The sequence below is a fragment of the Peromyscus leucopus genome, chromosome 1 (genome assembly GCF_004664715.2).
Source record: "Peromyscus leucopus breed LL Stock chromosome 1, UCI_PerLeu_2.1, whole genome shotgun sequence".
Taxonomy (NCBI): domain Eukaryota; kingdom Metazoa; phylum Chordata; class Mammalia; order Rodentia; family Cricetidae; genus Peromyscus; species Peromyscus leucopus.
In genome coordinates, this window is record NC_051063.1 from 108,071,082 (window position 1) to 108,215,260 (window position 144,179).

At 41.2% G+C, this 144,179-nt stretch overlaps 1 protein-coding gene and 1 pseudogene across 1 annotated transcript; one reads left to right on the forward strand and one right to left on the reverse strand.

Annotated features, from left to right (window-relative positions):
* The first annotated feature begins 8,939 nt into the window (after window positions 1–8,939).
* LOC114681480 lies at window positions 8,940–9,521 on the forward strand (annotated as a pseudogene).
* Window positions 9,522–27,420: 17,899 nt separating this feature from the next.
* LOC114681477 (probable asparagine--tRNA ligase, mitochondrial) lies at window positions 27,421–118,660 on the reverse strand. Its single transcript, XM_028854984.2, is given in 14 exon segments — window positions 27,421–28,006; window positions 31,701–31,727; window positions 33,804–33,901; window positions 42,944–43,081; window positions 47,538–47,604; window positions 51,490–51,527; window positions 51,633–51,731; window positions 58,394–58,523; window positions 82,403–82,497; window positions 101,719–101,799; window positions 108,784–108,924; window positions 110,958–111,078; window positions 114,283–114,392; window positions 118,244–118,660. Coding segments are annotated over 14 exon segments (1,431 nt in total). The 5' UTR covers window positions 118,385–118,660; the 3' UTR covers window positions 27,421–27,861.
* Between the last annotated feature and the right edge of the window lie 25,519 nt (window positions 118,661–144,179).

Sequence of the window (144,179 nt, forward strand, 5' to 3'; positions counted from 1 at the left end):
AAACAGGACACTATTCCACTGGCTGGTCTTGTAGCATTCCACTGGCCTTGAGCTCACTATGCAGCCAAGGATGGTCTTGAACTCTTTATCCTGCCTCTACCTTCCAAGTGCTGGGATTATAGGCATGAACAATCACACGCCCCAAGACAAAAAAGAAATCCTCCCTAATTCTCTTAATTATTATTATTATTGTGTATGTGAGGGAGAGTATGTGAGTGTATGTACACACCACAGCATGAACATGGAAGTCAGAACTCACCTATCTTTATATGCTTTCCAGGGGATCAAATTTAAGTCACCATGCTTGAAGGACAAGCACTTTTACCCACTGACCATCTTGAGTTCGTGTGTGTGTGTGTGTGTGTGTGTGTGTGTGTGTGTGTGTTGTTTGTTAGGTTGGGGGAGGGGGCTGGGTTATGTGTATTCAAAAGAGAGACAGGATTTCACATAGCTTAAGCTGGCCTAGAATGCTGGAACTATGCGGGCTTTGAACCTGTGATCCCCGTGCCTGTCTCCCAAATGCAAGTGCTGAAATTACAGGCCTGGGTTACAGCAACAAGCAAAAACAAAACTCCCTCTTAGTAATTAAAATATTTTATCCACATCAAAATCCCCCAATATGAGCTTTAAAGCTTAAACGCCTCTATTATATTACTATACGTCAAATCTTTGTTCGTGCTCAAAAGCTATGCACTAAATCCTGAGATTTCCCCCCACCCCGCACAAATGACCTAAGTCAGAGCCTGATTTCATTGACACACTTGCACTCCCCAACAACAACACTTCCTTTGAAAAACAGAATGTCACTTCCTCAGTCCAGAGGCCAGAAGTCCCTTGATTCTGATCTGGGGAGCAGAGACAGGAAACTCTGCTAAGCTTCTGTCCCCCATGGCCAGCCACTAACTAGTGCAGCTGACAGAGGGCCGGGTCTGTTGGGAGCTCCCTTGATGCCCTGCAGCTGGAAGCAACCGCTCGCTCGCTCGCTTCCAGGCTGTGGGAGTGATTTCTCCGAGTCCAGCACTCCCAGGCAGCAGCGGAACAGGGACGGTTCTTGGCAAGGCAAGAGGGAGACGACGACGGGAGAACCTGCACTCCTTTAACGGACTTTCCGTTTCTAAACTCCTCGGACTACCCCAGCTTCAGATCCCGGCACCACTTTGTTCTTTGACCTCGCTAGGCAAGGAGGAGGGGGGGCGCTTCCCCCCCCCCCAATTGTCAGTTTCTCACCTAGAGGGGACAGCTTGTCCCAGCAGTTTCAGTAAACACTGTCAGCTAGCACCACCTAGCAAGTCAGAGCCATGATCTCTCCAGACCCCAGACACCTCCACACATAACTCCGGCCAGTTATAGCGGACCGAATTGCAGTGTCACCCCGTGGAGCGGACGACCGCGCGGGGAGTTGGGGGGTGGGGGTGGGGGGCTGTGAGAGACCTACGGAATAATGGGAAAGAACGGGGGGGGGGGGACACACACACAAACAAATGAGTCACTTAATACAAGCGCTGCACATGCCGCTGACGCTGCCGGTGATGCAGCGGCCGCGGACTGGAAGGAAGCCGCCAGCCACCGGGGAGGGGCGGCCGGAGAAAGGGACCCGGAGAGGGGCGCGGCGCCTCGCCCTTTGTGGGCCCCGGGGGCCGCGCGGCCCCCCCACCTCAGCCTACCCTTCCGCTCGGGGGTGACTCGTCCCCCCTCAGCCCCGGGCGTCAACTCTCCGGGTCGCCCGGAACAATCGCGACAAACTTCGGCACAGCCTGGAGTTCCCGGGGAGGCCGGCGCCGAGCAGCGGCAGCCGCGGAGCCCGCAGCCCCGACCTGCGCCCCGCCCCTCGGCGGCGCACCTGTGACAGGTGTGCGGCGCCCCGCTCGCACCCCGCCGCTCGCACCCTCCGAGGCCGCGGGGGCCCCGGCCCGCCGCGCCCGGCCTCTCTCAGCGGCCCCCCCCACACACACCTCGGAGGCCGCGCGGGACGCCCCTCGTCCTCCCGCCCGCCCGCCCGCCGGCCGCGCCCGCTGCTCGCCTCACTCACATAGCGCCTCAACTTCTTCTCGGGAGGCGATTTCCTCAGCCAGCCGGTGCACACCACGTCGTCGCCGCCGCTGCCTCCGCTCATGTCGCCGGCTGACTGGAGCCCGCCGCCGGCTCGCGCGGACAAGGGCGCGGGCGCGGGCTGCTGGGTCAGCCGGCTGCCGGTGCGCAGCTCGCGGGGGAGGGGAGGGGCCGGGCAGCCCCGGGCGAGGACGAGGCGGCGCGGCGCGCGGGCCCGGCGGCCTGCGCGTGCTCGGTATCCCCCCCACCACCAACCGCGCGCGTGCGCGCGCGCACTCACACACACACAAGGCCAACCCTAGCAGGGCGCCTCAGCAGGCGGGCGCTCGCCACGCCCACAGCCCCGCGGGGTCCCTGAGGGCAGCCCGCGCCGAGGCCACCCATCCAGGCTTCAGACCCTAAGGGCATGAAGGCCGGGAGGACGTGAGAGCTGTCGCCAGCCGGTGTGCCCTCAGGATCTTGGCTGTTTTTTTTGTTTTTTGTTTCCCCCCAAGCCCCGAGCTGCAGGCGGGGTCGTGAAGACCTGCTGCTGGCTGGTGCTGGTGTTGGTGCTAGGGCGAGTGAAGGATAGAGACTGCCCACCCTAGATGGAACACTGATCCTATCCCCCCAACACACACACACACACACACACACACACACACACACACACACACTCTCCCACCCCCTAGGGGTCGTGTGGGAAAGAGATCCAAGGGCTGCTCCAGTTTCCTGTCCATTCCCACAGTTTCAGGTTTCAGTAAGTCTGATTCTGGCTGAAAGGAGCATCCGTCCTGCTTCCCTGCATGTTAACTCTCACAGCTCTTGGCCAGAGAAGGAAACAGACCTACTGTGTGCTGGGAGCTTTTGCATTCATTGTTCACAGTGATCGTGGTCACTCACCTACAAATCGGGTAGGCAGTAATTATGCCCATTTTACAGATAGCCTGAAGTCCAACAGCTGACTCAACGCAGCCATTTCTAGTCCAGGTGTGTTGGGAGGCCAGGAGGGCGACCATCTCACCTGTTTTTTTCAGAGTGATAGGTTTGCTATAATGCCTGCAGATCAGACGTGGGGAGGGTGTGTGTGTGTGTGTGTGTACGTGCGCGCGCGCTTATTGCTAGGAAACAAAGTCCAGGTGGCTCTCTCCCATATTGCCTCTGGAAAAACCGAATCCAGTAAAAGGAAATTCTAAGAGTTGCAGAATGGAGGAAGCAAAAATTAGTCAATGTATTTCATAGTGAGTTGAAAAGCAAGACGGCGTAGAAGAATAAGAAACTGCGATTAAAAAAAACCAAACTTTCAGAGTTTCTACTCATTTGCTTAGGCAGTGAGATCTCTCATCTATAAATATGAACATAACGATCTCTTTCTCACCGCCTTGTGTTGAGATAAAGTACAAGGAAGCACACAGTAACACCAGTGCTCCAGGGGGAAGGCGTAGGAAAAAGAAAGCCCAAACCAGAACTCTTTGAGTTCTTTTTTTAACTCACAAAGCACCCTTACAAACAGCATTAAGAGGTAGGCTCTACTCTAGTTTCTCTGGGAAGTTGCTTAGTAACCCACTTTATCAGTGGGGAGTTGTGCCGCTGACAGGGGAGCTGGAGAAGCAGGATCTTGGAATGCCTTCGCAGAACCTTAGTGTCTGGATATTTTGTTCATTTCTCTGTTTTGGTGCAGCCAAGCTAGTTGTTTTAGATAGTTGGACATCCTTTAGTCCAGTAGATTTTGATTGGATTGGAGAATTCTTCATTTTAATCAGTTTGTGAAAACTAGTCCCTACCATGTGCTTAGCTTTGCTAGGCACCCTGGGAAGTGAAGAGACCACACCCTTGCCCTCATTTTTTCACTGACCTTCACATAGCCAGTGTGCTGCTGGATGGAATATGAAGCCAGAATGCTTAGGCTATATCTGGGACTATATCATCCTTGATTTTTTAATTTAGGGATTAAGCCACCAGTAGAATTATGGCCATTTTGAACTTCTGACTCCCAGGACCTTAAACTCTTTGTGAGACATAAATACCAAAATACTTAGTCTGCCAAATCAATCAGGAGGCAGTGTCTCCCAGTCAAAATAGAGCAACCCTGACTCCATTCATATCTGAGTCATGGTGCCAAGTCTCCAGGATTGCAGCCTGAGAAATCTGCAAGGATTGGCTGCCTCCAGGGTTTGTGATGAAAGTCAAGCAGAAATATGCCCGATCCTTTCCTAGGAGTGTAGGAATACTTATCTGAGAATTATAGGATTCAAGACACAGGCTGGGAGACTCTTTGGTTGTTAGTTTGGGTTGCTTTTGTTTAACAAAGACCTGGGTTGTTGTTTGTAAGTCCTCATGGAAACAAACAGAAGTCTGGTGTTTCGTGATCAAAGGCAGGAAGGGTCTTGAAACACAACACTTACAGAGCATGGGTTTTGGGAAGTCTTCTGAACACCCGGATCCTTCCGCAAAGCTTAGAGAAAGGGGCCCGGAGTAGCGCTCCGGCTCTCCTGCCCTGACTTTCACCCTCCCTTTCTTATCACTGGCTGCACAGAATGAGCTGCACACAGCAAGCAGGACTGTTATGGGGGGGTCTCTGGCTGTCTTCAGTCTCAGAAGTGTGTTAGGTGTGGAACCAGCCCTTGGACAGAACGCTCCTGTCTGGACCTTTACTAAGTCCTTTCCACTCTCTCTGGTGTTCCCTGCCCCCCATCTCCGTGGGAAAAAAAAAGGAAGACAAATTATATGAATGATTTATTTACATGCAAGTGGGCGCCATCTATCGGAAATAGCTGGTGTAACAGCTGCCCCCTAAGCCCTGTAAGGACATGCTTCACTAGCTTGTAATTTAGGCAATTTTGATTAAAGACCACTGGTATTTCCTAAGGGGAATTAATAGCCAGCCCCAAGAGCTCTTTGGGACATTAATCCTATATTCTCATTAAGTTCCCAGGAAATGACCATTTTAGGGGAGATTACCCTGCAGAGATGAAAGACATACACATCTTGGGGGTGGGGGTGGGGTGGGATCCAGACACTACCTATGCCTTGTTTCCTTTCTCCTCTACACAGCCTGGACTCTACTAAAGGGTGCAGTGTGGCTTTAAATGCTATCGATGGCAGCCTGCATGCATGCCTGTCTCAAAGTTGAGGGTTTGTGGCCAGCAGCAGGTGCATGGCTGGTGGAAAGACCCCAGGAATAGGTTGGGAGAGCTGGAGAGAGCTGTCCTCAACTGCACACCAGGCTGGAATGATTAATATCATTCTCTTCGGGCCTGACGTCAGTGACTGGCCCGCTAGTCGGGTTGGATGATTGTGTCCTAGACCTTCTGCCTTTTCTCCCCTTCCATTTAGATGACAGGTTAATTTCAGAGCTGAGTGCTGCTGTGAAAAAGTCAGTGTGAGCAGATGAGCCGACTCAGCTGGTGACTTTCAGGACACGCACCTTTGGGGGACATTATGTGCTCCTGGTTGCTTTGAGCCAACTTTATTACCCACATTAAATTACTCTCTTACTTACCTGAGGCTGAGGCTGGAGGGCTTGGGCTGTAACTAAGACCTAATTGGACTTCCTCTTTGTCGATGTTTGATAAACTTCTTTGAAAAGTTTAAGCTAGTTCAGTTTTCCAATTTCACCTTTGTTAATAACCAAAACCAACCAGACATGGTGGTACATGCCTTTAATATCAGCACTCTGGGAGGCAGATGCAGGCAGATCTCGGTGAGTTCAAAGCCAGCCTGGTCTATACAGTGCGTTCCAAGATAGCCAGAGCTACATAGTGAGTCCCTGTCTCAAAAACAAAACAAACCACAAACAACAGACTAGTGCTATATGTTCTGTGACAGCCTCATAGGACATGGCATCAGTAGTGGTGGGCGTGACAATGTTACTAGAGTCATAAGCTGAAGATCTAGTCCCTGGCAACCCCAGCAAGCTACAGTCACCTGTCCTTATATACCAATAAAGAGACATTTAATAGTGAAAAGCTGAGAAAGAAAATTTATCCAATGTAACCATATTGAGAAATAAAAAGTGTCAGTGACCCATGCCCCTGACCCCAGTTCATCCTTGTGTGTGGGGAATGCTGACTTAAGGCTTAGGTTTAAATAGAGGGCAAGAGACATACATAACTAAGCAGTTCTGGTCAAGGTGTGGTCCTATCACTGAGCCATCATTGTCCTAGCTCCAGTCTGTCCTGGAAGTTGGTCCCCTGAATTGTCAGAACTGTATGGAATCTCCTCCTAGGAAGCAAGTCCTTTCTCTGACTAGCACAGGGCTTCAGCCTTCTCCTTCCTCCAGCATGAAAACTCTGGAGAAAGTGTGTGTGTGTGTGTGTGTGTGTGTGTGTGTGTGTGTGTGTGTGTGTCCATGAGTGTGTTTGTTCTTCATTTTTTAGTAGTCTGATAGCTGGAGGAAGGGATACACATCTGTGTTTCTTTAGATATCCTTTCTCTTGCCATGGTGGTCAAAGCAACATCTCTCTGTTCCACAGATCCTGCTGAAAATCCAGTTGTCACCATCTCCTAGAAAATACTGAGTACTATGAACAAGGAGCAGCTCCTTACCTGCTCCACAGAGAGGTAGCTCAAATTAGACCTTGAGTACATGTCAAGACCCATTTCCCTAGAGCTTACCACACTTTCTTTACTGCAAATACTTAGCCAGAGTTGCAAGTTCCTTGAGGGCAGAAGTCTATCTTACTTTTTGAGGTCAGATACACAATATATGGGCATTCTATATTTGTTGTGAGATCAAAAGAATCCATCCTTAAAAGGATGACAAATAGAACTGTGGACTACTGGAACACCCAGAACACCAGAGAAGGGTCATCCCACCTCAGCCACCGGCCAGGCCAAAAGGCTGAGCAGATGCAGGGAATCCTGAAGTTGTCCACCTGAAGATGGCTATAGAGTTGGGAGTGTCGCTTACTTAGGGCTGGAGAGCTTGCCTAGTTAACAGCTGCAACTCTTGGGGAATTTCGAAATCTTCGGTTCCTTTGACCTTTTGATTTCTACCCTGAGGCTCCAGGGAGCTGACTCTGTTCACCTTTGGTTTCCACATCCAGCCAGTCTGGTCGACGCCTGATTTCTTCCTCTCTGGGACTAAGCACTGAATCTTTCTGGTTATCTCGATTCTGGCTTGACTGACAGTCCTGCAGTTCCAGCACTACACTTCTCTCCCCATACAACACTAGAAAAGCAGGAGAAATCACATCCTGATTCTAAGTGGGTCCATCGACTATGAGCAGAAATCCTTCCGCTAGGCATGAGGGTTGACAATTCTTGTAATCCCAGTACTCAAGAAGCAAAGGGAAGAAGACTGCTGTGGTTGGAGGCCTAACTTACGCAGAAATTCCAGGCTGGCCTGGACTATGGAGTCCTCTGCCTACTCCTACAAAGGAAACAACCACTTGCCCTTCCAAGCTGCATTGCATACGATATGGGTCTGTACGTTGGAGATCTGCTCTTCGGTTTTGTAGGAGGTTCAAAGGCCTCAGGTATGTCTTCCCAGGTCCCCAAGATGACTGGTCCAAACCTTGTGAGGAGCTGTGGAATGTTTTAGAAACTGGCTCTCCAGTAGGGAGGAAATGGCTTTGTAGTATTTGCCAGTAAACACTCATCCCTGCCCACCCATGGACCATTGCAGGCTATCAATTTAATGTCAAGAGATGCACGCTAACACACCATTATTTAGTATTTCCAGCATAAAGATATGTAACATAAATAGCACTAACATAATAGTGTAATGAAAAGTCAAGAGCAAATGATGGTTTAGGGATTATGTATCCTTCTGCTGCCTCTTTATTAAAATACTTGGTGTAGCTGGGCGGATCTCTGTGAGTTCGAGGCCAGCCTGGGCTACCAAGTGAGTTCCAGGAAAGGCGCAAAGCTACACAGAAAAAACAAAAACCAAAAAACCAAAACCAAAACAAAAAAATAAAAATAAAAATAAAAAATAAAATAAAATACATGGTGTCATGTACCCAAGGCCTTGAACTCTAGTGGAGGATAACCTTGGTCTCCAGCACCTCCTTCCTCCACTGCTGGAATTACAGATGTGTGTACCACCCTGTCCAGAATATTCCATTTGTTATTAAGATTATTTAATTGCAGACATATATGACTCAGTGTTGTGAGACTCCATTTCTTAAAGAAACAAGCTTTCTTTTTGAGATAGGGTCTCACTATGTAGCCCTGGCCCTGTAGCTCTATCATCTTAAACACAAGGATATTTGTCTGCCTCTGCTACCCAAGTGCTGGAATTAAAAGCATTTGTCACCATGCCTGACCACTTTGTATGTGTCCAAGGCACATTCACTGTTGTAACACTTTTCAGAATTTCATTCTTTTTTTTTAAACAGATGAACTATATTCCACTAAGTGGATATACCAAATTTTACTTACTTGTTCATCAGCTGATAGATATTTGAGTTGTTTGTATTTTAGGCTATTATGAAAGCTGTGATGAACATGTATTTTCAAGCTTTAAAAAAATGTTTTTAAGCTGGGCGATGGTGGCGCACGCCTTTAATCCCAGCACTCGGGAGGCAGAGGCAGGCGAGTTCCAGGAAAGGCGCAAAGCTACACAGAGAAACCCTGTCAAGAAAAACAAAACAAAAAAAAATGTTTTTAAAGATTTTGTGTGTGTGTTTGCCTGCATGTATATGTGTGAACCACATGTGTCTGGTGCCCATAGAGGAGAGGGCATTGGCTCTCCTGGAGCTGGAGTAATGAATGGTTTTGAGCCACCATGAGGGGTCTAGGGACTAAGTTCTGGTCCTCTGGTCCTCTGAAAAAGGAGTAAGTACTCTTAGTTCCTGAGCAATCTTCCCAGCCTCCCCCACCCCACCACCACCTTTTCTTTTTTTTTTTTTTTTAAAGATGGGGGTCTCCTTTCCATGATGGTGGCAGCCATTAGGTGAGCCAACATGGGTGCATACAAATACATCTAGGAGCTATGGAAGTAAAGCAGTTCGACATGATGCGCTTCCTCCTGAGGGTTTGCCCTGGCAACACCTCCGGCTCTCCGTTCCTCACAGGGCTACCAGCCCTGCCTGACCAGATAAAGTGCATAGGCTGGGATATAAGGCCAAACAAGGTCATGTCATATACAGGGTTTGTGTCCAGGTGGTGGCTGCAAATGCCCAGTTCTAAGGGTGCAACTTATGGCAAGCCTCTCCATCATAGTGTTACCCAGCTCAGGTTTGCTGGAAGCTATCAGTCTGTTGCTGAAGAGAGAGCTGGAGCTGGACGCTTGGAGAGTCCTGAAATTGGGTTTGTGAAAATTCCATATAAATTCTTGTAGGTGATCCTCATTGATTCATTCCATAAAAGTAATAGAAGGAACCCTGACACCCTGTCCCACAAGCACGGAGAGATGCGTGGGCTGACATCCGTGGACTGCAAGAGCCGTGGCCTCAGAAAAGTGCTGCAAGTTCCACTACACTATTGGTGGCTGCCTTGCATCCTGGAGAAGGCGAAATACTCCCCAGCTCCACCATTACCGCTAATACACACAATGTTGGCAAAATTCATAATAAACAATTTAGGACAGAAAAAAAAAGGGGGGGGAGAAAGACAGCGTCTCACTATGTAGCCCTGACTGGCTTGGCGCTATGCAGTCTAGTCTCAAATTCCTGAGAGATCTGTCTGCCAACTGCTGAGGTTGAAGGTATGCACCACCATACCGGGCATGCATTGCAAGTTGATGGCAGTGAGAGTATGTGGCAGAAACTCTTCACAGCACAGAACCAGGAAGGGAGAAGGGAACTGGAATGGGGTGGGGATGGTGGCAAGTATAGTCTTCAAAATCCTGGCCCTAAGGACCTACTTCTGTCAGCTAGGCCCCACCTCTTAAAGGTTCCACAGCCTTCCAACTACCATCACCAGCTGGGAAATAAGCATTCAGAACCCGAGCCTGTAAGGGATATTTCAAATCTAAACCATAATAGTAGCCCCAGCAGATCTGGTCTTTTCAACTTTTAAAAAGTATTTATTTTCATATTTTATATGTATGACTGTTTTCTTGAATGAGTATATGTGCACAGGAGCCTACAGAGCCCAGAGATGATGTCAGACCCCTGGAACTGAAGTTACAACTTTTATGAGTCACCATGCGGGTGCTGGGAAACAGACCCCAATGCTCTGCAAGAGAAGCACACGCTCTGATCTGCTGAGCTTTCTCTCCAGTGCCCTGTCCAACTATTTAAGCACTGCCGGATTATTTTCCATAGCAGCTATACCTACCTGCAATGTGTGAGCAGGGTTCTAACCTGTCCACATCTTCTCCAATACTTACTTTTCGTTTTTTACGACAACTTAAATATTATTTAACAACCAGCTCATAAGACAGTTTACGACTGAACAATCCACTCTCATCACCTGGCCCGAGCCAGCTCTAGCACACCACCGCTTGCATCCTAAGGAAAACCCCACCTTTTCTCTAATCAGGTCTTTGTTCACAAGAGCGTGTTCAATGGGTTTGACTTTCCTTCTTACGCTATTTTCCCCCTTACAGAAAATTAGACAAAAGGTCTTGGGTCGGGGCTGGAGAGATGGCTCAGCGGTTGAGAGCACTGGCTGCTCTTCCAGAGGTCCTGAGTTCAATTCCCAGCAACCACATGGTGGCTCACAACCATCTATAGTGGGATCTGATGTCCTCTTCCACCATAAAGGTGCACATGCAGATAGAGCACTCATATACATAAAATAAATAAATAGGGGTTGGGGATTTAGCTCAGTGGTAGAGCACTTGCCTAGCAAGTGCAAGGCCCTGGGTTCAGTCTCAGCTCTGAAAAATAAAATTAATTAAATAAATAAATAAATAAATAAATAAATAAAATCTCTAAAAAAAAAAAAAAAGGTCTTGGGTCCCTTCTCTTTGGGAATGGAGATGATTTTTAACTGCTGGACAAGCCACAAAGTTTTCAGCTCCCGCCAAGCATTGGAGAGAGAACAGTGTGTTGGAGAGAGAACAGTGTGTTTTCTCTCGCACATTTGTATTGTGGAGCAAAAATAACCCCCAAACATATCTTCCTGACACCCAGATGCATCTTCTGGATGAGCCCTCAAGCAGTTGCTGCAACAGGGCAAACATCTGTGGTCTGTTTCGACATAATTTGATGTAATCAGGGTTAATTTTGATGATATAGTAACCCTGGAGACTTTTTTTTTTTTTAAACTGGATTATTGTTGGGTCAACAATCATGCAGCATTACATTTAGTGGCTGAAACAAAAGCCAGAATTAAAACAGCTTCCGGCTCAGCCCCCTTCTAAATGACAGCTCCATGGGGATTAGACATATAAAGCATATTAAACACAATTGACTAAAAAAGGAAAGCAGTTGAAGTCCAATGACATGCAAGCATATCTAGGGTCTATATATCTCAAGAGTTGGAAATTCGTTTGTTGTTTTCTTTTCCTAGAGTGGTTAGAAATATGTTGGCAGCAATTGTAATGTAATATTTTCATAATGTTCTAGGGAAAAAAAACCTCAAAGATTTTCCTCTGAAATTTCTCTGATCCAATCAATGAACTTAGCAGTTAACAATTCCTGTTTTCCATAATTGTTTTTAAAAATGTTTGAGAGGGCATGCTCTGGCATACACCAGGGTTGAAAGAGTGTGATGGCACATGGCTTTAACCCTAGCACTCAGTAGGCAGGGGCAGGTGGATTTCTGTGAGTTCCAGGCCAAGACAACATGTCAAGACCTTGTCTGATGATGATAAATGTGTGTATAAAACATTGGGCTTTGTTTCTGAAGACTGAGATTGTTCTCTTACTTTCGTAGGCCTGGTCATCATTGCTCATGATGAGGTCAATAGCATATTCCGGGCTGCTCTAGGCACACACACTTGTTTAAGTCTCTTCCGGTTTTTAGTTTAGACTAGCTCGATACATAGGCAAGGCCTATCGCAAGAGAACTCATAATACAGTTCCTGAAGGCTGGGCAGCGGTGGCACATGCCTTTAATCCCAGTACTCAGGAGGCAGAGGCAGGCAGATCTCTGTGAATTCGTAGCCAGCCTGGTCTACAGAGAGAGATCCAGGACAGGCACCAAAACTACACAGAGAAACTCTGTCTTGAAAAAACCAAATATATATATATATATAGTTCCTGAAGGTAGAATATTTAAAGATAGATGCTTTGGAAATCTGTACAACATCCTGGTTCTTAAAGACCTCTTTCATCCAATGGATAGTTCCATAATACCTGATTCCTGTCCAACCTCCTCTGTAAGTAAGCCTCATGTACTTGTTCTGTTTTTGTTGTTTTATTTCTTGTGACTTAGGATATTAAGAATCCTAAAAAGCAAAGAAGACACTTAGCCTGCTACAGCATCTTATTATGAGGAATTCCTCATCTAAATAATATCCTGATTAACATAAATTCTGGGGTAACACGTGAGTATGAACAACAACAACAACAAAACACCTAAATAGAAAAGAGAATCCTCGCCAGTCTGTGGTGGCACATGCCTTTAATCCCAGCACTCGGGAGGCAGAGGCAGGCAGATCTCTGTGAGTTCGAGGCCAGCCTGGGCTACAGAGAGAGTTCTAGGAAAGGCGCAAAGCTACACAGAGAAACTCTGTCTTGAAAAACCAAAAAAAAAAAAAAAGGAAAGAAAGAAAGAAAGAAAGAAAGAAAGAAAGAAAGAAAGAAAGAAAGAAAGAAAGAAAGAAAGAAAGAAAGAAAGAAAAGAGAATCCTCTAAGTCACGCAGCCTAGTGACCCAGAGCCTCATGCACGCTGGGCAAGCACTCTCCAACATTACATTCCCAGCCTAACCTCTCTTCCTTTAACAGTAAAAGCAGATACCCATCTTAAATTTACTTAAGCTCAAATGGGCGAATTTATCGATAAGAAATTGAATTATAATAAAAATATTTTTTTTAAATAAGAAGGGTTGGAGAGATGGACTCAACAGTTGAGTACTTTCTGCACTTTCCTTGGACCTCATATCCACATTGAGCAGCTCACAACTCCAGCTCCAGAGAATCTGATATCCTCTCTTGGCCTCCACAGATACCCACACGCATGTGGCCTACATTCAGATACACACATAAATAAAAACAAAAATAAATCTTTAAAAAACAAGAGCCTCCCATCTAAGTACTAACCAGGGAGAAAGCTGGAGAACTGGCCCCGCCCCTTGCTCATCTGTGCAGAGGGTGAACTAGCCAGGGCGATCCTGGAGAGCCCACCCTGGTCGTGAAGATGGGGAGAGCTGCTAGGCTGACCAACCCTGCAAGGACCCAGGCCCAACCCAGGGTTATGTGTTGGCCCACCCCAACATCTACCCCATCTGTGACCTGCTAGAGCACGGTGCGGTGTGTGTGTGTGTGTGTGTGTGTGTGTGTGTGTGTGTGTGTGTGTTTTGTGAGCACTGTCATTTCTTTCTCTGACCCTTGAGGCACTTAAATGAGACAGGTCCATTCTGGGTAGGTGTGTCTAGCTATTCAGCAAAGGCTTCAACAATGTTTGCTAGGAACCCATTGGCTGACTGGAGAAGGTGAGATGGGGCAAAGGAAGTGTGTTTTGTTTGGCTTGGTGTTTAGAGACATAGTTTTGATGTTCCTCTCTTGCTGGGTTGTTACTACGGAGCCCAGGCTAGCCTTGAAATCATGGCAATCCTGTGCTTTACCATCCTTAGTGCTGAGATTACAAGGTGTCCAATACCACGGCCAATTTAAAATGTTTTCTTTTTATTTCTTTTGCAATGCTGGAGATTCAACCCAGAACCTTGAGCATTCTAGGAGCTCTGTTACAGAGCTACAATCTAGTCTGGAAAGATAGATTGCTACTAAGTAGATATTCTAAAGGAAAAAAGCAAACAAACAAACAAAAACAAAACTCCACTTTTTTTTTAGGATTTCTTTAAAGACAGAGTCTCTTGTAACCAAGGATGATGGTAAACTTCTGGACTTGTCTCTACCTCCTGAGTGCTTCTGGGATTATAGACATGTACCACCATGTCTGGTTTTATGAGGTCCTGGGAACCGAAACAAGAATAAGTGCTCTACAACTGACCCACACCCCCAGTCCTGCTCTTTCCTTTCCCTGTACCCTCCCGAGTCTTGCTATATAGGCTCTCCTCAAATTTGTGGTTAATACTCCTGGCTCAGGGTTCTGAATATTGGGATTATAAGAATGTACCACGTCAGGCCTGAAAAATGTAATAGGTGTAAAAAGCAACTCAGTTTTTTTTTCAGTATCTAGTTATTTATCATTTAAACCTCAAAAAAAAAACCACTTAGAAAAGCATGCACTTCTTTCAAATACAAAATATTATGCTTATATCCAAATATACATAGGAATGGTTATTTATGTGAATGGCATCAATTCTCATTAAAGATTTGCCGAGAAACTACCACCTCAAGTGCAGCAGAAGAACACCAAGATGAATAAAGACTAGTTTCTTGGAACTTCTAGATCCTTCTGAGGAAAGAGGTGGGCAGATCTCTGCCGCAGTATCAGAGCACTGCTCAACAAGAGGTGTGTTCAGATGAAATTAGAAGTTATTCACCACCTCCATGGGGACAGAAGACATATCAACTTACACTTCAACTCATTTTTGAGTTATCAACATGGACAGGCAGAGCAGCCAATGGACATGTGTTGAATTAGATGATTTAAGTAGTAACCGCTTTAAACAGGAGACAAGAAACTTGTCTAGAATTAGAGTAAGCTTGAAGAAAATCATAAGCTGAAAAGCCTCAGCAATTTCACCCCAATCCCTTTGAGTTTGCCCCTGAATTTCTTTTTGCTGGATGATGCTAACTGAATACTGTATGCACAGCACATTGTTAGGCCCTGGGGATATATGGTGAAGCAGTACAGATCCATTCTTGAGAAGTCACCTGCCAAGTCATTGTATTCAAGAAGCAATGCCAGGAGAGATGCCATAGAAATCACCTTTAGAAACACAGATCATAAAGACAGACTACTAGTTGAACCTCCAGATTTTTGTCTGTTTGGAGTGCTCTCAAAATGAAACCCAGGTTAACCTCAAACTAGCTATTCTCTTGCCTCAGCCTCCTGAGTGCTGGGATTTCAGGCATATACCACCAGATTTGGCCCATTACTTTTTAAAAACATTTTTTTTTTTTAAATAAGAGAGCCTCAAAAAAAAAAAAAAAAAAAAAAAAAAAAAAAAAAAAAAAAAAAAAAGAGCCTCATGTAGTCCAGGCAGGACTTGAACTCATTATGTAGCTGAAGATGACCTGGAACTTCTCATTCCTCTGCATCCACCTCTTAAATGATGTGATTAAAGGAATGTACTACTATACCTGGTTTATGCAGTGTTGGAGATCGAACCCAGAGTTTCAAGTATGCTAGGCAAGTACTCTACCAACTGAGCCACGCTCCCAGACCCCAATATTACTTTTGATTCCTGTGTTTGATCCTATGGTTTTTTGTTTTTTTTTGTTTTGTTTTGTTTTGGTGTGTGTGTGTGTGGTCATTAACCAACAAACAGCCCATTCTGGCTTTTTAAAATACTAACTGGCATTCATTAGTACCTAGAAAAATGATAGAAGAAGTTGTTTTGAATAAAGATGACATGTCTAGGGGTGCTGGCGTGGAAAAAGGAAGGGGAAGCACCTGGACACTGATGCACTGCTAGTCTAAGAGGAACCAGAGTGTGAGAAAAACACAAACACAGAGAGGAGGAAATATGGGAGAAGCGTTGGAGGGAGAGCAATGTGGGGTGAGGGCTATGGCAAGCTGGGATGCCAGGGTCCCCGGGGTATCATTCTGCAGGCTCGCTTTCCCATATTTCACATAGGTGCACAAAAACCAGCTTAAAAGTCCAGGGAACAAATATGCAAGGTTGCATATACCTCTAATTCAAGAAAGTGGGAGGCTGAGGCAGGTTGCCCCGAGTTTTGAAGCAGGCCTGGTCTGTATGTCCTGGCTGGCATGGGAAGAACAAGTCCCAAACAACAGCAACGACAGAGAATACAGAGGACAAACCCACTATTATGTTCTTTGAGTAGGACATTTGTATAGTTCAGTGTCCTTTATTATACACACAAAGACTCAGAACCCCTGAACTTTTCTCAGTGCAGAGTTAAACTCTCGCTTACTAGTTACTTGAGATGCCTGTTTAAGAAAATTACAATTATGGGCTGTTCTATCCCAGGAATACTCAATCAGTACAAACAATAACCTCTGAGAAAGACTGTATGAACTGGGAGTCCCTAAGACGAGTGGGTGTGGTGATATTTTGCTTGTGCTCTCACAAAGCTTGTCTGGAGATCAGAGTGTGGAGCTAGCCACTAGTTAACCATAGAGGCCAGGAAGTGGTGGCACATACCTTTAATCCTAGCACCTTGGAGGAGGAAGTAGGAAGACCAGGAGTTCCAGGCCACCCTGGGTTACATGAGATTGATCCAGTCTAAAAGAGAAACAGAGCCAGTCGGTGGAGGCTCATGCCTTTAATCCCAGCACTAGGAGGTGGAGACAGGAAGTGATATGGCTGGGCAGAGAGAGGAATACAAGCTGGAGGAGACAGGAGCTCACCCCTGTCAGGCTGAGGAGTTGGTGGAGCTGTGGCTTGCTCCTTTGTCTCTCTGATCTTCCAGCATTTACCCCTATATCTGACTCTGGGATTTTATTATTAAGACCAATTAGAATTCATGCTACAAGTGTACATTCATAGTTATCTCTATCCAGAGAGTGCATTACTGGGTGTGGCCCAATGAGTGGTCAATAAAAGTTTATTGACCTGAACTGAGTACTCAGAAAGACTTTAAAGGAAAAGCCACAGAGCGCCACTGCCCTGAAATAACTGATTCTCCCTTTCATGTATACAGCATTTACCCATGAATCAAAACCTAACGTTCAAAATTTTCAATGTATTTCCTCATAACCTTACTAGGTATAAAACTTCATTTGACATGAATATATAATATGCAATACATATATACATTAGTTAATATAGGTGTGCCTTTATTTTGAATTTTGAAAGAGTTTCCATTAAGGGACCTTACATTTGGGTGGTGCTTTCAATTTATGAAACCATGCCATATAATCTCACTGTTCTCCTAACACTATAGGAGCTTTATTCTTACTTTGTAGGTGGCTTGTATACTTCAGATTAAATAACAAGCCCAGGATAACATAGCCAGAAAAAAATAGACTTAATCTAGGGTCTTCTACAACTAGGACCATTTCCTTGGCACCAAATACTCAGAAAATGTTCTGGAGGGAAATTTAACCCATTTGTTTCCCAATACAAGATCATGTAATTCAGAATACAGCAGGTAGTAATTACATTTACAGAGATCACTGGCCAAACATACGCCAACTGTATGGAAACCAGGTCTTGCCTTTTATTTTTTGAGACAGGTTTTTTTCTGTGTAACAGTCCTGGCTGTCCTGGAACTCATGTTTTAGACCAGGCTGGCCTTGAACTCACAGAGATCCACCTGCCTCTGCCTCTCGAGTGCTGGAATTAAAGGCATGTGCCACCACCACCTGGCTCAGGTCTTATCTTTTAAGGTACTGCAAAGAAAATGTTATGTATTAGTGGTAATCTTCAGTGGAATAATGTGGTGTGCTTCAACTCTGTCTCATGCTGTGGGTAAATGACCTATGGCTGGCTGTATTTGTTATTCAAAAGTGAAGGAGACTGGAATTGCTTCGGCTTCCTCTCAAAGTGTAGTTAAGAGTCTTTAGTAGTATTTACAGCAGACACAGCAGCCACCACAGGCTATAGGTAGACAGTGATGCACAGGTGACCTCAAAGTTCTCACATCAAGAATGTCATCATTAAGCCAGGCTTAATCCCAGCTCTCGGGAGGCAGGGACAGGTGGATCTCTGTGAGTTTGAGGCCAGCCTGGGCTACAGAGCGAGATCCAGGACAGGCACCAAAACTACATGGAGAAACCCTGTCTCGAAAAACCAAAAAAAAAAAAAAAAAAAAAAAAAAAAAAGAATGTCATCACAGGACACACACTTACTTACACATTTTGGGAGGCCCTGAGTGAACAGTGGAGGGAAGCTTTCAGTTTCCAAAGAGCCACATTTGAAGGACACTTATGAGGAGTGACCTGAAGGGGGACACCACCTTGTCCATCTGAGCTCTGTATTGGAGAAGAGAAGGCTTGGGAGAAGCACGAGTGTCACCGCATTTCCCATAGTAATGAACTACACACAGGTTTAGTTTCTAATAATTCTGAGGATAGAAAAAGTTCTCTTAAGGTGGTAAGTTCAGGCTAGTGTAGCAAGTGGGAGAATGTCTGGTGAGCATGTGTGGGGTCCTGGGTTCAATTGCCAGTACTGCAATCAACCAATCAAACAAACAAAACAGGAAGCAACCCACCCAACCTCCTTTTTAGGAGAGTAGAATCACGGTAGTGAGTTGCAATTAACTGAACTACTTACAAGGGCAGTTGGCAAATTACCAAGAATTGGGGAAATAAAGAGAAGGTAGTTTATATATGATAGCCAGGAAATGGGATGTGATATATTTTTGTTTTGAAATTAGTATCCTAACAAAAACAGAAAACCAGCATTTCTTGTTGGGCCAGCATATGGACAGGTTGAGTCAGCCATAGTCGTAATAGCCCAAGTACTGCCAAATACAAATGCACTAAGTGCTGTGTACTTATAGTTAAAAAAAAAAAAAAGCCAAGCCAAATCAACAAACTGCTGTTTCTATTATCAGAGGAGTATTTTTCAAATAACAAATGTCCAACACTTTGGGAGAGTATCAGTAATTTTCAACCAAGTTCTTCCATTTTCTATGTACATTCTAAGATAATACAAAGAAGGAAACAGGAAAAATATGATTATAAACTCATTTAAGAATTGAGGCTGGGCCGGGCGGTGGTGGCGCACGCCTTTAATCCCAGCACTCGGGAGGCAGAGGCAGGCGGATCTCTGTGAGTTCGAGGCCAGCCTGGTCTCCAAAGCGAGTTCCAGGAAAGGCGCAAAGCTACACAGAGAAACCCTGTCTCGAAAAACCAAAAAAAAAAAAAAGAATTGAGGCTGGCTAGAGATGGTTGAGTGCTTGTCTAACATGAAAAGAAGCCTGGATTTGATTCCCAGGACCACAAAAACCTGGCATGGTAGTGCAAACCTGTAATCCTAGCACTTGGGCGGGAGGTAGGAAGATTAGGAGTTCAAGGCCATCTTCAGCTACATATGAGTACCAGGCCAGCCTGGGCTACATAAGACCCTATCAGGAAGGAAGGAAATAAAGGTGAAGCAAAGCCTAGTGGTACATGCCTGTAATCCCAGCACTTGGAGGCTGAAGGAAGAGGACCATAGGTTTGAAGCTAGCCTAGGCTACACATTGTGACCCTGTATCCATCATCCATCCACCCTGAGGTTAATTGAGGTATAGTAAGCTAAAGAAAACTGCTTGACCTAGTGTCTGTCCTTTGCCCCATTTCCAGTTTCTTTTTATTAGAACATATTTAAACTCAATTATGTTTCTTTGCGATTTTAATTCCCTTCTCCCTCTGTAGAACAGGGAAATTAAGAGGTCAAAGGTGTGTTTTTACAACATGCTGGGGTTTAAGATGCAACATTCTTTGGTTACTAGGAAGTTCTGGTTTTAGTTTCTTTGAAGGCTGAGAGCTTTATTTGTAGTTTCTTTCTCTTAACTAAGCTATCTTTTTATTTAACCAAATAAATTTCAAGACCCCTCTGATACAAGAGAGCACAGTTATACCATTTTATGAATTAAGAAAATAAGACACATGAAAACATTTTAGAAACTGTAAAGCAGTGTCCAAATGATAGTCATAAAACTAACAACTACACAGACTTAAGGCTTTAGGAAAAAGTTACTAAAGAGTTTGCCTGAATATCAGTTTAGGAAGCACCTGGCAGCCTTTCTATAAAGGCTTCCAGAATCTACTCCACATGGTAATAAAAGCTGTAAATTCACTAGACTCCAAATACAACTCTAAATAAGAGTTATTTGGAACCATAACTGATAAGGGATTCCAGGGTTCCTGGCTACCAGAGAATGTCCAGCTTCCAGGAGGCAGTGTGGACCATGACCTGAGAAAATGTTACTCACGGAAGTTCTACTAACTCATGCTAACACAGGGTAATCGAGGATGTCTTTTGCTCATTTCTTAGTGCTTTTCCTAATTCTTAATTCGCCATGTAAAAGGGGAAGAAGTTACAATTGGATATTAATCTCACCTGTTTTCTTTGTAATTATACATAGCTTAGATTGCAGACTGAATACAAATATTGATCAGAAGCCAAAATACCCCTACACATTTACCAATTAAATCGGTCTTTTAACTGTGTTTTTATGTTACTTCATCCACTTATTAAAACAAATATATGAATAAATAGCAATGTAATCCAAATGAACATCTTTCATCTACAATTATCTGAAGCAAGAAGTTTTAAAGATGGGTAGAGTTACTCCATGAATCTTCGATGCCTGTTCAGTCATGCTTGAATGTCTAGATTCAGTTTATACAGAAGATGAACGGAAGACACTGGAATTGTAAAGGGAAGCTTCTGTCAGAGCCTGGACACAGTCAAATAGCTCCTTGCTGACTTGTGACAGTTATGCAATTTCTGGGACAGGTCAGACGGTGAGATTAGAGATCTAGAATGGATTATTCACAGAATTATGTTCTCCTCAGATCAAAAAACCGGACAACTGCTGCCAGCCAAGAGGATAATAAAAGGGAAATTCCAAACTTTGAAATGACAATGGGAACTATTGATAAAGAAAATATAAGCTAGGTGGTGGTGCTTACAACTTTAATCCTATCCCAGCACTCAGGAGGCAGAGGCAGGTGGATCTCTGTGAGTTTGAGGCCAGCCTGGTCTACAGAGTGTGTTTCAGGACAGCCAGGGCTACACAAGGAAACTCTGTCATGAAAAACAAACAAGAACAACAATCAACCAAAAAAACAAAAACAAAAATCCCCAAACCCCCAAACCTCTAAAGAATATACTCTTGAATTGCTGGGGTTATCATTTGGAGGCAATACTTAAAAATGCTGGAGAAATAGAATCTCTTTTGTTTCTCATTAGAATTTAGTCTTTCAAGAAAAATCTAACCTAACTTAAATCAACCTTTTAATACATAAAACATTGTAAGCATACTCCTATGGGGCTAGAGAGATGCCTCAGCAGTTAGGAGTATTTGCCCAATCATGAGTACCAGAGGTGTGCCCCCCCCCACAAAAATCTCTGTAACTGCAGCTCCGAGAATCCAAAACTACCCTCCTTCATCAGAAAGATGGGGAGATATTATGTAGTGTAATTCTATGCTATTAAACTATACTTTTTTTTCATTAAAAATTACGGGTGTAGTGCTAGGTGTTGCTTTATGATGAATCCCAGCACTCAGGAGTGCCAAGGGCCATGGGAGTATACAGCAGGTGACAACTAGTATTTAACAGGTCAACCCACCAGATGAATAACTCTGTTGGGAAGCTCCATTAGGCAAAGTCTGTGGGGTCATTGGCTGTGGAAAGGGGTTGTTCTCTGTCTTTCTCATGTGCCACCACTTACCTTCCTAAAAAGAACAGCTATGGGGTTCTTTCCACAGCCCATTGGTAGTGTGTTTTACATCTTTGGGCACACATATAGCTGTGGATGGTCAGGAAGATGATTTCTGCTTAAGCTGTATAATTCTGATAATACTAGAATATTTTTCATAACTGACACTGGAAAGCAACAGTATTCTCAGAGACAGCTAATTTTAGACTTCAGAACTGATTCAAAACAGACTAGCTGCCCCTGCAGAGAATACACAAACATTAAGTTCCAGGTGTTTATTGCTGAATCAAGGTCAGACTTGAAGCAACTTTGGTAGACATAACCCCCTGCAGTAATCCTCTTTCTGCATGGACCCCAACCACTCAAGGTTCAGCCAACTGTTACTGTTAAGTCCTGAATTTCAGAGAGAATTTCATTCTCTCTCTGGGAATGCTAACCACTCAGGCTACATGCATGGCCAATTGTTACTCACAGGCCAGTCAATGTGACCTTCCTAGCCTGAAAGAAACCTGTGATTCCTTACATGTATCAGTTTGGCTCTGTCTCTGATTGTTTACTCAAGAAATGCTTTGTGACCCTGAAAAATGTAACTCACCTGTGTGCAGAGTTTGACTGTGGGAGGAGCCAGTGAGCGATGTGAAGGAACTGTGGAAAGAGCTGTGCAGTGAGTGAGTGAGTGAGTGAGTGAGTGAGTGAGTGTGTGTGTGTGCGCGCGCGTGCGCGCACGCTAAAAGAGAGATGTAGCTGAGTGAGTAGGGAGACATAGAAAATGTAGTTGTGTAGAGAAGAAATATGTATGTAGGAGATGTGAGGGATGTATGTGACGATATGGTGAAAGAGCTATGTAAATGATAGTATAGCTGTAGCTGTGTGGAGATTTGTAACTGTGTGGAAACATGGAAAATGAAGCTGTATAGAAAATCGATGTGCTGGGCAGTAGTGGCGCATGCCTTTACTCTCAAGCACTCAGGAGGCTGAGCCAGGTGGATCTCTGTGAGTTTGAGGCCAGCCTGATCTATAGGACAGGCACCAAAACTACACAGAGAAACCCTGTCTCAAAACAACAACAACAACAACAACACCAAGAAGGGAAAAATAATCGATGTAACTGCAAAAGAGATATGTGGCTGTGTGGAGAATGTAACAATGTGGAGTGTAACTATGTGAAGACAGAGATATTCAGAGAGAAGATGCTTTATTATTTATGTATATTTATTTATTTATTTATTTTTATTCATGTTACATACCAACCACAGATCCACCTCTCATCTCTCCTCCTGCCACCCTCTACCCCCTTCTCCCCCTTCCCCCTTTCTCCAACAGGGTAAGTTCTCCCATGGGGCGACATGTTTTAAGACGAAGTAAAAGAGAAGGTTACCGTCAGAAAATATTTCCTTATTTACCTGTCAGATAGATAGAAACTTATTTCTAAATACCCTCAGATAAAAAGTCTAAAGCCCCACTACTGAGGTCCTCTGTTCATTACCCTGGCGCAGTTATGGGAGCTGGCCTCCTGGGCTGTGTTACAGGAGGCTAAATTAGGAGAGGATCTGTACTTTAAGGCCAGTCTTGGTAACATAGCGAGACTCTGTCTGAGCTATTTTTCTTTTGCTGTGAAGAGACACCGTGACCAAGGCAACTATGTTTCTAAGAACAAGGCCAAATGTTTCTAAAAGGAAACATTTAACTGGGGGCTTGCTTACAGTTTCAGAGGGGGAGTCCATGACCTTCGAGGCTGGGAGTATGGCAGCAGGCAGGCACTGGAGCAGCAGCTTAGAACTTACATCTCATCTGCAGGTTTGGAGGCAGAGACTGAGCCTGGAGTGGGCTTTTGAAGCCTTAAAGCTCACTTTCCATGACACACCTCCTCCAACAAGGCCACACCTCTTGATCCTTTCCAAAACAGTTCTACCAACTGAAATATATGAGTCTATGGGGGCCATTTTCACTCAAACCACCACAGACCCTTTTTACACACATACTCAGGTTAATTGAAGCATAGTGAGCTTTTAAATTGCTGGGCTTCTTCATGATGACATTTTCATACATGTATACAATTTATTTAGATCACATTTATATCCCTCTTTTTTCTGTTCCTTCCACTGGTTCCCTTCCTCTTAAATAGGTTCCCCTTCTATTGTTTTTATACACACACACACAGAGACACACATCTATCTATCTATCTATCTATCTATCTATCTATCTATCTATCTATCTATCTATCTACCTACCTACCTACCTATCTACCTATCTATCTATCTATCTATCTATCTATCTATCTATCTAGAAGGGCATAATCCCAGAGCTGGTCTACAAATTGAGTTCTAGGCCAGCCAGGGTCACACAGTGAGACCCTGTTTCAAAACAAACAGAAATTTAGATTCTACAGGAAAGAAAAGGTGGTATTTGCCTGAGTTAGGCTTGTTTTGCCTAACAGGATCTCTAATCCTCCCCATTTTCCTGCAAATGACCTAATTTCATCTGTTTAAGGTGGATGGAATACCCCGCTGTGCACATATACCACATTTTCCTTGTCCACAGACAACTAGGCTGGTCTGTATCTTGGCTACTGTGAATAGTGCAACAGTAAGGATGGGTGTGATATATGTCTGTGGTGCGCTGCTTCTGATTCCTTTTGGAATATATCCAGGAGTGGTACAGCAGGACCATATGGTGGTTTTATTTTTAGTTGCCTTTTTAAAAAAGGAATCCCCAAATTGATTTCCATAGTGGCTGAACTTACATTCCTACCAGTAGTGTATAAAGGATTTTTTTCTCTACATCCTCACCAGCATTTGTTATTTTCTTGATGACAGCCATTCTGATGGGTGAAATGGATTCTCAGTGCAGTTTTGATTTTCATCTCCTTTATAGCTAAGGATGTTGAGCAGTTTTTTGTATTTATTGGTCATTTGTCTTTCTTCTTTTTTAAAACTTATATTTCTTTTGAGAATTGTCTGTTCAATGAATTTGCCCACCGACTGACTGGATTATTTGTTCTATTAATGCTAAAATCATGTTTTTATTTTCTATATGCAGATATATACAGTTATTTACATGTTAGCTGACAAGTGGATATTTTAAGTTGTTCCCTGTTATATTACCTGAAAGCCAGTTTTGTTTTGTTATTTTTATCACTTTTCACAAATAATATCATCACCTGACACCAGTATTTGTTTTTGTCCAACTATCGGAAAAACACAAGTACTGGGCCAAAGATGGAAATCACTAGGCACGTGACAAGTGTTTTTGGCTCCAACCAGACCCTCACTGTGTGAACAACAGTCAAGAAAAGAAGGATTAAGTATGAAGTCTTGGAAAGACACTGCTGAAGGTCTTGGCAAAAGGCACGAAACAATATACGTTTGATGTTCTAAAATCTTTCAGCCCCACACCACACACTGAACATGCTGAAATCTACGTTCAACTGTCAATTCCCTTACTTCACCTTTAGAAACTCAGTGTGTACGAGGCACTGTGAATGATCTAGAGATAAAACAGTTCTTAGTGACTATGTCCAACACAGACTGAGGAACAGAAAGGTCCTCAGTTTATCTACTGCAAAGTGGATTTTGCTGATGAAATAACTGCAAACCACACAGATGACTTTGCTTGCCTGAGACTCCTCAGGTAAACTGATGTAGAGACTGGAACAGGGAACTTTTAACCCAGTACTCTTTCCATCATGGCTATTGTGGGGTCAAGATTAGAGTTTCTTGAGAGGCATGATTCCTGGTGGCTTTGGAACTGCTAGGGCCTTAAGCTCCCTGGACTGTGGTGTGGGTAGCCCTCCTCCACCAAATTACCACCACCATGTCAATACCAGCCAGTGTTGCCCATGTTTTCTATAGGACAGTGACTTGGCTCAGTAGGTAAAGACTTTTCAAGCCTGATAACCTGAATTTGATCCCTGGGACCCACACGGTGGAAGAAGAAAGACTCTGGAAAGTTGTTTTCTGCCCCCAACACTTGCATTATGGCATGCACACCCTGTCCCCACAAATAAATAACTGTAATAATTTAAAAATAAATCTTCTCTGCCTTTAGTCATCCAAGTGTAAAGTTAAGTATCACTGCTTTCCAAAGGTGACTTTTCTAGGAAGCTTATTATCCTTTACACAGCTTCCTATCTCACATCACTTTTGAAATAATACATTTACTTCTTATTATGTGTCTTTTCCAATAGATTATAAATTCCATGAAGTGTCACTTCTGCTTCATTCACAGCTGTTCAGCACCTAGCACAGTACTGGCATACAAAAGAAGCTCAAACAGTATTCTTTTAATACACAAATGGACTTCCCTTTCTAATCACAGCTACAGTAAGTCTTATCAAAGTCCTAATTATCCCTCTTAAACTTTCCTAAACTTAGTATGCAAACCCAGGGCTTAAAGTCCCAGGGAAGAAGACTGGAGCTGGGATTTTAGCTTAGCAAGCATTCTGATTAGAGAGATTCAGCCATGGAATGGGCATCTTTACAAGAAAAGAGCAGATGGCCCAGGTACAGAGGCGTTGTCTGAATTAGGTAGGTCAACCCTGTCAACCTCTTAGGTGTCTTTTAACAATGAGGGTCTGAAGTTCATTCTTTTCAGCTCTTGTTTTGAATTAGGTTAAAATAAGGAACATAAACAAACTGGTTATGAACTAGCCTAAGAGAGGGCCGGGTTTCATGGTGCACCTCTGTGGTCAAGGCCAGTTTGCTCTGCTTAGTAAGTTCCAGGACAGCCAGGGCTACACAGACAGACTCTGTTACTCCCTAACCCCCAAAAGAGAATAAACCCAAGAGGGGCTGGAGAGATGGCTCAGCAGTTAGGAGCACTGGCTGCTTTTCCAGAGGACCAGGGTTCTAGTCTCAGCACCCACAAAGCAGCTCATAATCTCCAAATTCCAGGGGATCTGATGTTCCGCTTTGGCCTCTGTCAGCACCAGGCATGCAACTGGTGCACATACATACACATAGACAAAACAACCATATATCTACAATTAAATTAAAAAAATAATTAACCTGAGAGAGCTATCTAATAAAACTTTAAAATTTAATTACTTTAGGAATGCATTTCCTCTTCTAGTTATTTGACACACATAAATTCTACTGAGTATACGACCAATAATAGGTCCATGTAAGTGAAACCCAGTGCAGGCGAAAGCACTGACTGACACAATCATCTGTAGAAGTGTGGGACACCCTTAACCCTCTCAGCTCAGCTCAAACCCAGAGCCCAAAGCATGCGAGCAAATGCTCTAACCCTGAGCCACATTTCCAGTCCAAGCATACTTTTAAACATACACACAAATTAAAGTATGCTCAATTACTGTAACAGCTCTGAAGAAAATGATGCTCCAGTTTACACAAATAAGTGGCTTTGTCCAAAGTAGGAACTGTCAGATCTTGAGCTCCCAAACCGGCACTTGTTTCATTTTACTAGGTCACACCAGGTTCCAGAATTTCCCACTGCATAAGTTTTGCCCACATTTGCATCCCCATCTTTTGGAAATTTCTTCCAAATTTCACTGGGAAAAGAATGAGAGGAATTTAAAAATAACTTCTTTCATAGGTATCAATGAAAAAAAAAACACTTTTATTGACTATTACAGTATTTATAAATATATAATATAAATGAGCTAGAAGAGTGGACTGAAGAGTTTAAATGATTAATGATCTCTCCTTAACTTTTATCACTAAAGATCAACAGTTATTAAATGTGATTTTTTTCCACTACCTAATGAAGAATGTTACAATTCAGAACAGCAACTTCATTAACCCATTCAGACCCTGAAAAGGAATATTTTCTTGAATAAAGTTGAGTAAAGCACTGGGAACAAGATTGGTATTGACTGCAGCTTAAATGGCAAGGGAGGAGAGAGGCAGCATCATCTTACTTTTGGCCACTGGTTGCTTTAAGGAAATACAAAGGAAGTGAGCTTCTGATGAAAGACGGCAAGGTGAGACATTCCCACCGTCTTGGAGTCCGAGAGGAACTTGGAGGCCCTACACTTCAATGTCTTCCTCTTTTCTTTTTTGAGATGCTACCCAGGCTCAAGATAGTCCCCTGGGCCAGCTTCTCCTGCAGCTGGACAAGAGGCCCAGCTATTCTGTTTTATTCCCCCTTAATTGAGGTCACAGACTTGAAAGTCCAGTTGCTCTGAGTATTTCTTCTTGGGGAGTTTATTTGTCCATGAAAAGCCTTTGACTTTTTAAGAAAATCAAGACCATTTCTATTTTTCGTATATTAAACCTCACAGCACAAGAACTGTGCACTGAAATCCACATGTCTAAAATGCAAGCACCAGTCTTCTACGTGTATATTCATGTGCAGAGTCTTCTCCATATAGTTCTTTCCTTAAACAGTCTTTCAGCTACAAAAGACACGAATGAGTAAATCTTGGAAAAGGGATAACATCTTTGATATTGTCAACTCCTAGGATGCACTGTAAGTAGCGTTCGAATCCCATCCCAAAGCCTCCATGTGGCACAGATCCAAACTGACGAAGGTCCAGGTACCTGTTTTTAAAACCAGAGAATCATTACTTATAAACACTATATGAGGTCAAATGTTATGACAGGAACTTTGTATCTTACAAGTATTTTACTGTCATTTGTTGTTTATGTCACTGTGGTAGGGCACACCCATCTTCTCTTTCCACAGGGACCATGAAAATAGAGAAGTTAGAGAGCTCTAGCTATCCAAGGATACCCAAGCAAGCAGCAGTGGAGTCTGCTGTGGGCTTTGGTCACGTGACCTTTTCTCTTTTCAAGTTACTTATGTATCATTCATGTACAGAAAACTTGCCTCAAAACACTTTTTATACTAGGTTTTTTTTTTCCCCTTTTCACTTCCTAACTCAATGATATATTTTCACTATCTTTCTTATTTATTATTATTTTTTTAAATTTTATAGGAATTGGTGTTTCACTTGCATATATGTCTGTGAGAGGATGTCAGATCCCCTGGAACTAGAGTTATAGACCACTGTGAGCTGCCATGTGGTGCTGGGAATTAAACCCAGGTTCTCTGGAATAACAGCCAGTGCTCCTAACCACTAAGCCATCTCTCCAGCCCTTACTTTCTTATATTATACTAGTGTTTGTTTGTTTTTTTTCCTCCACCTCCTTGACAAGGTTTCTCTGTGTAGCCTTGTTCTGTAGACCAGGCTGGCCTTGAACTCACAGAGCTATGCCTGCCTCTGCCTCCCAAGTACTAGAAAACATACCTCTCTTCTATTTTTTGATATGTTAATGGCAGCATTTTCTTCCTCACTCAAATCATATTATTCACATATTATTCAATACACAGAGAGGAGTGAAGAATTTGTTGTTGATGTTGTTTGTGTATATATCTATGTACATGTGCTTATGTGGGTACATGTGGAGGCCACTTACCATGCTTGTTCTACTCCTTAAAACTTCATGGTCAAAAAAGGTATAGCTATGATTGGAACTCAGATTCCAACAAGCTAGCATAGAATAAAGTCATTTTAGGAGGAAAGGAAAAGGATGGCCCTGCCAATATTCTTATTACACCATTTGACTGGGAATTTCTTTTAACTTATTTTTTTTATTACATCTATTTGTGTGTGTGTGTGTGTGTGTGTGTGTGTGTGTGTGTGTGTGCATACATGCATGCATGCACGCCATGACACTTGTGCAGAGGTCAGAGGACAACTTTTAGAAGTTATATCTCTCCTTCTATCATAGCGATCACACTCAAGTTGTCAGACTTGGTGGCAGGTACTTTTACCCACTGAGCTACCTCATTGTTCCAGTCTGAAAATTCTCGAGTCATAGATATAAATTAGACCAAATTGACAATTTCTCAAATGATTTGTGCAATCAGCTCCACAGTAAGCCTTCAAAGCACCACAGCTAGTGGCTGGTTGGCTCTTCAAGCATAAAGACTGCCTAGCAACTGTTTCCTCTGTTCTAGTGCTAACACATTGACACTTTACAGTCAAGATTCTAACAAAAGATAAATAGCAACTGGATGAGCTGTGTCCAAGTGAGATCAACATGGTGATTAGTAAGAAATGATTAGTAAAAATTTAATGAATAAATGGAGTAAACACAGTCTTGGTAAGTGTAGTTTTGATGGTGGAATTCACTTTCAGTTTACAAGGCATGGAAACAAGGTACAGTTTTGACTCACTGACGATCTGAGATGAAGGCACCTCAAATCAGTTGTCATGAATACCTGCAGGACCAAAGTTGGCTTCAGAGGTTCAGTAATGGGTTTCATACATATAAATTTCTTATGTACCAATGTCAAAACACTGGTATGAATGTTGTAAGCTGAATTAACAGGGGGATTCAGCTTACTAGGTTTTGCTTGACTTTGCTTTGATATAGGAAAAAAAAATCTACTTTTTTTTAACAACAACAAAAAAGAGGGTATATTTGTGTGTGTGTGTGTGTGTGTGTGTGTGTGTGTGTGTGTGTGTGTGTATAGGTGGGTGGGTGGGGGGAGATAGGGTGTTACTATGTAATCCCAGTTGGCCTGTAACTCACTCTGTAGACCAGGCTGGCCTCAAACTCACAGAAATCCTCCTGCCTCTGCCTCCCAAGTGCTGGGATCATAGTTTACTACCATGTTATGCTTCAAATCTGTATTCTAGTGCAAGCAAGTGTAGTAAAGATGCCAGAAAGTATCTGGAACTGGCTACTGATTTGATTTGCATGTGGCAGCAGAAATAGGAAGTGAGTTCACTCTCAGACACCTGGATTCTCAAAGTGCAGAGGAACTTTCATAGAGATCCTGGGTGCAAAACTTTCTAAGCTTCTTTCACTTTTAACATGCTATGCCTACTCCTGAAGAGGATTCAAGTCATAAATATTTCTATTTGAAGATCCTATGTGCATTAAAGGTTTAGTTAGAAAACTAGTCTAGGAGCTGGAGAGATGACTCGGCTGGTACAGTTGCATGTAGTTAAGCCTGTTGTCCTGAGTTCTACCCTGCGACCCATATGGTAGAGAGAGAGAGAGAGAGAACCAACTCCAAGGGCTGTCCTCTGACTTCCACATGCTTGCTGTGGCATGTGAGTCCTCTTTTCCTCCCAAAAAGAGAAGTTAAAATATTTAAAAAAGAAAATATAGACATGTTTTTAATAAATATCATACTTACTTAAGCAATATATAAAATTTACTGTTATTTAAGCAAATGAATATTATGAATACTAGCTGATAGAATCAGAGGGGAATATAGTATAATTGGCTCAATAGATTTACCTACTAAATAGCAATACTTAGAAGAAAAGAAGAAAAAAGGTGTAGAAATTATCATTTACTGAACTGCTTCTACTCAATGCAAATACAATGTACTTTTTCATTTCATACAATAACTGTGAAATAGATATTATCATTTCATTTTATAATCATGAAAACCAAGAAACTAAGAGAGATCAAGATACTTAAGGATACTGCTGGGAACTACCAGGCAGTCAAAACCATCAGCTGAACTTTGAAACTCTGAAGCTATCTCCTTTGTTACCAAAGTAACAAAGGTCGAGTATAATTTGTCATGTTCTTCTAAGAACAAAATGGTTAATTATATTGCTGATATTATGAAATCAAGATCCTAAAGCAGCACTATTGTAGACATGTAAGTAATCTGTCTACATTGGCAAGTAGTTGACCAGTCTGTGGAAAGAAAACCAGAATAATTTTGTGGAAGTGAATGTGAGTTTGGACAGGTGGTTGTTCTTAGGCAGCTGAGGGCTCCAGAGCTCTTGGATACCTAAGACATCACTTATCAAAGCTCCCACGGTCAAACAGGGAGACCGAAGCATGATGGGCTAAGAGCAATGCCTTATTTCAATAAGTAAACAAGAACACAAAGACAGGTTTCGGTGTATGGAGGAGTTCTCAGCCCCATCCTAACTATGATCTTGGTTAAGTCAGTTCACATGTCTGGCCTCTTGTTTAGGGGGAGACAAAGGGATACCAGCAGCATCTACCTCTCTAAAGGTTGGGATGATTACAGGAAACAACAAACGCAAAAATGTGAACATTATTTTCTAATATAGAAGAAGTAGTAACTAAATGGTAAACATTAGTTTTACTGTTTTTCACAGACTGGAAGTAAACAATTTTCTGAGCCTCAAGTTCAGTTCTTAGCATCTGCTCACAGGGTCATGGGAATACAAGTAACAATCCTTTCCACATAACACCCAGAATGCACCCAGGACAGGGGCCATGTCCTTACCACTGGTAGGCTTTCGTAAGTCCAGATCTATAAAAAGGAAATAAGGAAAAAATCGAGACATCAATAAAACATTTATTAATCAACCACCAAACATTTACTCTAGGTTGTGAACACAGGGGCCTTTGTAAGGAAGCACACACATTGAAGCCTGTGTCCTCCCATCATGCAATGGAACTGAGGAAGTGACGTTTTCTTAAGAGAGGAGACTGTCATCACCGTTAACAGTAAGCAATGGGGTAAATAAAGTAAGCGGTGTCTAGAATGAAAAGAGGACTTGGAGGGATTGCTCTGACGTGAGCTTACTATCTGTGAAGGAAGGGCAGAGACACTGCTTAGTCAAGGTGCCTGGGAGGCACACACAGGCAATGCACTCTTGGACACAACCTTCACTGCACAACATCTAAAATTACAGTGCAGTTCTTTCATATTACCGCTGCAATTTGGTTCTTGTAGAGAGAAACGTGAGTAACATTTCAAGTGCTCAGTGGTTATTACCATTAACCTCAGCCCTTTAAAAAGGTATTTAGAGCGGTATCTGGAATGACAAGAACCATCGAAGTTCTAATTTTCTAAAGGACAGAAAACATGCGCTACAGCCACAGACAGATCCACGAGTCAGTCAAAGGAACATGCACCTACTTCACTGGCAAAGACAAATTTGGATCGTGTCCGGTATTAGCTAAGGTCTCCTAGGGGAAGGAAACAACTCAAGAAAATGGATCGCCTGGTCTTTCAACAGATGCAGTTTCTTGCCATGTGTGATTTTTATTGTGCTTGAAAATTTTTTAGAGAAATGTCAAATTCTTTCATCTAAAGATTCTAACCTTCACCCCAATTCGACAACTTTCCCAGGACTGTCTAACAGTGAGTGGCGGCAGGGAGGAGGTAGTCTAGTCAGTAAGGGACTCGTCCACACCTTTTACTTCCTATCTTTTGGAGTCTAAGCCCGTGGAGCCGCTAAGGAGAGTGGGGTTGCAACGCCAAGGCACTCAAGAGATTTACAGGCTGGGATTTGAGAAAAGTATCAACTTTCAAAGCCTGTCTCCATTAGGAAAAGGTGGCCTTAAAAATAGCTAATTTAATAGAACATTTTAAAAATGTTTTTTCCAAGTATGACAAAACCTAGTATTATTGGAGAGAAGGATTAATACAGAGGAGAAAAAAAAAATGTTTGATATAGCAAAAACGGAAACCATAGAACACAGAGGCTTATAACCATGGTCAGTTTAGGAAGTCATTGTAGTTCTCTGGGGGATCATGCATACAGGCGTGATAGACAGTTCAATTAGAAATAGGATTCCTTACTTTCTATCTCCAAAATATTTTTTAAGTAATCTATGGATTCATTTTACAGATCTCAAAAAGTAAATTAAAACAAAGTTATTCAAATAGCTAAATGAGGGCTTGTGAATATCTATTATTCTCTGAATTTAAGGAAAGGAAATCTTACAAATGCTAACTTAGCATCTTTCTATCTTCGTTCTTTTCTTAGTTTAGTCTGTCTTTATGATCCAGTGGGATCATGACATTCATAAAACAGAGCACATAAAAAAGTACACAAGTAAGAGAAAAATGAAGAAGCTTTGAAGGGCTTGGAAATTTCTGTTGCTTTTTTTAATTTTAAGACAGGGTCTTAAATTTTATGTAAGTGTGTCTTACTTGGAACACATGGAGACTGGGATGTTCTAGAAACTTAAGAACGATGCTCCTGTTTCAGTCTCTGAGTGCTGGGCCTGTAGGCATGTGCCATCATGTTTTTTTGTTTGTCTGTTTTTTTTTTTTTTTTTTTTTTTTTTTTTTTTTTTTGCTGTTTTTGAGAGGGTCTCCAGGCCAGCCTACAACTCATGAAACTCCATCTCTTGTCTTAGCCTCTCTCTGAGAGTATAAGCATGCACTCCTATACCTTCCAATAGATCCAGTCTTCAAGAAAGATGCTTATAAATGTTAGAAACACTCCTCAGGATCCCACAGAGCCCGAGAGTGCCAGGCCTGTCAGGTGTGAGGAGCCCAAGTGCTGTGTTTTTGTTACTGTGCAGCGAGTGCCTTTGAGGATCCCCGCCCCCTGAGTTACTTCAGGGTGTTTCTTTTAGGTCTGACCAATACCTGGCCAGTCGCTGCTCTAGGATGTGGTACCGTTCCTCCCTGAGGCTTCCTCCAAAGAGCTCCCCGACTCCAGGAACCAGAAGATCAACAGCAGCAACCTAAAGAAGAAACCAATCAACCAACCATGAATAGCACCGTACTTCCCTGCGATTCCAACAACACTTGGATTTTCAAGCAAATGGAACATTTTCTTGAAACAATTTTAAAAGTGGCTGCTTATTAGAATCTTATTTGGGGATATGTCTTCAACCAGCTACAGTAGTAGTTCTCAACCTGTGGGTTGTGACCCCTGTACCATATCAGATACTTACATTGACTCATAACAGTACTAAAATTACAGTTATGAAATAGCAACAAAATAATTTTATGATTGGGGAGTCACCACAACATGAGGAACTATATTAGGAACTGTATTAGGAAGGTTGAGAACCACTGAGCTAGAGCATATCACCAGAATCTCCAAGTTTTGAAAATTCCCTTTGGAAAATATCTGTATCTTTTAACTATGTGGCTAAAAGCATACGTACGAGTTCCTGTTTATGAGCTTCATCGTGACTACTCTGAACAACAAATGAACGGACAGGAACCCTCAGTGCTTCTCCATGTTAGTCTTTTTCTTAGAAATGTATCAAATCACAGGCAAAAGTCAGTCCATGACCTTGACTTTTTGAACATTCTCTGTTTAACACTTGTTTCTACTTTAAAGAAAAAAAAAAGGTTCAAAGAGAACAGAATACAGGACCAGCATACATAGCACTGGTGCAGATCTGGTGGTTCTGGGAATAATCAGGTAACAGAAACTGGAACTAAACATCTCATTCAAGACTTGCCAGTTGCAGAGAAAGAAGTCGTAATCTAAAGATGACCAAGTTTGAGCCCTTTGAGCACGAATCTCCACTGTGTGTCTATGCAGCCCTGAAAATTCAAGAGTGGAAGGACTTCGATTCTACCTTGTCACTCTCCTGCTAAGGGAATGCCAGAGGCTACACATACATTCTTTTGCACATTCCTCTAACTCTCCGAGCTTAAACAAAAATCGTTTCCCTCTGTACATCTTCAGGTCTGGAATGCGCCCAGGCCCATTTTCCTCTACTGGGTATGAGTTTTGATTCTGCTTAAGTTCCACAGCTGCAGCAGCAAGCTGTCTAGAAATAGTTCACGTTGGTATTCAAGCCGAGCGAACCCTGGTTTCTATTTATGATGTTCCCTTCTGACTCTGACTCTTTGATTCCAATCAATGTACTCAAAATAAAACTTAGATTTTTCAATTAAAAAATAGGCTAAATGGGAAGAAAGCCTTTGATATATGACTTTTCTATGCTAAGATGTCCTTTCTTCTGCTACCTTTGTTACCCCTGACCTTCTGCCCCTGGAAAGAAGGCAGAGTGGGGAAATAGCCTCTGATGCCACAGTAGAGGGATGCAGCTGGGCCAATGGGCAGCAATGACTGAAATTACTTGTAAGTACTGAGTCAGTCTCATTATGTGTGCTTGATAAACAGGCAAAGTTTTATAGCTTACGAAGACACTAATGGTTCCAAAGAATGGAATTCTCACCTTGTCTCAAAATATGTTTCCATTCCCTCAGGGCCAAGGTAATTACTGCCCTCCTCTTTTCTGCAGGGAATTCTAAATTCCAAGCTAGCCAGCAGAAATCAGCTGGGAGCTACATAAACATACAAGTTATCTGAGTTCTTCCTTAGAGAAAGGAAAACATTCCTGTAAATGCCAACTTTAGAATTAAAAGTCCGACTTGTGGGAATCACCTGTGACTCATCCTTAGTCCTCTACTTTCCAGTCCAGTTCACAGACCATAGACCACCAATAGTTCTTTAGAATAGTACGTGTGTGTGCGTATGTGCGAGTGTGTGCGTGCGCGTGCGTGTGTGTAGGTCAGAGAATAACTAGCAGGAATCTGTTCTTCCTTCCACTCAGGCTGTCCGGCTTGGTGGAAGTAGCTTTAACGACTGAGCCATCTTGGTGGTAACTAATGTTTTTGCAGAATTTAGTTTGCAGAGATAACTAAACAATTTTATAAATGTTGGTTCTGACTTTTGCAAACTATTTGCAGAGATGAAAGAACAGCATTCCCTTCTGAAGTGAACTTATTAAAATATAACATATGTATAAAAGTATACAAATAAACAGCTGTCCACTGTATATACAATGTATAGCTCAACTAACTTTCATAAAATGAGCACACTATATGTCACCAACCCAGATCAAGAAAGAGAACAAGATTAACACCCCCAAAAGTCCTTCTTGTGCCCTCTTTGGTTGTCACCCCTACAAAGAACTACATTTTTTGTGACTATGATCGGACAGGCTGAAGTTGCTATTTTTGAACTCCCTATAAACAGCACCACACAGCACAGAGTTCTGGGGGGTGGCTCCTTTCACTGATAGCTGTCTCTGTGGGACTCAACATGCTGACACTGCCTTCTTCATTCTATCTGCTGGTCTGCTGCCCAAGTTATCATGATGGAGTTCATTAGTCTCTGCTGTAGGATGGTCTGTATGTCAAAAAAAAAAAACACTGATTGGCCAGTGGCCAGGCAGGTAGGTGGGACAAGGAGAGAGGAGAATTCTGGGAAGCGGAAGGCTGAGGCAGGGAGACACCGCCAGTCGCCACCATGACCAGCAGCATGTAAAGATGCCGGTAAGCCACCAGCCACGTGGCAAGGTATAGATTTATGGAAATGGATTAATTTAAGCTATAAGAACAGTTAGCAAGAAGCCTGCCACGGCCATACAGTTTGTAAGCAATATAAGTCTCTGTGTTTACTTGGTTGGGTCTGAGCAGCTGTGGGACTGGTGGTTGACAAAGATTTGTCCTTACTGTGAGCAAGGCAGGAAAACTCTAGCTACAAGTCTCAGCCAAAAAGATTCATTAACTACCTCTGGACTGAATTTTTATTCTCATTGTTATACCCCATCATAGAATGTCCAGTTGTGATTTGTGTCTCCCAAGGGCCTGGATGAAGGGTTAATCTACAGATGCTTCTGGAAGGAGATGGACACCCAGTAGAGGGTCAGTGGTCACAGAAACATAAGGCACTTCTCTGGTGACTGCTGTGATAGTTCTAAGAATGCCGAGAGGAATGTGGGACAGTAGCAGGCCAGGTCCCGAGTTCTCAGGGGAACAAGGACTAGGGACCGGGCTAACGGGCACTTGGGCTATATTCTGGCAAAGAATATGACTGCATTCTGCCTGTGTCCTAAGAACCTGAGTAGCTTAATTTCAAAGTAACAGACTAATTTCTTTGGCGAAGGACGTTTCAAGACAGCACAGCATTCACGCAGTGGTATGGCTACTGCTCACTGGTCTTACTCAGATCTACAGTGAGGAAAAGCACAACGTGGACTGTGAACATGTGAAAAATGTGGTTTGGTGAGGAACGAGCAAGTCTAAAGCTGCGGACAGAGCCTCCGCAGTCTCTGTCACTGTTAGAGAAGAACTGTTAGTAACCTGTCTCTCTGCTGCCTTGATCGGGGAGCAGTGTGTCCAGTCGCCTCTCCTCTGCCACTACACCTGCCTCCCCACGACGCGATGTGCCCTCTCACACTACAACCCAAATGAACCCTTTCTTCTTTAAGTTGCTTTTCGTCAGGCATTCTGTCACAGCAGTGAGAAAGTAAGTCATATATTTTCTAAGCCTGTAAAATGGGTTGTTATGTAAATGCGATGATACAAGCAATTTCTTTACTCTGAACTACTTCTTTCTGTTGTTTTCCATAACAGTGCAGCTTTCTTTACAATCCTTTTTTACCTGAAGGCTTAGGAGGCATCTGTATTCTCTTTTATATCTATTGCTTCAACTAAACTAATTTTTTTCTAAGGAAATGGAGAGAAATAAAACAGCAATAAAAGTTTAGAAATCTACCACATGTATGTTAAAATCATCTCTCTCTCTCTATTCCCCATCCCTACAATTTGAAGTACACATTTCATTATAAAGAACCTGAGAACAACCTGAGATAGGCTGCAGTGCATACTTTTATTTGATACAAATTGCCAGAACAATCATTATTCCTCACTAAGTAAAATTAGCAATCCCTTCATTATTTCTGTTGGTTCAAGGATCAAGGTCCTTTTGATGTAGGTCAGTTCACTAGGCCAGGGAAATTCACTAGATATTCTTTTGGTTGCCTGTCCAAGTCACTTCATTGTTTATACTTTATTGGATGTCCACTGATGCTTAACTTTTTCTGATGTAATACTTATACTAATATAAGTAATACTGACATATTTTTGAGAATCCTAACACTACCTGGTGGTCCTGATCTATCTCATTCAAAGTGGTTACTTTTTCCTAGTCAAATTTATAAGTTATAAATGAATATTCTGAGAAGCCAATCATATAGCTGAGTATTTTCTACTTGCATTTTGTAGACCTGGACCCAAGAGCACATGGTATTTCCATGTTTCCTTAGATTCATTATAATAGCTCTCAAATGACAAAAGTATGCTTTGTAAGTTGTATGTTATCCTTACATTTGCCAGGAAAGAAAAACAGGTGACATGAAATTGGAGACTCCTGGAGATGCACCACAGAGGTCACCTAACCTGACTCTCTGGCCTGCAAAGCCTCAAATAAGGTCATACGGATATGTTGTAAGAATGTTAGATTTCAAACCTACAGCTCTCAATCTAATGTACTTTTCACTATGGCAGGCTATATATCTTCATTTTCTTGGAGTGAGTGGGAGAAAAGAAAAGAAAATCATTACTATAGAAACATCATTTTTTAATTTATTGCTTCAGGCCAAAAGTTTTAAATACAGATTAAATATTTTTCTACCCTTATCTTTCATTTGCTTAGAGAAAATACCAGTGAAACACTCCTATTTTACTGGGGTTTTAGGAGGTGGGTTTGAGGTAAGGGTGAGGATAGTGGGATAAATTTTCACTCTGTGGACTAGGTTGGTTTGTAACTCATTATGTGGTCCAGGCTAGCTTCCAACTCAGGGCAATCCTCCTGCCTTAGCCTTCCAACTACATGAGCGAACCACCTCTCATGTCTTTACATCTGTTTTACTTTTTAAAGTTTCACCGAATCTGTTCTAGTTTGCTTTCTGTTGTTGTGGTAAATACCATGTTGAAAAACAACCTGGAGAGGAAAGGGTTTATTTTTTGTTTCCAGGTCATAGTCCATAATTGAGGGAAGCTTGGACAGGAACTCAAGCAGGAGCAGAGGCAGGGACCATGGCAGAAACTGCTTACTGGCTTGCTCTTTAGCCTCTGTTCAGCTGGCTTTCTTTTTCTTTGTTCTTCTTTTCTTTTCCTTTTGAGACAGGGCTTCACTATGTAGCCTCGTCTAGCTTAGAAGTTGCTATGCAGACCAGGCTGGCCTTGAACTCACAGAGATTTGCTTCCCTCTGCCTCCTGTTTTAGCTTTCTTTTTAAAATTCTTACGAGTATGAGTGTTTTGCCTACATGTGTGTCTGTGTACCATGTGTGTACCTGGTACCTGTGGAGACCAGAAAAGCACACAGATCCTCTAGGACTGGAGTTAGAGGTAACAGTTGTAAGTTACCATAGGGGTGATGGGAATTGGACCCGGGTCCTCTAAAAGAACAGCTGGTGCTCTTAACTGCTGAGCCATCCCTCCAGCCCAGCTAGCTGTCTTAAATAGCCTAGGATCTCTTGCTCAGAGATGGTACTGTATAGTGGACTGGGCTTGCCTGTTTCAATCAGCAGGTCAAGAAAGTTCCCACAGACATGCCTAAAGGCCAATTTGATGGAAGTAATCCCCTGATGGAGACTTCCCCAGATAACCACGGGCTGTCGAGTTGACATTTAATGCTAACTAGGAGAAATATCTTGCATAAACTTATGCAAACCTATCTCAAACCCGTAATTAGAGTCCCACAGAAAGAAATATAGTATTTATTCATGTAATTCATTCCCCAAGATTTGTGCATTCACTACTGAAGATTTTTTTCTTTAGGAGTAGAAACAAGTGCTTTTTATAGGTTGGAAACACAAAACAAAACAAAAATCAACCTAGATTGCTAATATAAATGCTACTATCTATGGCTAATGTAAATACCTTTTTTTTTTTTTTTTTTTTTTTTTTTTTTTTTTTTTTTTTTTTGAGACAGGATTTCTCTGTGTAGCTCTGGCTGTCCTGTAACTCACTCTGTAGACCAGGCTGGCTTTGAACTCATAGAGATCTGCCTGCCTCTGCATCCCAAGTGCTGGGATTAAAGTTGTGCACCACCACCGCCTGGCTAATGTAAATATCTTTGGGAAGACTGCTCAAGATAAAGCATGTACAGGGGCTTAAGCCTGGAGGCTATCCAAACTGAGACTAGGCAGAGAGTGGTACAGTCATACTTGGTCTGGTATGAGTAAAAGGAGGCCAATGACTGGTTTTAAGAAAGGAGCTAACATGACAAGAATTACATTTAAATTTTTTAAGACAGGGTCTCATTTAGCCCAGGTTAGCCCCAAACTACATAGACGAAGATAATCTTGAATTTCTGATCGTCCTAAGTGGTGGAATTACAGAATTGGGCTATCACACCCATTTAGATTTCCATTTTCTAAAAGCTCATGCTGAAATGAGAACAGAGACTTGGAGGAAAAAGCATACACTGAAAGAGCAGTTAGGAGGCCACAGAAAAAAATGCAGGCAAGACTCAGAGGAGATCTTACTTTAAAAGATAATGGAAATACCTTTTAAATACCACAGAAATGGAAATAAAGAAATGGACCTAAGATATATTTAGTAGTGTAAAATGTCAGAATTTAGTAATGGCTTGGACACCACAGTGAGAGAAAGATTGCAGATACTGAGGTGTGGAGTCTCCACAATCACAAGGAGAGAAAAACATGAAATAAAGATCATGGCCAGATATGGTGGCATACTCCTTTAATCCCAGCACTTGGGAGAGGCAGGTGGATCTCTCTGAGTTCTCTTTGAGCTTCAGGCCAGCCTAGTCTACACAGTGAGTTCCAGGCTAGCCAGGCTTACATACTGAGATCCTATTGAAAGGAAGGATGGAAGATAGAAGAAGAATAGATCAAATATGATCGAGGAAGGGAAAAGAGAAGTCATGGACTCAGTTTTGGGTATTGCTTTTGACAAGCCTTTAAGATTTTTAAATGGTAGTCAATGAGGCAGTAAGATGAGTCCCAGGCAGTAAGATGAGTCCCGGGCAGATGAGATAGTTCAGGGGATAAGGCTGATGGCCTGAGTTGGATCCTTGAGGTCCACATAGCAGAAGAGAACCTACTCCTGCAAGCTGTCCCCTAAACCCTCACATTAGAATGGCATGCACATGTGCCTTCCAATGAATAAATTAAAATAATAATAATAATAATAATAATAATAATAATAATAATAATAAAAATAGAAGTGAGTCCAGAGCTTTAAAAGATAACCTTGAGTAGACTTCTTTAAACTGAATTTCTGGGTTATTTGAGAATAACTGATAAGCTATTTGGGGCAAGAGCAAAGATGCAGGATTAGACTTAAGGAATTCCAACATCTGATAAACTGGGAGAAAAACAGTCTGTACAGAAGACTAATTAGAGGAACCAGTGAAGAGAGAGGAAGTGAGAAGCCATGATGCCACAGAGCCCGGGGTAAGAGGATTTTCAGAGAAGAAGCCGACAGTGCTGATCATGCAGACAGGTCAAATCAAAAAGACTTCTTCAAGTCCGTGGGCTTAACGGCATGCAGATGACTGCTGAACCCGACAGGAGCTGCTGCAGCAGATGACGGAAGGAACCAGAAAATGCGGCTGATCTCAAAAATGAAAACAAGTAAACAAAGTGCAATCCTGAGGAAGAGTTTAGACTGAGAAAGTTACATGGAGACTACAAAAAAAAAAAAAAAAGAAACACATTGCTGCAAAGCTTTACCAGCTCTTCACATGCCATGCAGATCCTGAGTAAGGTGGCTCAATACGGCAGGGTAGCCCACGATACATGGAAGGGGAGGCTCAGGCGGAGGGTTTACGGCAGTACAGGCTGGAGTACGGGGCCGCGGGGCCGCGGGGGGGGGGGGGGGAGGACGACGACGACGACGACAACACACACACACACACACACACAAACACACACACGACGACGACGACGGGGACGACGGGGACACGACACACAATGAGGGACATGACATGGAAGAACACACAGTGCAACCGTGGGGTGGGGAGAGCAGAGCTAAATTCTCTTTGCATGATGGTCTTCACTTGTAAATAGAGAAAACAAGTTTTTTGGCAAAATTGCTCTCGGATTTCAGACAGGATGGCAGAATTTGACTAATACTGTCCTATAAGAGAAAACAGGAAACTTTCAAACAGATAGCTGTGTATTCCTAAAATGGGGGTGTTTTGTTTACTGCTGGGCTATAACCCTCATTTTCTTTCTTTCTTTCTTTTAACCCTCATTTTCTACCTGTGATAAGATACTGGATAGCAACATTTAGGTTTTTTGACCTCTTTTGAGATAAATATACTTGTCTCACAGACTTATAACTAATGATATTGCATATACAGCGATTCAATAAGTATCATATAAGTCAAAAGTATATTCTTATATTATAGCTCATCTTGAAAGGAGAAAGAGAATAAAGAGAAAGTAAATTGGGATAGTAAAATCAATTTGAAATAGAGTGGACAAAAGAATGGAGGGTGAAAGGGGCTGGAGAGATCAGAGAACCGATCCAGGCAGATAGAGAAGACAGATGAGGCCTGTGACAGGCGATCTGCTGAGAACTCCTCAGCCCTCCATCGCCTTCCCTCACTGTTTTCTATATATAGCCCAGACAAAAGAACTCTAAGCCGACTCTTCTTCTGCCTTATCATGCCAGTGGCATTATCTGTGGTCCAGCAAGTTTTCTCTCCCAGGAGTCTCCTAATCAATACTGAACCTGACATCAACCTGGTGTTGTTATTCAGTGTTCTAGGCCACTTCCTGAACTCAGTTATTCAAACAAAAGCAAAAGCAAAATGAAACTCACATTTGGTTCTGCTAAACTAAGAACCCCCTGTGAGAAGAATGAGAAGTATGCTTACAGAACACCGAGCTCAGCGGGAAGACTGATGGGTATAAAATAAGAGAATAGTCTTAAAGTTAATATAACAGAACAAGGTAGGGGCCCAGTTTCGATGAATATTTAACACTCTTCTTACTGTGTGCTGAGGACCATCTTCATTATCCCGCATGTAGAAAGGCTTGAGAGCTAACGGATAGTTGATGACAAAGACTGGTATGTTGCCACAGTGTTTCACCAGGTACTTCTCATGTTCAGTTTGCAGATCAACACCCCACTGTAATGAGAAACGAGAAGACAAGGGTAAAATATACACACAAAAATAACCGGTACCAGCTCCAAGGGCTCTCTCTCCTTGGGGCTCAGTGATGTGTGCGGCTGTCTGCCAAGGCTACACAGCTGACTAAACTCAAGGGAAATACTTGCTAATAAGAACAGCCAAAGACCTGGAAAGATGAAAGCTGAAACCAGTAGATAAACACTATTGTTTCTGTGCTCTATCTCAGGGAATAGCACTCAGCAAGTACAGCACAAGCAGGAAAACAAAATACTTTCCAAAGGGATAAAACGGATGCAGAATTACAGTTTTTATTAATATTGCCTAGAGTTTCTCCCCTAGTTACTGTTCCTAAGTCTCGGAAATTAAATGACAGATGATGGTACTTCTAATACTAAGCCTATCTTTAGTGAGATAGCTTTTCTCAGTGAATTTCTATTTTAATAAAAGAGCCAATTCATACATGAGATGTTCTTTGATGACTATGTAATAATACTATTCTAGTTATTTAGTAAATACTACTATGACTATTAATTCCAGGTGGCATATTAAGTGTTGGATATAGTAGTAAGAAAAAAAAAAGGTATCATTCCTGACTTCATGAAGCTTGGTAGGAAATATCAAAAAAGAAATTACACCGGGCGGTGGTGGCGCAGGCCTTTAATCCCTGCACTTGGGAGGCAGAGGCAGGTGAATCTCTATGAGTTCGAGGCCAGCCTGGTCTCCAAAGAGAGTTCCAGGAAAGGCGCAAAGCTACACAGAGAAACCCTGTCTCGAAAAACAAAACAAAACAAAACAAAGAAATTACACAATTAATTATTATAGAACCAACAAGTGCTGGCTGGTGGTGCACACCTATAATGCCGGCCATTGGGAGGTAGAGGCAAGATCAGCAGTTCAAGTCATCCTCACTATGCAGGAAATTGGACGGTAGCTGGACTGCAAGAGATCCTTCCTCGAGAACTAAAGCAACAGCAACAAAGAAGCTCAAGGTACTGTTAAAATTTGTAAGCACATCTAACAACTGGACATGGGACCAGTGTGAAGGGTTGTTCAAAGACAAGGGTAGCACATCATACTACTTTACTATTCCCACGTTTGGCAGTACCCTCTACCCCACAAACACTTTAAATAAGAAGTTTAAACAAGATGCTTAATTAGGGAAAACTATTTTAGATTTATTTTCCAAAGAGGAATTTCCCCTACTTAAATAAGATTGACCTACATGTAACAGTTATGCATAAACAAAAATTACAAAATTGCCCCTACTTTTATAATGATAGATGAAAATCATTACAATTCTCCATTCAAGGATATTTATTTGTATTATTGGGTTTTTCTGCTGAAGTTAGTATGAGTTTGTTCTCAGTCTCTTAGATGTTTGGTCAGCCACAGAAAGCACAGAGATCTCCTCAGCCACAGAATGACAAGCACAGATCTGCACCAAATGAGCATACAAATGAGTTAACAGGAAGATAAAGCTGAATCAACAGGTCGCTAACGGAGAAAGGAAATATCATCATACAACCAGTATTTTCCCTACCCCGTCTCTCTTTGGTGTCAATCAAAAACATCTACTAGAAATTCAATTTTAAAAAAGCAACATACACCAGTTACATTATGTATAATAAAGGAATGTGGATGGTGAAAAATGAAAGAATAAGAAAACATTACTCAGTTAGGTGGTGGGAGGCAAAGGCAGGCAAATCTCTGAGTTCAAGGCCAGTCTGGTCTATGAAGTGAGTACCAGGATGACCAGGGCTACACAGAGAAACCCTGTCTCAGAAAACAAAACAAAAACGAACAAACCCCAACCAAACAAACATAAAAGGAAAACATTACTGGACTTCAGCCAGGGAAGCAGTTATGCTAGCTGAAGATCTTCATCTCTCCCAGCTCTGTAGCAAATTACCTGCTGCAGGCACCCCACCCCCATCTCCAGTGGATCACACAGATCTCCCATTCCCAACTCATTGATCTATCCAGCCTCAGCCCCACCCCCAGCCTATCTCCATTACTAAGTGTCAGCTCCCAACACCTAGGAACACATTTTATCTGAAACCCCCAGGGGCCACACCTATCAGGATTCCAGAAAAATTTCCTACCAGACAACACAGAGCCACCGCACTCTTCTAAGAGCCATAGAAGGCAACAAAAACCAAGCGACAAAACACCCACACAACAAAGACAAGACCAGAGATCAGCACCTAGAATTACAATTTTCCCAAACTCAGATGCCTGCATGAAGACACAATCACTAACAGCCAGGACAATATGCCCCGTTAGAGCTCAGCAACCCCACAGCACAGCAGGCCTGGAGTATTTTAATGTAGCTGAATCAGAAGACAAGGACTTTAAAACTGTCTTTATGAATATGATAGATGCCCTTAAAGAAGAAATGGATAAATCCCTTAAAAAAAAAAACCTATGAAAATATGAACAGCTGAAGGAAATAAAATAGTTCAAGACAAGAAAGTGGAAATAGAATCAATAAAGAAAACCCAAACTGAGGGAAATCTAGAAATGAAGAATTTAGAAATGCAAACAGGAACCTCAGAGGCAAGCCTTACCAACAGATCACAAGAGATGGAAGAGAGAATCTCGGACATTGAAGATACAATAGAGGAAATGGATATCTTGATCAATGAAAATGTTAAATCTAAAAAAAGGCCTGGAACAAAACATCCAGGAAATCTGACGATGAAAACACCAAATATAAGAATAATAGGAATAAAGGAAGGAGAAGAAACCCAGGTCACAGGCACAGATAACATTTTCAACAAATTCACAGAAGGAAATTTTCATGTCCTAAAGAAAGAGATGCCTACAAAGGAACAAGAAGCATACAGAACATCAAATAGATTGGACCAGGAAAAAAAAAGTCCCCATAGCACATCATAATAACACAACATACAGAACAAGGAAAGTATTAAAATTAAAATATTAAAAGCTGCAAGAGAAAAAGACCAAGTACCATGTAAAAGCAGACCTATCAGAATAACACTGAACTTCTGAATGAGACTCTAAAAGTCAGAAGGGCCTGGACATATGTCGTGCAGATATATGAGACCACAGATGCCAGCCCAGACTACTCTTCTCAGCAAAACTTTTAATCACAATAGATGGAGAAAATAAGACCATTCCATAAAACCAAATTTAAGTAATATCTATCTACAAATCCAGCTGTAGAGAAGGTGCCAGAAGGAAAACTCCAACCTCAGAAAACACATGAAAGAAACAATCCCAGACTAGCAATCAAAATTGGCCTCCCTCCCTCCCTCCCTCCTCCCTCCCTCCTCCCTCCCTCCCTCCTTCCCTCCCTCTCTCTCTCTCAATAAGTAAAATCACCAAAACCAAATAAAACAGAATCAACAAATACCACTCATTGATATCTCTCAACATTAATAGTCTCAATTTCCCAATAAAAAGACAAAGATTAAGAGAATGGATATGAAAACAGGATCCATCCTTCTGCTGCATCTAAGGAACACACATTAACATCAAGGATAGATATCACATCAGGGTAAAAGGATAGAAAAAGATATTCCAAGCAAATTGACCTAAAAAGCAAGCTGGTATAGCCATTTTAACATCTGACAAAACAGACTTCACACCAAAAGTAATCAGAAGAGACAGGGAAGGACACTATATACTCGTCAAAGGAAAAATTTACCAAGAGGACATTAAAAGCTTTAACATTTATGCTCTAAAGACAAGGGTACCCAAGTCCATGAAAGAAGTACTATTACAGCTTAAATTACATACTGACCCTCACACACCGATACTAGAAGATTTCAGTATCCCACTCTTGCCGATAGACAAGTCCTGTAGACAAAAACTATACAGAGAAATGCCAGAGCTAACTGACATACACCAAATAGACAATAGATGTCTACAGAACATTTCTTCCAAACATAAAAGACTACACCTTCTTCTCTGCACCTCATGGAGCTTTCCAAAATTGATCACATACTCAGACACAAAGCAAGTCTCAACAGAAAAAAGAAAACTGAAATAACACTCTGTCAGACCACCGTGGATTAAAGACGGGTATCAACAACAACAGAAACAACAGAAAAGCAACTTCAAAATACTTATAACTTCTAGTGAAATAGAAGCAGTCATGAAAATTCTCCCAACCACAAAAAGCCCAGACCCAGATGGCTTTAGTGTAGAATCCTATCAGACTTTCAAAGAAGAGTTATGCTAATACTCCTCAAACTATTCCAAAAAATAGAAACAGAATTTTGTGAGTTCTAGGCCAGCTTGGTCTACATAAGGAGTTCCTGGTCAGCCAGGGCAACATAGTGAGACTGGATTCAAAATGACTAATAACCATGTCTAACAAAAACTCACAAATACTAGGCACAGATCCACAAATACTTACATTACTAATGAAAGAAACAAAGTTATTTAATGAAGCTAAAGATAACAGGGACACATACACATACAGTACCTTGGGGGTAAAGGTGAAATTCTGGGATGCTTGCTTTAAGATCTCAACCGCCTCTGTATAAGACATGCTGGGAGAAAACAAAGCAAAAGTAGAAAGGTTAACACAGTGGGACTGCCGTTTTAGACTAGAAATAAAGACGCCAATGGAATCTGTGAGGTCATAAATGAGTACTAAGTAATTGGAAATTTAGGCTGATCTAATCCTAGGAAAATGTGATCTGCATGAAGACAAGTGGCTGTTCAATAACTTCACTCTTGCCCGGCATGCAACACGAACAAAAGTCACAATGGAAAGCAGTCTCTCAATACCCATGCTACGCTAATTCTCTACTAAAAAGGTATGAAATACTGAGGCTCAAAGAACAAAAGACTTTTCTAAAAGTCATCACTTATTATTTATTCATCGAGCAAACATATATGTCACAGCCACTAGATGCTAAGCATTATTCTAGGTACTAGAGACACTATAGACAAAAATAAAGCCCCTTCCTTCCTTGAGCTAAGGGGTGTGTGTGGGGGGGGAGGGGGAGGGGGAGAGGGAGAAGGAGAGGGAGAGGGAGAGGGAGAGAAAGGGAGGGGGAGGGAGAGGGAGAGGGAGAGGGAGAGGGAGAGGGAGAGGGAGAGGGAGAGGGAGAGGGAGAGAGAGAGAGAGAGAGAGAGAGAGAGAGAGAGAGAGAGAGACCCCGAGACCGCAAGTAAACAAGTAATAACAGTGCCAGGTAGCCATTACGAAGAAAAATACAATAGGGAGGTGTCTGGGTTACCATTTTAGGTAACACGTTCAGGAAAGGCCCACTTAGTTGGTGACATTTGAATGGAAACCTGCATCAGAAAATGAAGAAAATGAACCATAAAAATAACTGGGAGGAATAGACTAGACAAAAAGAATTCCAAGTACAGGGCCTTCAGTGAGGAACGGTTTGTCCCTCTGGAGGAACAAAAAGGTCAGTGTGACTGGAGCACACTGAGCAACGGGGAAAAATCCCAGGAAATGCAGCAAGACTGGTAGTCAGATCATGAGCACTTCTCCAGACCTCGGGAGAAGTCGTGCTAACGTACTCTAAGCATTCTAAGACTGCTGAGGAAAAGTCGCATTGGTTTTCTCAGTAAGGAACTCACAAGCCTACCATGAGAAAATACCATCACATGTGTGTGCACACCTAGAGGCTGAGATGGGAGGACTGCTTGAGCCCAGGGGTTCAAGGTCAGTCTGAGCTACAAAGGGAAAGGAAGATGGTAAGAGAGGAGGAGGAAGGGAAGGAAGAAAAGAAGGAAGAAAGGGAGAGAGAGAAGGAGGGAGGAAAATAAAAGCTCATACATCTCCCACCTTGTTCCACAGTTGCTGACTTCCTTCTCTCATGTTTTTTTTTTTGTTTTTTTCTTTTTTTGTTTTTTTTTTTTAATGTTGTACTTGTGAGCACCTGTGTGCATGTATGCATGTATAGCACATGTGTGCCTGGTTCCCATTGAGGCCACAAGGTGCTGGATCCTCTGGAACTGGAGTTACAGAAGGTTGCTGTAACTCCATGTGCTGAGAATTGAATCTGAGTCCTTTGCGAGAATAGCAAGTGCTCTGAACTATTGTGAAATCTTCCCAGCACCTCCTCTCAAATACTGTATTCACTGTTACCACTTCCTTGTGTATCCTTTTAGAAGATTATAAGTAAATATGTGATTATTCATAACATCTATTTGAGTAAATATCAGAGCATATATCATATGCACTTTTATTTTACTCAATATTATATGTTATAGATTTTTGTATTGTGATGAAGAACTTGTTTTACTAGACAAGGTCTCATGTAGCCCTGGCTAGCTTCAAATATGCTATATAGCTGAGGGTGACCCTGAATTCCTGATCCCCCTGCCTCTGCTTCCTGAGCACTGGGATTACAAGCATCTGCCACCACATACAGTTTTATGTGATGCTGAGAACTGAACATGATAGACAATCTCCATGCATGAGAGAGAAGCTCTCTATTAACTGAGCTAGTCACAGTCCAAGAACTTCATTGTCTGAATTAAAACAGAACATTCTAATTATGTGTGTGTGTGTGTGTGTATTTACTTTAGTTACCCATTAATGGTATTTCAGATGTTTCTAATCTTTTGCTACTATAAATCATGACTACACACCTAACGCAACTGAATAATTTTTACACACTGAGAAGATAGGATTATTGGATCAAAACTTGTAATTTTTTTATGTATTCTGAAGTATACTGATTAATTTACTGGCCTCCCTTCCAAAAGGTCATAAAAATGCACACATACCAGTAGCACATGAATGTACTAGTAGCATATGAACATACCAGTTTCCTTGAAAATTATAAGAAAAAATACTGCAACAGTATTTGGGATGATTAAAAAAAATCTACAAAACTTTCTGAAGGACTCTGAGCTCAATCTACCAGTACAAACTTATGCTCTGAATTTTGTACCTATACAAACTAACAAGAAAATGTCTTTATGGTGCAACTACAGCCAGATGTGCTTTGAGTGAGTGACAGATTTTGTTTTAAAATGAACATTCTCAGCCGGGCGTGGTGGCGCACGCCTTTAATCCCAGCACTCGGGAGGCAGAGCCAGGCGGATCTCTGTGAGTTCGAGGCCAGCCTGGGCTACCAAGTGAGCTCCAGGAAAGGCGCAAAGCTACACAGAGAAACCCTGTCTCGAAAAAACCAAAAAAAAAAAAAAAAAAAAAAAAAAAAAAAAAAAAAAAATAAAATGAACATTCTCTTCAAATTCCACTCTGTGTAATTTCTAAGGAAATAGTGGTGGCATTAGGTTTTGGGAGTAATAATAATGTAAAAGTTGAGTATCTGCAGACGGGACTCTGAAGCTTAGGGAGAATGCATGTGACTTGCCAGAGATCTCTCCTGTGAAGTAAGAAGCCGATCTGCTGCCTCAGCCTATGCTTCCACAATTGCTAAGCTAGAATTCAACACTTGCATTATCATGTGCTCCATCAGAACAAAAGATAATGGGGACTGAGTTCTGACTCTACTAGTTAGTAATGCTAATTGCTTCAACTTAATGAGAACACATGATTAATTTTTGTAATGTTATACATTCAAAATTTAAGTATTTGTACACATAAAATATTTTGTCTGAAGTTCTTTCCTTGGACGTTCTATGTTCTAGTTCATCAATTACTTCAAATGATCTACCAATTACACTGAGAAATATTAAGAAGCAGCAGTTTTTATACAGTTATTACACTACTGTTTCATTATGAGGAAACAATAATTCTAATATTTCTTCTGGGGATAACGATCTCCTCCACTTTCCCCCCACCCCCACTCCCTCTTAATTTAAAGCATCGCTTTCAAGTTTAGATTACAGCTCTGATACTGGATATCCTTAATGGGCTTTTCAAAGTCTCTCTACTAAGAATGTTTCTTGATATGCATAAAGAATATTTCTTTGCCTTTCCAGAAACTGTTTCCCAAGTGCTCTGAGGAAAAAAAGGAAAGTCACTATAATTTACTTGAACTGTTTGGGGATCTAATCATACTATTTGTTATACTTAGTATAGTATTATGTATTAAATATTACAGGTACTCTGTGGTATGAAGGTGTGTATGGGTTATATGCAAAAAGTATGGCATTTTATATAGAGGGCCTTAACTATTCAGATTTTAGTATACACGGAGTTCAGAGAACCAACCTTCAGGGATACTAAGGGATTACTGTACAAGGTATGAATTTTAGTAATACAAATCATAATTACTATGTTCATTTATTTTGCTATAATTCATGTATTATTAATGGTACATGAGTTATTAACTATGAATTAAGTATAAGAGCAATAAAAAATAATTAGAATATGGGTCTTTCCTCAAATCTGTTTTCATAAACACAGATATATATATATAAACAAAAATTATAACTCCATGTGATATAATGGCCAAGTATGCGCAAAGTCCAGAAAAATTGTAATTTCTACTTACATTAGGAAGTTGTTTTTTAGCATATGTTCTAGTCTGTCCTTGATAAGACAAAAGAGAACAAAATTTAAATGTAATTATATCCATTATATATAATTAATATACTTAAAGTGCCATGAATTTGGCCTTATCCACAAATGTATTACCTTCTGGCCAGGAGCTATGAATTTGTGGCACAGTTCAACATCTTCAGGACAATTTGAGAGAACCATCTCAGTGGCAGCCTTGAAGAGTTCCTCCATGACCTAAGAGAAACGAGACAGAACTGCCTGAACAGCAGTCTTACACAAAACCCGACCGAGCTTCAGGGCTTGAAAGGCCACCCTCCAGCTTCCAGCACCTAAAGTCCATTAAGCTCCTTAACCCCTGAATGTACTAGAACAAGTCAGATCAATACTGGTATTGAAAAGAGCTTTCAAATGAACAGCTATCATTGACTGGTGTCTCTTTACTTATTAATGGACTCACTTACAGAATTAAGACAATCACAGCACTTCATTCACTGGAGTGTTGTGAGAATTACATGAAATAACCTTGTGTATTAGTTAGTTTCTGGTTCAGAGAAATATATATGTTATTAGATTTTGTCAAGAGAGAACTTTTTGCATAGTTGGGTCAGTCAATGGTAAATGAAAGGAAACTTGGAAACTTGAGAAGCAACAACATGCATTGAAATGATAATTATATATACTTTTGGATGTTAAAATATAAAAACATAAATTAGTATATAAGAACTAATTCTACCATGAATATCCCTGGAAGACTCATGGGAGATATGTTTTCCTTAGAAAGAAGTAGTGACTACAATAGAAAATATTTCTGAAATTATTTATTTATTGGTTTACTTACTAAATTTATTTCTTTTGAGAATACGTCTCACTGTGTAGCCCTGGCTGGTCTGGAACTTACTATGTAGACCAGGCTGGCCTCAAACTCACAGAAAGTGCTGGGATTATTAGTCTGCCACTACACCTAGCCAAGAGTTTGCATTTCTAAGTCACCAATAGTGTAAACAGCAATGATGACTAATTTGGGGGTAGAAAAGCAAGTTAGAATCCCAAGATGAAATAGGAGTAAAGAAAAAGTTGGAGGGAATAGATAAAACCAAGCCAAACTTTCTGAGGGCTTTGCAGTCTAAGGAGAGGAGAGATATTTAACCATCGTAAAGATGTAAACTATTACTATGAACAGGGCTGGCTCTATGGCTTAGTGGGGAGTGCTGCCTAGCTCCCCAGCACTGCATCAATAGGAGGCGTGGCAGCAGCACAGCTATAACTGTGGCTGATTTACTGTGCACCCCAATAGATGTATCTGGGGTCAGAGAACAGAACAGCCACTCAAAGAGTCAGGCAGTGATAGCGCATGCCTTTGATCCTATCACTTGTGAGGCAGGGATCTGACTGGATCTCTGTGAGTTCAAGGCCACACTGGGAACAGAGCCAGGTACGGTGATACACACCTTTAATCCCAACACTAACCACGGAGGTCTGTAGGTCTGTAAAGACAGACAGGAAGTGACAGAGCTGGGCAGGAAGAGGAAGTGATGTAGTTGGGCTGAGAGAGCAAATGAGAGAACAGACCAGAAAGGCATACAGGTGTGGGTAGACAGGAAGTAGCTTGCTTTGGAAGCTGTGGAGTTGGTGAGGTGAGGTTAGCTGTGGCTTTTCCTATTCCTCTGGTCTCTCTCAGGCTTTAACCCCAATTTCTGGCTCAGAGATTTTTATTAATAAGACCATTTAGTAATTCGTCTACATATAACCCTAGCCCGTGGGAGGCGGAGGCAGGATCAAGGGTTCAAGATCACTCTCTGATATATGAGATCCTGTTTCAAAAAACCAAATGCCTAAAACACCATACACCGAATGTTTAAATTCTAAAAGGAAAAGAAGGGCAGACCAATCCAAAGGAGAGAGGAGTCGTCAGAGGACTTGAAAAGGAGGAGCAATCAGTGGCGAAAGGTCCTTCCTTCACTTCTAGCTGCTATTACCTTCCCACACAGCAGGGAGACAGCCAGCCAGCCAGGTGACTAAATGGCTTACAAGGGTCCTATCCCTCAGTTATTAACAAAGCCCACACGTAGTAGGAGGGCAAAGAACAGGCGGACGGGGTGGTCCTTCTGTACTGTGGAAGAACACAAGACTTGGACCACCTGGGTTGTTAAATTGCTGTCTTATGAGCAGGCAATTTGAAGATGGAAACCTCTGCTTCCTTCCTCAAGTCTGACTTTCAGACTAAGTTCTATAAATACTACATCTGATAAAACCAGAAACTAGGGTGAAGGGTTGAGTATAAGATGTTTTTAAAATTTACTAAAGTAGTCTTTAGTAATTACTTATAATTCATGAAGGAAACAAAAAAATTTTTTTTGTAACATTCCAAGTCAAAACTTAAATGCACCAAATAGAACAGAAGAAATGGTGTGTGCCACCATATCCTATGAACCGTGGGTACTTGTACATTTTTGAGATTTTTATTTATTTTTTTTTTTTGGTTTTTCGAGACAGGGTTTCTCTGTGTAGCTTTGCGCCTTTCCTGGAACTCACTTGGTAGTCCAGGCTGGCCTCGAACTCACAGAGATCCGCCTGGCTCTGCCTCCCGAGTGCTGGGATTAAAGGTGTGCGCCACCACCGCCCGGCGAGATTTTTATTTTATGGTAATTTTTGTTTTGTCTTTTTGAAGAAGCCTCATTTTGTAGTTTAGGCTAGCCTGGACCTTATAATCTTCCTGCCTCTCCCTTCTAAGTCGAGGATTGTAGATGTGTGCCAGTTCTAAATTGGCAAATTAATGATCACCAAAGATAAAACCTTTTTCTCTGTGTATGATATTGTTAGGAGAGGGAAAAGACAAGCACCCACATCAGGAGAAATACTTGCAAATTATGTATCTGGAAAAGGAATTTACATTTGAAAATGAAAACATTTCAAAGCTCAACAACAAAGGGACAGGTATGGTGGTGCACACCTTCCCAGCACTCAGGAAGTAGAAAGGGCCAGAGCTCTGAGCTCAAGGCCATCCAGGGCTACATAGTGACACCCTGTCTCAAAAAACCAAAAACATCAAAGCTCAAAAAGAAGAAAACAAACAACTTGACCAAAGACTAGAAATTGATGGCTAGTAGGCAAATGAAAAGATGTGTAACATAGAAAGCCTCAAGAGATACTGGGGAAATACAAAATGAAACCATAATATGATGCTGATGCATAGCTAACAGATTCACACACTGATTCATTCTCTGTGTGAACACACACGTGTGTGTGGGGTGTGTGTGTGTGTGTGTGTGTGTGTGCGTGCGCGTGTGCGCGCGCCTATCTGTCCCTGTCTTTCACCGACTCACGTACACAAACACCTCCCTGACTAAGTACTGGTGATGAGCAGACAAACTGGTGTTTGCATATTCCTTGTAGAAATGCAAAAGAGTAAAGTCACTTTGTAAATCAGACAGGTTCTTGAAAAAAAACCTCACTCCTAGAGCCTCACCCAAGAGAGATGAAAACTATGTTCACCTGTGTGAACCTGCCCATGGAGGTTTATACCAACTTTTCTCATTGCTTTTAAAGACTCAACTATATCAAATGTTCTCCAATGAGAATGGTAAACAACTGAGCTGCATCTGCATCAGGGCACTACCCAGAAAACAGGAGAATGTGGTACACAGTATACGAAGTGGCAGGAGACAGTCAGGATACGTGTACTTCACTGAAGCTCACTTGACATTCTACAAAGGGCAAATTACTTAAGAGAGACAGGGCAGACAGCGGTTGGCCGTGGGAGGGGTTAGAATGGAAGGCAGCAGCAGTCGGGAGTTGTTTTGTAATACCAAAATTGTTCTGTATTTTGACTGCAGTCATAGTAACAGAGGTGGACACATGCCTTAAAACTTAAAGTTTAAATGAACACGGTGCTAATAAAACAGACATAAATCAGCATTGTCATAGGAAGCCACTGCATGCTTCTCAGAGTGTAAGCATGGCTGTCTCCACGCCCAGACCACTTCATCTAAAGCAACTGGACACAGAACTGCTCATCTCTGGGGTCATCTAATCTAATTTATGGCTCCCAAACTTATTTTGAAATATATATGAAATAACACCAGTAAGAGTATCTTAGGTGGTAATGCTTTGGATAAAATGACTATACTGTTCTGGTTCACATTATTCTTGGACATTAGTACTTAAGAATCCCTCAGCAGTCTGGCTTGGTGGCTCATGCTTTTAATCTCCAACCACTCTGGAGGCAGAGGTAGTGGATCTCTGTGAGTTCCAGGCCAACCTGGTCTACAAATCTAGTTCCCGGGCAGCCAAGGCTGTTACACAGAGAAACCCTGTCCAAAAAACCAAAAACCAAAAACAAACAAACAAACCTACACAAAACAAAACCAAAACCAAAACCAAAACCAAAAACCCATTAGCTAAAATATCTATAAACAACCACAATAATAGTGAATGAATGAATGAGAGAGAAAAACAGAATGGAATGATACATTTTAAATTTTGTTATTACAATCCTCCCAAGTGCTGGGATTAAAAGCGTGCACCACCACTCCCCGGCAATGTTATTACATTTTTAAAAATATTTATTTTTTATTTTAGATGTATGGGTGTTTTGTTTATACGTACAACTGCACACCATGTACGTGCCTGATGCTTGTGGGGGCCAGAAGAAGGCATCAGATCCCCTGGAACTGGAGTTACAGATGGTTGTGCGCTGCCATGTGGATGCTGGGAATCAAACCCAGGTCCTTCGGAAGAGTAGCCACTGTTCTTAACCACAGAACCATCTCCAGGCCCCATTATCACATTTTTGATTAATTTTGTGATGTTATGGTATCTCTGTGAAGGTCAGCGGGAATCAGTTCTTGCCTTCCACCATGTGGGTCCCAGGGATCAAACTTTAGTTATTGGGCTTGGCAGCAAGTGCCTTTAACCACTTTCTGAAAATCTGGAGCTGAATTCTGTTTACATTTCCTACAGTGGTATTTACATATCCATTTCTCAATGTTCTTATGAAAAAACCTTGAGGAAATAAAGGTTTTTGCAATCCTGTCATGTGTCAAACAATTTACATGTATGTCATCTTCATAACCTTTCCCTTTGGCATGTTTGCTGAGGCAGTCTAAGTGCAGTGGAGGCAGATACAGAGCGATCTGAGAGTAAGTGGTTCCTTTCCTTACGATGCTCTCAGTATCTAAGTGAAGAAAAGACACTGGGTGGTGAGCTCAAATAAAACAGCTTAAGGAACACATACTGTCTTTTAAGGCTCAGAGCTTAACTCCCTAGGGTCAGCATCAGGGTTATTCCAGAGGCACTATTAACATTTGAACTACATAATTCTTCTGGGGAGGAGAATTAATTCTGTGAGTGATAGGATGTTGAACAGCATCTCTGTCTTTAGCCATTACATACCAGCAGTAATTACTCTGCCCATCACCACCTGTAGGGATAAGCAGAAATGTCCCATGGGTGATGCTGATCTAAAAAAGTCAGTGGAAGGTATTACAAATGCATGGCCCAATATGCTACCTGGCAATGTTCACTGCTGATGGACTCTTGAGGAACTGTCAGCCCAAAGGCACTGCCTTACTCAAGGTTATGTTCTTTGAGGCTAGTTAACCATGTCAAATAACTGGTTGATAGGAAAAAGCACAAATGCCCATGCCCCTATTCTCCTAAGGGAAAGTTGTTTTTAGCTCCTAACTTCCTCATAGAAAAGGTAGAGGTCTCGCTAAATGCACCACAGTTCAACTTCCCCTCTACTCAATGCTTTTCCAATCCTTTCCTTATAGACCCTGTTCTCAAAAGCTCCTTAAAACCTCTAACAGCCGGGGCTGGAGAGATGGCTCAGCAGTGGAGAGCACTTGCCATTCTTACCTGGGTGACTCTTGGTACCCACATGGTAGCTCACAACTGTTTACAGCACTAGGTTCAATAGCTCTGACACCCTATTCTGGCTTCTGCTGGCACCAGGCACATATGTGGTGCATATACATACATACATACAGGTAAAACACTCACACATATAAAATAAATCTTAAAAACAAAAACCTGAGGTAGAGAGATGACTCAGTTGTTATTCACTGAAGACCCAAGTTCAGTGCCCAGCACCTATGATGGACGGCTTACAACTGCCTATAACTTGAGCTCCAGGGGGATCCAACATCACTGGCCTATTGAGCATTCATTCTCCCTCCCTCCTCCCTCCCTCCCTCCCCCTCCCTCCCTCCCTCCCTCCCCCATATAGATGATTAAAAAAGAAAAGAACTCCACTGGCAATAAATCTGTCACAGAGTTTATTAGAAAAAGAAGGGGCCGTGTAAGGTCATGACTCTATCCTGCCTGTAGTGCCCATGCTTTAAAATGGTCATTTACAGCCAGGTAATGGTGGTGCACACCTTTAATCCAGCACTTGGGAGGCAGAGGCAGGCAGATCTCTGTGAGTTCAAGGCCAGCCTGGTCTACAGAATGAGTTCCAGGACAGCCAGGGCTGTTACACAGAGAAATCCCTGTCTTGAAAAGCAAAAAATCATTTACGGGGTGAATAGGAGTATAAGATACACACAGAATAGAAAGTAAAGCTAACAAGAATTGCTAAACTAAACATAGTTATAAATCCAAACTATGAGAGTGAATAACCAAATATCATTGACAGAGAATTTAAAATAGTAAGTTAATTATTTCTTCGTGATTACTAAGTATCACTCACACATACATACACACACACACACACACACACACACACACACACACACTCTCCCTCTCCACCATCTGCCCAATTCCCAACTGTTCTGTGAAGTAGGAATTAAAGTATCTTAATCAAATAGATGTTTTTTTTTTCTCCACCCCATGAATCTCTATAGTGCAGGAGGACTGTAATGTCAGAGATTCCTGAAAATGACAAACTGTATACTTACCTGCATGAGATCCTGAAGGCTTTCAACAAAAGAAATCTCTGCTTCAACCATATAAAATTCAGCCAAGTGTCTCGGCTCTGAGAATTCTCAGCTCGGAACGTGGCCAAAGGTAAATACTTGGGTAAAAGCTCTGCAATTTAAGATTAAGAACATAAAAATAGAATACACACGATTAATTGTTAAGTATTTAAAATACCCTTAGCTCTTTAAGAAAATATGTTTTGCATCTATGCTGTGCCATAAAACCCACATATATTAGCTGCTCTATTTCTCTAATGGGGGATAATAATAGTTTCATTAAAAATGTTACATTTATAGAAACATTTTATCCCAAAGGAATCTGCAACTGCTTTATAAACCCTATGGTTTTCTAAATATAGAAACAAACCACTTCTGGGTGCACTCTACCGAAGCTGCCTTAAAACAGCAGGCAACTACATTTCACTGCAGTAAGAACAAAGTAAAGGAAAAGTATCCCAGCTCAAGAAACAGAATTGAGTTAGTAACAACGACAACTAGAATTTCATGTGGATAAGGTGTGCTCAACTTATTTTTTAAATACACAAAGAAAGGATGTCATAAATATGTAGCACCCCTTGGTAGACATAGGTTATTAAATGAAAATCTCAGTACCAAGCATGGGATGCTTCCCTTTGAGCTGGTGATGTAGGAGAGCCCAGAGGCCCCAAAACAACACAGGTTATTGCCACTGCTCTTGCTGTTCACCAAAGTTAGTCTATAAGACCCTATTGTCAAAGACACAACTCATCTTAGCTGCAAGGGTACAGAGAAATCAAGCTGGAACTGAATTGAAAACTTTCTCCTTGCTAAGTAGTTGTCAGAGTGCTAGATGGTGCAATGCAAGCCACTGGGGAAAAACATCAATGGTCTTACCCAGTCCTGGACCCAGAATGTTACAATACTGACCGACCACTGGCACAACAGTGGTATGACCATATGGGGGTAACCAACTGCTTTCTGACTGGACCTCAGGCCAGCTCCACAGGAGTGAATTTATGCCTTGTACTATAAACCTGGCCCAAAGCCCACGTGTGGAAGGTCATAGGCCCTAAGGAGAACCTATTATTGTTTTGTTAAATGGACATGTTGTTAAATTACTTCATAAATATGTTTAGACCACTGATTAGTGTGCTGTTCTCAACTTTGTCCAGAGAAGCCTTTTTTCTGCTGTGGGCCATAATACAGAGACCCATAACTAGTCAAAGTGCTCAGAATAAGTAACTGTTGAGTGCTTATTCCTAAAGGGACATCTGTATCAACTCCCTGCCACCAGGCTCAGGAAACATCAAAGATGTGGCAGTAGGAACGTTAAGAGCCAGGTAACAGAAAGGCGAGCTGGACATGTGGTTTTCTGGACACGACGTGATCACTGCACTCGTGAATTCACGGCAGCTGTGGTCAAGACCAGGAGGCAAACACTAGCTGGACTCAAGGGGTGACAGACAGACGGACAGACAGGCAGCGCACGCCACGCACGCAGGGGTGGGGTGGGGTGGAGGTAAAAGGAAGGGGTTATGTTGGGAGGTGTTCCTCAGAAGGGTGAGGTGAGAGTTGCGGTGGGTATAATCAAGACATACTGTATCATGTATGAAACTGTCAGAGAAAACATAAAAGATCATCTAAAAATCGTAACAATTCACCTATTTAAAGCCTGCTTAAATCCTTTACAACCACCTGTATCTTTTGTTTGACATCAAATTTGGGGTTAGGAAGATTTTTAAAGAACTGTCTACAACCCTCTCAATTCAGAAGGAACACAGCTCCATTATTTAAATGGGGGAGTCCCCTGGTTTTTAACTTCCTCTAGAGGTGATGCTGTGGCTTCATTCTTTAATATGTATTAGTTTCCCTCACATTCACCAAGCTACAGCTGATATTAGATAAGCATATAAATTAAGAGTGAGTATTTATTAAGGATTCAATTTAAATTTTGTTTTTGCACCAACAAAACGAAAGGTTTAAGGATCCCTTATCTGTGATCCTGAACTGACTTCATTTGTCACAGTCAGTACACTCAGTATAGAAAAATCATGAATTAAAAATAGATGCCATTTCCCCCAAAGATATTTTAAGAAATTAAAGGCTGAAATAACTATATAATAGAAACCTATAATTTTTTTCTTTCAACGGCCTTTCAGTTATCAGAAGCTTAGGAATTTATGTTTTGATTCTGCAATCACCTTCTTGAGACCAAAATCAGTAAACGTTTGAGAACCCTAGCATTTATTGGAAAATAAACAGTGAAAAAAAGAATCAAAATATACTACAGTTACCTCTCTCTCCAAGATTCAGATCCAGACCTGCCTACTGGAATGTTCCTAAGAAGGCGAAATCTACCATGTGTGGAATGAAACAATCCTCATTTTATTTTTAACATTTCTCCAGCTCTGCTAATCTACTAGCCACTAAGCTAGACCTCACTCCCCTGACCCCTTATTGCAACAGGTCCAGCACCATTTTCATCACAAAATTCACTTGATATTTTACAAAACACTCTCAAATCTAGTGACTCTTCTCTTATCTCGCAGTGGTTGCCAGCATACACTTCTGTCTTCTGCTTGGAAAATAAGTGTTTTTTTGTTTTTTTGTTTTTTGTTTTGATGCCATTGTTTGAGACAGGGTCGTTTATGCAGTCCAAGCTGCCACTGAACTCGCAAAAATCTAGACACAGCTTCCCAGGGGGAGTTGAGACAGGCTTTCTCTGTGTAACAGCCCTGGCTGTCCTAGAACTCACTCTGTAGACCAGGCTAGCCTTGAACTCACAGAGATCTGCCTGTCTCTGCCTCCTGAATGCTGGGATTAAAGGCGTGCATCACTACCACCAGGCACAAATACATTTTTTGACTGGTTCCTTGCGTCCTGTCTTCCTCTGATTCCAAACTACTATGAGTTCTCAAAGTCGAATCTGATTACGTCAGTCAAATTTAAAAATCTTCAATGATTGTCACAAGAGGATAAAATTCAAATCTCTTCTCTCCTCATGCAGTTTTTCAGTAGCCCTCTGAAGACATTCTCCTTACCTAAGCATGCTGCAAGCCGTACGTTTCTGCATAGAATATCTTTCTCGATCCACCCTTGCTCTTCTCTCTCTAAACACAAACTCCACCCAACCTCCAAAATTTCCCTAAATATCATTTCATTTTTGAAATTCTATCACTCCTCTCCCAACTTATTATCCCTCCTGTACATCACTATAACATTTTATCCATATATTATTATATAAAAGTGTCTTACTTGACATATAATTAGGTTTTTAAAATATCCCCCTCTCCCTCAGAAAACTATGAAATTTTCCAGAACAGGAATCATGTTTATTCATGTTTGCATCTCCAGTGCCTAGTTAAAACAGGTGTTCACATTGAATGAGCACTAACGATGATGACAGGCTTCCTCAGCATCCACTGGGAAGGCGAAGCATCCTCATACAGCAACATGACAAAGAGCAAAACACTCAGATACTTTTTCAGGCTGCTCCTTAGTACTGAAAATGGATGCTGAAATAGGTATTAAAATGGGTCAAATGATTCTGATCTGCTCCAAGCATAACTCCAAACGGTACAAGCTGAGTTTCCAGTTTAGAGCTAGGCTCTCCAAGATGGGCTGCCAATAACAGCTACTTCTTAAAAATGGTAATTCTGGTATGTCTCACAAGGATACATTGTATAAACAGAAATGCTAACAGTCAAGTGTATTTGAAATTTTCAAATGAATAAACTATCAGCACAGCTAAAATATACTTTGGAAGTTCTGAATATAAGGAAAGGTTTATTATTCAAAAGATGCATGCTGTTTGTGTTAAGGAATTAGGTACAAAAAAAAAAAACAACCCTAAATTCAAGTCATAAGGGCAATTCTAGGTAGGAAGCTATGGGATAGGTAGCAATAGTTGTTTATTTATTTATTATGTAGTTGAGGATAATTCCTAACTTCTGGTCCTCCTGCCTCTACCATCCCAGTGCTGGGACAACGATAACAGGCACGCAGCACCAGGTCCAGTTTATGCAGTGCTAATGAATCAAACTCAAGAGTTTTGTTCGTGGCAGACACCCATTCTACCAACTGAACTGCATCCCTGGCCTCAGAGGTTTTAGTTATAGTAAAAATCTGGCTCTGATGGAGATGATCAAGATTTAAGTAACACCCTAAGCCAGAAATGGTGACAATAGCTCTTACTTTGGATTAACAGAAAGATAAAATAAGCTAGAAGGTATATGAAAAAAAATGACTAATTCAGCATCCAACTTGTGGGCAATTTAAGCCATGAAATAATGGTCACCCTACATGGGCACCCAGCATTTCCTTATAAAATAGTGACATTAATAGTAGTAATTGGTGGGGGCCACTATTGAGGGTGACCTTCATGGGTTAGGTGAACATCTTGTAGCGGTTAATAGAACTGCCTTATAGTATCTCTCAGAGATGACTCATATGCAGAGTATTACTGCTTGTGATTGTATTAAACGTACTATATGATTGTTTGTTGATATGTTATATACATGTATATTATCTGCTATGTTTATATGGACTATATATACATGTATATGTATTATTGCTTATTTATATGTATATGTACATGTATATATTTATTGCTTGTTTATATGTATATCTGTATTATGATTTTTATATGTGATATATGTACATGTATATGCATTATTGCTATGTTTATATGTATACATGCTATATTTATTGATTGTTTTTATTTGTGACTATATGTACATGTATATGTATTATTGCTTATTTATATGTATATATACATGTATATGTATTATTGCTTATTTATTATATACATGATATGTATTTGTATGCATGTATATTGCTTATTATTGCTTATATTATATGTATTATATATATGTATTACTTAATGTATATGTTATTAACTGCTTGTTTTCCAGAACAAGAAATTGAAGTTCATAGTGGTTAAGAAGCTTTCCCACAAGTCTCAGAGTCAAGGCTAGACTCAAGTCCAGATACACTGTTATACTACAGCCAACGATGACAATAAAACTGCTACTAAGTAAATATTCATAAGCTCAGAAAATTAGAAAGAAAAGTTTATAGTACATTCTCCCTTGTCAAAGACAAATAGGTAGTGGTGGTCGTACTGCCTTTATGAACAACTTGTATGTTAGAACCAGAACCATATGTTTGTCTTTCATGAAAACAACAAAAATAACATATTCTCATTACCAGTGTTATAATTGTAGCAAGTGAGTCAGCCTTTCTGGTCTTCAAACTCTTACAGGTGGGGAGGCTTGGTATGGATCTAGAGTGTATTTTGCAATAATTTTGTTTCTGGATCTGCATGTAAGCATTCATTTTAATTTATTCCATTTTTTTTTTCTTTTTCAGTCTTCCATAGTCATGATGCCTTTTTGCAACAAGGCTTAAAAACTGATTTTGGCTTTTGGTTAGATCAAGTGTGTAAAGCTTAAACCAACCACCATTTAAAATAAAACCAGAGAACAAGGCCATTTCTAAAATAAGACCCCAAACCAGGTAAGGTCGGGACTGCTGTGAAGAGCCCAGCAGAAAATAGTCAGCAATAAAAACCATTTTGTGTTGCATTATGGAGAGATGAGAGCTATATAAGGAAAATCTTGAGCTTAGAGTGGGTGTTTAAGATAACAAAAGTACGTTCAATACACATCAATCAAGATAGCTACAAAAACTGGCTTTTTGGGGAAAAAAAGTGAAATTATAGAGAAGGCTCTACAGGGGTCACTTTTCCTCTCATGGAGTTTTCTGAAGCCCCAGGTTGCTAAGGAGAATAGCATAAAATGGTCACTGGATGTGACCACTTATTCTTTCTGAAGAACTAAGCTTCATAGTTAGAGAGAATACAGGATTTTCTGTTCTTTAGCTGGAGAACTTAATCAGTATGACATCAGTCCGCACCCCTGGTAATCCCCCAGCCTCCTGTTACCCTCTACTGTACAGGCACTGTTAAGTGTTTTCTCTACCACTCAGAAAGCGCCTGATCTCACCCCATCTGGTTAGTGGTTGGATGGGAGAAAGTGACTGTCAGCTGCCTAACACTTGCCTGTCACCCCAGCAAGTGTGGAAGTTAAGGCAAGAAAGTACAAAATCAAGGCCTGCCTGAGCTACAGAGCAAGTTTAAGGGTAGCCGGGACAGCTTACTGAGCCTAAAATAAAAAGTTTAAAAAGAATGCACAAGGACCCAAGTTCAATGTTCAGCAATGCAGAAAGACAGTCTATTTGCTATCTTGTGTCCAATGCGATTATTAATACTGTAATGCATTTGTCATTCATTATTGACACATGTCCAAGAGTAGATTCCAGACACTTCTTTTTCAGCTTTCTCCCATTATTCTATCTTGCATTTGTAGAAAGTGTAAAATGTAGCCTTATCATCTCAATATGCCAGATGCTTTAGGGAAAGACTGCTTTCTGGAAGTCAAAGTTCTTCTGTGCTATCACTGACATATATTCAAAGTTTTACAGGCAAGTGAGATGGTTTTGTGGGTGCAGGAACAAGCCTGACTTAAATTCCCAGGACCCACATGGCAGAAGAGAACCAACATAATCTACCCTCTAACTTCCACTTGTGTGTGTGTATACATACAGACACAAACACAATAAATAAATGTCAGGAAAAGATTCATTTTCTTTAACTCATCTTTAATGTTTTACTTGGAACAGAAATTGAGGCCCAAGCAAACTTTAATTTTAATCACATGATGAAATACAACAAACCCCTGGCAACTCCAGTCTCAAGGGCTTCAGTGCCCGATTAAAAAGGACATCCAGCAAAGGGAGCACGGGCACTTGGGTTGTGCGACAGCAAAGAGCCTGACACGCACTAAAAGCAGGAGCAGGCGGTGCAGGGTGACGGGAAGGGTGAGGTCAAGGAGGTGGCAGCAGCCAGAACATGAAGAGCCTTCCCTGTACTCCATGATAAGGGATAAATGGGCTTCATTTGTTACTCCAGACATTCCGTCTGTTTGAAACACTAGCATTGCATTCTCTTAGTTTTTTCTCCTACCTACGTGGTCTCTGTCTCTTCTTTTTACATGCTACTTATTCTTCTCTTTATTAAATACTAACATTCACGGTATGTACTCCCTCACGAGTGGATATTAGCTGTAAAATAAAGGATAACCATACACAATTCACAGACCCAGAGAGACTAGGTAATAAGGAGGGTTCATGGGCAGATGCATGGATCTCCTGGAAGGGGAAATAGAAGAGATTTCGTGAGTGAACTGAGGGCGGTGGGGATGGGAACATGAGCCATCAGGTTGGAGGGGGGGATGAAGGGGAGAGTACTAAAAAAGACTACTAGAAAGGGGGCATTTTGGAGACAGGTTAAAAACCTGGCACAAGGGAATCTCCAGGAATCTACAAGGATGACCCAGCTAAGGCTCCTAGCAATAGTGGATACATACCCCGAACTGCCATCTCCTGTGACCAGACTGGTGACTAACCCAATTGTCATCAGAGAGGCTTTGTCCACCAACTGATGAATGATGCAGACCCACAGCCAAACAGTAGGTGGAGTTCGGGAAATCCTGCAGAAGATGGGGAGGAAGGAGTGTAGGAGCCAGAGGGGTCAAGTACACCACAAGAAAACCCACAGAATTAACTAGCCTGGGCTCATAGGGGCTCGCAGAGACTGAACAGACAACCAGAGAGCCTACATGGACTGATCTAGGCACTCTGCATACATGTGACAGTTGTGTAGTTAGGTCCTCTTGTGGGACTCCTAACAATAGGAACAGGGGCTGTCTTTTACATTCTTTTATAGGCTTTTGGGACCCTACTCCTGATACTGGGTCACCTTGCTCAGCCTTAAATCATGGGGAGGTGCTTAGTCTTACTGTAACTTGCTATGCCATGTTTTATTGATATCATGAGAGACCTGCCCTCTCCTAAATAGAAATGGAGGAGGAGTGCATTGGGGTTTGGAACAGACAGGGGTTGGGGGAGGAACTGGGAGGAGAGGAGGGAGGGGAAACTGTGGCTGGGCCATAAAGTAAGTAAGTAAATACATACATGCATGCATACATACATACATACATACTAACATTCGCCAAAGCTTAGTCCTAACCCTTTGCCTTCTTTGCAGTACTGACACTAAAACTTGGGGCTCCAGCATATTAGGTAAGTACTCACTGCTGAACTTGATCCCAGCCTAGACTTCCTTCTTTTCTCACCCTGCCCCTACATGACCTTCCTCAGCCAACAATTGCAATGAACTATTTACAATTCACAACCCTACACTCTGTGTCTGGGTCTTTTCTCTGAGGTCCAGATGCATATATCCATCGATTTAACCAATTATATCCCTTGTCAAAAACTGAACTCATTCCTCTCCCAAGTCTGCAGTTTGTCTTCAATGTTCTCCAAACATCCCAGGTCAATCCTAATATGAGCTTTAGGAACACCATGAACTGCTGTTCACAGTGGCCTTTTAAAATATAAAATTTACATACAGTACAGTGATCATTTGATACTTCTATGAGATTTCAAATTTTGTGACAGACTGAATTTTTTTATTTTTAAAAATTCTATCTTACGTGTGTGGGTATTTTGCCTGCATATATATATATACCTGTGTACCATGGATATGCCTGGTGCTGAGGAAATCAGAATAGGGCACTGGATTCCCTGAGACTGCTACTATGTAGGTGCTAGGAATTGAACCTGGGTCCTCTGGAAGAGCAGGCAAACGCTCTTAACCACTGAGCCATCTCCCCCTCCCACAATCTTCTGTTTTTATACTTAATAGATTTTTAAGCCTTAGTCCCCGTTATTAGTCAAATAAACAAGATAACTTTCTATGAGATATGCTAATCTCCCTCAAGAGAATTCTGAAACAGCACTGAGATGGAATGACGACAGCAGGAGAGGAAGACGGTAAGCTGATTACTCAAAACTTCTTTCTGCTCCTTGCTGAAATAGCTGTTCTCAGAAGCAGGAAGATAACAGAGTTAACGTTAAAAATCACCATCCACAGGTTGTTTCTGACTCGCCTTTTCCCCACCAGCACTTGCCTGTCATCTCCAGACAACCATTTCCTGCTCCTCACGTTTGCTCTTTTCCTTTCCCCAAACCCCTTCTTGTGGTCCTGACAGTTCATCAGGGTCACCTTTGCCGTCCATTTTAAGGCACAAGAAAATGGTAGGACAAGGCTGGGGAGATGGCTCACTGTTGTGTCAGCATGAGGACCTGAGTGCTGATCTCCAGAACCCACGTAACAGCTGGCTTTGGTAGTGCACATCTGTCACCCATGGACTAAGTAAGGGGAAGGAAAAGGGACATGAAAACAGGTAGATAGCCTGGGCTGGCTGGCCACTCTAGACAATCAGCGAGTTAGGTTCAGTGAGACATCCTGTCTCAAAAGGTGGAAAGCAGTAGTGGAAGATGCCTGAAGTTGACTTCTGGACTCTAGAAAAGTACACACAACCCCATACGCCCCACATACACTGGACATTGTAGTTTTCATCTATGGACACTTTTGATTAGGCTCAGGGGGTTAAGTAAAGAAGCTTCCCTTGAGACATGGTTCTTTTCCTTCTTCCTTTTTTTTCCCTGCTACTTTTTAGGTTCAGGGCCATTCTAGAGCCTAAACATTTGAACCCCCCCCCAAAAAATCTCTATACAAGACACTAAGAATCTGAAACACTGGAAGTATAGCTGTTGTTAGGAACACACACACACACACACACACACACACACACACACACTGTACCTGTGTATCTATTTTAAAAGTTTAAATTATTGATTATACAATGTGTAGATACCCAAAAGGAGTCAGACTGAACAAGTGACCAAATTACAATAAGAGTACCACCATCAGAGCCCAAAGGACCCGCCAGGCCACCGCCAAGTCCAGGAGCTTCCAACTCTCCCTCCTCCCTACTGTCAAGTGAATTCAACAAATCAGGTACTTATATCCAAGGTTAGAGAAAGCTCTGAACAGAGTGTGACATCGGGGACATGTGGCGCCAAGCAGGTCTTCCTTGTTCCATATATAGCTAGCAGCCACATCGGGCTACTTCATTTAGTTACAATGAAACAAAATGAACAAAAATTTAGTTCCTTGAAATATGGCAGTCCCACCAGCCATACTTAAAGCGCAAATAACAGCCATGGCTAGTGGCTTCCATACTGCACAGCACAGGACAGAACTGTCTGTCACCGCAGGAAGTCTGTCTAGCATGGAAACAGATTGTGGAAATCTCAGCAATGCAAGAAGATGATCAACTCGGGAGGAAAAATATGTATTCCAACACTTCTGACTCTGCTCCAGGGTCTAGTCCGAACTCTCTACTGTCTCCCACAGCCCCTGGTCTTCCACGCAGACCTCTGGCTTCCCCACCTCTCCTATCTGCTGCTTCACAGAACACAAACCCCACTCACTCCTCGTGCTTGTAAGCACAGTTCTCCGACAGGATGGCTTTCCTTCAGAAAGGCACTGGTGTAACCAAGGATTACTTAGTAAAGCATGTTTGCAGCTTTTGTTAACTAAATACATGCATTTTTAAAAAATGTACAAACCATGAGCCACCTTGTTCATATTTCTGAAGACGACAGTGGACCCACTACTCTCCAAAGATCCCGGCTGTCTGATAAGGAACATTCGAGAGATATAGAGAAAACCTTTTGTATAATAGCCCTAAAGCAATGTCTACCAGAGTCCAGTTTTTTCCACTGTGCTTCCTGCTAATGTCCTGAAGTAGAACAAGGAGGAATGCCAAGAATAATTATTCAGCTGAAAAAGTTAAGTAAAACTAATAAATAAATGTTCCAGAAATGAGCCAGGTGGTGGTGGCACACACCTTTAATCCCAGCACTCAGGAGGCAAAGGCAAGCAGATTTCTATGAGGTTTGAGGCCAGCCTGGTCTACAGAGCTAGTTCCAGGATAGCCAAGGCTACACAAAGAAACTCTGTTTCCAAAAACAAGCAAGCAAACAAACAAACAAAAAAATGTTCCAGAAATAAAAACCAGTCTCAACAAAGGCATTTTCAAGAACAACAAAAACATTTCTATCATAATTCATGTGCTAAACCTGCCCTTTAAATGTGAAATAAGGCTCTCTTGGGTTTTGTGTACACTCCAAATTGTAAAGATTTATGTAACTCTACACTTGCTTATCTATTCTATTCACCTGTTTCAAATGGCAACACATTGTATTTTCTTCCTTTTGCTTTTTTCAGGATATAATATATCATGGGAGATATAGTAGGGGCAATTTCAAGAGAAATGAAAATAAAATTAACCAATATCTGGGCAAACTTATTTGTTATTAGTTTTTGCTCATGAGATAGAAGAAAAAAAACAATGAACAAGTTTCTTTATTTATTTTATTTTATTTTTTTGAGGAGCAAAGATGAAGTCCCTCACTGCCCTGTTCTTAAAGATTTCTTATACCTGCATGTATGTGTACCACATTGAGCCTGGTGCCCAGAGGTCAGAAGGCATTGTGATCCTCTGGAACTGGAGTTAAAGAGCCACCATGTGGGTAATGGAAACAAACTGGAGTCCTCTACAAGAACAGCAAATGTTCTTAGCCACTGAACCATCTCTCTAGCTCCAGTACCCTTTATTTTATATTAAAGAAAATTTACTAATACTTTCCACAACATTTCTTCTATGGCTCATCAGGCTGTCTATGAAATAATTCCCTTAAAACAAATATAATACTAGTGAAAACAGATATTTAATGTATTCATAGTCATCTACTTTATGATGACCATAAATCCTAGCTTGGCCAGAACCTGCTTCACGTCCCCTAACCTGGAATGATCACAGTGCTTCTTTTATTCCCGCTCACCATTGCTAGTCACATAAAGGGGACTAGTTGTTTCAGAAAGCTGATTGGCAGTTTTTCTAAAGTTGTTTAGAAAAACTAAACAACGATCCACCCCAATCCCTCCTTAAGTCTGTCAGGATAGGTTTCAGTTAAATAAAAACACACAGAAACAATTTAATGAATTAAGTAATTCATGTACAGTGTACAGAAAAAATTAAGTTTTGATTAAAAAAAAACACCAAAAGTTTTAAATTAACACAAATAGAAACTCATACTTATTATGTAAAAATGATAAAAATTCATTTTCATATATCAGGTATGCTTAAAACATTTCAGTATATCAACAGAATAGTGTTCCAAGCTTTTAAAAGATTTATTTTTCTTTCTTTTTTTTTTCCGTTTTCTTTCTTTCTTTTTTCTTTTTTTAAGACAGGGTCTCTTTGTGTAGCTTTTTCTGTCCTGGAACTCACTCAGTAGATCAGGCTGGTCTCAAACTCACAGAGATCTTCCTGCCTCTGCCTCCTGAGTACTTGGATTACAGGTGTGCACCACCAATGTCCAGCTATTTTTATTTTTTAATTATGTATACGTGTGTCCGTGTGTGGGTATGTGCACATGAGAGCTAGTATCTGCAGAGGCAAGCAGTATTGGATCCCCCTAGAGTTGGAGTCACAGGCAGCTCTATGAGGCACCTGACAGGGATGCTGGGAATCAAACCTGGGTCTTTTATATGAGCAGTCCATGTTCTTAACTGCTAAGCCATCTCTCTGACCTCATATTCCAATGCCTTCCTTCCTTCCTTCCTTCCTTCCTTCCTTCCTTCCTTTCTTTTCAAGACTGGGTTTCTCTGTGTAGCCCTGGCTATCCCTGAACTTCCTCTGTAGACCAGGCTGTCCTTGAATTCTTAGAAATCCACTTGCCTCTGTCTCCTGAGTGCTGGGATCAAAGTTGTAGGCCACCACTGCTTGGCCAAGTTTTTAAATGTATTTTATGGTATAGATTTTCCAAGATTTTAGCTAATATTTTTCTTCCAACTAGAATACACTGATGAACTAAGCCAAGGGCACAGAAGCAATTCAAGCCTACAAGTCACAGCAGCCTAGACATGGAGAGCACAGCCGAGGGCCTTGGTACCTAACAACCATCATTGTCTATGATGCAATCATATCGAGCTATTTCTTCACCCAACAAATATTTACCACAATACTCTTTACTATGAAACACACAAAAATAAATCATGCCTAGCCTTTACCATCAAAGGAGCTTATAGACAAGTAGGGTAGATCAGAGATCTAAAAGCACAAGGTGGAATTACAAAGGTCTTTATAAAAGTTTGGGAGAAAAATCTTTGTAATAAAAAAAAAAATCTGCGTGTGCACATTTGCACACACACACACACACACACACACACACACACACGCCATGGTGCACAGGTGGAGGTCAGTCCTTGTTTGAGACAGCTTGGATCTCTCTGTTGTTCACTGCTTGCACTGCGTACACCAGGCTAGCTGGGCCAAAGCTTCTAGAGTCTCTGGTTACCACTTCCTGTCTTCCTGGGATTACAGATGCCTGCACTACGATGCCTGTCTTTTTACAAACATGGATTTGAACTTAGGTTTATGTAGGAAGCACTTTATCTACTGAACCATCTCTCCAGTTCAATCTCTGTACTCTTTTGGATAGAATTCCAAGCACATGAATCACTCAGGAGAAAAACTGGTATGTAACAAGAAAACAAAAACCAGTCTTGGCCATCAAAATATACCACCTTAAAATTGTAAAGTAAAGGTAAACTGGGGAAAAGAGTATTCATAGCTGAGAAAGGGCTTACATACAGAGCACACCAAAAACTCTCAAAACTCAAGAATAAAAAGACAAACTAATTGAAACAGGAAAAAGAACTGAAAAGATTGTTCACAAATTAAGGAATACAAATGGCCAAAAAAAGAAAAAGAAAAAAGAAAGAAAGAAAGAAAAAAGAAATAACATTAGTCACAGCAGATATTCAAGTTAAAACTACAAGATGATATCACATTGACTTATTAGAACTGCTTAACTTTTAAATACTGCAAACATTTTTTCCCCCTAAGATGTAGAGATCTAAAGGGAAGCTCTCATTTACTGCTGCTGGGCATGCCCAAAGAATGTTCATGACTTCAGAAAATTGTCTGGAATCTTTTCATAAAGTTAAGCATAAATTTATCATATTGTTCTGGGTACTTGTCAAAGAGATATAAAATTCTATTGTCATGATTTAGATAGTGTGGTGGTCTGAATGAGAAAGGCCCCCATAGGCTCATATATTGAATGCTTTGTCCTCAATTGGCGGAACTGTTTGGGAAGGATTATGAGGTGTGGTCTTGTTGAAGAAGGTGTGTCACTGGGGGTGGGCTTGAGGTTTCAAAACCCCAGGCCAGTTCCAGGTAGCACTCTCTCTTTGCTTTGTGGTAGTCTTCTCATCGTGTAGGCTCCCAGCTACTGCTCCAGCACCATACCTGCCCACCTACTGCCATGTTCTTCTGAAAGTGTAAAGAAGCCCCCATGAAGTTTTCTTTTTATAAGCTGTCTTAGTCATGGTGTCTCTTCCCAGGAATAGAAAAGTAACTAAGATAGATAGGATGTATAGCACCCCAAAATATCACGGGTTGAAGGGCTGACCCAATCACTGATGTGTGATTAGCTCTGAAGGACTATGATCTAATCAGTAGATCAATCCCTTGACAGGTTCATAATTTAATCTAATGATATTGGGAAGTAGTGGAAATTAAGGTAAGGTTGGGTTGGAAGGCACAGGGCTCAGAGCAGGGGTCCTCTACAAGTTTTTCTTGTCCTTGGCCCCTTCCTGTCTATCTCGCTGGTTTCTGGCTGCCATGTGAACAAATCTGTGGGCTATTATGACACGGATCAACATATATATGTAGAATTTCCTGGGGGGTAGAGGGGACAGGCAGATAGGGGTGCTGGGGGTTGGTTCAGTCGACATAAGCCCTTGCACAAAAGCCTGGTGACCTGATTTGACCTCTGGGATGGTATAAAGGTAGGAGGAGAGAACTGACTCCACACAGCTGTCCTCTGACCACGTGTATACTGCTTTGTCTCCTATTGTTTTTTTGATTAAAAAAAGATGAGGGTAGAGAGAAACGGTGGTTGAAATTTCCTAAATAAGTTATGGCTGTAAACACCCAAGGAGTTAAAGAAATTCCAACTAAGATGAACTTAGACCCATGATCTAGTTGAAAGATGGTGACTGGGGGCTGGAGTTGGCTCAGGGTTCAAGAGCATTGGCAACTTTTTCAGGGGACCTGGGTTTGATTCCCAGCGCCTACATGGTGGCTGACAGCAATCTGTAACTCCAGTTCCAGGGGATCCACCGCCCTCTTCTAACCTCCGAGGGTACTGCAAACATGTGGTACACTGACATAAAAGGCAGGCAAAACAAAAATAAAATCTTAGAGAGAGAGAAATAGTTACTGGTAGAGCGAATTAGGAAACAGTGTAACTACAGATGTGTTTTGATTTACAACGAAGTTAACTTCCAACAAAACCATTATCCTTTAAAATATCTCAAAATGTAGTTAGGGCTGGGCGGTGGGGCGCATGCCTTTAATCCCAGCACTCGGGAGGCAGAGCCAGGTGGATCTCTGTGAGTTCAAGGCCAGCCTGATCTACAGAGCATCTCTGTGAGTTCAAGGCCAGCCTGATCTACAGAGTGAGATCCAGGACAGGCACCAAAACTACAAGGAGAAACCCTGTCTCAAACTGCTCCCCCTCCAAAAAAAAATGCAGTTAGGAATTGACACTGGTAAGGGCACTGGCCACCAGGCTTCATGACCTGAGTATGACCTCAGGACCCACACAGTGGAAGGAAAGAACTGACTTCTCCAAGGGGTCCTATGAGCTCCCCCCCCCCACCTGTTTAAAATGTTCATTGTGTGTATGTGTTACCTCCTCAAACAAATGATACATTCAGTAAATGTTTTATATGTGGTGATAGATGTACAATATTGTAAATGTATTTCAGGTTACTGAACTGTACACCCAAAATGGTTAACATGATGAATTTTGTTATTGTTTACCATATATAAACTGCAAAAAAATCATTGCATCTGTTAACATCCTGACACAACCTGGATATGTCTGGAAAGAGGGAATCCTAAAGGAGAAAATGCCTCCAGAAGACTGGCCTGTAGGCAAGTCTGTAAGGTATTTTCTTGGTTAATGATTGATGTGGAAGGGTCCCACCCACTGTGGGTGGCGCCACCTCTAGACAGGTAATCCTGGATGGTCTAAGGAAGCAGGCTGAGCAAGCTACGAGGTGTAGGCAGTATGCAGTGTTTCTCCATGGCCTCAGCCTAAGTTCAGGCTTTGAGGGGCCTGATTGAGTTCCTGCCCAGACTTCCGTAGGTGATCGGCTGTGATGCCAAAGTGGAAGATAAAATAAACCCTTTCCTTCCCAAGCTGCGTTTGGTCATGGTGTTTTCTCACTGCAATAGAAACCTTACGGAAGACAAGAAGTAACAATATATCCACTGGACAGATAATGTTCAGCAAAAAAGGGAGAACTACTGGATAAATCTCAAATTATTATACAGAGTAAGAGAATACTGATTAAAAAGAGTAAAAACTGTATTATTTCATTTATATGAAATTCTGGAAAAAAGTCTGATCTATGGTGACTAAAAGCAGAGGTGGGGTGAGGGTAGGTGGGCGTGTGACTCTAGAGGGAAGGAAAGGACTTTTAGATCGAAAAAAAATCTGTATCTTGATTATGGTAGCAGCAGTTATAAAAGTTTATACATTTATAAAATTTATTAAGTTGTATTTTAAAATTAATTTTATTGTATAAGAAATATATTTCAATAAAACTGATCATACAAGAATGGCCTTATTAATAAATGGTTTATATTATAAAATATAAAATAAGTTCTAATTATTTACATTCTAATTGTGTTATATATTCAATTATAGAATAAACTATCAGGCAGACCTGGGAAGCCCAGATGGGCACAGAAATGATCTTGTTTGAAGAAAAAAGAATCCAGAATACACAATACCATGATCACCATTATTGACCACCATCCTAGGACATTGTACAGCCTTATCTGCTCTTAATTTCCTTTCTTAGTTCTGATGTGGTCTTCAGGCTTCAGAGGTATCTGAGTTCTATGCTTTAATCCAGTCCTTCATCCCAGGCACTGGTCTGGTTTCACCTGACCTGTCTTGTGAGCCCTGAATTCAGACAGACTCACTCTCTATCCCAATTCTCTTGCTTCTTGGGAGCTCCAGTCTATTCTGCTGTAAAACAACTTGAAAATCACCTGTCAGCTGTTTCTTCCTGGTCACACTACTTTAGCTAGTTCTTTGTGTCAACCTGTCCTCCAGAGTGGCCCTAACTGCCAATATTGCCACCAGCAGAGCACTTAACAAGTCAGTGCCCACACTGTGGTAAGTGTTAGCTTTGCCTGGCATCCAACTAATTTTCACAACAGCTCTAAAAGGTAGTTGTTATAATTTGTTTTTATAGATTATAGAGGCCAGACATTAAGCTTATAACGTAAGTATGTGAAGAAGCCAGAATTCCAATTTAACTCTCTGACTGCATTTACTTCAGCTAACAGGACCAATTATTTGATTGACAGGACCAGTGCTTTTGACAGAGATAAATAACATTATCTTAGGAACCCGCTCCATACTCAATCTCCTCCTTGATTCCAGCAGTTAACCTCCCACTTAGGTGAATATTAAAACCACTGTTGAATAAGTGGATAACCATTGTTATTTTCAGAGGAAAACGAGTGAGGAAAAAAATTCAAAATGACAAAGACGCTTTGTTCCCAACCTAACTTAAATTCATCAAACACAACACACACAGATTTTCTTTCTCCTAAAAAAGTAATTAAAGCTGCCTGAGCATTTCAGACAAGATTACACAGTAATTGAAAGAAGTAACAATATTTGCTTTGCTTTTTATAGATCTAATCATTGTCCATACTGGCCTAATTACTAAGGATTAATTTGATGTCTCCCTAGTTAACTGATCCATCAGTAGCTGCTTCTAGACAGCACCAACAGGCATTGTAGTTCATGAACAGTAAGTTCTATGTCTACCATCCCTCAAAGGATGGACTGGAGGCTGTGTGTGTGTGTGTGTGTGTGTGTGTGTGTGTGTGTGTACACGCACGTGTGCTAGAAGTCAACCTGTTGTCTTGAGATGACCTCTCCCTAGCCCAGAGCTCACCAGGGAGCTAGCAATGAGCCCCAAGGATCTACTTGTCTTTGCCAGCCTTGTTCTAGGATTACAAACGTGCACCACTACCCCAGCTTTTACACACACAGGTTCTGTGAATTGAACCTGGGTTTTTGTGCTTGCACGGCAAATCCTTTATTGACTGAGCCATTTTCCTAGCCTACAGGGATAAGTTTCATGTGTTGAATTATGTCAATAAAGTTGTTCATATATATAACATATATGTATATATTTAACATACATGTATATATGTGTATATGTGTGTGTGTGTATAGTTTACTTATCTGAACACAGTGCTCTTACAGAAGCCCATGAAGCAGATTTTAACACCTATAAAAGCACCCCTCCTCTGTCTCCCCTACGTTAAATACACTTAGAATCTTCAACTACTTCTTTAGTCTACTCTAGCCTTCATTATCCTAGCAATTCTCCTAGAGACAGACAGGACACAAAGTCTTAACTCTTCTCACATGAAGTTTTATAATTGATTCTCAGTATCTGGAAGCTGATAAAGGAATAGGACAGAGAAGCTAAGCAGTTTTCTAGCTTTTAATGATTTGGCTAAACATAATTCATTCAAAAATACATCTATTACAACAAAAGATATTCCAGAGCCAAATGGAGAAAATATGTACAGCAACCTAAAGATTATATACTATAAAAGCTCTGTAGTAATGAGGAGAAAACTAACTGAACTTCTGTGGTTTTAAGAATACAAAAGCAAAGCATTATGTCAAACATGAAAGTCATAACCATTAAATATGGACACCATTTTAAGATGTATCTTCATGTAAACTCTGAGATATTACCTCTAAATTAAATTCAACCCAGGCAAGGTGAAATGTCCTTGACATCTGCTCTTGTGCTTAGGACTATCTCTTTAAACAATGGCTACCATACTTACAAACCCTTATTTAATGTACATGGTGCTCAAGAGAGTTTATGGGGTAACAGATGTTTTGTTCATCTCTGTAGCCAGGGACTGAGATCTGTGCTTAACATACAGTTTTCAATAAACACTGAATTGACAAACGTGTATAAATGAATGAAGTTTATAAAAGTATGAAATGGATGAAGACGAAGGAAGTCTTTTGAGCAGATGAGAAGACAGGTTCACACTCAGTTATGAGGGGAACCTTGGTTTAGTCCTGTTCCAATGCCATCAGTCTCATCACAGGAGGGCAAAGCATAGTTTAAGAGCTCAGGGTAAGACCTGCTGAAATGACCCAAGCATGATAGCTCATACCCATCACAAACAGATTCGTCAAAGTTGAATGAAATCAGTGCAAGCCCAAGTTGATTTCCCCTTCAAAATGGAAACAGATTTTTCTTTGATTATAAAAATATTAAACACTATTTCTTAAAATCTTAAAAGAAGGGTTGGGGATTTAGCTCAGTGGTAGAGTGCTTGCCTAGCAAGCACAAGGCCCTGGGTTTGGTCCTCAGCTCTGAAAAAAAAAAATCTTAAAAGAAGAAAGGCTAAAGGAAAGAGATCAAGAATACCACCCGAAGGCTGGCAAGCTTGTTCAGCGGGTGAAGGGACTTGCTGTTCAAGCCTCGTTAACTGAGCTCGACCTCTAGAACCCACGCAAAGCTGGCAGGACAGAAATGACTCCACAAAGTGGCATTCTGACTTTACTCCTCTATCATGCACACACATAGACAATAATAAAAATGTAAAAGTTGCCATTCAAAATATGTATTTTAAGCATGTGAGTGAGGGAAGTAAGCCTGGGAAAAGTGCCCAGTCTTGGAAACAGTAAAGAGATGTCCTTCTGTGGGTGAACAGATAAACACTACTATATATGAACAACAGAACATAGTTCAACATTAAAAAGAAGTGAGATACCAACTAATGAAGAGACACAGAGGAACCTCCAATGCATATTATTAAGTGAAAGAAGTCACTTGGAAAAGGCTCCATATTGCATGACTCCAAGTACACTGAGTTATAGAAAAGGGAAAACTATGGAGACACAAAGCAGAATAATAGGAGAATTTTCACAGCAGGGCAGCTATTCTGTATACTATAGTGGTGGGTACATGTGTCAAAAGGAACAAAATGTACAACACTAAAAATGAACTCTTGTGAACTACAGACTTCAGGTGATAATGATGTGTCAATGTAGATTTATCAAAGGGAGGGACAATGATAAAAATGGTAAACAAACTAAAAACCAAAGGAAAAAATCTAGGACATCCTGTAGTATCAAATGATATGAAAGTACTTACAAGACAGGAGACACGTAAAAGGCACAGAAGACTCAACCTGTAACAGACTGAGTTTTCCATAATTAAAGTTGTTTATGTAATTATGTAGATAAAACAGTGTCGAGTAAGTCAATAAGAGAGATTTACCTGAGTTCATTCTGATGTAAACGATGGACTAAATAAAGTGAACAAACCTTCCATATAGGATTTCAGATATCCCTCCCAAAGGAGCTGTGGTTAGTTCCATTTCCTACACCCCAAGTCCCCACCAAGTGAGGGCAGACTTAGTGATTGCCTTATAAGAACAGAGTGGCGAAAGGGGAACACAGGCCAGTTTCAGTGGAGAGATCTGACAACCACTATTCTATCTAACAGTGCAGTCAACAGCACCACACAGACAACACACACTCCCTGAGAGGATGTCACGAGAATAGCACTTCACCTTTGTGCTATTCTTTCCAAAAACCTGTATGACCCAGGTCTAATCTGGAGAAAAACATCGGACAAACTGAGGTCAGGTTACATTCTACAGGTCACACAAACAAAGACTGGGAAAAGCCAAGAAGAGACTTGGGAACAAGACAACTACATTTCAGATATCTTGAACTGAATCCTGGAAAAAGAAGATATTAATAGAGAAACTAGTAAAATCCAAATAAAGCCTGGACTCTGCTTAACAGTTATTCACTAAGATTGTGTTCTTGGTTTTTGACAAATGCATCAGTCATGGAAGATTGGGGGGAATGGTGGGGGTGGGAGGGGTGGGGGTGTAGGCGGAAACTGCAGTGCATTTGTGACTTGTCTATACATCCAGAAAGTAATCCAAAACAGTATCTATTTAAAATGAAAAACCTTGAAAACAGAGTCATAAACCCATCAGACTCAAGGGGTTCTTTGGAAAATGTTAGCCTTCTAAATATAACTACATTTATGCCTTTTAACAGTCAGTCTTTTAAATAAAATTAAGCAAAATACAAAGCTAAGAGAAAGAATACTAAAAATTTCTGACTAGAGTAAATCATGAAACATGATGTACTGTATATTAATAGTTCTAGAACCATGCATATTAAATTAGGAACATTTGCATGACATTATTAGACACACATATTATAAATTTAAGATCTAATATTCCACCAATTAATCTTTCATCCTTTCATTGTACATTCTATTTTACAGAACACTGTACTGAGAAAGAGGCACTACATTAGTGGTCTTATAATACAGAAATAAATGTTTGGTAAACACATTCCATACACGATCCTTGCAGAGGAGATACCTTGTCTCTCCAGTATAGGTTAAAACAATTAGTACCGTTTAGTTTGTTTTGAAGCCTCAAACTTGCTATATGGGTAAGGCTGAACTACTGGTCCTTTCTCCACCTTCTAAATGCTGGGGTTATAGGCATGTGCCTCGCCTGGAAGATTACTTACAAGTTTATCTATTCATTGGATATAAGGTAAAAGGTAAACAGCCTTTAAAAAGAATGTCTTTTTAAGCAATATGGGAATAAAGAACAGTAGAAAGGTTATCACTGAAGAATGCCCTTGCTCTATTATTTCTTTACTGTGAAAGAAGTACCCTATATTACATGGAGTTACAAACCAACATGTACATTTTTGTCCTCTACAGTAACATAATTTTTCAGTTACAAGAAATAATACCAAGCTGGGTGGTGGTGGCCCATGCCTTTAATCCCAGCACTCAAGAGGCAGAGGCAGGAGGATCTCTGTGAGTTTGAGGCCAGCCTGGTCTCCAAAGTGAGTTCCAGGAAAGGTGCAAAGCTACACAGAGAAACCCTGTCTCGAAACCCCCCCAAAATAATAATGATAATTATAATAATACCAGAAGTTAGGGTTTATTGGCCTGTAGGATAGGGTTTTTTTTTTTTTTGAGACAGGGTTTCTCTGTGTAGCTTTGCACCTTTCCTGGAACTCGCTTTGGAGACCAGGCTGGCCTCGAACACACAGAGATCCTCCTGCCTCTGCCTCTTGAGTGCTGGGTTTAAAGGTGTATGCCACCACCGCCCAGGCATTGCTTTTAATCCCAGCATTTGGGAGGTACAGGCAAGGGGATTTGTGAGTTCAAGGCCAGCCTGTTCTACAGAGTGAGTTCCAGGACAGTCAGAGATACACAAAGAAACCTTGTCTCAAAAAAGCAAAAACAAAAAAAAGAAAGAAAGAAATTAGTTTCTTATTCACAGAACAAGAGACTAAGGCGGATTCTGGGCCCTAGGAATATTCAGACTTTCCAAAGGTGTGACAGTGTTAGAAATGTAAATGTCAATTTAACTTAAAAGTCTTGCTAGTGGATTCACAGTGCCATATGTTAATTTTCTTTTTAAAAACTGCCATTGGTTTGGAGAGAGAGCTGCTTTTACAGAGGACCTGAGTTCAGTTCCTAGGGTAAGAGTGCTTGCTATTCTTACAGAGGACCTGAGTTCAGTTCCCAGAGTGAGAGTGCTTGCTGCTCTTATAGAAGACCTGAGTTCAGGTCTTAGGGTAAGAGTGCTTGCTATTCTTACAGAGGACCTAAGTTCAGTTCCCATAGTGAGAGTGCTTGCTGCTCTTACAGAGGACCTGAGTTCAGTTCCCAGGGGCAGCTCACAACTGCCTGCAACTCCAGTTCTATGGGATCCAATGTCCTCTTCTGGACACAGACACTCAGGCGCGCGCGCGCGCGCGCGCGCACACACACACACACACACACACACACACACACACACACACACACACGCGCACACACACAAACTAATTACTGAGCAAAAATGTTTCCTACTTTTTTGTTTTGGTTTTTGAGACAGGGTTTCTCTGAATAGCTTTGGATCCTATCCTGGAACTTGCTCTGAAGACCAGGCTGGCCTCAAACTCAGAGATCCTCCTGCCTCTGCCTTCTGAGTGCTAGGATTAAAGGCGGGCGCCACCACTGCCCAGCCTATTTTTCCCCCCCAGTGAAATGAGGTAGTATTTGGCTCAGGCATGAACTGTGAGCAGCCATTAATTCCATGCATATGGTCATTTATATTGAAAATTTGATTACATGGTTAGGATTTAAGCAAGAATAATTAGTAATAAAAAAATTACAACTTTGAATTTTACTGTTACATTTTTTTACTAAAACCAGAAGTCTAGATGAATGTGATTTTACTTGGAAAACATTTGGATGTTTCCTTTTTTCTTTTCATTTTAGATTTATTTATTTTATATGTAAGAGTGTTTTGCCTGCTTGTGTGTATATGTACTATGTGCCTGCTTAGTACCCTCAGCGGTCAGAAGAGGATGTCTGATTCCCCCGGAACTGGACTTACACACAGTTGTGAGTCACAATGTGGGTGCTGGGAACCAAATCCAGGTCCTCTTCAAGAGCAACAAGTAGCCGGGTGGCAGTGGCGGCTCATGCCTTTGATCCCAGCACTCAGGAGGCAGAGGCAGGCAGATCTCTGTGAGTTCGAGGCCAGCCTGGTCTACAGAGCGAGATCTGGGACAAACAACAAAACTACAACAGAGAAACCCTGTCTTGAAACAAAACAACAACAAAACAAAAAACAAACAAAACAACAACAAAAGCAACAAGTACTCTTAACCACTGAGCCATCTCTCTAGCCCCTCACTTGGACATTTTTCAAATTGTTCATTAAATCTACTTTTGGTATACTAATGATAGGATAATTTCAGCTTTTAAGTTTGAGCACATTGTTTCCTTTGGCCCCAAATCACAATCAGCATACACAAGAAAAAAAAAGTAAAATTTTGTACCCTGACATCACTTCGAGGTGAAGTTGTCCTGAGACAGTTAAGAAAGCAGGAACATTGAAGAAATTCTCCTCAGGCACCTTCATTTTGCTTGAAGGCTATAAATAAAAAACAGAAGCCATGAAAATTTTGGTTGTTTATTATAACCACCATGACCATAGCTAAAAACAATACTGCAGTTAAGCCTATGTAAGGACTATTCCTTCTCACTAAAATAAAAGGATTGCATATATCTAAAATAGAGCATGCCTATGTAGGCCGTCTCACAGCACAGGAGCTTATCATGTAATTTCAAAACACAATAATCATAGGATACAGGACTTGTTCATGATTTTCCCTAAAAAGTAATTCTGATTAAGGGTAACAAAGGCAAGATATGTTTTATGGATTAAAAACATTAAATATGGCAATTCACATGACCTCTTTAACTTTGACCTACAATTAAGACCTAATTTTTTGAAGGGAGTAGCCTCTGGAGCAGTGGTTCCAACTGTGGGTTGTGACCCCTAGAAAAGGTTGCCTAAGACCATAGGAAAACAGAACAGATACTTATGTTATGATTCACAACAATAGCAAAATTACAGTTATAAAGTAGCAAACAAAAATAATTTTGTGGTTGGGGGTTACCACAACATGAGGAACTATATGGAAAATGAACTCATGTAATCATTTATAAGGTGCAGTAGCACACATCTGTTTCCAGCTACCCAAGGCTTGAGGCAAGAGGATGGCTTGTATCCATGAGTTTAGGAGACCTGGGAAATAAAGCAAAACTTGGTCTCAAGAGTGAGGAAAAAAAAAAAAAGTAATTCTGAATCTCACAAGTTCAAAAACTACTGCCCCAGGGTGATGAATTTAAGGCTTAGGATTGCAATCTTAAATTTATAATTCTAAACAACCCTGTTACTAGTACTAAAATACTGATAGATGAATCTGTGAAACATCAAAGTTAAGGAATTTTATTCAATAAAGCAATGATAGACAAAGCTAACATAAAAATGTTGGATTAAGAAAAAAATTTTTGCAGCAATGCAAAATCAGTAAGTGCTAGCGGTGGAGAGATTGCTTAGTGGTTAGGACAGAAAGGATCCGCATTTGGTTCCCAGACCTGACAACAGACAGCTCAAAACCACCTGTAACTTCAACTTCCAGGGATCCAATGCCTCTTCCAGTCTCTGTGGGCACCAGGTACACACATGGCATATATTCATACAGATTTACACACATACACATTAGTGAAAAATAAAAATAAATCTTTAAAATTAGTAAGTGATTAATGGGCAGAATATATAAAGTATCTCCTGCCAAGAAAACGAGAAAGAAAATAATCTACTCCCTAAATAGTTAAGTAGATTTACAGAAAAGCATGGTTGAATGGCTAAGATATATGTGAAGAAGTTTTTAAACTGATCAAGAAATTAAAAAAAGCAAATTACAAAAAGGCATGCTATCAACACTTGACAAATACAAAATTGCTAAAAATAAGAAAGTTATATTTAAAAAAAGTTATATCAAGTACAGGTGAAAATTCAGTGTGGCAGGCAGAACTCTAAGACATGTCCCATGATTCCCAGATCCTGGCTCTTTTCAAGTATCAATCCAGCTACTGATGTAAACTGATTTTATAAATTCAATTAAAGTTCCATATCAAACAGCTAAAAGATAGATAGTTTATCTGAATATATCAAACCTAGTCACAAGAGCACTTTAAAAGTCTGAATGAAGCTTTCCTGCTGGCTTCAGGTCAGATTTGTAAGACAAGGATATATAAAAGGGCCATTTGCCCTTATCAGGGTCACGACCCACGGGTTGAGAACCATGGCCACGGTATGATTCAGGAACTGCTGCAGACCTGTGTAGGCCTTATGTATGCTGCTGCAGTCTCTTCGAGTTCATATGAGCTCTGCTCGTGCTGATTTAAAGGACCTTGCTTTCTTGGTGTCCTCCATCCCCTCTGGCTCTTATCTCTTCTGCCTCCTCCTCTCCAGGGTTCCCTGAGCTGAGAGGGATTTGATGAAGACAACCCATTTAGGGCTGATTGTTCCAAGGTCATACACACTCTCTCTGTACTTTCTGGCTGTGGATCTCTGTATTTGTTCCATATGCTGCAGGAAGGAAGCATCTCTGATGGTGATGGCTGAGCACTGGTCTATGAGTATAGCAGAATGTCATTAGGCGTCATTTTTATTGCTACTTTTTTTTTTTTTTTTTTTTTTTAGACCAGTAGTTTTTGGTTTTACACTAGGTCATGGTCTATCTAGTTTGCCTGCATGTATATATATGTGTATATGTGTGTGTGTGTGTGCGCCTGGTGCCCTTGGAGGCCAAATAAGGGACTGAGTCTCTTGGAACTGGAGTTATAGATGATGGTGAGCCTTTATGTGGTGCTGGGAACTGAATCTGGGTCCTCTGCAAGAATCATCTCCTAATCCCCTCCGTACTAATGTTATTTAGGAATTTTATACTTTGTTTTAATGTTTAGTTACTCAAGCATTTTTAATCACTGTATTCCTCATGGAGATTTTCTTTCATGTTTTGCCACTGAAAACTAGACTTGTGTACCACCTCAAGTATAGGTACTTTTGCATAGTACCAGGTCAACTTGACGGCCTACCAACTGAGGCTGTGCTAGATACTAGACTAAATGCTGGATACAGTGGTGAGAAAGGAACAAGGTCCCCAAGGAACCCAATTTTTAAAAAAATTTTATGGGTTAACTCAATCAACCGAAACGTACTTAATACAGAATTTTCAATTTAGGGCTGGGGGTGGGGTGCAGTGAGATGCTCCGCATATAAAAGCACGTGGTGCCAAGTGTGACAGCCGAGCTCAATCCCTGGAAACCACATGGTGAGAGAAATGACTCCTGCCAGCACGCCACACACGTAAGAAATAAATGTTAAAAAACCAAACCAAACCAAGACCCTTAAGTAGAATTGTTTGAAAGCGAGCATTGTCTGGATATTGGTGAAGTCCTATGTTGTCTCAAAAGAATTTAAACCCCTTCCCTAGCTCTTGCTTCTTCAAGTGTACTAAGGAATTCTGGGTCACAGACTGCTGAAAATACTGTTGTCCATTTTAATAGTCCGGGTGGAGTGGATGAACCACTCTGTGATCTTTCTGTGATGTACAGAAAATGACTCACAGCAGGATGCTGGCCAAGCACCCTGAAAAGCCCATCAAGATCATCACATACCTAGTACAAAGGTCAAAATCCAGAACACTGACAACACTCTGAATGCTGGAGAAGATGGGAAACAGCAGACTCTCATTTACTATTAATGGGAAGGCAAAACGGCACAGCTACTTTGTAACACACTTAGTTTCTTACAAAACAAACATATTCACCATGAATCAGTGATTGCGTCCCTTTGTATTTATCCAAAAGAGCTGAAAACTTGACGTCCATATTAAAAAGAAAATTGTATAGGAATGCTTACAGCAGCATTATTCATAGCTGCAAAAATCGGGAAGCAACTAAGACATCTTTCAGAAGGTACATACACTGCGGTACACTCAGCGGATGGAACTATTCAGTGCTCAAAAGAAATGAACTGTCAATCCCAGGAGAGACTGGGACGAACCTTAAACTACTTCTACAATTAAAAGAAGGCAATCTGAAAAGGCTTCATATTGGCTGTTTCAACTAAGCCCGTACTAACAACCACGTTTTAGTTGACAAAGGACTGCATGTTCAATGGTAGTCCCCTGAGACTGTAACAGGCTGGGTATGGTAGCTCACGTCTACAACCCAGCTAAGGAAGCTAAGAAATAGGAGTGTAAGGCCAAATTTGGCTACAGAGTGAGTGTTAAGATAGCCTGAACTACAAGAGACTTGTCTTACTTCTTTTTCTATTGCTGTGCTAAGATACCATGACCAGGGAAACACACAAAAGAAGGCATTTAACTTGGGCTCACTGTTTCAGTAGGCTAGAGTCCACGACCATCATGGTAGAAGGATTAGCACAGGAAGGTAGCTGAGTGCTTACATCTGAGCCACAGGAAGTGGGGGGGGGACACATGCAAACATGCCAATGAACAAGCTAACTAGAAGTGCTGGGCTTTCGAAACCTCAAAGCCCACCCCAGTGACACCACACCTGAAAACATGGATCCCAACAATGAAAGGCCTTCATTAGTGGGAGGAGTAGTCATGATCTATTTTCTTACATGGAACTGTGATAAAAACAAAAACCCAAACAACAAGACACCAAAGATACCAGGCGAGTCACAAGTGTATTTCAGGAAGGACAGGCTCAAGAAGAGCCTCAGGCAGGTCCTTCAGGAGGGACCAGAAGTGGGCACTGTCATAGGAGGTGCCTCAAGACCTTCCTACTGGACTATGATAATATTTCCTAGAAAAAAAATTATCAATCTGTTGGAAGTTAGCCCTTTATCAATTCAAAGTATTCTATAAGGGAGACTTTCTCCACCATCTTCCAGGTTACTAATGTCATTCACTCATATGAACGATCAACCGTGAGATCCAGACATAAGTTAATTAGTACCTACTACTTTTAATCAATTTTATAGATTGAGTCTCAGTGTAAGATTTTATTTGGACAAGACCTTTGGGCAAAAATATAAGAATTTGATACAACAAAGGATTTTTAAAAGTCCTTGCCATGCCACTCAGTGACCCAACCAACTTTTCTTGGTCATATAAAAGTTATTAGAGCAATACAGCTTAACTTAACCTTTATTACATACAACAGGGGGAAAAACAACTTTGAGAGGTTATTCTGACACTAGAAGCTAAAAAATAATGTATAAAGAGACAGAAAACCAAAAATCACCAAACATTTTAAAGTAGAACTAGTATTTTGTCGTCCCCCCCTTTTTTTTTAAAAAAAAAAAAAAACCAAGGTGTAAAAACCTCTGCTTCTTTAAGGATTTCTAAGAAAATATTAAACAAATATTTTGAATTGCCTCCCAGTTATCTGTTCTCACAGCAGAACAAATATAGCTGGGTGCTTCAGTCTCAAGGGAATGAACTAGAGAAACCCACACAATCAGCTGTCTCCATGTAAACTGCGCAGCAAGGAGACAAGCAGCAGCGGGCTGGCCCTGGAAAAGAACAGTCGATGGTGGAGAGTTTACTTAACCTCCCCAGCCTCCCGGCGCTCACATGCCATCTCATTTCCTCTGCGTTCCCCGTCTACTCCGTGGTGGCCTCACCCTCACTTCTGTTTACTCAGAATCCAGGATGGAAAAGTTGAGAGAATAAAAGGGGTAAATAAGGAGCATGCTGCAGAAACCTGGAAGGCAATGGGAAAACACTACCCGTCTGCACGCTCCACACTCGTGTGTGTGTGTGTGTGGTGTGTGTGTGTGTGTGTGTGTGTGTGTGTGAATTTCAACTGAGGGCTTCTGAGAAGGCGAAATCTTCATGATACAGAAAAATAATAAAGAATCAAAAGACCTGAGCTAGCTATGACTTAGCCACCACTGCTTAAAAAATGGAACATTAAGTGTTGAGTCAAATGTCACACCACAACCAGTTTTGGGGAGTGGAGGAGGGAAGGGAAGGGGAACTGTGGTTGGTATGGAAAATGAAATAAAGTAAAATAAAAATAATATATACGTAAAAGAAATTGTCCTGACAAGTCCTTAGAGTGCTTTGTAGAAATAAAAAAGAGACCCAGGGAAACAGGAGCAGCAAAGCAAAGAACTGCATTTCACTTTGTTGGGCACATTATTAACAAGACCTCTCACTACCTTACCACTCCCAGGATGTCCAGTGTCTTTCTATGTTTTTCAGTTGCTACAAATGTGTATCCTGTACACACTGAACTACTACAGTAAAAATAATCTTCCTCAAAATGAGGTACTTTTGCCTTCCAGAACACCCATGCTCAGCCCTGTGAAAGGTTCCATCCTGGCAATAACTTGTTGTACAGGAAAGGAAGTTGTGAGTTCCGACTGTTTGTAAAACTGTCTGCTTTCCCGCTGAGCATCTGAGAAAGAACAAGAAAAAAAAAGAAACAAGGGCCTGTAACCCTTAAGATCAGATTGTGAGGCTGGACCAAAAAAAAAAAAAAACAGTGAACTAAGAAAAGTTTTTTTTCTTTTTTTTTTTTTTAAAAAGGGGAAAAACAATGTGAATGAAAAAAAAAAAAAAACAAATGTAAGGAAGGACATGAACTGCTCCTAGGTATGGTGGAGGAGAAAGTTTATTGTGTAGATAAAAGGGAGAGCATAGCCCAGGCAGGGACATCTGGGGAGAGTCCAGAGTGGATATGACCCTGAGCCATGTGGGGGTGGTGGGGGCCAGAGATGGGAGAGCCAGACCAAGGGCAAGGAGGGTAAAGGGTAGACCAAAAAGAACCAGTAAGCAAAATGGTTGTATTATATAGGAAGGCAGCCCATCCCCTCGGCTGGAAAGTCTAGGGTAGGGGTGGCGCATGCTATGGTACCCTGAACAGGCAGGGACTGAGAGGATGCAGGAGGACCTGGTGGCCAGTGCCTGGCACCTCAGCCATTTGTCCCAGGTTTGAAACCTAACACAATGTTAAACACCAAAACATAGGCTGTGGATCGTCATACTGAATATTACACTAACCAGAGCAGTACTGAACGTACTTCTCAATCTGATACTTCTTTTTTTAAAAAACCAGGTTTTTTTAAAGTCTCTTAAAATTAAACTAAAAACATACCAAATTAAATTTTTAAAAATTAAAATTTGGTTCCATAACTTAACAGCTGATTTGTTAAAACCCAAACCAACAATAACTCACCCACAGATTATCTTTACACGCCACTAGCAGAAATAAAAAACAGTGAACTGTCAATCACAATACAAGATCCAAGTCTTTTCCACATGTAATTACTATAAGTGCAGTGATCTGAATAGAAGCAGTCCTTCATCGGCTTGTTTGAATTACTTCATCCCAGTTTGTGGTGCTGTACGGAAAGTTTATGGAACCTTAGGAGATGTAGCCTGGCTGGAGGCAGTACATCACAGGAGGGTGAGCTTTGAGGGCTCACAACCTCACCCCACCTTAGCCCTTCCCCGCTTCCTGTGTGCAGATGAAAATATGAACATCCAGCTTCCTGCGCCTGCCACCATGCCACACCTTCCCCACGATGATGGACGCTATCCCGCTGGAAATGGAAGTTAAAAGCTAAGCCTTTCTTCTTTAAGTGGCTTTTTGTCAGGATTATTTTCTAACAGTCACACAAAGGTAACTAATACAGTGCTATACCTATAGTCCCTTGTACAAAATAATTAGAATATGGTACTGTTCATTGAAACTTACTTTACTAACAGTACAAAAGATAGAAAACAACAAAATTCCATCAGTAAATCATAATTCATGTGCTAAAAAGGGCATGTGATAATACTCTGGAAGAGGAAGCAGCCTTAAAGGAATAAGGTAGAGTCTTAGAAAGAGCAGTAATAAGAACTACTGATAAATGAAGGAAACAGATATAGTTCGTTGAAAACAGTATTCTTTGGGTAGTAAACAGAAATATAAAAAAAACATACCTATCCTTGTATGAGTACAGAATCCCTCTGACTTAGCACAAGAGAAATACTTAGAATCAACATCATCATCTTTTTCCATGTGTGGTTCTCAAGTATGAGCTCTGTAGATGATGATGTCATTTCCCCAGTGTCAAAATGCTAGACCCCTTTGAGGAGGAGGAGAATCAGGGATCTGGGAGGTAGGTATATTTTAGGAGATGGTACAAATTTTAGAAAATGGAAATTAGCTAGAGGAGTCACTGGAAGGGGTTATGTCTTTGAAGCTTATACCTGGTTCCTTCCCTCCCTATTATGAGGTGAGTAGCCCCTGCCACATGCTCCCACCCCCAAGATGTTCTGCTCCTCCAAGGCTCAGGACCAGGGGGGTGGGAGAACGATGAAGTGAAGTCTCTGAAACTATGGGCTAAAATAAATTCTTCCTTTTCTTAAAATTGGCTTCCTAGCACTTGGATTGTGGAGGAGATCAAGAGTTTAGGGTCATCCTCAGCTACAGTTGTTTAAGTCCAGCCCAGGATACATGAAACTGTGTCTTTAAAACATTTACACATTTAAAAAATGTTTTCTTGCCGGGCGGTGGTGGGGCAGCACTCGGGGGCAGAGCCAGCGCGGATCTCTGTTAGGTTCGAGGCCAGCCTGGGCTACCAAGTGAGCTCCAGAAAGGCGCCAAAGCTACGCAGAGAAACCCTGTCTCGAAAAAAAAAAAAAAAAAAAAAAAAAAAAAAAAAATGTTTTCTTATGTGCTCTGGTCAGAATGAGAGTAAAGTAAATACACATATGTATAGGATCAAATTTCAAAATACAGGAGAGTAAGGTTTATGTCTGGAGTAAACTTTATTGTGAGTCTATTTTCCTAGATCTGTCCTAGGGTCAAGTTTTGTCCCCCACACAAAAACAGGAACTCCTTGGGTGAAGCAATGGGTTAGTGATTTAGAGCACTTCCTGTTCCTGCAGAGGACTCATGTTCAGTCCCCAGCACACACCAAGGGTGGCTCACCACCACCTCTAACTCTCGTTCCAGCAGATCTAGTGTGCTCTTCTGGACTCCAAGGGCACCAGCATGCACAGAGTGGTGTGCACACACACCTGGGGAAAAAGACCTCCATAACAGAAACAGTCATTCTTTACACCAAAGTTCTAAAAGCTGAAGTCACCATTAGAAAATATGTATCAACAAAAGTATTTCAACGTTCCAGGTCCAGGACGCTGTTCTTCCTTATGGATTACTAGAGGGAGAACAAAAACTGTCCAATACATTTTTCAAGAAGTGAATGTTAAAGTAAGCCAAAGCAATTGAATACAAGAAGTCAGGGAAGGAAGTCTAATGCTAGGTTTCTTCCAGAAGAAGGCTGACCTGGTTTAGCTCACTTGCCATCTATAAATTTAAAAGAAAATAGGTTAAGAGTAATTAAAAAGTAAAAGCACCAAACAGTCCTACAGAGATGGCCCAGAGGCCACAGTTCAATTCTCACAGAACCCACATGGCAGCTCACAACCATCTGTAATTCCATTTCAGGAATCTGATGTGCTCTTCTGACATCCTTGGGCACCAGGCATGCAAATGCTGCATAGACATACATGCAGGCAAACTACCCATATCTATAAATTAAAAAAAAATCAACCCAAATAAGATACGGCATAAAAATATAATCATGACATTTTTATAACACCAAAATTCCAATGATCAATGACATCTTTTTATTCTGAAAGTGCAGCACTTGGAAAGCAGAATGCTACTGTCAGCCTGCTTATGCTACTTTTTGATTAAGTTTTCCTATGTGCCATTTAGTTAGTTCTTACAGCTCTAAATATGACACTATTCACCCTCTATAAACGAGAAACTGAGATCAATATAGCAGGAAAGCGGTTAACTCTTCCTTTCCCTTAGTTCTTGAATGACTGTGGATGCTCTTTTGACCCATTCCTCAGTGAAACTGGTAAAAATTATTTTAAAAAAGAAAGAGAGAAAGATAGAAAGAAAGAAAGAAAGAAAGAGAGAGAGAAAGAGAGAAAGAAAGAGAGAAAGAAAAAAAGAAGACGGAAGAAAGAAAGAAGCATTAAGGTCTCTCTAGAAACAGTTCCAAGAATGTGTAGCAAACAAAGAAAGATCTATTTTAGCTGGGCGTGTGGCACACGCCTTTAATCCCAGCACTTGGAGGCAGAGGCAGGCGGATCTCTGTGAGTTTGAGGCCAGCCTGGTCTCCAAAGTGAGTTCCAGGAAAGGCGCAAAGCTACACAGAGAAACCCTGTCTTGAAAAACAAAAACAAAAAAAAGAAAGATCTATTTAAAACAATCTACCATAAATTAGTATGAACAGAGGAGCCTATAGTGTTTGCATTAGAAATCACTCCTGTTCACTCCTCCTCACAGCTTAGAATGGCAGAAACTAGTCTAGCTAGACCAGAGGTTCCCAACCTTCCTAATGCTGAGACCTTTAATACAGTTCCTCATGTTGTGGTGACCCCAACCATAACATTATTTCATTGCTACTTTATAATTGTAATTTTGCTGCCATTATAAATCATAATCTAAATCTCTGATATGCGATCCACAGGTTGAGAACCACTGACTAGACTGATACATCCAAAACCATATGCTGTTTGCCCTGTAGGTCCCTCCCAGGTGGAATGTGGACTCCAGGCCAGGTGAGGCAACCCAGGACACCTGGAGCTGCTGTTCCCTCAGAACTCAGTTGCTAAATGAGGAAGTTACTCAGAGTCATCTTTGTCTCGCCTCTAGCACTAGAACCCTGGCTCCAAGATCTTGTCTCTGCAGAGAAGCAGCCATAAAGCACCCGTCCAGATCTGTCCCAAAGGCAGTGATGTGCAATAGTCTATGGCAAAGTTCACGCAGAAGAGTGCTCTCCAAAAGGGCGGCGATTGCAAGTAATAGGCCAACAGGAGACTGGCAGATTCACTGAGCATAAGACTAAACTGCAAATCTGTTAGTGTGCTGGAAAGACACTGGGGAGCTGGCTGGGAACAGGCCTTCTGAGGTCAGAACAAATTTACATGCTGACCGTGAGAATGATCCCCATATAGGAGCCTGAATTTGATTGAATCATTTTATGATGCAATTTATGGCCCATGACTTGGCTGAAAATAATAAAGCACTGAGCCTGTGGTCAGGGGAAGAGGCCACCAAAGAAAATCCTGCCCAAGTCAGCAAGGGCCAAGTCTGTGTAATGTGGGCATATTCAAGGCTGTGCCCCTGAGGATACAGTAGGTCTTCACACTGCTGGGGCAGGAGGAAGGGAGCGGGGTAGACAATCTCACATCTCTAGAATATGTAAAAGAACTCCTACAAGCCAACTGACTACAAAATGACAAACAAATACAATTTCAAAAGGGTCAAAGGGTTTATATACACAAATATTCAATACATGCGGGAAAAGCCTCTCACCACCCTTAGTAATCGAGATGATGCAAATTAAAGCCACTATGAGCTAGCTGTGTGTCTCTCACACAGCAGGAGAACTATAACTAAAGAGACTTGAAAACAGCACGTGTCGGTAAGGACGTAGTGAAACCCGAGCCCTCTTACTGGCACTGGTGGCGACAGAACTGTACAGCCACCTTGGAAAACACTGTGACGGGCTTGGAAATGTTGAACAGAAAGTTACCAAATCCGAAAGATATGAAATGTTCAACCACACAAAAAATTTGCACTCATCTTCTCTTTAGTATTATTCATACTACCCACAAAGTAGAAAATGCCAGAAATGTTCATCAAATGATAGACGGATAAACATAATGTAGGGACACCCACACACTAGAGTATGTACTGGATATAAAAACTGAAGTACTGATACATGCTACAACATGTATCATCATTAAGGATGAACCTCAAATACTACAACAAATAAAGAGACACTACATTTTATGAGTCCATGGACATGAAATATTGTGGGAGAAGCAAATCTATACAAAGTAGATTAGTGGGAGCTACAAGCGGGAATGGTAAAAGGTTCATGAATTCTGGATTTGTTTTTAGGGTGATAAAAATGCCCTCATACTAAAACACAGTAATTGACTGGAAAACTCAGCTAAGACACTAAAAACAATGAAAACATTTTTTAAGTGAGTAAATTTAATGGTATGTGAAACATGTCTAAAGAATGCCCAACTGTGCTTTAGAGACAGGGTCTCACGTACCTCAGTCTGTCTTCAAACTTGCTATACAGTGAAGATTACTTTAAACTGATCCTTCTGCTTCCATATGGACTGAGCCCAGGACTTCATGTTTGCTAAACAAGAACTCTCCAACTGAGCTATCTTCCTAGTCACAATGAAACATTTTAAAAACGCGCGCGCGCAGCGCACACACACACACACACACCACTCTCTCTCTCTCTCTGCTCCATTTCCTCATTCCTAAAGCTATCCATCTTTATCCTCTGATATTCATCAATAGGCACCTTCTCACGTGTTTACTTGGAGTCTAATTAAAGCCCCCACTCAATTCAAAAAATTCTCTAAGTCTTCTCACACTGTTCCTTTTCCTGAACACCTTCCTGAGGCAGAGTCAAGTCACATATTCATTTGAGAACTTCCTTTAAGATTTATTTTTCTTTTATGTGTGTGTGAAGTGTACGTATACTATCTGAATGCAGAAAACCACACAGGCCAGAAAAGGGAGCTGGAGTTACAGGCAGCTGTGAGCTACCATGAAGATACTGGAACTAAACCTGGGTCTTCTGCAAGATGACTAAGGACTCTTAACTGCTAGACCATCTTTTTAGACCCTGAAGCTTTTTCTATCTTCTCAATCATCACTGATCCAATTTTGCCAGAGATTCCCTATTACCTATAATCAATAACACTGTGACCTCAACTGTATATATAAAACAGTTTCACCTCATTTTCCAACCAACTTTGAGTATGTCATAGCCTCTAATTCATGCCTTAATCTCTGTTATCTTTTCAGAGACAAACCATAGATGCTTCTAGCCTTACAGTGGGATTGCATCCTGATAAATCCCTCATCAATTGAAAATATTAAATATTGAAAATGCATTTAGCCAGGCAGTGGTGGCTCAGGTCTTTAATCCCAGCACTTGGGAGGCAGAGCCAGACGGATCTCTGTGAGTTCGAGGCTAACTTGGTCTACAGAGCAAGATCCAGGACAGGCACCAAAACTACACAGAGAAACCCTGTCTCAAAAAACAAAAAACAAACAAACAAAATGCTTTAATATATCTAACCCACTGAACATTGTGACTTAGCAACACACCACACTGAAGTGTTGGTGTATCAAGGAGCATGGGGCTGACTGTGGCTTGCTTGCTACCGCCCAACAGCATGAGAAAACATTCCTGCCACAATTATTAGCCCAGAAAAAGGTTAAATCTCAGAATATGGTTTCCAGCTGAGGTTTGGTGGTAGAGTGTTTCCGTTTAGTATGTTCAGGCTTTAGGTTTAATTCCTAGCAAGGCAAAAAACCAAAGTTATATTTCTGCTGAATGCTTATCACTTTTTGCAGCTGAAAAATCCAGACTGATCCATCCTAAACTGGGGACCATCCCCGGATGCTCTAGAATTGTGAAGATCAAATACAATTTTGAATTCAGCTGGGACACTGTGACCAAACAGGAAAAAGATACAAACAAATAGTGTAAAATAAATATCAAGGATGAATAAAAAGCATGCTCCTTCCTTCATCACTTCCTGCCAACTAACCAGTTTACAGGCCAGCACCCCAACTGTATCATCATATCCTTTGCAGTATTTAACACAGCATCTTGAACACAGATGGTATCAAATGTGTGCTGAATAACAAATGAGTGCCTTGAATACAACTTCTTACATATGTATGTAATAGTCCCTAAATCTTAACAAGTATCCAAGTCTTAAAACTTTCATATAGAAAATAAGAGATGACAGAAAGAAAACTAAACTAAAACAACAGAGCATGCACTCATTTCTCAATAAGTACTGGAAGTGCATATTCTTACTTTGATTTTTCAAGGTGACTCAATGCTGCCCTCAAACCCGTGTGTACTATCTATTATTTTAAATGCTTAGGGATATTTCAATACTGTCAAGGCAGCAGGGGCAGGGGCAGGGCACTTATTTTTTTAAAAAAGCAAGAATTTAAATACCAAAGTCTACTCCTTTAAAAAGTAGATGCCAAGATTTGCACCATAAGCTTGAACAAGCAGCTAGGAGGAGATTAACAATGAATCCTGGAAGGACAGGGTGATGTAAGGTGAGCCTGGGAGTTCTTCCAAACAATAGAGGGTTTGCAGGTTACATCTTAGTAGCTGAACTTCTGCAAGTAATGGAGACAGCAAGTCATATCTAGCACATGACTACGGACTGATGAAATCTGGCCTACTGGACGGAGGGTATATAACATCAGTGAACTCGAGAGCATGTCTTTAGAGTACTCTATAGTCAAGTCTAATTCCACTATGTAAAATTCCTGTGTCTGGTCCTGAAATAACATATATGAGCACAGAACACTTCTCATTTGTTTAGCTTTAGGAATGTTTTTTCTCTTCTTAGTCATACTCATCTGGTAACTTGCCTTCCTGAGTTATTTACAGGTCAGAAGACACATGATGTCATCTACCAGATCTGCTTAAGGATTTTCCTGTAGCAAGTCAGTTATCTCCAAATGTAACATTAAAGTTCAAGAAAGACAGTTTTTAATTTGTCTGAGTTCCTTTAAAAATTCCCTTTTATCTGTAACAATTCTTTTAATCCTCACCCTTGTAAACTGTTAAGTGGTTTAGATTGAGGACTATGATGTGTATTTAAGGTGGATAATTTTCTTCAGTTCACATTCAGAATACTAAGAAGGAAAGGAAAAGAACAACCAGAAGACTATTTTAAGAATACCATTATTTTGGGGGGCGGGTTGGGATTTAGCTCAGTGGTAGAGCACTTGCCTAGCAAGTGCAAGGCCCTGGGTTGATCCTTAGCTCCAGAAAAAAAAAAAAAAAAAAAAAAAAAGAATACCATTAATTTTTTTTATTTACTGCTTTCGCTGAATTGATACATACAGATGCTAACACTTCCATTCCACTTCAAATGTTCAAACAAGTTTTTTGGGTTTTTTTTTTTTTTCTGTTTTTTATTTTTATTTTTTAAAGTACTGCATTATAGGAACACTATACCTCCCTTGGCTCTCAAGTAATTTTTATTTTGCTTTTTCCAAAAAGCTAATTATAGCTGCGTGGTGGTGCCACATGCCTTTAATCCCAGCACTCAGGAGGCAGAGGCAGGTGGTGAGTTTGAGGGAGTTCCAGGACAGCCAGAAGTACACAGAGAAACCCTGTCTTGAAAAAACAAACAAACAAAACAACAACAAAACAAAAATCTAATTATCATCAAGATTTCTTCAACTTGAAGATGGACACTTGAATGAAGGACACTTGATTCTTATTCTTAGTAATGACGTCAACAGGTTGAAATAACTTCTTATAGTGACTACTTTGTTTCCTAACATTAAGAGAAAGCTCTGCTAGCAGAGTCACAAAGTACCCAAGGGAGAAAGTACATCTTGTCAGTTTATAGAATCAAACAAATGTATAAAAAAGCATCTGTTAGGAATAAAAGTCAGTCAATAAACAACAGAAACACAAATGTATGATTCAACAAAATACAGTTCTCTGTGTGCATTAATCTATGACTAAATAATGATTTGGAACAGCTAAGCTGGTAACGGAATGGCTTTCAACTGCGTGCAAGTGAGAAAAGTTGGTGGAGTATTTTACTTCGTTTACTTTGTGGCAGGGTCCTGCTATGCCCTAAAATGCACACTGTTCCTGCTTTAGTCATCTGAGTGCTGGAATTACATAAATGTAATTGTAAGCATGGCCTGTTCTGACAGATTATTATTATTACCTGCAATATGGGCAGGCTTACAGTGTTTGGTACATACTAGGACTCAGAAGATAACTAATAAGAAATAATTAAACGGGGCTGGAGAGAGAGAGCTCAGTGGTAAGAGTGCTCACCGCTCTTGCAAAGAAAGTAGATTAGTTAACAGCACCTACGGAAGCTCACATGGATCTGTAAGTCCAGCTCCAGGGTATGTGGAGCTCTTGTTTGGCTTCCACAGGTATCAGGCATGCAGGAGGTACACATATATACATGAAGGCAACATTCAAACACATAAGATAAAAATAAGTCTTTCAAAAATAAGTAAGGGTCTTCACATTTAAATAGAACAGTAAGACACGAGAAAAAAAAAAGCAAAAGAGGATATAACCAGGAAGAGGTCAAGGTCTCCTTACTCACAGATGGTATATTCTATACATTAGAATTGTGTTAGTTACTTTTCAGTTGCTGTGGTCAAACGACAGAACAACACGAAATGATTCATGGGAGAAAGTTTATGTTGGCTTTTTTGATTCCGGAGGGCTGAGAATCCATTATGACCGTGAAAAGCATGGCAGCATGGCAGCAGGAGCAGGAAGCTGAGAGACCACATCTTTTACCACAAGCACAGAGAAAAGGAGCAAGAAGCTGGGCAAGGGTATACTCTCTCAAAGCCCGCCCCCAGTGACATACTTCCTCCAGCAAGGCCACACCTCCCATACTCTACAGATAGTGCCACCAATGGGGGAATGGGGAGGTGGGTAAGGGGATGAGGGGGTGGCAGGAACCAAGTGTTCAAATGCCTGAGCCTATGGGGTACATTTCTCATTTTAATCACCACAAAGATCCTAACGACTAACAGAAGATTCTTAGATATGATAAACACTTTCAGCAAAGTGCCAGGTACAAAACTAACATACAAAACCCCAAAGCCTTCTTGTATATCAATGACAAATAATGAAAACTAAGTCAGGGTTTGTGAATACAATCCTATTCACAATTGCCTTTAAAAAAAAAATAAAAACAAACAAAAGCCCTCGGAATAAACCTAAGGAAATTAAAGACGACAATGAAAACTTACATACTGAAAAAAAAAAAAAATTAAAGACACCAGAAGGTAGAAAGACTTCCCACATTCATTGATTACAAAAAGTAATATTGTGAAAATGGCTATTCTACCAAAATCAATCTATAGGGTCAATGAAATCCTCATAAAAATCCCAATGCCATTCTTTACTGAAATAGATAAAACACCCTTGAGACTCCTATGGAAGCACAAAAGATGCCAGATAGTCAAGCAACCCTGAGCAGAGAGGATGCTGGGGAACAGAGAAAATGGCTCAGTTACTAATGTGTCTATGTGCAAGTATGAGGACTGAGTTTGGATAGCTAGAGCCTACACAAAGCTAGGGACAGTGTGCACATCTGTAACCTCAGCTCTGGAAGCGGTGATAGGCAGGTGGATTCCTGAAACTCACTGGCCAGCTGGCAGCCTAGTCAAATCGATGAGCTCCAGGCTTAGTGAGAGACCTTGTCTGAAAAAATTAGATGGAAAGAGATGGAACAAGACACTTGACGCTAACCTCTGGCCTCCACATGGGCACACGGGAACCTAAATGCTCATGTGAATACACCCACACAAATATGTACACACAATACACCTCCACACACACATGAATGCTGTTAAAACCATCACTTTATTTGATTTCAAGTTATGGTTTAGAGTCATAGTTATTAACTAATAAAAATCAGCATAGAACTGGCAAAACAAAACAAAACAGGATACAGGTCAATGGAATAAAATAGAGGGCTCAGATATAAACCTGCATAACTACCACCATTTGCTTTTTAACAAAGATGACAAACAGAATTATACACTGGAGAAAATGCAGCCTCTTGATATATGGCACTAGGAACACTGGATATCCACATGCAGGAGAATGAACCTAAATCTCCACCAAACACCCTGTACAAAAAAATCTACTTCAAATGGATAGGAGACCTTAATATAAGACTGACAGTCTAAAACCATTAAAAACACTTCAAGATACAGGCATGGGTGAGGACTTTCTAGTAGCTCAGGAAATGATGCCAACAACTGACAAGTGAGAGCCATGAAATTAGAAAGCTTCTGAACAGCAAAAGAGGCAACTTGTGAAGATACTGCCTTGGGATGGGAGAAGATCTTGCTATCTGCATCCAACAGAACATTAATACCTAGAATACACAAAGAACTTTTAAAAAAGTAAAAAGAATCAACCCAATGTTTTAGTCAATGTTCTATTGCTGTGAAGAAACACCATGACCGTGGCAAACCTTATAAAAGGAAACACTGAATTGGGCTTGCTTTTAGTTTCAGAGGTTCAGTCCATTATCTTCATGGTGGTGAGCATGATGGCATGCAGGCAGACGTGGTGCTGGAGAAGTAGTTGAGAGTTCTACATCTGGTCCACAGATAGCAGAAGAGAGACAATGGGCCTGGCTTGGACCCTGGAAATCTCAAAGCCCACTTCCAGTGACACACTTCCTCTAACAAGGCCACACCTTTTAATCCTTCTCAAGTAGTGTCATTCCCTCCGAACCAAGTATTCAAATCTATGAGCCTCTGGAGGCCATTTTCATTCAAACCACCACACTAATAGATAAATGGTCTAATGAGATGAACAGACAGTTCTGAAAAGGTGAAGCAAAAATGGCCAATAAGCATGTGGAAAAAAGAAGTTCATCCTCACTATCATAGCAATATAAATTAAAACTACATTGAGATTCCATCTCCTAGTCAGAATGGCAGTCACTAAGAAAAGAAGCAACAATAAATGCTGCCAAGGATTTGTTGGGGACAAAAGAGAACCTTCACACACTGCTGTTGACAATGTGAACTAGTGGGGCCACTATGGAAATCTCTACAAAGGTTCCTCAAAAACACCAAAACCAAATCTACTACATGACCCAGATATATCACTCCTAGGTATTTACCTGAAAGACTTCAAGTCAACACTGAAGAAATATTTGCACACTAGTGTTTATTGCAACACCATTCTCAATAGCTAAGCAATAAAACTAAGTTTTCATCATCAAACATATAGTATATATGCACAACAGAAGCTTTTTTAGACAAATTTTATATAACCCAGGCTAGTTTTGAACTTGTTATATGGCTGAAGATCACTTTTTACTACTTCCATGTCCTGAGTGCTGGAATTACAAATATTCACCACCACACCCTGTTTATGAGATGCTGGGAAACTGAACCTAAGGCCTGGCAAGCATTCTACCAAAGGAGCTAATTTCCCAGACACAATGGAATTTTTTAAACCATAAAGAACAAAGATGCCATTTGCAGAAAAATGGATGCAAGTAGAGCCATTACGTTAAGTCTACCTAAAAAGATAAGTATCACATTTTCTCTCATTATTGGTTTCTAGATTTGATATAAATACATAAAATCACGTACGTACATATGACACGAAAGCAGAAGCAAAACTGAGTAGGGGAACAAAGGGGACAACTGGAGGACAGAGAAAGGAGAAGGCAGGGGAGTGTGCTGGGGAAATACGCTCAAAAGTAAAACAAAGATCAACAGAGAAAAAAAGCAGTGCAGGAAGTGTTATCATTTCTTAGGAAAAAACCTACTCCTTTACAAATTTGGAAAGTCATTTTTTTTACATGCACACTTTTCTATTTTGTTTAACTCTTAATTTTTTGATTAGCACACAAAGGAGTTTGACTGTGATATTATATATATATATATAATATATATATATATATATGAAAATAACCCAAGGAAAAGTAAATAGAATGCTAAATTAAAAATTCATACATTCTAGTTATAGTTGAATAATAGCACTGGAAATATAAGCGATCAGAGCAATGAAAATGTCTTTCAAGGATTACTATTGACAACTTCCGGTGCTAGCCAAGCTCTTGAGTCCACAAAACCATTATTAAGTTTAAAGCAAATCCTTAAAGAAAAATATTAAGCAGCATAAGGAGGAGATACAACTTACCTCCACTTGGAAAAGCTCTCCAGCCCCCTCACAGTCATTAGATGTGATTACTGGGGTATGAATGTGCACAAAGCCATTGTCCTAGAAGAGAAAGGAAAACTCTTCACTATGTTTGTATGTGAAGCAATTCCAAGAAGATATGCTGCGTTTTACTATTAAAATGGCACCAACATAATACCATTACACATCCCTTGATTACTCTCCAAATATGTTCAAAGATCAGTTAAGTGTTTTTTTGTTTGTGGGTGTTTGGGAGGAGTTTGCTATGTACTATAGGCCAGCCTTCTCCATTCTCCTGTCTCAGCCTCTTGTGCTGAAATTACAGACATACATTATTACATCTGGCCAGCTGAATGTTTTATTATGCATACAAGCATATAAAAAATTTTAAATGCGAAACAGACTTAGATGCATCTTGTTTAACTACTTCATTTCAAAAATAAGCAAACCCTGTCCTGGACAGACTTCATGAATTTCCAGATAGATAACTGGTTAGCTAAGCTAGGGATGGAACGCAAGCCCTTACTCCATCTCTCTAATGCTATCTCTTCTGCCCAGGTTTGAAGGTACTGGCGATGATCTAAGGAACACACAAGAATACACTTTCACCTAGGGCTAACGTGGAATGATATTGCCCACACTGCTAATGAAATGCAAAGTGAACAATATGAAGTTCAGTTGTCTTGAAATGAAACCTCAGCAGTAATGAACCATCAAAAAGGAGAAAATAAAGGCTGATAAGTAGGGACTAAAGAAATAAATAGGAAGAGGGAGAAATGACTTCAAATAAGTCTCTGTCATTCAATTGATGGCACAGGCAGTGAGTGTACTTCCTTCGCCTGAATAACAATCTGAGCAGCAGCAAACCCATCCATCACTGAGGCGCCCAACTGCAGTCCTTCCGATCAAAAGTCTGCGACTGTTTCCATTAGTGAACCACAAAAAGCTGTTGCTAGCAGGATTGAAATAACCCATCAGCTTCAAGGTTATGTTTCTTTCATTTTAACTATCCATGTAGGCAAAAGGTTACATTCAGAATAGATGTGGCAGGATGGGAGCGCAGGTAGCTAAAAGAATTTACAGCACACAGGCAGAATGCTATACACTTAATGCAGAATTTCAGCCTTGAAATCAATACAGTAAATTCGTACATCTGCATCCCTGCCAGGTTCTGCCTATCACTAGTAGAATATGAAAACATCTTGAAGCATAATCAGAGGGAGACTTTCCAAGTGTGACCCTCTGTGAATTCAAGAGTTCTGACCTCAAAAGAAATTATTTAATCAACAACTTACCTAGATATAGACTGGTTAAACATTCAAGCTCTAAATTAAGGCTCCCAGAAATTATTCATTCAAGCTATAAATTAAGACTCCCAGAAATTATACAAATATGCACTTAACCTGAAAGCAGCACACATTATAAAGGACCAATGGAATTCAATCAATAAAATTATTGCATAAAACTTTTATTTCTTATGAGCCAAGAATTATGGACATGAATCATTTATTCCACGTGAATGGAGGCAACTAAGCAGGAGCGCAGTAAACAAAGGAAGGAAGGAAAAATCCAAAGGAAGTGAGGGTGGAGAGAAGAAGTGTACTGGCTAGCTGTTATTGCCAGAGTCAGAGCCGGGGAAATGCCGTGTGAAACAGAACGCAGATGGGAGGTAGATAACACGAGACTGAGAACCAAAATCTAATGAAATGTGGCAATTATTTTAATAACTAATGCCAAACTCTTCCAAGAGCCTTCTCGAGCTTTAACGCTGCTAGCAAAGCTTCTCAAAGTCCACAACCCCACCGAAAGCTACAAAGGAGAAGCTCAAAGCAAGGACGATAAAGGCAGCCCCAGAAAGTCTGGAGAAAACACGGTGGAGAGGAAGCCACAGATCAGATGGAAAGTCAAAGCCAAGCAGAGGGGAAATGTGCCAGTGCCTGTCTCATTGAGCGACAACCGGCGCCATCCCATAACAAAAGGATCCCTAGCAGGAGAAGTGACAGCCAGAGAGGGGCCTGAAACCAGAAGCAGACATTTCACTCGTTTTAAAAATCTTACCTACCACCTCCAAGTATCGACGCACATTTCAGAACCAGGTATTTTGCAAGGTTCTTAGTACCCCAAGCTCCCTGTTAGAAGACTAACAGGACTATATATATTCTTATCACACAAAACTAACGTAGCTTTGTCATTATTTAATCACCATCAAGGAAGACAGAAACAAGAGAGGAATTCTAATTACCAGCACACCACTGGCAACAAAAGAGTGACCGGAAGAGGAACAAGCAAGCCTGTAACACACTGCTTTTTACACTACTAAAATGCTGCAGACCGGGCCCAGACGCCGGGGCTCCATTGCAGGCTTCGGAGACACTGACAGCGGAGGACACTCCTGACATGCACGGGAAGAGCCTCCATTCACAAGGACAGTCTTCTCTACTGCCACACTCAAGGAGGACAAGGAAATCAGTATTCCATTTTAGAGGAACACAGAAGAAACCATCAGTTATGTGAGGAACTCGGCTCTTCTAAATGATTTAGCCTTGAGGATTCTAGTAGCTGAGTTTTAGAACATAGCAAGAGTAATCTATGAGTAAATCAAGTTATACACACTGTGTATATGTGACTGTGTGTTTTTAATTGTCATTTTTAGAGTCTCATGTAACCCAGGCTTGTCTCAAACTTGCTAATGTAGTCGAAGATGACTTAAACCCCTGATTTTCCTACCTCTAGGTCATGAATGCTAGGATTACAGGCATACACCTGACCATGCCCTGTTTTCTGTGGTGCTGGGGATAAAGCCCAGGGCTTTGTGGAAACTAGGTGAGTGCTCTACCAATAGAGATATAGCTCATCCCACACATGAAATAATTTTTGATATTCAAGCCAAAAGATAACTCTACACTGTTATAATATCCTAGCTTAAAATACTATTCAAATCCCCAGTCTTTACTACATTAATAATGTTTGATACGTCTGGAATTTATGCAAATTTTAACACCTTTTAAGGAGCCTACAGTAATAAATCTAGGAAACTATCAAGTACTAGGTAATATGTAATCCTTATTTATAAGTACAACAATAAACTTTTGTCGATTCTTGAGACACAGTCTTACTATGTAGCCCTGGTTGAGGTGATATCACTAACTATAACTTCTGGCAGTCTTCCTGTCTCAGGGTCCTGAGTACTAGGATTATAGCCATGAACCACCACACTCTGGTTCTAGTGACTTCTTGAAAATCCTAATTGTCATGTACACAGGCAGACACCACAGAATGAAACATCAGCATTACATTTTTAAAATGATTAAAAGTTTAAAAGGCTAGAGAGGTGGTTCAGCATTAAGAGCATGCTTGTTTCTACAGAGGACCTGGGTTTGAGTCACAGCACCCACACGGTGGCTCACAATCATCTAGTAACTCCAGTTCCCGGGATCTGAAGCCCTCTCTGGCATACATGAGCCTCAGAATGCATGCGTGGCACAGACATAACTCTATGCAGAACACCCATACACATAAAATGTTTTTTAAAAAACTAAAAAGTAAATTTACACTAAAAAGTATCTTGAGTTTTAACACTATATTAACACCAAAATTATTTTCAACCATGTGTTTTTTATTTTTATTTCATTTTAATTATTTTCTTATTTCAGATCTTATACTTTGCTCTATATTTTAAATTGTTTTCATATTTGTAAAAGCTCGAAATAATAAATAGATAAAAGGAGGTAAAGTTCACTTGTCAATGGATTGCCAATACCACCATCTAGTGCCAAAAAGGAATAAAACTGTTTCAGAATTAAAGCAGGTCCACTTTCTCAGTTGTTGAAAGTCATGAGGGAAACAAAACAAAATAAAACAAAACCCTTTATTGTGATCTCTAAAGAGGTTCTGTATCTGTGTGGGTCAAGTACTACTAAAACTTCATATGGAAGGTGCATAAAGAAATTTGTGAGATCCTGTGTAAATAGACCCTTTCAAACTATAATGGGATAAAATTGCAAACTCTAATGTATTTTCCTTGGTTTAATCAAAACTACATGCCTTAAAGCTATGATGCTCTTGGGTAGTCTTTCAGAAATGACCCCTAGCAGACCTTTCCAAAAGCATAAAGTCTCCTGGTGAAGTAGAACAGACTGAAATACTGAGATGCACCCAAGGGGAAGACCACAGTGTTGTACTGCCTCTGTACACTCGCAGTCGGAAGAGGTGACGTGGGAAAACAGCACCGGCTTTATCTGCTGGATCACCACTGGCCTTTGGTGGCTTCCCACTGATGCGACCAAAATTCAGAAACAGAGATTGGACTTACCCTCTTATCTGAACAAGCACAAAACAAATACAACAAAAACAGGAAGCAAACCATATGGAACAATGATTTTCAAGATAGTAGACATCAAACAGAGGCAGTGAGTGATCTGTAGGTTATGAGAAACAAACCTGGTGAACGCTACAAGGCTCCCAGCGTCCTACACTGAGATCCGTCTGGACACAGCACGGGAAGGAGGAAGTAAGGTGGGGACCAGAAGACTCCCTGAGCTGAGGAAAAACTGTCACGAGTCTGAAGACACCAAAGTGGCTACAGTCAGAATATCAGACAGGTGAGAACAGAGGTGTGGTGCAGAACTGATCAGTACATGAATGAAAGAAACTATTCAAGGTTGAGGAAAGAATAATCCAAAGAGATTAGCGGAGACAGGGTCTGGTATTTGCATGCCGGTTGGATGTTCCCACAGCCAGACTGGGAAATCTTATAATTCACAAGCTACTAGGTAGAATATTCAGGAAGGCTTTGACTAGACTATTAGAAATAACCCATACTACACTGAATACTGTTCCAGACATAAGCAAAAACTGTTGTGGAATAATCTTTTTGTACACTGTGATGATTTGTCACTCTGATTGGTTTAATAAAAAGCTGAACAGCCAATAGCTAGGCAGGCCTTTAGGGACAGAGAGAACACTGGGAAGAAGACGGAGTCACCACCCAGAGGCAGAGGAAGCAAGACATGCAGGACGAGAAGTAAAATCCGTGATCCACATGGCACCATGTAGATAAATAGAAATGGGTTAATTTAAGTGTTAAGAGCTAGTTAGAAACAAGCCTAAGCTATCTATCAGCCAAGGTTTCATAATTAATAAGCTGGCTGGCGGAACAGTGAGACAAAGACTCGCTACTAAAAACAGAAGACCAAAAGTACTGAAATGTTTTCAACTTAATGGTATACCAGCTTGAGAATCTTTCTAAATATCCTGTACTCACAAGGTAAAAATTAATAACATCTGGCATTAACTGAAAATCAGAAGGTATACAAAGAGGCAGGAAAACATAACCCAAAACAAAACAAATTAATCAAAACTAACCCATTAAGTGACAAGCAGACTAGGCATTAGACATACATAAAGTACATAGTTTTAAAACTAGGCCTGTATTTGAAAAATTAGGTAGGCATGAAAGACATGAAAAACAAGTCCCAGCTGGGTGAGGTGGTGCCCGCCTGTAATTCCAGCTACTTAGGAGGCTGAGGTCGGAGCATCACAAGTTCAAGGCCAGCCTGGGCAACTTAGTGAGATTCTGTCTCAAACAAACAAGGGTTAGGAATGGATCTTTTGCCCACAAGTACACTTTCCAAGCATGCTTGTGGCCCTGGGTTCAATGGGCTATGTGATATCATTAAGTGTTCTAATATGGACATAATCTCAGAGACAACAAAAAATATTTAAAGAAAAGATGGCTAAAAAAACTTCAGAAACAACCAACCAACTAACCTTCAGGAGCAGGGCACAGTGACACATGGCTAACTAGTAAGGGGACTAAAATCAGGAGCATTACAAATGCCAGGGAAGCCTCGGCAAAACAGCAAATAAAAACCAAAACCAAAGCTCAAGTTGATAAAAATGACAAACTCATGTGTAAGGATTATGTCTTTAATTATGTCACCAGCCTGTGACGGCATCCCAGCCTAAAAAGCGGGCGTGCCCTCTGTGCGTTCTCTTTCCACACTCTCTCCTTCTGTACTCCCAACTCCGTGCAGTCTTCTCTCTCAATCTCTTCCCCCACCCCAATAAAGCTCTAGAAAGGTAACTAAGGCTTGTGACTCTCCTCCAGCACTTTCCTCCGTCGGCATGGCCAGCCATGAGCACTGCCACTTAATCAACACCATGTATCTAAGAAACTTAACCCTAAAAGAGAAACGAAGAAAACTATGACAAACTGAATTTATAAAAGCCAGAGATAAAGAGAAGCCAAAGAAAAAGGTCTTATTCAGAGGAACCAAGAAAAAGACAACATCAATTCTCACTGGAAACACTGAGAAGACACAGTGGCAACAGAGAATCTGGACTCATGTCTGTAACCCATGTACTTGGGAGTTGGGGCAAGAAGAGCTTGAGTTTGAGGCTATCCGGGCTACATGTAACTTTAAGAGAAGCCTTGCTTATTTAACAAGACCTCGTGGCTCAGTGGTTAAGAGCACTGCTTGCTCTTCCAGAGGACCCAGATTCAATTCTGAGGACCCAGGTTCAATTCCCAGCACCCACATGTGCCTCACAGATGCCCGTAACTCCAGTTCTAGGGTAATCTGACACCCTCTTCTGGCTTCCACAGGCACCAGGCATGCACATAGTACACTTACATGCATACATGCATGCATGTAAAACACCAATACACAAAGAAATAAAAGTAAAAGTCTATCAAACTGTAATTCTATATCCACAGAAAGTATTTTTAAAAATGAAGGTGAAATAAGAGCTATTACAGACCCTTTTGGGATCACGGATGTATTTCCTACCTTCCTTGTGGTGATGCTTTCGGGGAGGGGTACAGTTATGTCGAAACTCATCAGACCATACACTTTCAATATACACAGTATTGTATGCAATAATGTTATTAAACCACACACAAGAAAAGGAGAAAAGGGAGAAGACAGATATGCATGTCTGTGACATCTAGTTCTTTATAAGATAAAGGGTGTTTAGAACAAATAAGATCTTTCAGGCAAATGCTCCAGGCTTATAATGATTCAAACTGCACTAAAAAGCACACTTGGAAGCAGGGCACCTTACCTTAAAGTAGGAATGAATAGCAGCTGTGGCTTCACTGCGAACTCGCAATATTGAACCCAGAGCGTTAGTCCTACACCTCAGGTGAGGATACTGTCTCAGGTACTCCAGGGGATGCTTCTCCTTATATTTTATAGGGAACGCCTGCCAAAAATACGGGGGAAATTCAGAAGGGGAAAACAAACAAACAAACAAACAAACAAACCAAAAGAGCTACCAAACAAACACCAAAACCCATTTTACAAACCAGTTTCCAGAGTATTTCTTAAAACAGCAGAGCTCTGGGACAAAACTAAGGTGCTTTCCTATGGTGATATTTTATTTGTGCTGAAATGTGATTTTATTTGTATGTTAATAAATAAAAGTGCCTGGGGGTCAGAGCTCATAGCAAGCCATAGCAGAAGTCTGGCAGTGGTAGCACACACTCTTAATCCCGATCATATGACAGGCAGATCTCTGTGTGTTCAAGGACACCACCAGTATAGAGACATACGCCTTTAATCTCAATACCAACCATAGCGACCTGGAGGTCTGTATAGACAGGCAGTGACGAGGAGGTCATGTGGTTGGGTTTACAACCAATGAGAAGGCAGAACAGAAAGTCAATAAAAAGACAGACACACAGGAAGTAGGTCTCTTTCTCAGGGGAAGGACGGCAGCGGCAGTGAGGGGTAAGAAGGTGGTCTTCGTCTCAGCTCTTAACTACTGCTTTCTGACCTCTGGGGCTTTTAACTCTGCATTTCTTATTTAGTAAAAACTGTTTAGAATTACACCTACACTTTCCTTATTATTAAAAAAAAAAAAATCACAGGTATTTTCATGTGTATACATCTGCACACATCCACCACACGTTCAGAGGTCAGAGAACAACTTGGAGTTGGTTCTCTCTCCTTCCACCATGCAGGTCCCAGGACTCAAACTTCAGGTCATCAAGCTCGGAGATAAGCACCTTTATCTGCTGAGCTATCTTCTTTATTTCTTAATAGGATGGATTGTAGCCCAATTACGCCTATCGGGTAAACAGAATGGCCGGGTGGAGTGAGGGAGATGCTGGGTCAAAGCAAGCTTTACTACTTAGTAGTCAAGTTACTTAATGTCACTGAGGCTCGTCTGTTATTTACCAAGTCTCTATCCATTAGCTGTCAGTTTCTTACAACTAGAGATGTTAGCACGTAACTATTCAAAATCGTTCGCTTTGGCACATTACAGAAATAAAAGGCTATTCCTAACACCATACACACACATTTAGAAGATATTTAACTTCTCCCCAATGTCTTAAAGCCTCAAGCACAATCAATTAGGGTTGCTTATTATTTATCAGCTTTTGCTGGTATCTAATAGCATGAGGGAGACACCACAGCTTTCTTTCATTTAGTATAATACTGAAGATTTGGAAAAAATTAAAGGAAATTATGGCTCTAGCTTGAGACATCTCCAACCTGGCCACACTCATGCTACAAAATTAAGAAGACATCCATCTTTTCAAACAAAACCTGAAGTTTCCATTGAAAAGATAACAGCGAAGTTTACAAAGAACAGCACTGGCAGACTGCTTTAGTCTCCTCTGTTCTTTAGTTCTTAGGCAAATATTTCTTTTTGTGTTGTATAGAAACAAACATCATACTTACTAAAGGTAAACTGTGGCCCCATTAGTAGAGATTCAGAATGCTCTCATGTCTGAAAACGTTAAGTAACACTCAGTCGGGGCTAGGGATGAACCGCTTACCCAAAGCAGGGTTTGGGGTTTGATTCTCAGCACCACTAGGGCACAGGGAGGGGGATACTATCCATTTACATGCTGGAAGTCTTAGATTTGGGATTAGGAACAATAAGAGTTTAAAATAAGTAACACTAAACCAAAAGGATAAAAACAACAGAAGCCAAGGGACAATCATTTTGCTCATTAGATATTTAAAATTATAGCAAAAGAAAGAAGCCGCATGGCTAGAAGATAAACTTCAGATGTGATAGGTCCACAGAGATGCACTAATTCTGGGCTCTCAGGAGATGAAGCAGTCATTATAATACTACTTCTCACTAGGCTCGGTGGTCTGTTTCAGTGATCAGGGAAGTCACAAATGAAACTATTCTAAGTGCCATCTTCTCAAAAGACTTCAATAGACCACTGATGCTTTAGATTAAACCTAAACAGTAGCCCAAATTATCAGCAAACATACCTTGGCTTCACAATTTCCAATCACCTCTATTTTTTCTGCCTTCAGTTCCACATTTTGCCTCTTGGATAGACTTTTGACCAGCTGCCCTTGGACTTGCACCGAACTCCCAAAAGCCAATTCTCTATAGTAACAAAAAAAACTAGTATCAGAAAAGAGACTATATATAGCCTTCATTTCAATTAAAATCTTGGTGAAGTTTATAATGTCAAAAGTATTCAGATGCTCTCTTGTATCAGGACTCTAAAAATGAATTACGTGTTCAAATGGGAACAAGGGGAGTTAACAATTTGCTTAAGTATTTAGAACTAAGAAATATAGTGTGGCACGCTTAATAACATCGGACAGAGCAGTATTTGTGAGTTCGACTAGCTCTAAAGTGAAAAACGCAAAGTAAAAGAAAAAAAAAAGAAAAGAAAAAAAAAGGAAAAAAAAAAAGAAATTATGTAACTATTATTATTTTTGGAGGATGTGGGAGGAGACAGACGTAGAACTCACTATATAGACCAGGCTGGCATAGAATTCACCTGCCTCTGCGATTCACCTGCCTCTGCCTCCCAAGTGCTGGGATTAAAGGTGTGCGCCATCAGGATTATTGTGTCTTCTTACCAAACATACTGGCCCAGTTACTTTAAGATGGCAGGCTGTGTGTAAAGTCTGGGCTAGGGCCTGTAGCCTGGCTGAAGGCACTGCGCCAATGCCACCCCGTTTTGTGACACCCAGAGGTATCAGAAGATGCAAACAGTGGGGAAGGGAGGGAAGTGAGGAGTCTTGGTACTACTTCCTACATGTAGGCTTTTTTTTGTTTTTTTGTTTTTTTTGTGGTTGTTTTTAAGAGGAGGTCCCATACACAGCCCAAGCTGGAACTCACTCTGTAGCCCAGGCTGGCCTCAAACTCAAAACTTTCCTCCTCAGCTGCCCAAGGGCTGCGATTATACATATGTGCCAATATGCCTGGCTTGAATTGTATTTATTTTTTAATCAGTTGGTTGATGGCATGAGTATAGAGACAGTACCTTCTGGTTAATGAACTTATGTTCTAGTTCAAGTTTACCCACAAATTAATTTGCCACAGAAAGAAACATGCACCCAATTGTTTTAAGAATCACTTATTAAGAAGGAAGCTAGGGTAAATGATTGCATATCTTTGCTAATTCTAATATTTTATAATATATATATATATATATATATATATATATATATTATAATATATATAACTGAGTGAGTGGTAGTGGTGGCACACACCTTTAATCCCAGCACTCAGGAGGCAAAGGCAGGCAGATCCTGAGTTTGAGGCCAGCCTGGTCTACAGAGTGAGTTCTAGGACAGTCAGGGCAAAACCCTGTCTTGAATAAAAAGGGGGTGGGGGCACTGGAGAGATGTCTGAGTGGGTAAAATCACACAAGGCTGATAACCTGAGTTATCATATAACCCAGAACCCACATAAAAGCCACACACAATAGTGCAAGGGTCTATAGTCTCAGCACACCCCTAAGGGAGATGGAATGTAGAGAAGGACCCAGAAGCTCTTGAGCCAGCCTGTCTGCCTAAGGCAGGAGCAGTAACACCCTGTCTCCACTAAGGTGTAGAGAAATACAGGACTGAGACCTGAAGGTTGTCTTCTCACCTCTACATGCACCTGTGTGCTCATGAGCAGAAACACATACAAATTTTAAAAATTCCCTTAACAACAATTAGTAAATACCTTCCTTAATAATGTGTATTTAAAAGTTATATTAATAGAGTAATATATTAAATAAATGTGTCAGGAGATTCCCCCATCCAGTTTTATTTGCCTGCTACATTTAATATATGGTATTTCCTTTTGACGTTTAGTCATATGTAAATGTATACATGTAAAACTGCTCACTACTATGCAGTGGAGAAAAGAAGCTGGTATACTCTGGCTCTGGCTGGTGACTATAGGCTATTTTGAGATGGTCTAGAGTTTTCCTGTTAAGGGCTCTTGCAAATATCTCAAAGAGGCAGGTAGTCATCTCCAGAACTCAGGTGAAACAAGACCCCTGCGATTGCTATTCTCACAGGTATCACCAGAGCAACACAAACTTCTTTTACAAGGTTGTTACGGTAGAAGCGTGTGATGGTTGAAGAATGGCCCCCAGAGCCTCCTATGTTTGAATGCTTGGTCCTCAGCTGGTGGAACTGTGTGAGGATTAGGAGAACTGTTGAGATGGTATGGCATTGTTAGAGGAGGTGTGTCACTGGGACCAGCTTGGCTTGAGCAAAAGCCCAGGTCATTCCCAGTTAGCGCTCTCTCTCTCTCTCTCTCTCTCTCTCTCTCTCTCTCTCTCTCTCTCTCTCTCTCTCTTCTCTTCTCTCTCTCTCTCCTCTCTCTCCCCCCTTCATGCTTGTGAAGCAAGATGAAGCTCTCAGTTACTGCTCCAGCACCATGCCTGCCTGCCTCCTGCCATGATCCCTGCCATGGTGGTCATGGACTCTAACCTGAAACTGTCAGCCCGTAACAAACTTTTTCTTCGCAAGTTGCTTTGGTCAAGGTGGCTTAACACAGCAATAGAAATGTAAGTAAGACAAACAGACTTTTTTTTTTGCCTAGGTGAGACCCATCAGTCTTTGCAATATGTAGACAGCATTATTCTTAACAGTCCTTAGAAGAGCAAAGTGCTTTTACTCTAGCAGAGTAATGTTCTGCTGCAGAGAGGTTAAACCTTAACACAAAATGGTATTAGTTTTAACATCTGATGAACGAGACCATAAAAGTTCCTTCTACCTATTCAATAGTAATTGGTTATGTTCCAGCACTATGCCAAAAGCTAGGGACAGAAAATTGAATACATCATTCCTAACTTCAAAGAACTAAGAGTCAAAGGAGTATAATAAGAATAAAGTTAATTCCAAACAGCAGCATCCATTCCACGACAGATGGGCACATGGAACTATGGGAGCAGGGAAGCACTTGTCATCGTTATGGGACACAGACATCAGATGATGTTTAAACTGGAACTGGATACGAGACAGACTCTCACTTGGCAGTGGGACCCACATGTGCGAGGTCTTGAAGACAACAGGTTAGGGGAAGTGTAAGTAGTTTAAAAAAGACTGGAGCAAACCCTGGGCAGAAGACAGCAGCATGTAAAGATATCAGAGCTTGAAGGCTCTGGATTCCAAGTTTATTTGGCTTTTTCTTCAATGCTATTTTTCACAGATTCGCTTAGAAAGATCATTCAGGTGGTAAAGAAAACACTCCATTAGAGAAGTATAGAACACTAGAAAAGGAAAAAAAAAATTGAAAAACTCTTTAAAAAAAAAAACAGGAAAAAAACAAAAACAAACAAACAAAAAAACTCGCCTACTGTCAAAGTTCGAATCAGCAACAACCTGAAGGCTTTCCAAAGAGGATCCATCATTGACATGCAGGAACAGAACTTCCTTCTGGGATCTGACTGAACGGATCCATCCCTGGAAAGAAGCATTTTTAAATGTGAGCTTAAAAATCGAACACTTTTACACTTTCATTACACATTTGAAAAAGATTAAATGAAAGAAAAAATGTTCACAATATTGCCTCAACATGTCAAATGCATAAAATGAACTGCCTTAGGCTTATCTGGATGTGTATACAGTTTCAAATGGCTCTTATCACAGTTAGATGCATATTTAGTGGTCCACCTTTGTTTTAGCTCATTTTAAATGGATGCCAAGCATTTCATTAAGTTGATGAGCCTAATTAGCATAAACAATGTCCTTAATATTGGCTTCTCAAAGCTATTCCTTGCTCCTCAATCACAAAAGGAAAGAAAGAAAGAAAGAAAAAGATTACAAGTTGGTGCCTTTCTCCTTGTGTCCAATTCCCAGAGAGATCATTAGACTAGAAACATCATATGAGATTTTGTTCTATTTACAAAGTATTATACAAAAAAAAAAAAGTTATCTTAAAAAAAAAAAAAGCCTCATGAAGCTAAACATAATAGTATATACCTGTGATCCCAGCACTTGGGAAGCTAAGACAGGAGGATCCCAAGTTTGAGGCCAACTTCAATTACTTAGCTAGTCTGTGTCAAAAAAAAAAAAAAAAAAAAAAAAAAAAAAGTGTAATGAATAAATACATGAAAATGTCACCAAGAAATCTATTTCCCTTTTTGAATTTTTGTGGGGTTTTATTAGGCTAAAATGATGTGTGTGTGTGTCTGAATTAGCCATGTGTATAGGGATGCCAGGAGAAGGTGTTGGATCTCCTAGAACTGGAGTTACACACAGGTAGGAGCAGCCTGATGTGGCTCCCGGGAATCGAACTCTTGTCCCCTTGAAAAGCAGTAAGTACTCTTAACCACCGAGCCGTCTCTCCAGCCCTAGAAACCCATTTCTTTGTATGTTAACCAGTAAATAAAAATTTTGGAAATAGTATTATAAAAAACAGCCTCTTAAGCATTTTCCAAATGTGATTTTTTTTTTCTGCAGCAAAGGCTGGGTCTTATCTGCTCTGCAGCAGGAACAGAAACTAACACTGAACAAGTAAAAACACATGATAAAAAGAAAAGTCATGAACATATAGCCTCACATAAGTTTCAAATACAGTCTTTACCTAAAGGACAGGTACATGCAAGTACAAATGAGAAGTCTTCAAGTAGACTTCCTAACATTAATAACAGCTACACACTCAACTTGAATATAACCAGCATAGGTGTTACCAGAGAACACCATTTTCAAAGGCACTCAAAGATACATTCGATCTCTGAGTTGCATTCCCTGGAGCTGGACTTACAGGTGGATGTGAGCCTCCTGATTCAGGTTCTGCCAATGAACTTGGCTGCTGTGGGGAAAAAAACCTCTGGTTCTTTAGAAGGGTGGCAAGTGCTCATAAGTGCTGAGCCATCTCTCCAATGCACATGTTTTAAGTGAAAGGATATCCACTACCTATTGAACATGTATTATGTTTTAAAAAAAAGTTTACCTCTTTCATATACTGCGTCATTTCTTATCATACCTCCTTTACACACAAGTAAATGGCGGCTCCGGGATGTCATATAACTTACTGAAAGTCACACTGCTGATGAACTAGTATCCAAATCTGAACCCAAGACTATGTAACTAGAAAGTCTTTGGCCAAAACTATACAGCATGGAGTGTAAACCACTTCAGCTCCATGTACAAGGCAATTCATCTCACCATATCTCCAAAGACATCCACATTTGTTTGTTCCTGGTTAATAGTAATTTCCAAAGCTCCACTCTCTTATTTTTACTTACTGGAGAGTTAACAGCAAGCACTTTTAATGTGCTTCTGTCCTAAATTCTTTGTAAGTATTATGCTATTGACTCCTTACAGGAGCTAAATAAAGTCATTATTATCACTTGTGAAGTGAACATACACTTAGGAAAAAATTTAAAAGTTAATCCAGGCCATAATTATCAGGTAGTACACTTGGAATTCAAATATGGTTATTATTCTGAAGTTCACATACTTATCAACAAGCTTTTCTGGAGTGCTATTTTCTCCTCATCTTCTGCCTGGGAACATATCCTGCTGCTATTTCTACCCCATCAGTTATTGTACCTGGGGATGCCATCCTCCAAGACAGCCAATATGCAGGTGACATCTTGACCTCCACGCAGTTCAGGAACTCCCTCGCTGTTTTCTGACAGCTCTTTATCTCCACCACTAATAATCAGTGCACTGCTGTAAACTAGGGCTAACAAAAATATAATGTGAATTACCTAATTAAAAAAAAATTAGGATCAGAGAGATGGCTCCAAGGTTAAGAACACTTCCTGCTCTTGCAGAGGACTCAAATTTGGTTCCTAGTACCATCTGGGGAAGCTCACAGCTGCTTGTAACTCCAGCTCCAGGGGATTCTGACACCTGTATGGCTCTCCACAGGTACTCCTATGTACATGGCATAAACTCATGCAGACATATATACATAAATACAAAATAAACCTTTAAAAGGATTTGTTCTACATTAAAAGCAAATTTAGGTAATGAGTAACATGTTATTCAACCAATTATGCTCCAAATACTATTCACATGTAATGAATATAAAAGCATGTTCAGATTTTGATGTTTCTTTACTCTTCAAAGTTGCTGTGTATTGTACACGTACTGCAGTCTCCGTGCACTTGGACCCTATTTTCAGGTGCTCGGCGGCCAGCAGGTTCACTGCTAAGCACGGAAGTGAAAGAAAAGCCTGTTACTTGGGCAGTAGGTTCAATTTGTTTTTGAATCTTCTTTTGATCATCACACAAAAGACATCATTAATGCATGCCACATTAATCGATGAGTACAGTAAACAGCTTTGATAACTTTGATTCAGATCATGAACAAGTGTGAAGCCGAAATAAGTGCAAGGAAGAGCAGCTTGATCATACTGCTAAACATCAAGATTATAGGAGAGACCACTCAGTGTGTTTCAGCGGTTCAAGAAGAAAGAGCCAACCACCAGGCTTATTCTGTCCCTTTAAGGAGCTAGTCAAAGCTGCTGCGAATGCTATTAGAGAAATAACAGCAGCTAACACTGACCGGGACGTCTCTGTTCTAAATCGCCGGTACCCATTATCACGTTTAATTTTCAGAGCTCTCAGAAATAGAAGCTACTATTATCTCCATTTCCCCATAACTAACAAGATACTTAGGGCAGGCGACTTAAGTCAAGGCAACTGCAGCCCTTGTAGTTTGTCAAACTACAATATTCCACTCTTTCTCCTAGCTTATTAATTACATAGAAGCCTCAGATTAAGAGTCAAGGTAGCTAAAAGCCGAAAAGGCATGGGTTCCCATGTGTTCAAGGACCACATGAGCTGTAACTCAGGATGGGTATGAGTGCAGCCCAGGACAAAACGGTAAACTTTGAGACCTTTTTAATTGGGGTGGGTGGTGTCGATGGGTCAACTATGAACTTGGTAGGTGACAACATCGTGATGCAATGTCAGATGGTTGACACACCTGGAACTACTATTTCCTGCCAGCCAAGTGAACAGGAAAACGGGAAGACAGGATTTCTGCTCTCAAAGAACTAGGGCAAGGCATTCCACGCTATTAAGAGATAAAGGTAGAAAAAGGGGGCGTGTTCGCTTAAACTTTCCTGCATGATTGACAAGTTTACAGGTAACGGCTCGGTGTCATGGAAAACTCTGCTGCCGCACTCCTAATCGACAGAACGATTTGCAAAAAGTAACAGTACGGTGGCCGAGAAGCGTGGACAATCGCGACGCCTTCATTTCCAACTTTTCCCACGCTTGGTCCGAGAGGCCCGCGCGGAGGAAAGCTAGTCGTGGCCGGGCCAAGCAAGCTCCAGCAGCTTTGCACACACCCACCTGCACCGTTACACACTCCCCACTCGCGTCCTGGACCCCGAGGGCGTCCCGCACGCGCAGTTTGGCGGATGCGCGGGGCCTGGGGCAAGAAACGGAGGAGCAGAGACGCAGCGCGCCCAGCAGGCGCCGGGCCCCGAGCATGGCGTGGCCGGTCGGGTCGTGGCTCGCAGTCTGCTGGGGCAGCCCTCTTCACTCGCGCAGTCCTGCCGTCAGGTGCTCGTGTCGCTCCTCCTTCTGAGCCCCGGGCCGTCCCTTCAGGACCTCTCCTCAGCGTCCTGCTCCCGAAAGCCCGGAAGGTTCAACGCTCCAGAAACACAGTACAGATAGATCTATGCGCTACGGTGCAGGTGCTACCTGAGCGAACCCCTAGAGTTACAGCACGCTGCAACTTGGCTACGTCACCGCATGCGCGCTCTTACGTCGTCACGCTAGGTGGGGTCTGAGGCTGAGCATGCGTGATTGTGTTTTGGAGCTTGCACGCCCGCCAAGGGGCAGGGTTTGGGTGGTGGCAGGAACCGACGTGGGCGGGGCTAAGGCACAAGACTTTCGGAGGTGTCTCAGAAATAGCTAGGAAGCTCCCCCGTTGGGGTCATCCAAGCGTTCCTTTTTATAAAGCTGCGGGGGGTGGGGAGTGACTGAGGAACACTGAGGGGCTGGATTGACAGATGCAGAAGGCAAGTGTCCAGAGTCTGGGGTGTGGAGAGGAGTTCTGAGCAGGGGAAGTCAGACTCAAGACCTGAAGTCACCATTGTGTGATATCAGATATCAAAACACACCATTGCTTAAAAAGAAGAGACTGAAGCGTTACCTATCAGAATCTTTAAGTCTTTCTCTTCTTTTACTTGAATTTGTTTGTCCTGAAAACAATGACCTTTTCATATATCCAGCTGTATTTTAAGTTTACACAAAAATTAAATTTTCATAACTCAGCGAAACATATGATAATGCTTTTATCTAGTTAAACAATAAGAGGTCAAGATAAGGACGAATTAAAGTTGCCACTGCTGCTATGCCATTTTACAGATAACAGGAACAGGATGACTAGTTTAATACAAGTGTCAGATTTAAACCCAGAAACTCTGGCTCTATGCACTAAACTATTGGACTATACGGTGTCTAGTCCTGTCCTTCAAGGAGGTCATGATCTAAGGATGATGAATCTCACACACACACACACACACACACACACACACACACACACACACACACAGAGAGAGAGAGAGAGAGAGAGAGAGAGAGAGAGAGAGAGAGAGAGAGAGAGAGGTCATTACAGTATAAACCAGCAAGCACACACATAGACATGTTTGTGTCAAGTGGAGTGGCAGCCCCAAGAAAGAGATGATAAGGCTGAGTTTTGAGGAAGGTTAGAAATGACATTCTCATTTGCCAGATGAGAATGTCAGAAGCTGCTGAGAGGACAAATGGCCTGAAAGAATTGTAAAATTCTTCTCTAGATAAACTTGAAAATATCTCCAGTAAAAATACTTTTGGGCACTTCTAGAACCTTGAGAAAGGAAAAAAAATAGAAACTTGTCGCCTTCCACATTATGTAGAATCAGCTTTTATCTTTTTTTGTTTGTTTTTCAAGACAGGGTTTCTCTGTGTAGCTTTGGAACCTGTCCTGGATCTCGCTCTGTAGCTCAGGCTGGCCTCAAACTCACAGAGATCCTCCTGGCTCTGCCTCCTGAGTGCTGGGATTAAAGGCATGCACCGCCGCTGCCCAGTTTAGCTTTTATCGTAAAGCATAAATGTATATTAGATATCCCTCCCCACCTCTCCACTCCAAAATAAAAAAGCGAAACCAGCAACCAGCTGTTGTGGGATATGTGTACTGAAGACATATTGCTGTGGTTGGTTTAATAAAGAGCTGAATGGCCAAGAGCTAGCCAGGAGGTATAGGTGGGACTTCTGGGTAGAGAGAGGAAGTAGGAGGAGATAATCAAGGTACAGAGGAGATGGCAATAGACATACAGCCTCCAGCACATGAACCCTTGAGGGACAACCCACCCCTAAGCCATAGCAGTGACTACATTTTTGTATTCATTTTTGTTAATGAACATTTAGTTTGTTTCTACATCAGAGCTCTTAAGAGTAACATTGCTGCACATGTTTTGGTGTATATAACTCGTTATAAATGTGCATCAGTTAGCTTGAGAATAACATTTAAGAGTGATATTATTATATTATAGGATTTCAAATCTTTGCCTGTGATTAAAACAGCTTTTCCGAAGTGTCACCTTTCAGACTTTGTGTTACTCCACATCCTCTTGACTTACCAGTGTGTGTGTGTGTGTGTGTGTGTGTGTGTGTGTGTGTTAAAACTTAGGGCTCTGTATATGTTAGGTAAATGCTCTACCACTGAGATACATTCCCAACCCCATTCTCAGACTTAAAAATAAATTATGTATATGTGTGTGTGCCTGCTTGTTTATATATACATATTGTGTGTGCAATGTCCATAGAGGCCTGATGATGATGTCAGTTCCCCTGGAATTGGAGTTACAGGTGGTTTGAGCCAGCCAGATGATATGGGTGTTAGGGTGTTAGGGTGTTAGGGTGTTAGGGATCAAACTCTGGTCCCCTGAAAGAGCAGCAGGTGCTCCTAACTGCCAAGCTACCTCTCTAGCCTCTGTCAGACTTTTTGATGCATCTCTATTAGTAAAGTCCATCTCATACTTATTTCTTCCCAGCAGTTTAAGTTTGCATTTCCATGGTCTTTATTCTTGCTGAGCACCCATGCCAGTGTTTATTTTTATTGAACATTCTTATATGAATTGACTAAGTATTTTGCCCATTTTCTATTGAGTGATCTGATTTAGTCTTACTGATTTTCTTATTAAACCAGTACAAAGTCTAAGGTGTGTCTTTGGACATATGAGCTCTCCTCAGCTAAATGCACGGCAAGCATCTTCAACAATGCTGTGGGTTGCCTTTACAATGGCATGCTGTGCAAAAAGAGCTGAGGGATAGCAAGCCTTGATATGCGTCTTAGCCTTTGCTTTAGAAAGAATATTCAGTTCTTAAGGAATATTATTAAGATACTTTATACTTTTTTATGATAATGTAAGACCAACATCTTTTGTTGTTTCACCTGTCATTCTTTGAAAGTGGATTTTTTTTTTTAAATTGAAGTACCTGTTTCTTTATGTTCTTGTTTTCCTTGTTTTATGGCTAATGCTTGTCTATATGATGATCTTCCTGGAACAATCTGTAAAGCTTGGGATGTTGCTGTGCATGGTTCAAAGCTAGTTCTGGCTCTTTGCAAATATTTTTGTGCATGATTAACTTCTAAAACTTCAAACCAGAAAATAATATAATTCAGAAAAGTAAAATTGTATATAGCAGATAGCAAAATCTGAGCCGATCCTCTTGTGTTCATATTTTCTTTTGAATTGTGCAGAACTTCAAAGGTTGTGAATAGCTTTTGAAAATGTGTCTTACTGCATACACAGCTTTATAATGAGCACCCCATTGTGTCTTGGAAGTCTTTTTATTATATACCTGTATTTTGCAGCTTTTTCCATTGATAGGGTGAAATTGAAAAGAAAGGACAATTTTTTCCCCCAAAGTTGCCCAAACTATGAACAAAAAGGATATGCTTCAGAAAGAGTACATTCTACAAATGTTCATTCTGTTATAGAGATTAATGCTTTATTAGTGATCTAGTTTTAGTTCATAACTGTAAAGACTGACCTTTTGGCCAGTTTATTTTGGTTTTTAAATGCCTCATCCCAGAGGGAAGTTCCCTATTATCCTGAGGATTGCTGCTCCCATGGTATGCTCAACTCTAGCTACATAATGTGAATAATGAAGTATGTCTCTGGCTCTGCTTTTAAAAAAAAAAAAAGGTCTGAAAATTTGGAATTTGAGAAAGTGTCACGCTTATGACTGAGAGTTTGGAAGCATGGTCTTCCTAGAATCCAGGCTGTCAGCACTCACCATTGGTATACATTGAGCTGATAATTGTGCGGGCACTTAAAACACCCAAAGGAGACAATGTTAGTCCTTATTTTTTATAAGAAGAAAAAACCCACTGAATATTTTGTATAATTGGTTGAGTGTCCTGCAGAGGAGGCTTGTGGAAATGTACATTGGAACAGAATAGAGAGCTGATTCTCTATATGACTAGTCATGCCCAGGAATTCAGAGAACAGAATGCTTCCTTATAGATTTATTCCTTCAGTAGAGTTTCCTTGAGTTCTACTAACTCACAAACAGTAGCAAGGAAGACTGCTGGGCAATGTGGCCTCCTCTGAACACTACTTCACCCTCTTTCCAGGTTTTTGCTTTCAGAATCATGTGTGTTGATAGATCTGGAAAGTAAACTTTCATTTTCCATATACAAAATTAAGCAGTTTTAACTTCACTTAAGCATGCATGCCACAAGAATATGGTTTTTGTACATTTTTTTTTTGGTAAATTACACCAAGAGGCACTGATATGATGCACATTTTGGTAATACTTTACTATTTATTAATTTGGAGTTCTGGTGAGGCTGAGGCAGGAAGATCCCAAGTTCAAGGCTAGCCTGAGCTACATAATGGATTTAAAACTACTCTGGGCTATATAATGAGTTCAAAGCCAACACGGGCTATGTAGTGAGAACCTGTCTACACACACACATGGTCTCTCTCTCTCTCTCTTTATATAATTTTTACTTTTTCTAGTGACTTGTCATGGTAGTGATGATATTTGCCTTCTGGTATTTACATCCCTGTGTATTTTTTTTTAATTATATTAACCACACCAGATTAGTTCATGTCACCAAAAGAATACAAATATAATGTGTTTTATATTTATGTGTGAGATGTCTAAGGACATGTGTATATGTGTGGTGCACACACACATACACACACATACATGTGTATAGGCATATGTATGTGTGCAGACATTCATGCACAAGTGTGTGTGTGTGTGTGTGTGTGTGTGTGTGTGTGTGTGTGTGTAGGCCAGAGGTCAGTATCCAGTGTCTTTCTTGATTGCTCTTCACCTTATATATAGTCAGAATTTCTTTTTCACTTTTAATACTTTATTGTGGTAAAATACTCATATTGTAAAACTGACCTTTTAAGCCACTTTAAGGTATTTGATTCAGCAGTATAAAATACGTTTACAATGATGTGCAACCACCAGAAATATCTAGTCCCAGGGCATTTTTATTATCCCAAAGGGAAAGCCAGTAAGCAGTCACTTCCCATTCTTCCTTGCTCCCAGTGCTCACAGCCCGTTTCATCTGCTTCCTGCCTTGTGAATCGGCCTATTTGAGCCATGGAATTCGATCCATATAACATGTGGCCTTTTGTGGCTGTCTTCTTTCTTTTAGCCATTTTCAGGCAGATCCACATTGCAGATGCATTCATAAGCGTTGCTTCTCCAGTCTGCAGGTATATTACAACTTGCCTATTACTCATTGGAGCGTGGGTTGTTCTTTTCTTTTCTGTTTTTTTTTTTTTAAAACATAATTTCTTTATTGATTCTTTGGGAATTTCACATTATGCACCCTACTTCTGCTCACTTCCTAGTCCCCCCATATCCTCTCCTCACCCCTGCAGTGCCCCCCAAAAGAAAATTTAAAAAAATCAAACCAAAACAAAACAAAGCAAGCAAGCAAACTAACAAAAACTAGAACAAAACAAACAAAAACAATCTTCGATTCTCTTTCTTTCCTACCTCTCCAACACCTCTTCCTTTGTCCTGGTGGCATTGGGAGTGGTGTATCACATAGTATATCCTTTTGTTCAATCAGCTTTACTAGCAAATGCTCATTGCGATGAGTCACTGGTCTGGTTCAAGGCCTCCGGTTTCTGGTACATCATCATCCATGGATCCTCACTGGAATGCCTCTGGGATATCCTGTGGCCACCTCAGATAGGGAGATCCTGTGGGTATTTTACTACAGTACCAGTCCTTTCATGAGCTCTAGCAAGTCCTAGATTGGGTGGGCCAACCCAAGGCCCAGCTATGGGCCTGGGTAATAGCTGAGCTGGTCAGTCCAGGCCCCTGTGACCACCCGCCTCAGGTGAGGGAGTGGAGCCAGCTCCCCTACAGCCATGCCATCAGGGTCAATTCTCCCCAGCCTGTGGCAAGGGGATTAGGTCATTCTCTCCAGTACAAGGGGCCAGCTCTTCCATGATGGTCGGGGTCAGCTCCCTTGCTGTAGTGTCCAGTGAGAGGCAGGGCCAGCTTTCCCAGGGCCAGCAAAGGACAGGGCTGGCTCAGCATGGCCCTCTGATTTCATCACATATGGTTCCTATGGTCCCCTAAGGTGACACAGACCACAGACATCAACACAGACCCCAGGTACAGCTGGGGACCACAGACCCAGACATGGCCCTCATCAGCAGCTTTGGCCCAGACGACACCCTGGATCCTGGTGGAAGCCCTGGCCACTCAGATCAGGATGGCTCCTGCAGCAGCATGGCCTTCGAACACCAAGACCACAGGTTGTAGCCTCACCCAGGTCTTTGATGCGACCTTTGGTGACAACACGGGCACCAGACTTCAACACAGATTCCAGCTTCGGTAGGACCGTGGACCCAGACATGGTTCTCAGCAGCAGCCGAGTCTGGATGTCACCATTGCCCCAAGTGGCAGTGTAGGCCACTCAGATCAGCATGGCTCTAACAGCAGTGTGGCTCTCAAACACTATCATGGACCCAGACCTCAGGCGTCTGCATGGCCTTCGGTGGTAACATGAGCCTCAGACGTCAACACAGACCCTGGCTGCAGCAGGGGCACAGACCCAGACAGGGCTCTCAGTTGCAGCTCTGGGCCAGATGTTACCAGAGCATTGGGTAGCAGTGCAGGCCACTCAGATCTATGTGACCCCGGCTGCAACATGGCCCCCGGACAGGTGGCAGCCCAGGTCCTAGGAATCAGCATGGTCCTTGATGGCAACATGAACCATGGATATCAATATAGACCCTGGCTGCAGTAGGGTCACAGACTTAGACATGGCCCCCAGCTGCAGCTGTGGCCTGACCTCACCATGGCACAAGGTAATAGTATGTGCCACTCAGATCTGTGTGGCACCAGCTGCAGCATGCGCAGACACAACATGCCACAGTGCAGCCCAGCACTGGTATCCTGTGTTTGGTGCACATGGACCATGGATGTCCATACAGACCCTAGCTGTGGTAGGACCATGGACCCAGACATGGTTCTTGGCAGCAACCCTGGTCCAGATGTCACCATGGCCTATAGGAAATGAACTTATCTGAGAAAAAATACCTTTATGCCCTTTAAAAGAAGGAGGAGGAGGAAGAGGAGGAGGAGAAAAAGAAGAAGAAGAAGAAGAAGAAGAAGAAGAAGAAGAAGAAGAAGAAGAAGAAGAAACAGCATGTTACATGTTATGAAGGAAGCCTCAAGAAACTATTGAACACCATGCTGCTACCTGCTCATTGCTTCTTCCCACCCATTGGTGTGAGCTTTCCATTTGGGGAAATATATAGAATGCATTATTTATTTTGTAAGGACTCTGAGTATCTTAATTAGTATGCCCTCAAGATAACCATCCATACTTTATTATCCATTATCAGATTATCAGTACATTGCCATAGATAGTTTGAAACTGGGTTTCTCAGAATTATTTCTGCATGGAGTTCCAGATAGAGTTTTCCAACTTGGGGAACTCATGCCATCTAAGAGCAGATGTTCTTAGGGGATGCTCCTAGTCAGCTATTGACACTTTATCATTTGGTAACTTCGCAGGCTTGTCTGACTTGTTGGTCCACTTGGCAGACATATGGCTGAAACATACAAGCTGAAAAAACTTGATATGCTTGAAGATGCAGAAGGCAACAGACACACTCGGTGATATTTGACAAGATCACAGCCAAGGGTTCTCTAAAACCAATGAAAGACAGCGAACTACAGGTTCAAGAATCTCTACAAACCTCGGGAAGGGTAAATACAAAGGGGAGCACATCTAACATACAGCAAAGCTACTGACCACCAAATAAAATGAGAAAATATTTACAATTGTTCATTATTTTAAAGAAACTAGCCGGGCGGTGGTGGCACACGCCTTTAATCCCAGCACTCGGGAGGCAGAGCCAGGCGGATCTCTGTGAGTTCGAGGCCAGCCTGGGCTACCAAGTGAGCTCCAGGAAAGGCGCAAAGCTACGCAGAGAAACGCTGCCTCGAAAAACCAAAAAAAAAAAAAACCCAAAACAAAACAAAACTAAAAGACTGACAAGGGGCTGACTTTTCAACAAAAACAACAGAATCAAATGAAAATCCTCCTGTCTTAAAAACTCTGAAAGGCACTGTCTGTCAGCCTAGACTTGTATATCTTAGCAATAGCCTTTAATAGTAAGAACAAGAGTTTTCAGACATGAGAAACAGCAAATCCATTGCTATCAGACCCACACTAAAGTGTGAAAAGTCATGAAAGAATGAAATCCAATAGAAAAGGTAAAGTGGAAGAAACATTGGCAATATATGCTAAACTTCCATTGAAAGTTTACTTAAAATGTTGGCTAGCTAGTCAGCAGAGTGACCAAACAGTGGCCTATATAGTCAGCACACTTATTTCAACTGCAAGAATAATTAACAGCTGAAATATTGTATACTTATTTTTGTGGTTGTTGGTTAAAATCCTGGTATTGAGCCTTTGGAGATGGCTCAGTGGTTAAAATGTTTGCTGCACAAGTATGAGGATTTGAGTTCAAATCCGCACAGCCCATGTAAAGACGGGTTTAGAGATACATGTCTGTAATCCTAGTGTTCCTATGGAGAGATGGGAGGCAGAGACAGGAGGATCTGCAAACGCTCACGAGGCAGCTAGCCTGAAATGTACAATGGCAAACAGCAAGAGACTGTGTCTCAAACAAGGTGGAAGGCGAGATCTGACACATGAGGTTGTCCTCTGACCTAACACACACACACACACACACACACACACACACACACACACACACACACAACATGCAACCCACATACATCATACTCAGGAAAGTTAGAAAATATTGAAAATTAAAACCTAGTATTTATTGGCCTCTTCTGGAGATTGTCAGGATAGTTTATTAATGTGAAAATTAGTAAATTAAAAAAAAAACCCAAAAAAACAAAAAACTGGCTGCAGAGAAGGCTTAGCAGTTAAGAGCACCTGCTGCTCTTACAGAGGATCCTGGTTCAGTTTCCAGTAGCCTCATTGGATGTTTCACAGTTGCCCATAACTCCAGCTCTAAGGGATCCAATGCCCTCTCTATACACACACACACACACACACACACACACACACACACACACACACACACACTATAAATAAAATAAATACCTTCTTAAAAAGAAAGAAACAAACAGTGTTTCAGAGAAATCAAATAGTCAACAAAGAAGGCAAGTGTTTTTCTTCATTGAAAAATTCCAGTTAATGAAGGCAAGGCAAAGGGAATGGTGGAAGTAGGAAAATCACCATCTTGCCATCTTTAATGACATTTTGAGGCCAACAATCATCAATGGGCACTAAAACGATTAGAAGAAATACCGATAGGGAGATTTGTAAGGGATGGATCAGGCTGATACCTCAGAAACATTAAGCTGCACACCGTTAAAGTGAGACTAGGAGACACTGTCTCTCTCCTAATGTGGCACAGCAGGAAATGACTAGTATATGATGTGAAGCGTTCTTGAAAAATAAACACAAACCAATAAAACCTACAGTGGATTGAGGTTTGAGGTCGGGCTGGACGAGATGGTTCTGTAAAGGGAGGAGGTGGTTGAACACTTCAGGCTTCACAGGCACGTGGGGCCTTTTCCATGTGTTCTTTTTTGCTTTTCTTCGATTTTACATTTGTTTCTACACCTCTTCAAAACTGTAAATGCCCAAAGACAGAAGAAAGCTCAGAAATAAATCACCTGTGTGTGGCCAATTGATCTCCAGTGACTGTGTCAAGAACAGACAAGGGGGAGGAGTCTCTTTTTATAAATGGTGCTGGGAATACTGGGTAACTACACACATACAAATGAAACTACACACTTATCTTACTTCATATACAAAACAAACTCAAGATGGAGTAAATATTTAAATATAAGATTGAAACTATAAATTGAAAGTATTATTTAGCTGGGCCGTGGTGGCACATGCCTTTAATCCCAGAACTAGGGAGGCAGAGGAGGTGGATCTCTGTGAGTTTGAACCCAGTCTGGTCTACAGAGAGAGTTCCAGGACAGCCAGGGCTGTTACACAGAGAAACCCTGTCTACAAACAAACAAACAAACAAACAAACAAAAACATTATTTACATGTATGTGTTGTGTATATGAGCATGTGTATGCCAATGCCCATGGAGGCCAGAAGAGGGCATTGGATGCCCTGGAGCTGAAGCCACCTGATATGGATGTTGGGAACACCTGATGTGGGTAACGGGAACTCAACTCCAGCCCTTGTGAGAGCAACAGCACTATTGATCATGGAACCGTGTCTTCAGCCCCCGAAACTGTAAAAATTTTCTACTAAAATCTAGAAAAATGCTCCATTACAACATTCTGGACAATGGTTTTTGTTTCTGCTTTTGTTTCAACATTAAGATAGAAAACAGGCAAATACAGACAAATCAAGTTCTCTCAAGTTAAAAGCTTCTGCATAGCAAATGATCAAACCGCAGAATAGACCATTTGAAACCCTTATACTTAATAAGCTGCAATACACAAGATACTCAGTTCAATATTCAGAAAACAACCTGATTTGTATGTGCGAAAAGCTAGAATAGAAATTTTCCTGAAGAAGACATAGAAATGGTTGAGTATGTTAAAATAAACAAACCAACCAATAAAAATATACAAAACTCAGCACCACTAAACATCAGGGGGGTGAATGTGAATAAAAACTCAGTGAGCAGTCAGTCACTTTATATTTGCTAAAATGGCTCTTATTAGAAAGACAAAGAGTAGCAAGATTGTTAAGGATATAGAAAAATGGCACTCTGGCATGTTGATGATGAAATTATAAATTATTATAGCTGTTTTAGAAGGCAGTCCCTACTAAAAAATTAAAAATAGAATTACCAAATGTTTCAAGCATTTTGCTATTGATATAAATTCAAAAGAGCACTGGCTGCTTTTCCAGAGGACCTGGGTTGGATTCTCAGCATCTACCTGGTGGCTCACAACCATCTGGAACTCCAGTTCTTCTGATTTCCACAAGACCTGGTACACGCATGGTATACAGTCTGGCAAAACATATATACTCCTAAGGTAAAATAATTTTAAAAAGTAATAATGTACTACTATATTCTTAGAAATTGCCGACATTTTCATCTCAAAAGAAAAATATATGAGGTGATATATTGTCTTGAGTTAATCATTCTACAACATAAATATTCACCAATCATTATGTTAGTAATATATGCAGTTGCTAATTTAAAATATAATTAAAATAAATTCAGAGAGAAAAATTTGAATATATAGTGAGTATTCTTAACTTTCAAGAGCCATTGAGACAGCCTATGGGCTAGGGTTACCCTACTGGCCCAGGAAAGGGAACTAAGATTCCTTGTATGGGTTTCTTATGTACTTATTATGTTCATGAGTATAAGCTTGCATTCAAATTTTTATGTGCTCATCCAGGCATTGCTCTAGGCTTTGAGAGAGACAATAATGAGCTATTCTGGAATCTCCCATTAGATTCTGTCTTTTTCCCCAGCGAATAGTATCTCTCTCGGGCTTGGGAATCATGTGGAAACAGTGAAAATAAGGAAGAGTCATTTTGACCAATGCTGTATTCCAATCATGGAATGATCCCTGTCCTAGTATTTATTAAGTTTCCAAGTTTGTTCATCTTGAGAGCTTGATGACTCTTTTTTTATAAATTATCCCTTTTTTCTTTTTAAATCTTTTGAAAATTTACATTGTTTAAAAGTAAAGCTGGAGGCGATGGTGCACGCCTTTAATCCCAGCACTCGGGATGCAGAGCCAGGCGGATATCTGTGAGTTCGAGGCCAGCCTGGTCTACAAAGCGAGATCCAGGAAAGGCACAAAGCTACACAGAGAAACTATGTCTCAAAAAAACAACAAAAAAAAAGTAATATAGAGTTATAAGATCAGTTGAAAGGGTCCCATACCCTTTAGTTTTGTGTTTTATTGAATTTGTCTTCATATGTGTATAAATACATATTAGAATACATGTATAAGATATATATGTGGAGATGGATAGTTTTTCCTGATCTATTTGAAAGATTCAGACATTATGCTCCTTTGTTTCCATATTCTATACTGTTTATTTTTTTTAGAGTTGGGACTCATCTTAAGAGCTTGGTTGGAGGTTCTAGCAGGAGAGAACAACTTGTATACTGTGTTGATTTGAATGAAAATGTCCCCATAGACTCAGATATTTGAATACTTGGTCTTGAGTTGGTGGTACTCTTTGGGCAGGTTTTGCCAGTGTGGCCTTGCTGGGGATAAGAGGTTTCAAAGCCAAAAGATATTCTCAGCTCACTCTCTCAGTTTCCTGATTATTTTTTTTTTAAGATGTGAGCTTTCAGCTTTCAGGCCCAGCCACTCTGCCTCCATCCCTCATTATGGACTCACATCCCTGAGAGGCCACAAGCCCAAATAAACTCTATCTTCTATAAGTTGCTTTGGCCATCATGTTTTATCTCAGCAGTAGAAAAGTAACCACTACATATACTCTTGACCCCTAGCTTCCTCTATTGGAGACAAGCATGAAGTAGCAGGAGAGAGAGATTCTGCTGAATCAACTCTGGGGATGAATGGGTAATAGGCATTGCAGCCAGATCACCCTTGTATCCTTAGGACTTCCTTTCATATAACCCCAATTCAATGATAAAGTTTAGAAAATTTAAGATTAATACTATTTTATAATACACACTCTATTTTTCAAATTGTACCAATTATTCCTATAATATCCTTTATATAAAATTTCTCCATGACCTAAGATCTAAACCCACATTATCTATTTAATTTTTATGTCTGTTTTTCCTCATTAGCTAGAACTTATTTCTGTTGTTTATGATTGAAGGATTTTAATGGTATAGAGTCTGTTGTTTATGACCAAAGATCCAACACAATTTATCATCCGTTCCTAACCAAAACTTCCATCTAGGCACAAAAGTCTGTCCCTTAGAAATCAGTACTGTAAGCCTCCTTTTTATATTTATTTATTTCTATTTTTATATATGTATAGATGTATAGCATATATACATATATGTAACATATATATGAATATATATTAAGAAATTTATTCAGAATGACACTGTACATTCTCAGTCTGTGATTTAAATCCAAGCCTATTTTATCCCAAACCCCTGGCTTATTTCATTGGAGGCTTGGAGATATTAGCAAATTGTAATCCCTCAGGAATCTTCCATGCTGGTTTGGAAAAAAAGAAAGACAGTTAATTAGAATAGATGGCAGCGAATTTTAAACAGAGAAGTATGTACAAGGTGGAGATGAAACTTGATCAATAAATTTATATCAAGAAACATGGTCAGGGCTTCAATAGCAATGGAAGAAGATAAAATCAGTTTTCTTCCTTGGTGAAACCGAGTGTTTATAGATTGTCTGTCTACTGTCCAAAGTATGATTAATATCAATGCTGACCAGCTAACCTCCACCATCTGCGCTGACAGTTACGCGTTTAGTTAGCTAACACTCTTAACTTTGACATCTGCTAATGTGACATTACCTCGGGAATGTTAGGGACTCAAGCAGTTCCTATATGATTTCAATTCTTAGCTGACTGTTCTGATTAATGTTGACATTATCCAGTTCTGACATTTAGCTGTAACATATTGCGAAGATCCTAATCTGTAAACGTGCATAAAAATCTGCCGCGTTTAGTTTGATAGTTTTAAAATATTGGCATTATAGAAGGAGCTCTGAAGGCAAAGTGGTCTGATCCCTTCAAGAAATCTAGAGTTCTCTCTCTCTCTCTGTCTCTCTCTGTCTCTCTCTCTCTCTCTCTCTCTGAAGAGTCAAATGAAAAGTAAGCATCAGGCAGGAGGAAAACCAGAGCTTCAAAACTAGAGCAAATAGCATCTGCTGTTTTGCGGTTTTAGTTCTGAATCTGGTGGCAAAGAGAAAATATGTAAAGGTGAGGAGCTTAGTTGACTGGGCATCTAAAGAGTTGTTGGAAAAACTATGAATAGTCCAAGGGAAGCAAGAAGATGCTGACAAAGCAAAGGCCCCCTGCTCAGCCAGAAGCCTGAGACTTTGCTGAGGATCTCTGCATAGATGTGGGCCATCAGTGAAATACAGGAAACATTGAGTAAATTAAATGTATATTGGTATCTTATTGCTCCCAATAATGTACATTTAGCAGATAGGTTATCTTTTAATGCTCAACTCTATGTTGTTTATAAGTAACTTGCCTGGTAACGGTATGCACTCAAGCAATATCGTATTATATTATACTGAAAGATTTATCTTGGCTTGGCAGGGGCCAAGAGGTAGCACTTAAACACCAAAGGGAGTATAAGCGCGGTTACCATAGTGGACATTGGACAGCCACCAGAGTAGCCTGGCTCATGTAGATTGCATTGGCCAGAGGATTGTAGACTTTTCTTTTTTTTTTTTAACTAAACTCCTTGATTTTTTCATAAACCAGAAGATTCTAGGTCAAGGGAAGACAACTTTAATCTGAATCATAAAAAGAGGCTCATGGCCCTACCAATCAGTTCTCAGACTTGAGACTCTTACAGAACACCCTGTAAGGGGAGACTGGGTACCCTTAAGGAAAGATACTACTAAAAAATTCATGTGATTAATATTTTGTCAGGATTTTCCTCAAAGGACACACAGCCTTTTATCTGAGTGACTGGACTGAGGAGAGAAAAATCAGAACCTTTGGATACTACAGCACAATGCCTCTGAACTGACCCTAGTTCTTAGGGATCCAAAACACCACTGTGGTCCACAGAGAAGGGGCTACGGAGGTCAGGCAATTATGGAGTTTTATCCCTGGTTCCTCTGGAAATGGGTCTAATGAGTCCTTGGACATGCCCTGTGGTCATTCCCCGGTTACTGACGCATAACTCTAGGAGGTACACTGAGCCACTGACAGCCTCCACACTGCCCTTCTAACCTGTAGAGGGCTGATCCCCACCTTGGCGAGCAATAGTACTCATTGGCTGAGTGGAGTTGCCCCTTCCTAGGAAAATGACAGACCCCCAAACAGTGCTTTGTTCCAGGAAGGGTGGCAGAGCTCAGCGTCAGCATCAAGGATCTGAAAGATTCGAGGGTGGTGTCCGATTCCCTTCCATTCCAATTATTTAACCTGCTTGTTCAGGACACAGCACCCAGAGAACAAGAGGAAATCGTCACAAGTTTAAACAGGTGATGTTTCTAACCGCAGGTGCTATGCCAGGTGTGGTTTCATCAAATAAATTAGCACAGCAATTGAATTCAGCAAATCCGATTTCCTGTCGTCGTCCCCCCTCCCCCTGCTAATAAGACTTCAAGAAGCAGGTTTCTTTCAGCTGGTACAGCTAGCAACACACCTTTCACCTTTACAGCCCTCCCCTAAGCAAGTGTCACCTTTCTACTCTATGTCATAATTTAGTGCACAGAGACCGCCATCACTTTTTCCGTCTTCAAAATGCCACACTGGTCTGTTCTGTTCCGGCTATGCTATCTGTTCATGTGTGGACAAGAAGAAGAAAGTATTTCAGGCTTCTTGGTTAAGATATGTGTCAGGCCCCGTGGTCTTAAGAGTGGGAGAACTATCCCTGACCCCCACTTGCAACACTTGGGAGAACAGGCCCCAGACCTCGCCAGGGCAGTGCTATTTATTGAGCGGAGGTGTGAGTGAGCCAGCCCCGAAGTTGTGAGCATGGGAGAACTGCCCTCATTTCTCATCTGTCTTCTGGCATAATGGGCGGGGAAAGAAGCCCATCATCCCGCCCCCATCAACGCCTGGGGCATGTCGGGGAGCTGGCCCTGTTGTCTTTAGAGTGGGAGAGCTATCCGTGATCCCCACCAGCTGCAACACTCAGGCGAGCAAGCCCTACACGCCGCCAGGGTAGCACAGCCCAGCCAACTCTGTTAGCGGAGGTGTGAAGGAGCCACCACCGAAATCGTGAGCTGCAGCTGGGATGAGCGGGAAAAGCGGCACCAAAGACAGTTTACTTTCTTGTGACTTATTGACCCCTAACATCCTACCTAGCCATTTCTAGATTATAGTTTGAGCACATAAATTCCCTAATTGATCTTAGCCTTTAGTTGACCCTACCAGAGAAGTCCCCTTTAGTCACTTCCCTTTTGGGTTGTAATTGGAAGCTGACAATTAATTGCTTTATGTGTGGGTCCTTATCACGTCTCTCTGAGACCCTGAAAACATCAAGCCTTGCATTGCTTCACTGAAGAATTACTGTGTGGGTATATATGCTGCTTCTCTGAGAGCACTGGGAGAATTGATGGAAAAGAACAAAGATGAGGACAGAGATGGAAAGAACTAGGTAGAATGATAAGAGAACAGCAGAAGGGACTGAGAGCCAGAGGGACCGAGAGGAGCTAAGTAAGAGAACAGAAAAGAAACTGTGCAGATAGAATCGCCATAGAAGAACAAAGCGAATGGACTAAAGAACTCAGTGTGCTTAGATTCATTGAATAGCCCTCAGATTAGAATCCTCAGCTGGTTGGTAGACTTCCGCGGACCCTGGGAGCAAACAATATAGGCTGGACTTAATATTGTTTGCATTAGTTCCATATGTCATTCTACCTGAAAATATGCAGCTAGTTTTGAATGGATGCTACACTAAGAGACTTCTTTGTACCAGGTCCAGGCTACTCTGCTATTTGGACCATGTGCCTGACATTCCAATGGCAAATAGAGCTGCTGTTTGGAGTCTTTGGTAAACTTCTATGATGAATCACAGAAGAGTCCTTTAGAATCGTGAAGCAAAGCACTAATGTCTTCTGTGGACAATCATTTTCATCTTTATAAAACAGCTGTGGCTAGCTAGTAGGCCACAGAGATTGAATGCCTAGCCATGGGGCACCAACATACCAATGAACTTGAGCTGCCCATCATGTACTGAGTATCAGTTGAACCATCAAGCCATAAAGCTGAGTGTACCCAGCAGTATCAAATGGAAGTGGTATACGCATGACTAGGCTTGCGTTGACTCTGAAGGCTAAGTTACACGAAGACATCACCCAAATGTTCACAGTTCCCATTACTGCTACAATACCTTCTTGCTCCAGCCTGTTCCTATGGCCTCAGGGGTTGTTCCCTACAACTCTTTGACAGAGAAAGAGAAAATTCAGGCCTGATTTGCAGTTGTTTCCTTGTTTCCCCAGGACACACAAGCATCTTCTGGAGGTGCGCAGTGACTGCACTATATCCCTCTTTATGGGACAATCAGGGAGGCTGTCCGAGAAAGAAAACCCTCTTACTGGCTAGCACGTCACAGCACACCTGGCTCTTCACTTCTGCGTGGAATGACCAGACATGCGGTTCTATGGAGAGCTGTAGGCTGTGGTTGCTGGTTTGGTTGGATGGTCAGAGACTTGGGAGGAACATAGTTGGAAATTAAGGACTAGGCATGCACATAGACCTTTCTTAGTGGGATATGTTCTTATTTCATTTTTGTTGCTGTGATAAAATACCCTGACAACATGCAATTTAGGAAAGAAAGGGGATTATTATTACTTTTCAATTTTTATTTACTTTTTCACACAATACATTTTGATTATATTTTGTCTACTCTCCCAACTCTTCCTAGATCCTATCCACTTCCCTAACCACCCAACTTCAAGATCTTTCTCTAAAAGAAGAAAACAAAATCTAAGGAAAAACAACAACAAAACTAACTAAACAAACTAAAAGAAAATCAATAAGAAAAGAAAAAACACAACCAACCAAACAAAAAACCAAAACCCAAACCCACCAAAGCCAAAACAGACAAACAAACAAGGAAACAAACACAGACAGTGCTCACACATAAAGCCATGAAGTCTTTCAACTCCTGGTGTGTGGTTGGGATACCCAGCAACACCCCATCGGAGAAAACTGATATTCCCTTTCTCATCAGCTATATTTTCTTGGTTATGGATGGGACTTCATGTAGTACAAGTTCACATGCCTATCTACACTCACCTCCATACTCTTACACTCACACACATTCTCACAGTTACACACATCCTCACACAAACACACTCACCTATACTCACACAGCCACACACACACTTATACACATATTCATGTGCACACTTAAACTCAAATAATAGCACCCCCACATACACACCACTACCACTCACACAAGCACACTCAACATTCACACTCAAACATATACTCACCCCTCTTCCTTTACTCTCACACAGTCTGGGTTGGTTCTGTTTCTTTCAAGAATCATGATTACTACAGCAGGCATTGGTGTTTGTGATGAGAATATTTAATTTCTGTTTAATAGGAAGGTTTACTTCGCATGTTTAGTCCTAGTAAGCTGGTTATAAGTTACTTTTCTTGCAATACTAGGTACTCAAAAGTGTTGCATGGGATTAAGCTGACATTGGATAGAGTAATGCTACATAAAGTATTTGCCATCAATTACCCAAAGCCCCGATAAAGGGGTTATTGGCAGATATAGAAACTATTTATTGGACAGATGTTGTGGAATAAATCTCAGTGACCTACCAGAGACACGAACAGATAAGACCCTTTTCTCTACTTTCACGGAGCCTCTTGACAAGGATCGCAGTTATGACTGTTGGTTGTCAATTTTATTACTCCTTATTCTTTCAATTCATACATTAATTTTCAAATTAGAAGTCTGTAGAATAAAACCAGCATCAGAATGAATGTCTGAGGTCGTTTGGGTGATTTAATCTAAACAATGGTGATTCAGACTTTCCCCCGTTTGAGGCAGACAGCCTCACTCATGCTAGGCAAATTCTCTACCATTGAGCAGTGTCCCAGCCCAGATCCGTCCATTCAAAGCTCTAGGAAGAGCAATGTACTTCCTGTGTGATCTAACCCAGTCTCTCAAAGTCAGTTCTGTGAAGTCTCTTTATTATTTGAACCTTCCAGTTTGGTGAATATAGTATATGTCTCCATTAACTTCTCTGATTTCTTTTGAATATGGGATACCTCTCCATTTGTTCAGTTTCTTTTTGGTTTAACATTGTCTTGTAGTTCTCAACATACAGAGTCTGTGCATGCTTAATCAAATTTCTGACTACACTTTTTTTCCTTGCAGCTATGGCTTTAAGATTTAGGGTTTTCAACAGATAATTACTATTATGTGAAAATAAAATTCACTTTGTCAATTGACTTTGTGCGCTTGCTAAAGTCACTAGTCAGTTACAGTATTACAGAAGTAGATTCCCCGGGGGAGTTTTCTATGTAGGAAATCATGTTATCTGCACTTAGGGCCAGTATTAATTTTTTCTTTTGAAGCCACTTGCTATGTAGCTCAGGCTGGCCTCAAACTCGTGCTCCTCCTGTCTCGAGCTTATGAACCTCTTGGCTAAACATCACTTAGTTGTAGTATATTATTTTTTCCATATTATTACACTTGCTAATATTCCACTGAATATTTTTTGTATATCTATTTATGAGAGATATTGGTTTATACTTTCCTTTGTGTGATATCTGTATTTTATATTACTATAAAAGTAATGTTGGCTTAGAATGTGAGCTAGGAATTATTCCATCTTCTTTTGCTGTCTGGGAGAGGTTTTTATTCTCTCTCTCTCTCTCTCTCTCTCTCTCTCTCTCTCTCTCTCTCTCTCTCTCTAAGTGAACAGATACTTTGTAGCTCAGACTGGTTTGGAAATTAATATATAGACCAGGCTGGCTTCAAACTTGTGGTCCTCCTGTCTCAGACTCTCAGATGTGCTGAAATTACATATGTCCCACTATTATATATGTTTGCTGGAGTAATATATGTCCCATTATGCGTGGCTGTTTCTCTTTTTGTGAGATAATCTTGCTCTGCAGCCTAAATTGGTGTCAACCTGGTGATTCCTCGGTCTCCGCTTTGCAAGTGCTGGATTACAGGCACGTGCAGCCAGCAACTCATTTCTTCTATTATGTAAGTGTTTCAAAGAATCCGTTGGTGAAAGTATCTAAATCTGGGTATTTCTTCTTCACAAACTTCATTAAAACTGTGATTTAATTCAAATAGTATAATACTATTCAAATGATCCATTTTTTCTTGGTGAGTTTGGGCGGCGGTTTGGGATTTTCAAAGAATGGGTCCATCTCACAGAAGTTGTAAAACTTGTGTATATAAAGTTGTTCATAGTGTTCTCTAGTTAGTCTTTTAATTTTTTCTTGAATCTGTGGTAATATTCCTCATTTCATTCCTTGTATCTATGTCTTCTCTCTTCCTCTATTTATTAAATTTTATTAATATTTTTCTTCTTTTTTATTTAAAAGTTTTTTTCATTTTACATATAAACCGCATTCCCCCCCTCCCCTCCTCCTGCTTCCCCCACCTCCTCCCTACTCTGTCTCCCAACCACTCCTCAGAGAAGGTAAGGCCTCCCATAGGGAGTCAATAAGGTCTGGCATACCAAGTTGAGGCAGGACCAAGCCCCTCCCCACTGCATCAAGGCTGAGCAAGGTGTCCCTCCATAGGGAATGGACTCTAAAAGCCAGTTCACGCACCAGGGATAAATCCTAGTCTCACTGCCAGGGGCCTCACAAATTGCCCAAGCCACACAACTGTCACCCACATTCCGAAGGTCTAGTAATTTTATTAATATTTTAAAAGTATGATTTCATTGATTTTCAGGGCCTTGCTCGTTGTCTGTTTAATTGATTTCTTCATTATGTCTTTTCTGCCTGCCTTAGGTTTCTTCTGCCCTTACTCTCCAGTTCCTTAGGGTGGACGGCTTATTGATTTGAGCCCATACTCTGCTTCAGTTACATTAAACTTGTGGGATTTCATTCTTTGAATCAGGTAATGGAATTGTGTGGTGATAGTCCCACACGTATTGGAAGAGGACGTGCACTGTATATTGTTGCTGGGTAGAGCACAGAGTCAATCAGCTCCAGCTGGGTGATGGTTGGCAGAGCACTGGGTCTACCAGATCTAGCACTGAGTGATCAGATCTGGTTGGTTGATGCTGGGCAGAGCACTGAGTGATCACATCTGGCTGGTTGATGATGATTGGCAGAGCACTGAGTCCATCAGTCAATCAGGTCTGGCTGGTTGATGGTTGGTAGAGTACTGAGTGGATCAGATCTGGCTGGTTGATGATGATTGACAGCACTGAGCTGATCAGTCGATCAGTCGATCAGATCTGACTGGTTGACGGTTGGTAGAGCACTAAGTGGGCCAGATCTGGCTGGTTGATGGTTGGCAGAGCATTTGGTGTATCAGATCTAGCTGGTTGATGATGGTTGACAGAGCACCGAGCTGATCAGTTGATCATGTCTGGCTGGTTGATTGTTGGTAGAGTACTGAGTGGATCATGTCTGGCTGGTTGATGGTTGGTAGAGTACTGAGTGGATCAGGTCTGGCTGGTTGATGGTTGGTAGAGTACTGAGTGGATCAGGTCTGGCTGGTTGATGGTTGGTAGAGTACTGAGTGGATCAGGTCTGGCTGGTTGATGGTTGGCACAGTTTTTTTACAACCTCTCCGATTTTCTGCCCACTAATTCTACTGATGACTAACAAAGACACGCATGTTGATGTCTCCAATTATGACTGTGGATCTGTCTCTATCTTCTTTCATTTCTGTCAAGTTTTTTCTCATGCATTTTGAACCTGCTTTCAATGCATGCACAATTAAGTACATTATGTCTTCTTGGTGGATTGACTCTTTTATCATGGTAATTCGTCCCTTTCTTTGAAGTCTGCTCTGTTTGATGTCCATGCAGTCATTCTGACTTGCTTTTGATTACTGTTTTCATGGTATATCTTCTCCCATCATTTCACTTCTAACCTATGCATATCATTAGGTTTGAAGTGACTATTTCACAAAGCATATAGTTGGATCATATTTTTTCCCTGCTTTCTAACATCTCTTTTATTTTGATGTGCTTGTACCAGTTTATGTTTGAAGTCATCACTGACATATTTACATTTAGGCTTTTTTACTGTATTATTTTTCTCTTAGTTTTCTTGATTTCTTTTGTATTTTTTGAGCTTTTTAAAAGTTTATTGTGTTTTTGCCATGTCTTTGCTTTTTAGTCTTTGCTTCAGGACTTAAAACAGGTCATGCTTTGTTCAGAAACAATATCTTATTATGTCGAGTGCAATGTGCAAATATGCTACCCAGGTCCCTTCTGTCCTTTTACTGAAATTCCATCCCAGAGTGCTGACCCTTCCATTTCCAACAGTGAAACGTATTTTAAAGAACTTAAAAATAATTTATTACGGTTACCGAAACAGTTTCCACTTCTGGTGTTTCTTGATTCCCGAGGTTGCAAGTTCCTTTCTGGCCTCATTTCCACTGTCTGAAGAACGTCCCGGAGCAGCTCCGTGAGCGCAGGTACTCGGGAGAAATCCCTTAGCTCACTTCACCTGAGAATTTTCATCTGATCCTCTTTCCTGAAGGTTCTTTTCACTACACTCAGAATTAAGAGCTGACATTTCTTTTCTTTCAGCACTTAGAAACGCTATGGGTCCTGACACAGTGATTTGAGTCATTGTTTCCCTGTAAGCCATGTGTTGTGTTTCCCCCTGAACACTTCCAACTAAAAGAAAAAAATCTTTAATGCATATGTGTGTACATATTCATGTGTGCACATGTGTGGGTGCACATTCGTGTGTGTGTGCGCGCGCGCATGTGGAGGCCAGAGGTTAATGTCGCATGTCTTCCTTCATCATTCTCCACCTTATCTTTTGGGTCCAGGTCTCTGGTTGAACCTGGAGCTCATCAATTTGGTCAGACAGGCTAGCCAGCAAACTCTGCCGGTTTCTGCCTCCCCGGACGTAAGATTTCAGGCTTACACCTTTTCAGATGGTCTCAGTGACCCCCGAGCCTCTAGCCCACCTTCTCAACCGTACTTCCTCTGGCTGACCATGATGAATACTTTCATCAGCTTACTTTAGGCTCACTGATTCTCTTCCTTTTCTTTCCATTCTTCTCCACCTGGCCTGGCCATCAGGTTTCGAGGCTCCTGGTTCTATTTACTTTAGTTGTTACGTTTCACTTGCATCTGCTTTAAATCTATTGATTTTCTCAGGCGGTCTATCTTACCAGCTGCTCCGAGATTCCATTCTTACTTTTATAATAGCTGCTTTAAAATCTCTATGAGACAATTCCCATATCTATGTCATCTCAAAACTGGCTAAATTGAGATTACTGTTTTTTTTCTTCTTTCTTTCTTTCTTTCTTTCTTTCTTTCTTTCTTTCTTTCTTTCTTTCTTTCTTTCTTTCTTTCTTTCTTTCTTTCTTTCATATTTTTGGTTTTTCATGTGTCAACTATCCTGGATACATTTTTAATATAAGGTCATGCCTGGCAGTGGTGGCTCATGTGTTTAATCCCAGTACTTGGGAGGAGGCAGAGACAGGCAGGTCTCTGAGTTCAAGGCCAGCCTGGTCTACAGAGAGAGATCCAGGAGGACAGGCTTCAAAGCTACAGAGAAACCCTGTCTTGATAAACCCAAAAAAAAGGGGGGGGGGAGGTGCTGGGAGAGATGGCTCAGTGGTTAAGAACATTGGCTTCTCTTGCAGAGGTCTTGAGTTCAATTCCCAGCAACCACATGGTGGCTTACATAATGAGATCTGGTGCCCTCTTCTGGTCTGCAGGCATACATGCAGGCAGAACACTGCATAATAAATAAATAAATAAATAAATCTTTAAAAAAAGAATATATATATAAAAGTTTGGATATTATTTAAATCCTAGAGCATTTCTGAAGACTGGCTTTACTTTCATTTATTTAGTCTTCACTTTTTTTTTCCCTTTTGAGACAGGGTTTTCACTATGTAACCCCTACTGGCCTGGACCTTTCTGTGTAGACCAGGCTGGCTTTGAACTCATAGAGCTCTGCCTGCCTGTGCCTCTGGTGTGCCACCACATCTGGCCCATTTATTTATTCTTTTGTGTGGTGCTGAGAATTGAACATAGGGCTTTGCGAGCTTTAGGTGAGGGTTCAGTCATGGAGGTATGTACTCACACCAAGTTGGGTATAGACAACAATTATCAACAACCATTTGTAGACTGTGGTCCCTAAACTGGTTTTCAAAGACTTTATAAAGCTATTGGGATCTGTTCTGCCTGTGTGTCACTGGGCGAGTCTAGGACCAGGCCATGGTCTATTTCTTAGCTTGGTTCTCCAAGCTTAGGATCAGACCTGAGCATGTGGTACCAGGGATGTCTAGGAATCACATGTTCACCAACAGCTTTATGAGTTCCCTGTCATGAGTTCCTCCCTTGCACTGTACAGCTCATGTTTTCTGTTTCCCGAGAACCTCTTTTGGTTTTACCGTCGGAAGCCTCAAGCATTATTTACCACCCTCTGACAGAATCTTCTGCAACTATCCAAATTGCTTCTGAGGCCAATGCATGGGAAGCTGGAGAGAGATGCAACGGGCTCCCTCCATTCTTGAGACAACGCTCCAGTCAGCAGAGCAGCCCCTGTGTGTCCTAGTTGGGGTTAATATTGTTGTGAAGAAACACCATAACAAAAGCAAGCTGAGGAGAAGAGGGTTTATTTGGTTTACGCTTTTTGGCTTACGCTTCTACACCACTGAAGGAAGTCAGGACAGAAACTCAAGCAGGGCAGGAACCTGGAGGCAGGAGCTGATGCAGGGGCCCTGGAGGAGTGCTGCATGCTGGCCTGCTCCTCATGACTTGCTCCTCCTCCCTCATGGCTTGCTCAGCCTGCTTTCTTGTAGAACCCAGAACCACCAACCTAGGGATGGCACCACTGACAATGGGCCGCCCCCATGAATCACTAATGAAGAAAATGCCCTATAGGCTTGCCTGTAGCCTGATCTTACGGAGGCATTTTCCCAGTCAAGGCTCCCTCCTTTCAGATGACTCTAGCTTGTGCTGACATAAAATTAGCCAGCATACCCTACCTCAGACTGTGTATCTGTGGGCCTCTGAAGTCTGACCCTTCTAGAAGGTCCCTTTCCTGTCCTTTTCACATGAAATAGTTGGTTCTTCTGTGAGTTCACTTCTGGATACCCAGGTTCCCTTGAGCAGAGGCTGCGGGATCTCCACTAGTAAAAAAGAAGTATGCCGAGCGCCAACTCAGTGGGACTCGAGGTTCATGTCCGTATCCCCAATCTGCCTGCTTGGGTTTGCTTTTAGAGTGTGCAGGACTCTGCTCTATACATTCTATCAAGTTCTGCAGCTGCTCCTTTCTTGGTATCAGAACCTGAAAGTTCTTCTAAGAGCAATTGCATTTTGCCATGCTTGGTTGATATCCCTGGGAGGCCTGCCCTTTTCTGACGGGAAACAGAGGGGTGGATCTGGGGGAGAGGTGGAGGGAGGGACTAGGAGGAGAGGAGGGAGGGAAACTGCAGTTGGGGTGTGATATATGAAAGAAGAATAGATAAAAGAGAAGAGAAAAGAACAATTGCAAGCAATAAAGAGAAAGCGAACTCAAGAAGTTGGCATTTTCACATTGCGTTAACACCTCCAAATCTCACCACTCCCAGGAGTAGAACTGACAGACTCTATGCCCATCCTGCCCAGATATGGCAGTGTACACATGGACTACTCTTGCTTACAACAATAAGACCCGATTGTTGTAATTGTTCCTACAAGCCTGAGGAGCTTGTGGGAAACGTGGGGCCCAAGAACATAGGAAGTGGCGGCCCTCTGAAGAAATATCAGATTCAGGCTGGATGAAGTTCTGCAGTGTCACTTCCAGATGTCCCCAACAGATAAATGGCATGCAAAGTAAGGCGGAAATTACAAAATGGCTTCAGAAATAGAACAGGTATGAGGGAGATTAAATAATTGTCCTTACGGTATTCATGAGACAACTCAGTGAAGTCAATGTGAACTGCCTAGTGCTGCCTGGCAAATGGTAGATGAAAGTTATTACTACATCAAGCCAATTC